This window comes from Mesocricetus auratus, unplaced genomic scaffold (genome assembly GCF_017639785.1).
Source record: "Mesocricetus auratus isolate SY011 unplaced genomic scaffold, BCM_Maur_2.0 Super-Scaffold_100037, whole genome shotgun sequence".
NCBI lineage: Eukaryota > Metazoa > Chordata > Mammalia > Rodentia > Cricetidae > Mesocricetus > Mesocricetus auratus.
This window is the reverse complement of record NW_024429215.1, coordinates 5718642-5840537: the sequence shown is the minus strand read 5'-3', so window position 1 is coordinate 5840537 and position 121896 is coordinate 5718642. Positions and strand designations below refer to the sequence as shown.

Below are 121896 nucleotides of genomic sequence, written 5' to 3'. Positions count from 1 at the left end.
GCTCTTGGATTATTTCAGAGAACCCTGGCGCACAATGTATTCCTGATCCTCTGGGACCTGCCCTGGGGTTGCGGCAACCCTGGGTATGAAAGCCTAGTGGAGCAGGTGTCAGCGGGCATAGGCTCTAGATTGTGTAAGCAGCAGAGGAACAATTGCCATTGACAAGCTGTTTACCACCCAGAGAAATTCCTTAAGCTCTGGGAGGGGCAGAGGCAAGAACCCCAAGTGTCAAAAATCAGAGGTAAAGATCGAGCCAGGGGTGGTGGTGCACACGTTTAATCCCAGCACTCGGGAGGCAGAGGCAGGCCGGTCTCTGTGAGTTCGAGGACAGTGCTGTCTACATAGTGAGTTCCAGGCCAGGCAGAACCACATAACAGAGAGAACCCTGTCTCAAACTGCCCCTCCCCCAGAAGGTGAGGAGCCAGTTTGAGAGACTCTGGCAGGAAGATCAGGAGTCCAAAGCCTGTGGTTTGGCTTGGGTCCTCAGGGTTGGCCTTACCCACCAAACGATCTTGCTCGCTCAATTCTGCATTTTCCCTACAGCTCAATTGTAAATACCTTGCCTAGAATTTTGAACACTTTAGGTTGAATTCTTTGAGTCAAAGAGGATGGGTGAGCGGGGAATCAGAAGTGGTACACAACTCTACTCCCAGGACTCAGGGGACCAAGAAAGGAAAATGGTGAACTTAAGGCTAGTAAGGGTTACATACTGAACACCCCATTTCCAAAGAAAACAATAGCAACCATTTAAAACAAGAATAGGATGGGCAGTGATGGCGTGCACACCTTTACGTCCTGCACTCAGGAGGCAGAGGCAGGCAAATCTATGAGTTCGAGGCCAGTCTGGTCTACAGAGCAAGTTCTAAGACAGCCAGGGCTACACAGAGAAACCTTGTCTCAAACAAACAAACAAACAACAGAACAGGTCCTGGAGTACTTTTCTCTCTGTGGCTTTCAGTCTGAGCCATGCAACCCTCCAAAATCTGCACTATTGCTTCATTCTAAATAAAGTTATCTTGTGACTTCTGCAAAATCAAAACAAAGTAACTAAAAAGAAAGGAAGGAAGGAGGGAAGGAAGGAAAGCCGGGTGTTGGTGTACATCTTCAATCCCAGCACTCGGGAGGCAGAGGCAGGAGGATCTCTGTGAGTTCGAGACCAGCCTGGTCTATAAAAGAGAGTTCCAGGACAGCCTCCAAAGCCACAGAGAAACCCTGCTTCTAGGAGGAAAAAAACAAAAACAACTTAATCTGTTACATCCCTTCTGGGAAACAATCCAGTTGCTTGGGACAATTTTTGTTTGAGGTCAGGTAACACAAGTGATAGCCTCTGAGAAGAGGTCCAGGTGATTTTGTTTTTGTTTTTGTTTTTTAATTTTATGTTTGGTCATGGGTATCCAGTCCCCTGGAACTGGAGTAAAACCGTTGTGAGCTAGTTAGACAGTTACGAGCACCATATGGTGCTCATAACCGCTGAGCCATTTCTCCAGCCTCCCTCCAGCCCCCAGATGATCTTATTAAACATCCAGTCAGCTCTAACAACCAAGAGTCGCCCAGGCTGGGTCGGCTATGCCAAGAACGAAACTGACAGCATTAATTTTCCGCAGCCGATTTATTGCATAGTTTCCTAACTCAGTAGACTTTCCTTCAGCTTCTCGGTTGAGCCGCGGTGATGCCATCAGCTGGATGCACTTGGGCCCTCCCTGTCTTGGAGCTGGCTCCGGTCCATGGAACTGCTGGCTGAAATGTTCCCCCTCCCAGATGTGGTCGAGCTTAGGCTTCCCAACACCGAATTAACCAAACGGTGAGGGTGTCTCTCCAAAATCGCATGCCGGGTGGTGGAGGCAGGAAGATGAGAAGTCACCCTTGGTTGTAATGGGTATAAGGCCAGCCCTGAAGACATGAGACCCCCATCTGTTATGGTAAAATCTCCGCCCCAGTTGCTGGCATCCATATGCCCAAAGAGTCTGGGATGTTATGGTGGATGGAGTCCCACCCAAGCTCCCCTCCCCCATCTCCCTCCAAACCCTGCTGCATCTCAGAAAGCTTGCCAGATGGTGACCCCCTCCCCCAGAGACACTCAAGACCACTCCCACAGGGTATTTAAACTCCCCCCTCCACCCACACACACCCAGAAACCAGACTCATGATTTTCACCGGTCTCCGTTTCCCGTCTCCTCTCTGGGGACTGGAAGGCCATATGAGAGCGTTGTATCCATTAATTCGATTTGATTTGGTCTGATTTGGTTTGCTGCAATGTCGGAGAGGCTTATGGGATGCAGAAACTTTTCGCCATCTAAAAAGGGGCTTGATAGATGGCTCAGCCATGAGGCGCTATTTGTCTGTGCTGCTCTTCTTAACAACTGAGTTTCATTTCCGGTACCCACATATGGTGGAGGCTCACAACTGCCAGCAATTACAGCTCCAGGAGATCCAATGTCTTCTTCTGGCCTCTGGAGTGAAAGCCATAAACTAAACTCAAGGGCTTCACTTCTAATAATTTAGAAATAAAGGGACCAGACCCTCACTCAGCCCTGCTGTAACAACCATGACAGGCTACAGAAAGAACAACTAGGCCTCTGACACAAGAAACTCCAGATCCTCTGGCCTCCCAGAGGAGTCTAGGGCCAAAACTGAACACAAAGAAACCCCAGACCCCCACCCGCCCAGCCTCCAAGATGCTTGGTTCCTGGGAACTGTTTAGCCACAAAAGAAACTCCAGGGGAGACCAAAACCTCCCCTGTAGTCTCCAGGATATAGTTCTGAAAACTATTGGTATCTACGTGCAACAGGCCACCTGCAAGTAACAAGACAATGCCATAGAAACCACAGAATGTTCCCTCTCAGTACTGACCAGAATAACTGGTACACAGGTATTTCATGCCAAAATACGACTTTGAAAAATGCTCCTAATTGTACCCAAATGTCAACCAAAGGGAAAACAGCCCATACCTACTGATGTCATCCTGTAACTTTTGTCTATAAAACCTAGCAGTAGACAGGGAACTTCACTCCCTCTGGAGGCTGCTGTGTCAGCTAGCCAGACGGGGTCCCTGTCATGGGTGGATAAACAATTAAAACCTTGCTTTTACAGTTTGGTGCGTCTGTCTTCCTGGTGGTCTCTGGGGACTTTGCAACATGGGCACAACATGGAGTAGCTCCTCCCATGCACATATGAACTTAAAATTATAAATAGACAGGGGCCGGAGTGTTGGCTCAGTGGTTATGGGAACTTGCTGCTCTAGTGAGGGACCCGGGTTTGATTCCCAGCACTAGCTTCCTCAGGCATTCACTATGGTGTGTAGACAAAGCACTCATATGAGTAAAATTTAATAGTTAAAGATTTACTTATTATGTATAAAGTGTTCAGTATGCATGTAGGCCAGAAGAGGTCACCGTATCTCATTACAGATGGTTGTGAGCCACCATGTGGGTGTTGGGGATTGAGCTCAGGACCTCTGGAAGATCAGCCAGTGCTCTTAACCTCTGAGCCATCTCTCCGGCCCTCTAAAAACAAAATTATAAGCAAGTAAAAAAACTGAGGGGGTCAGTTAGACAACCAGGTGGGTAAAAACACTTGCTGCCAAGCTTGACGACCTGAGTTCAGTTCCTGGGACCTGCCTGGTGGTGGGGAGCCCTGACTTCTACAGGTTGTCTTCCAGCCTCCTCGGTGTGTGACCTGGAATGTGTATAACCACCCTCTATACATAAATGAATACACTTCTTTTAAAGGAGGTATTGGGCTGGATGATGGTGGTGCATGCCTTATATCCCAGCACATGGGAGGCAAAGGCAGGCAGATCTGTGAATTCGAGGCCAGCCTGATCTACAGAGTTCCAGGACAGCTAGGGCTACACAGAGAAACCCTGTGTCAAAAAAACAAAAAACAAACAAAAAAGGTGTTGGGTTGTGGTGCACGCCTTTAATCCCAGCACTCAGGAGGCAGAGGCTGATGGATCTAGACAGCCTGGTCTAGGGTGAGTTCCAGAACAGCTGGATCTACACAGAGAAAACCCTGTGTCAACACCCTCCCTCCCAAGGACATCATTCATGCTCTCCCTCCCCCCACTCTCGTCCTCCCTTCCTTCTTTCTCTCCTTAGCTAAAAATATTGAATGCCTATAAGTGCTGGTGTTAGCATTAGGTACCTCTGACGTTTTGGTCCATGGCGCAATGACCTCACAAATATTTTCTAAGTAAACACTCTAGAATTTGTTGGGGTGTGGTTTTAAAAGTTAGGTTTTTTGTTTGTGTTTTGTTTTGTTTTTTTTTTGGACAGGATCTCCCAGTGTGGCCAAGGGTGACCTCCTGCCCCTGCCTCCCTAGTGCTGGTGTTCCTGGCTGGACTATCCCCCTGAGTGCTGTGGATCTTAGCTTGAGCCCTTTATGGACTTCCGTCTCTACATGCTAAAGCATGGGCTCTTAATCTCCAAAACCGCTGCTGACCTTGTGAAACCCGCTTTACTCTCGGCTGCTAATTACTGGCTTGTGGTAACTGAGACCCCTTCCCCCCACTCCGAAAGCAATGTCCTCCTTTAGTTTGCACTTTATCATGTTTTATTACCGTCGCTACACTCCTCTGGCTAATTCTGCAGCTAACGCCTTTGTTCCTTACGACGATTTCTATTTATTCTTACTTAAGTAACTGCACCCAGGAGTGAGTCACTTCGTGGTTTACGAGCAACGTTTTGAGAGAGGCTCGCTTCCTCTTTTAAGGCTTCTCTGCACTTTCTCTGTTCCAACGCCCCCTGCTGAGTTCCAAAGTCCTCTGCAAGTCAAGGGCCAGCCAGCAGGTCTCTCTCTCTCTCTCTCTCTCTCTCTCTCTCTCTCTCTCTCTCTCTCTCTCTCTCTCTCTCTCTCTCCCTCCGTTCCTCCCTCCCTCCCTCCTCTCCCCCTCTCTCTCTGTTTTTGTTTTTGTTTTTGAGACAGTTTCTCTGTGTAGCCCTAGATGCCCTGGAATTCACAGGCTGGCCTCAGAACTCACAGATATCACCTGCCTCTGCCTCCTGAGTACTGGGATTAAAGACATGCATCACCACTGCCCAGCCATAAGGGGGATACTTCTATATCCCTTAAGAAAATAGTTACCGGGTTGGAGAGGTGGCTCAGTGGTTGAGCAGGGACTGCTCTTCCAGAGGACCTGGGTTCAATTCCCAGCATCTACATGGGGGCTTACAACTGTCTGTATCTCCAGTTCAAGGGATCTGACACCCTCACACAGATACACTTGCAGACAAAACACCAATGCACTTAAAAATAACTAAATAAATAATTAGAAAAATAATTCACTTTTGATTATTACTGACCTTAGAAATGCCAGTTGAATATCTTTCTTCACCAGGCTCTTAATTAGAATATGAAATTATTTGAGACTTTGGGTATAGTTCTAATCTCAGGACCTGCAGTCAATCCCCAGAAACCCTTGTCAAAAGCCAGGTGTGGTGCTAGGGACTTGAAATCCCAGCCATAAGAAGCAGAGACAGGCATATCCCAGGGGTTCCCTGGCCAGCAAGCCTAGTCTCCTTGGGGAATTGTAGGCCAATGGGAGACCCTGTCTCCAAAAGCAGTTGGGGTTGGAGCTGGAGAAACGGCTCAGTGGTTAAGAGCACTGGCTACAGCCGGGCGTTGGTGGCGCACCCCTTTAATCCCAGCACTCGGGAGGCAGAGGCAGGCGGATCTCTGTGAGTTCGAGACCAGCCTGGTCTACAAGGACAGCCTCCAAAGCCACAGAGAAACCCTACCTCGAAAAACAAAACAACACACACACACACACACACACACACACACACACACAAAGAACAGAAAGCAATCACTTGGCTGGGTAGAGTTAGCTCTGAAACTTGGGCTTCTTATGAAAAAAGATAACACCATCTTCACTGTGTGATTACTATTATTCCTCTATAAATCTTCGTTTTGTTTTTGTTTTTCAAGACAAGGTTCTCTGTGGCTCTGGAGGCTGTCCTGAAACTCGCCCTGTAGACCAGGCTGGCCTTGAACTCACAGAGATCCACCTGCCTCTGCCTCCCGAGTGCTGGGATTAAAGGTGTGCGCCACCACCACCACCAAGCCTATTACTCTTTCTAACACTGGGAAATCAAACCTATGGTCTTATGCTTGAACGTCCAACACTTGACCAACTGAATTTTGTGTACAGTTTCTAATTAATAAACTAATTTTGAGGCAGGGTCTCTCTAAGTAGCCTCGGCTGTGCTGGGCCTCACGATCTAGACCAGGCTGGCCTCAAGCTCACAGACATCCATTGCTTCACAGCCACATTAGAGTCTCCGCGAACCAGTGAATTTTGGGGGTTACTAACAGGAGTGTGAGTGGGGGTTTACTCACAGGGGCAGGAAGGATTCAAAGGCAACTGCATCACCATAGAAACAAATGAAAAACAAAAAACCAAACACCGCCCCCACCCTGATCCAGCATGGGTGACAGGGTTTCTCTGTGTTAACAGCCTTTGTTGTCTGGAAATGAGGCTGGCCTCAAACTCAACGGAGATCTGCCTGCCCCTGCCTCCCAAGTGCTGGGAGTAAAGGTGTGCCCCGCTTTATTTTTTTTATTAATTTTTATTTAAATTTAAGACAGTCTTATTTTACATACCACTCTTAGTTCCCTCCTCCCATTCCTCCCATCCCCCAGGCCTCCCATGGGAGATCATCAAAGTCCCTCACATCATCTGGAGCAGGGCCTACACCCTCCCCCATGTACCTAGGCTGAGAGAGTATCCCTCCATGGGGAATGGGCTCCCAAAGTCCATCCATGCACTAGGGATAAGTACTGGTTCCACTGCTAGTGGCCCCATAGACTGCTCAGGCCTCTGGCTGGCACCTGGCTTCATTTTTTAAAAATTAAAAAATAGTGGCTACTTCTCTAGCAGAGGACCTATACCTACATAAGACAGCTACTCAGACTCCAACTCCAGGGATCTAGTGCCCTCTTCTGGCTGTTATTTGCCACTACACTCAAAGACACACCCAGATCTCATAGACACACATGCCTACACGTAATTTAGATAAAACAAGTCCTTAAAAAATATATATGGGCTAAGGAAACTGAGTGTGGTGGCAAATACCTTTGATCCTAGTGCTTGGGAGGCAGAGGCAGGAGGATCTCAGTGAGTTTGAGGCCAGCCTGGTCTACAGAGCTAGTTCCAGGAGAGCCAGGACTGTTAAGCAGAGACACCTTGTCTGGAAAAAAAATGAAAGAGTTTATCCAGCAACTGACAGAAGCAGAGACAGATGCCCACAAACACTGAACTGAATTCCTGGAATCCAGTGTCAGAAACAGAGACCTGATGGGCAAAGGAGTTAAGACTGGGCTGGTTTAACACACAGAAACAGTTGACCCAAACAAGGGGGAGCTCTTGGACTCCAGATTGATAGCTGTGTGGAAAGCATGGGACTGACCCAGACCCCCTGAATGTGGGTGTCAGTGAGGAGGCCTAGGTAATCTATGGGGCCTTGGGTAGTACTTATCCCTGGCGTACAAAGAGACTTTGAGTGCCCATACCACAATATGGGAGGTTCTCTCAGCTGGGACTCTTGGGGGGAGGGCCTAGGCCCTGCCTTGGATGAAATGACAGTCACTGGAGATCCACCATGGAGGGCCTCCCCTCCCTGGGGATCGGAGTGGACATTGGGTGGGAGACAGGGGAACCTGGTGAGGAGGGCGGGAGAGGAGGGGAGGGAGAGGGAGCTAGGATTGACATGGGAAACAAGATCGTTTCTAACCTCAATAAATAATTATTAAAAAAAAAAGAATTTTCCAAGCCAAAATCTCCACAAAATGAATGGAAAGTACAAAAAAAAAAGAAAAAAATGTTGTAAGGCCCATAGAGATGGCTTTACGTCATCTTTACTTAAGGTCAGAGAATTGTAAGCCACTACTGCTCTCTCAAGATTAAACTACAGGATATTTGGCCTAAGAAGTAAACAATGGATGTCTTTTTTTTTTTAAATAGTTTTTTTTTATTTTTTTTTATTTATTTATTGTGTATACAGCCTTCTGCCTGCATGCCAGCAGAGGGCACCAGATCTCATTCAAGGTGGTCATGAGCCATCATGTGGTTGCCGGGAATTGAACTCAGGACCTCTGGAAGAACAGTCAGTGCTCTCAACCGCTGAGCCATCTCTCCAGCCCAACAATGGATGTCTTATTTTAACAACAGGATATTTAACGAAAGGTGTGGCTATTGTGTATCTTGCCTTGACAGTGGGATACTTGGTAAGGTGTGGTTACTTGATGTTTTGGGTATTGAGAAGGTAAGTTATACCTGCTTGGTCTTTGTATATTGGCAAAGAAGTCTCTTTGCCTTCCCCCACTCATGTAATGAACTTGGGGCTTTTTCCCAGGATTCACTGGAGACCCCACCCAATTCTAAAAAAAAATAAAGAGGGAGGGAGGGAAGGAAGGAAACAAAGGGAGATAATTCGTAGTGGAAAGGTTCAAGGAGAGAAATGAGAAAGAGGGGGAGAGCAGAGAATCACCCAAAACTAAGGATGTCTGAGAAAGCCATAAGGGGGCTATAAGGAGGTCTCAGCAGTTAAGAGCACTGGCTGCTCTTCCAAGGTAGCCAGGTTGAATTCCCAGCATCCTCGTGGCAGCTCAGAACTGTCTGTGACTCCGATTCCAGGGAATCTGGTATTCTCACAATGGCATGCATGCAGGCAAAAATATCAACACACATAACATAAAAAAAACAGAAAAATATAACACAACAAATGAAAGACAGAAATTGGGGTTCAAACTTCAAGCTGAAGATCAGAAAAGCAAAGCAGATGGTCACTAGCTCTTACTCTACCTCAGACTGAAAGGCAATTCTGGCTCCACCAAACCTCAGACTGTAACCTCTCCTCAGCGTGGCTGGAGAATCCTGAGACTTCAATGTCTTCCTACCCTCGGTGTGGCTGGAGAATGAGTGCCTAATACAGACTACTGAAGACCCTGCTCCTAACTTTTGTAGCCCTCTAGTGCTGGGATTAAAAGCAAGTGGTTAATCCCAGCACTTGGGAGGCAGAGGCAGGCGGATCTCTGTGAGTTCGAGACCAGCCTGGACTACCAAGCCAGTTCCAGGACAGCCTCCAAAGCCACAGAGAAACCCTGTCTCAAAAAACCAAAAAATAAATAAATAAAATAAAAGCAAGTGGTCTCAGATACTGAGATCATCTTTGTGTGAGTTGTTTCTCTTTAGGACTGGACCCACAGAAATCCATCTACCACTTAATCCTGAGTCCTAGGACTAAAGGTGTGTACCACCAGCTCTTAGCTTCTGGCTGCTGGGATTAAAGGTGTGTATCACCACTGCCTGATCTCTATAGCTTGAGGCTGACTTTGCTTTTCTGAATCCTCAGGCAAGCATTAATAAATCATAAATAATATATCACCACAGGGGAAAAAAGCCCTAAGAGTGCCAGGAGAGGTGGTGCACACCTTTAATCTAAGAACCTGGGAGGCAGAGGAAGTTGGATCTCTGAGAGTTCCTGGCCAGCCTGGTCTACAAGAGTTTCAGGACAGCCAGGGCTACAGAGAGAATGCCTGTCTTTTTTTTTTTTTTTTTTTTTTTTAGTTAAAAACAAGCTTGCTTGACATGTCAATTGAACCCCTATCTTGAAAAACAAAAACAACAATGACAAAAAGGCTAACCACCATAGTCCTCCCTGCTGGATAACCATCAGAGTCCTCCCTAAAGGATAGTCACCAGAGTCCTTCCTGCTGCTGGCTAATCACTAGAGTCCTCCCTGATGGCTAATCACCAGAATCCTCCCTGCTGGATAACCACCGGAGTCCTCCCTGCTGTATAACCACTGGAGTTCTCTCTGCTGCTGACTAACCACTAGAAACCTCACTAGAGTCCTCCCTGCTGGATAACCACCGGAGTCCTCCCTGCTGTATAACCACTGGAGTTCTCTCTGCTGCTGACTAACCACTAGAAACCTCACTAGAGTCCTCCCTGCTGGATAACCACCAGAGTCCTCCCTGCTGACTAACCATGCAGGTTGCTGGAGGAGAAACATCGCCAATGGTCTTCCTTTCCTGTGAACTGTGCATGTAACACTATTGATTGGATGTGAGAGATGTGACCACTGATGAAATGGTGGATTTATTTTATTTTTTATTATTTAAGGTGTCTGAGTGCTCTAGCCACACGAGTAACTTTATGCCAGAAGGGGGCAGCAGCAGATCCCACTGTAGATGGTGGTGAGCCACCATGTGGTTTTGGGACTTGAACTCAGGTCCTCCGGAACAGCAGCCAGTGCTCTTAACCACTGCGCCATCTCTCCAGCCCTCAAAGAGGGGAATCTTTTGTTTTGTTTTGTTGTTTTTTGGAGACAGGGTTTCTCTGTATTGTTTTGGAGCGCCACCAACGCTCATCCAAAGAAGGAATCTTAATCAAGAAAATGCGGCCATAAAATAGATCTGTAGGCTTGGTCTATACGCAAATCCATAGGGCATTTTCTTCGGCTGAGCCTGTTGTAGATGGTACAACCCCAGGCAGGTTATCCTGGGTTATACAAGAAAGCAGGCTGAGCAAGCCATGAGGAGCAAGCCAGTGAGCTGTACTTCCCCATGGCTGTAGTCCTCACTTCCAAATTCCCACTTTGAGTTATTGCCCTCACGTCTCTCAGTGTGACCTGAGAGTTGTAAGTTGAAATAAATCTTTTCCTTTGTAAATTGCTTTAGGTCGTGGAGGGTTTCTTTTGGGGGGGGTGGCTTTTTTGTTTTTGTTTTGGGGGGGCGTTGGAGACAAGGTTTCTCTGTGTAGCTTTTCAGCCCGTCCCGGAACTAGTTCTTGTAGACCAGGCTGGTCTCGAACTCACAGAGATCCGTCTGCCTCTGCCTCCCGAGTGCTGGGATTAAAGGCATGCGCCACCAATGCCCGGCCATCATGGACCATTTTTTTTTCCCAATGGTCTTAGACACTGGAAAGATGCCTGTAAATAAAGCCTTTTGTAAGTAACCAAAATAAAACTCCTTGCAATGTTAATAAAAAAAATGTAAAAAAAAAAAAAGCAGATTTTAGGGGCACACGAAAAGATTAATGCAAATTTTACATACAGAGTTCCAGGTCAGAGAGATTTTGCCTCAAAGCAACAACAACAACAAAAACTAGCTGAAAGCTTATACCTACTCAAATATAGTTTGTTTTCTATTTTCAAACAGAATACCTCTGTTTAATAAATTCCTGAAGGCTGGGTATGGTGGTGCATACCTTTAATCCCAGCATGCAGGAGGCAGAGGCAGGTGGATCTCTGAGTTTGAGGGCAGCCTGGTCTACAGAGTGACTTCCAAGAAAGCCAGGGCTACACAGAGAAACCTTGTCTTGACACAAAACAAGCAAAAAAAAAAAAAGTACTTGAAGACGTTTAATTCCAACACTTGGGAGGCAGAGGAAGGCAGCTCTCGGTGAGTTAGAGGCCATCATGGCCTATGTAGTCAGCTCAAGGACAGCCAAGGCTACATAGAAAGATGCTGTCTTACTTTTAATCCCAGCACTTAGGAGGCAGAGGCAGGCGGATCTATGTGAGTTCAAGTCCATCCTGGTCTACAGAGCGATTGCTAGGACAGGCTGCAAAGAGAAACCCTGTCTGGAAAAATGAGAGAGAGAGAGAGAGAGAGAGAGAGAGAGAGAGAGAGAGAGAGAGAGAGAGAGAGAGAGAGAGAGAGAGAGAGATGCTGTCTCGAAAATAAATAAATGAATACTTAATATCTGACACAGTATTCATATACCTGTTTATTGGTTCATCATGGTCTTCCAGCCTGTGCTGAGTGTTTCCTGCTCTGTCCCCAAGCTGTAACCTTATCTTTTTGTTGTTGTTGTTAAATATTTATTTATTACATATACAGTGTTCTGCCTACATGCCAGAAGAGAGCACCAGATTAAATTGTAGATGGTTGTGAGCCACCATGTGGTTGCTGGGAATTGAACTCAGGACCTCTGGAAGAGCAGTCAGTGCTCTTAACCTCTGAGCCATCTCTCCAGCCCCTGTAACCTTATCTTTCTCATCCATTTGGTGGGTACTTGTCTTCCATGTACGCACACTTTCTGCATTCCTGCAACAGGCCCTTTCTTCAGTGAAGAATGTCCAATTTCCCTCCTCCCGCTCATCCCCTTCTCTCCGGAGCGGCTTCCCACCCCCACTCCCGCCACAAACCTTCTCACCTTCTTACAACACACAGGCTCAGCCTCATTTGCCCCTCCTACCCTTGCTTTCCTGTGCCTAACCCTCATTCTTATTGATTGATTAGGTTTTTGTTGGTTTGTTTGTTTTGTTTTTCAAGACACGGTTTCTCCATGTAGCTTTGGAGGCTGTCCTGGAAGTCATTATGTAGACCAGGTTGGCCTCGAACTCACAGAGATCCACCTGCCTCTGCCTGCCAAGTGCTGGGATTAAAGGCGTGCGCCACCACCGCCTGGCAAGGCTGATCTTTATCACATACCCCTATTCTCTGAACTCTGGCAGACACCAGAGTATCCAGCCCTTCATAGCCTCACCCCTGTTCTGTCTCTTTTCTGAATGGACCCAGTGGTTAAATATCTCCTGCAGAAACCAAACAAGTGGGGAAAAAAAAAATACCACAAGTCTCTCCAAAATGGGGACACTCAAACAAGATCCCATGGGCAATGCTTGAAGGAAGTTGAGTTAATCAGTCCCTTAAGGATGACTACGGTTTTACGAGTGTTCTTTGCCCCTAAGGCCTGAGGAATTGGGGAATTGAGAAGGAAAAGTCCCCCCCCTTCACTGGAGTATGTGACCTGCCCCTAAAATAATGATATCTCTAGAGTCCAGGGGCATTCCATGTCTCTAAAGGACCTCGAAGGCTTTGTTTTGTTTCGCTCGGATACCTTGTTGCAAACCCTTCCTTTGTCTGTGTCTCTGTTTCTTCTTTTGTTGCTTCTTGTTTTTTTCTGGGTCTCTAACGTCCCCCTCCCTGCAGCTGTCTGACCACGTTTCTCCCCGGCTGCCCGCTTCATGCTCGCCCTTTACAGAGCCTGCCTGTCAGTCCTTGTGTGTCTGCGTTTGTCTGCAGAGACTCTCCCTTAAACCTATTTCCTGCCCTGCGCCGTTGTGGAAAAACTCCAGAATGAGAACCTTGACCCTTCACGAGATAAAGGGGGCTAATAAACTCCAGGTAAAATAGAATCTTTTCTTCAGAAGGGAGTCTCTCTGTGTAGCGTAGGCTGGCCTCCAACTCATAATGCTCCTGTCTGAACGGCCCACGGCTGAGGTTATGGGTTTGCGCCACTGCGCCAGCCCTTTCCTGTTTTATGATTTCCAGTTACATCCAGTTGCTAGAAAGCTAGGTGCCAGAAAAAAGCAGAAAATAACCAAAGAAGCAGAAGAGAGACCTGAGTGTGGGCTCTTGGGGGGGGGGGCGGCGAGGGTGAGACCCTTTCTCTGTGAAACTCTAACTGTTCTGGAACTCTGTAGACCAGGCTGACCTCGAACTCACAGAGATCTGTTTGCCTCTGCGTTGCAGTCACTGGGACCCTTTTAGGCTTTCTAATGCAGCTGGAACAGGGCTATCAAAAGAAGGTGGATGCTCGGACCACCTTTGGATGGTTTTCCTGCCACGAGCCCTGAAGACGTGAGGAAGGGAGCCTGGATACCTTTAGGCACAGCCTCTTGGCAAGCTACCAGCTTCAGATCTGAGTGGTGAGTGGTGAATCTTTAGCAGCCAGGAGCCGGTGGAAGTCAAGCACACCAATTCAGAGGAAGCGCGAACTTGGAGGCATGAACTTGGAGTTAGCTTTTTTTTTTTGGTTTTTCGAGACAGGGTTTCTCTGTGGCTTTGGAGACTGTGTATTTGTATTTGTGGAGGCTTTGTGCATGAGAGTGCAGGTGCCCACAGAGCCCAGAACAGTGTGTTAGATCTCCTGGAGCTAGTTTCATGGGTGGGTTGTGGGTCATGCAATATAGATGCTGGGACTCAAAGTGGAGCTAATGCAACAGCCACTGCATCTCGTGACTGCTGAACTGGCTCTCCAGCTCATCTCTCCCTCGTTTTTAAAAACTGCATTTATCTATCTTTCTATCTATTTTTAGTATTATTTTTGTTTGTTTGTTTGTTTTCAAGACAGCCCTAGCTGTCTGGAACTCGCTCTGTAAACCAGGCTGACCTCGAACTCACAGAGATCTGCCTGCCTCTGCCTCCTGAGTGCTGGGATTAAAGGCTCCCTCTCTTTCTTCATCGCTGCTCCCCATCCCTTTGTCTATTTCAGGAAAGAGTCTCACTCTGTAACCCAGATGAGTTTGAACTGCATTTATGAAGACTTAGCAAGTGGTGTTTAAAGGATTTATGCCCTAAATCAAGGACAGATACGAGACCCTCCAACCCCAGCTGCTAGGGAGGAAGAGGCATGTGGAGATCTCTGTGAGTTCACGCCAGCCTAGTCTACACAGTGAGACGTATGCCCTTATAAAAGCTGACTTTATCACCCAACACATAAGCAAATCACATGGCAATGTACAAAAAACGAATTCCCTGTAGAAACTAACAAATCCCAAAATGCATTTGTTCAGTCCATACATAAGACAATCCCTGCAAAGAACAAGTCTCACCCCAAGTGAATTGCCAGATTTGCCAAAAGGAACGAGTTTCTTCTCAGCCCCTAACAAACGGCTTGGGGAAGGAAGAACCAACATTCCTGCTCCTCTTCTTCCTCCTCCTCTTTTCTCGACCTTCTCCTCCTTCTTATCTCCATTTCCTGTTTCCTCTCCTTCCTCCTCCTCTGCAACTTCTTCTTATTTTCTCTTCCAATATTTCCTCCTCCTCTTCTTAGACCTCTTTATTCTCCTCTTTCTTCCCTCTCCTTGGATTTTTGAAGTGGGATCCGATGTAGCCCTGTTAGTCCTACAGCTTCCTGTGTAGCTGGAGATGATCTTGAAATCCTGGTCCTCCTCCCTTAACCTCCCAAGTACTAGGTCTAGAGATTTGCGTCATTACAAAGTCTAACACTTTCTCATCATGGTCATTTCATGCAGGTAGGAGTTCGCATTCGGGCGGTGTTTGCATATGACAAACACTGTCCTAAAGACGGTGTATTTTTATCCCTAAGTATTCTTTGCGACAGTGACTGCCCCTGTGTTTCCAAGGTTCCAGAGACCCACGCAGACTCCCCGCGGCCCTTGCAGATGGAGGCCTCTGCGCCCATCCCCGCCGCCAACCGCTCCTCTGCGCTGGAGTTCGTGCTTCTGGGGGTCACCGACAAGCGCGACCTCCAGCTCCTCCTCTTCGGGGTCCTCCTGGTCACCTACACGCTGACCCTGCTGGGGAATCTGCTCATCGTCGCCCTCACCTTGGCGGATCGCCGCCTGCACACCCCGATGTACTTCTTCCTGCGTCACTTCTCGCTGCTGGAGGTGGGATTCACCTCCACTGTGTCCCCGCAGATGCTCGCACACCTGCTGGCGGCGCGCGGGGCCATCTCCCGCCACCGCTGCTTCGCGCAGATGATACTCTACTTCACCCTGGGCGCGGTGGAGACCCTGCTGCTGGCGGTGATGTCCACCGACCGCTTTCTGGCCATCTGCTGGCCCCTGCGCTACCCTGCGCTCATGACACCCCGTGTCTGCTCCTCCCTGGTGCTGGGCTGCTGGACAGCCAGCCTCCTGGCTCTGCCTGGGCTGTTTGCCTGGATGTTGTCTCTCCCTTTCTGTGGTCCTCGGGTCCTCAATCACTTCTTCTGCGACAGCTCCCCTTTGCTGGAGCTGATATGCGCAGACACCAGGCTGCTGCAGCTGGTGGCCTTCCTGGTGGCTGTGTGCACGCTGCTCATCGCTACACTGATCACCACCTTGTCCTATGGCTGCATCATCAGCACCATCTTGCGCCTGCCTGCCGCTGGGGGCCGAAGCAAGGCCTTCTCCACCTGTTCTTCCCACATCCTGGTGGTGTCTCTCACCTATGGGAGCTGCATCGTCATGTACCTTAACCCCACACAGACAGGGAGGCTGGGCCTCAACAAAGGGATAGCTTTCTTCAACACCACAGTGTCGCCCCTGCTGAATCCCTTCATCTACTGCCTCAGGAACCAACTGGTCCACACAGTGTGCAGGGATTTGCTGCTCAGGGGAAGGGCGCTTTCTTCCAAGATATTCAGAGCATAGGACTGCAAAGCTGTGTTCTTGGCCTAAAGACATTGTTACTGATTTGCTTATTAGTTACTGTGTATGTTTGTATTTTGGTTTTCTGGGGGCTTCAACACAGGGCAGTGCTCATGGTGAGGCCAAGTGCTCCACCATTGAGCTACATACTCAGCCCTCTCTTCCCTTGTTGTTTTCAAACACCGTCTCAGGAAGTTACTGAATTAAAGCTGTCCTTGAACTCACACTGTAGGTCTTGGCATTTCTATCCTCTGGCTTCCATTTCCTGAGTAGCTGGAATTAGCATGTGATACCAGCCCTGGCTGGTTTGATCAAAATGGAATCCTTTAATCCCTCCATCCATTCATCCATCCTTCCTTCCTTCCTTGCTTGTTTTCTCTCTTTCTTTCTTTCTTTTGTGTGTATGTGGGGGGGGGTGTATTTTGTCTGCATGTATGTCTGAGCATCACTCTTGTTTAGTGTGCACAGAGGCCAGAAGATGCTTCCCCTGGGACTAGAGTTACAGACCACAGTGGCTGCCATGAAACTGGTGGGAATTGAACTCAGGTCCTCTGGAGGATCAACCACTGTTCTTCACTGCTGAGTCATCTCTCCAGCCAAATGAAGGGATATTTATTTGACTAGAGAAGGCAAACAACAAAATAAGCAAACAAAATTAATTTTAAAGCTCTTGCTGAGCGGTGGTGGTGCATGACTTTAATCCCAGAACTCAGGAGGCAGAGGCAGGCAGATCTCTGTGAGTTTGAGGTCAGCCTGGTCTACAAGAGCTAGTTCCGGGACAACTTCCAAAGCCGCAGAGAAATCTTGTCATGAAAAACAAAAAGACAAACAAACAAAAAATGAAAACAAACAAACAAACAAAAACCACCGGAGTCTCCAGGAGATCACAGGTCATAGAAAAGAACATAGTACTGTTTTTTGTTTTGTTTTGTTTTTTTGAGACAGGGTTTCTCTGTATAATAGTCCTGGCAGTCCTGGAACTCTCATTGTAGACCAGACTGGCCTCGAACTCACTGCCTGCCTCTGCCCGCCAAGTTCTGGGATTAGAAGCATGCGCCACCACTGCCCCGACGATGAGCACTGCTCTTAACCGTCACCAGAGAAGCCTCATTCCTGTGTGGGCAGCAAGGTAGCAACACATAATGGCCAGAGTGCTAAGAACAAGTGACAGTTGGGGACTCATCCGGAAACGAGGCATTTATAGTAACTCCTTCCCCCGAAGGCTCAGGAACCTCTCAGAAGAGATAGACAGAATGCAAGCTCTGGAGAATGAGGAGGAGTGCTGTGGAATCTGTCTCCTGGACATGGCCAGGCTGTGGTTGCTGTGGTTGCCTGAAGAAGATTAAACTAATTACAGCCTAAGTCAGGACAACAGCAGGCAGCACAGACTCAGTGGTTTACCAAGACAAGTGAAATCATCATCAACCACAATGAAAAGCCCAACAAACAGGATGGTGGTGGCCCCTGCCTTTCATCCCATCACCCAGGAGGCACAGGTAGATGGATCTCTGAGTTTGGTGTTCAGTACCAGCCTGGTCTACAGAGCCACTTCTAGGATAGCCAGGGCTACATGGAGAAAGCTTATCTTGAAAAAGCAAAAGAAGCTGGGCGTTGGTGGCACAGACCTTTAATCCCAGAACTCAAGAGGCAGAGGCAGGCAGATCTCTGTGAGTTGGAGACCAGCCTGGTCTACAGAGTGAGTTCCAGGACAGCCTCCAAAGCAATACAGAGAAACCCTGTCTCGTAAAACCAAAAAGAAAAAAAAAGCAGAAAAAAGAAAGGAAGAGAGAAAGAGAACATGTAGTTGGGGAAGGGACCTGTGAACGGGTGTCTATGAGAGTGTATACACACACATTGTAAATTGTATGCATCAAACTACCAAAGAATAAATAAATGATATTCTCTTAAATGTTTTTAGATTTATTTGTTTTTCTTACACGTGAGTGCTTTGACTGGCTGTGTGTGTTTCCAGCATAGAAATGCCCAGTGCCCACAGGAGCCAGAATAGACTGACGTATCACCCGGTCTTGGTTACAGATGGAGATGGTTATGTGCAGCCATACGGGAGCTGAAACCAGATCTGCAACTACTTTTTTGTTTGCTTGTTTCTGTTTTTTTTTGAGACAGGGTCTCTCTGAGTAATAGCCCTGGCTTTCCTGGACCTTGATCTGTAGACCAGGCTGGCTTCGAACTCAGAGATCCACCTGCCTCTGCTTCCCAAGTGCTGGGACTAAAGGCATGTGCCACCAGGGGTTGGTTAATCTGCAGATACTCTTAACCAAGGAGCCGACTCTCCAGGCTCCAATAAATAATACTCTAAAAATAAATGAATAAAGTAAAAGATGAGGCTCCAAATGAGTTCCCATGGGCAACGTCTGAAGGAAGTGGAGCTAATCGCTCCCTTTAGAACCATGAACATTTTAGATGTTTCCTGGGTCCCTGAGGTCTGAGGCCTTGGGGAAGATAAGAGGGCAAACTCCTTCCCCTGCACACTGGCTCCTGTAATAACAGTGTCCCTGGAGACCAGGGCAGCTCCATGATCTCAAGGACCTCAAAGACTTTCTTTTGTCTCTTCGTCTTCCTGCGGGCTTCCTGATCCCTTCCTCTCTCTGTGTCTCTGTCCTGATTATCCTTGTCTCCTCTCTTCCCGTGGTCCATGTCTTCCCTCTCTCCCCGACTCTCTGACCACTCCTCGCCTTGTGAATTTCTTTCCGGCTGCCTCTCTTCCCCATCTCCATCTCTGTGGACCCCACCCCACCCACCCACCGCTCTGCTCCTGCCCTTACAGTGGTAGTCATTTCCAACTCTCCTGATGCTGTGACCCTTTAATACAGCTCCTCATGACGTGGTGGCCCCGGACCATAAAGTTATTTCTGTTGCTACTTCATAGCATGATTTTGCTGCCGTTAGGAACTGTAGTGTAAATGTCTTTGATGCAGGATATCTGACATTCCATCCCCGTGAAAGGGTCATTCGACCCTCACGAGGGTCAAGCCCCACAGGTTGAGAACCGCCTTGCAGGGTCTGACCACGTGTGCGTGTGTCTATTCTACCCTGAGGACGCCTCGTCTCTGTCATTTGGGCTGGTTTGACTAACGAGCCTCTCTCGTCAGTCCATGCCTCCTTCCTTGTGCTTCTGTGGGAAAACTCGGGAGTCAAAACCTTCATGGTAAAGGGGGCTGAAAATTTCCAGGTAATTTTTCTTTTTCTTTTTTAGTTTCAGAGCGGAGTCTCACTGTGTAGCTCAGGCTAAGCCTCAAACTTAATGATGCGCCTGGCTCAACCGCTCATGCGTTGACTGAACTTGATGGATTATACCCCGCATCCAGCCCGCTCCTGTTTTGTGGTCCCCAGGCTATTCATTTGCTCTGAATGGGGGGGGGCTGCAGAGAAACATGAAGTCGTCATCACTTATGAGAGTGCAGGTGAGTGCAGCCACCCCTGGGCCAGCTGTAAGGCAGCAAAGGACACAGGAATGGTGTATGCAAGCCGGGCGTTGGTGGCGCACGCCTTTAATCCCAGGACTCGGGAGGCAGAGACAGGCGGATCTCTGTGAGTTCGAGACCAGCCTGGACTACCAAGCGAGTTCCAGGACAGCCTCCAAAGCCACAGAGAAACCCTGTCTTGAAAAACCAAAAAAAAAAAAAAAAAAAAAAAAAAAAAAGAAATGGTGTATGCACTCATGGAACATGTGTTTTACTATTCAGACTTAAAAATCAGCAACATGACGGTTGTAGGAGGTGAAAGGAAAATTGTCTATGATCAGGCCAACTCCAAATTATAACTCGGTCCATATAAGAACATCCCCGACCAGCCTGGTCTACAAGAGCTAGTTCCAGGACAGCCTCCAAAGCCGCAGAGAAACCCTGTCTCGAAAAACCAAAAACAAAAAAAAAAAACCAACAAAAAAAAAAAACCCAAAAAAAAGAACATCCCGGAAAAGATAAAGGTCACTCCCCAAGTGGATCATCATATTCATCAAGAAGGTCTAGCAAATTTTTCATTTGTACATAACAAGCATCTTGGGTGAGTAGGAAGCAAAATTCATCCAAGTAAAGTAAGATTTTTTTTTTTTTTTTGGTTTTTCGAGACAAGGTTTCTCTGTGGCTTTGGAGGCTGTCCTGGAACTCGCTTGGTAGTCCAGGCTGGTCTCGAACTCACAGAGATCCACCTGCCTCTGCCTCCCGAGTGCTAGGATTAAAGGCGTGCGCCACCAATGCCCGGCCTTAAAGTAAGATTTTTTTTTTTTTTGTGAAAAGTTTTTGAAGTGGACTTCCAGGCTGCAGTGATGGCTCAGAAGTTAAGAGCACTGGCTGCTCTTCCAGGGGTCCTGAGTTCAAATCCCAGCAGCCACATGGAGGCTCAGAGCCATCTATAAGGGAATCTGATGCTCTCTTCTGTCTGATACCCTCTTCTGTCTTGCAGGCATACATGCAAACAGACCACTCATATACAAAACATGCAAATTAACACATCTCTTTTAAAATGTCTTGAAGTGGACTCTCATACAGTTCTGGGTAGGATGGAACTTCGTATGTGCTGCCTCAGATTCCCACGTGCTGGCACGAAAGGAGTGCATCACCCTGGGGGTCTAATTTCTTTTCCATCCTTGTGCGGTTGAAAGCTGGGGACAGCCCATTCCGGCGGCGTTCGCATGCTCATGGTGAGTCAAGCGCTGCGGTTTGATCCCCAGCACTCTTTGTGACAGTCACTGCCCCTGCATTTCCGAGGTCTTTAAGACCCCCATAGACTCCCCGCCGCCCTTGCAGATGGAGGCCTCTGCGCCCATCCCCGCCGCCAACCGCTCCTCTGCGCTGGAGTTCGTGCTTCTGGGGGTCACCGACAAGCGCGACCTCCAGCTCCTCCTCTTCGGGGTCCTCCTGGTCACCTACACGCTGACCCTGCTGGGGAATCTGCTCATCGTCGCCCTCACCTTGGCGGATCGCCGCCTGCACACCCCGATGTACTTCTTCCTGCGTCACTTCTCGCTGCTGGAGGTGGGATTCACCTCCACTGTGTCCCCGCAGATGCTCGCACACCTGCTGGCGGCGCGCGGGGCCATCTCCCGCCACCGCTGCTTCGCGCAGATGATACTCTACTTCACCCTGGGCGCGGTGGAGACCCTGCTGCTGGCGGTGATGTCCACCGACCGCTTTCTGGCCATCTGCTGGCCCCTGCGCTACCCTGCGCTCATGACACCCCGTGTCTGCTCCTCCCTGGTGCTGGGCTGCTGGACAGCCAGCCTCCTGGCTCTGCCTGGGCTGTTTGCCTGGATGTTGTCTCTCCCTTTCTGTGGTCCTCGGGTCCTCAATCACTTCTTCTGCGACAGCTCCCTTTGCTGGAGCTGATATGCGCAGACACCAGGCTGCTGCAGCTGGTGGCCTTCCTGGTGGCTGTGTGCACGCTGCTCATCGCTACACTGATCACCACCTTGTCCTATGGCTGCATCATCAGCACCATCTTGCGCCTGCCTGCCGCTGGGGGCCGAAGCAAGGCCTTCTCCACCTGTTCTTCCCACATCCTGGTGGTGTCTCTCACCTATGGGAGCTGCATCGTCATGTACCTCAACCCCACACAGACAGGGAGGCTGGGCCTCAACAAAGGGATAGCTTTCTTCAACACCACAGTGTCGCCCCTGCTGAATCCCTTCATCTACTGCCTCAGGAACCAACTGGTCCACACAGTGTGCAGGGATTTGCTGCTCAGGGGAAGGGAGCTTTCTTCCAAGATATTCAGAGCCTAAGACTGCAAAGGTTCAGGGTGGTGGTGGCGCATACCTTTAATCCCACCACTCCGGAGGCAGAGGCAGGCGGATCTCTGAGTTCTAGATCAATCTGTTTTACGAAGAGAGTTCCAGGACAGCCAAGGTCTTTACAGAGAAAAACCCTGTCTCAAAAGAACAAAATAAAACAAAAAGGCTGCCAATGTTTGCCAGTAGTTTATTGTTATTTCAACTGCTAGTGACTTCTTTGCAATGCTGGGAGCTTCACCTGGAACTTACTCGTCCTACCCCATGCTTGTTTGTGAGAAGCAGTTTGTGTAAAGGAGGCTGGCTTGAAAATCAGTAAGTAGCCAAGATTAAACTCAGTTTCCTTGTCGTCCTGATTCTGCTTCCTGAGGGCTGGGAGTTTAGGAATACACCATGAAACCTGGACGTCCCGTTTTGTTTGTTTAATTTATTCATTTTTATTTCATGAGCATTATTGTTTTGCCTGTATGTATAGCTGTGTGAGGGTGTCGAGTCCCTTTGAGCTGGAGGTACAGACAGTTACAAGCTGCCATGCTGGGAATTGAACCCAGGTCCTCTGGAAGAGCAGTGGGTGCTCTTAACCACTGAGTCATCCCAAGTCCCCCTGGACCTGTTTTTAAATTTAACTTAATTGATTTAGCCCTTTTTTGTTTTGTTTTGTTTTTTGTTTGTTTGGTTGGTTTTTTTTTTTTTTTTTTGGTTTGTGTGTGTGTGTGTGTGTGTGTGTGTGTTTGCTTGTTTGTCAAGACAGGGTCTTCTGTGATCCAGGCTAACCTCCAACTTGTTATGTACCAAGGATGATCTTGATTTTTGGGGGGGGGGGTTTGAGACAGAGTTTCTCTGTGGCTTTGGAGGCTGTCCAGGCTGGTCTCAAACTCACAGAGATTCATCTGCTTCTGCCTCCCAAGTGCTGGGACTAAAGGCGTGGCAACCACCACCTGGTGTCCTTGAATTCTTTACCATCAGCACTGTTATAATTTTTAAAAAAAAATCTTTCAAAGTAGTCCTGGCTATCCTGGTAGTCCTGCAGACCACCTTGGCAATGAACTCATGGAGATCAGCCTCCCTCTGTTTCTGGAGTCCTAGGATTAAGAGCATGTACCACCATGCCCAGCCCTGAACTCTTTATTTTTAAATCTTTTTAAAAGTGGAGCCAGAGAAAGATGACTCAGCTTTTAAGAATACTGTAGAGAACCTTCATTTAATTTCCAGCACCCCCATGGTGACCCAACTGTCTTTATCTCCAGTTTCTGGGTCCCTGGCACCCTCTTTTGGCCTCCTCAGGTGCCAGGCATGTATTCAGTGCCCATACGTACATGCAGATAAAACACATAAAATAAAAATAAAAAAATCCTTTTTTAAAAGATTTTAGTATGTATATATATAGTATTCTGCCTGTGTGCCAGCAGAGGGCGCCAGAGGTCATTGCAGATAGCTGTGAGCCACTATGTGGCTCTGGGAGTTGAACCCAGGACCTCTGGATAAACAGTCTGTGCTCTTAACTTCTTTTTTTGTTTTGTTTTGTTTTGTTTTTTCGAGGCAGGGTTTCTCTGTGGGTTTGGAGGCTGTCCTGGAACTCACCTTGTAGACCAGGCTGGCCTCGAACTCACAGAGATCCACCTGTCTCTGCCTCCCGAGTCCTGGGATTAAAGGCGTGCGCCACCAACGCCCGGCATGTGCTCTTAACTTCTAAGCCATCTCTCTAGCACTTTGCTTTGTTTTTTGAGATAGGGTTTCTCTGTGTAACAGCCCTGGCTGTCCTGTAGACCAGGCTGGCCTCGAACTCACAGAGATCCACCTGCCTCTGCCTCCCAGGTGCTGGGATTAAAGGCAGGTATGTACCACCAATGCCCAGAAAAAAAAAAGAATAAATCTTTAAAAAAATGTTTTTTAAGCTTCTGTGAATTTGTGTGTGTGTGTGTGTGTGTGTGTGTGTGTGTGTGTGTGTGATTTATGTGAATTACATACATGTAGATACACTCCAAGGTCAGAAGAGAGCCTTGAACTGGAATTACAGGCAGTTATGCGCTGTCTGGTATGGGAGCTGGGAAATTAACCCAAGTCCTCTGCAAGAACATTAAGTGCTCTTAACCACTGAGCCATCTCTCCAGGCAGTGTAGGCATGTTTTGTTGAGTAGAGAAGGAAAATAAACAAAGCCACTCATTTAAATGGCAGTGGTTTGTGGTGGAGCAAGCCTGTAATTCCAGTAACGGGAAAGATGGCAGACGGCGGAGGATCAAAGGTTCGAGGTCATCCTTGGCTACCTATCAAATTTGTTGCCAATCCTGGCTACATGAGTCACTGTCTCCAAAATATAAAAATTTAAAAAAAGGAAGGGAACACTTCCAGAGGTCCTGAGTTCAATTCCCAGCACCCGCATGGAAGGAAGCTCATGATATGATGCCCTCTACTGGCCTGTAGACATACTTGCAGACAAAGAACAGTACATATAAAATAAGTCTTTTAAAAAATAAAAATAAATAAGAAGCCAGAGTGTGCAATGTGTGATCTGAAGCATTCTTAATGAGCCAGGAGATTCTTGAAGTTCATTATTAACCAGTGACCTATAGGGTGGTGACCGGATCAGGAGGACTTTAGTGAACGCTAAGGAACTTGGATAAAGTCGTCCTACCTGCCCGTCCTGTCCCTAATTGTACCAGACATGCAAATATTTTATGTTACATTGTCACAAATTAGAATCACGTGAGTATCTGTCCTGATTGCCTTAAGTCATGCGTGTAAGGATTCAGGCATTATGCTGGCTTGTCCCTGTCACCTGGCAGAATGCACTCGGGCAGTGCCCTGGTCACCCCAGGGTTCCATGGTTGCATAGTCTGCACGCAGGTAGAAACCATCTCTTTAAAAGACAGACACCCCACCCCACCACCACACCCCGCCCACTTGCACTCTCTTTCCCCTGGACTTTTCTTGTCTCCGTCTTCTCTTCCGTCCTCTCTCTGTCTCTGTGTCTCTCCACCTCTTCTCTCTTTCCTTCCCTCCTTGCCCTTTCTAATAAAACTTCTCACTAAGCTCTGTCTGTCTGGTGTGTGTCCCCCGCCTCGGTCTCCCTCCCACGCCGTGGAATCCTCCAAGGTTCACCTCGTGCCTTGTGTAACAATTCGGAAAGAGTTAACCCCGATTGTGAGTGGCACTTTCTGGTGCAATTCGTATGAAAAGGGAATAGCAGCTCTACGATGCCTCCCTCGATTCCTTCCCTAATAGCACAGCCAGCGTTTCCAGGCTCCCATTCCACACTGAGGACCAGAGCACTTCGGGAACCTTCCAAGGCTTCCGCGCCAGACTGGCACTGCAGAGGCACCCAGCCCCTTGGATTAAGCAACTCCCGGGTCTCCAGCCTCCCCAGTGAGAAACAGCTACCATCTCCAACTCCTGAGGCTCTCAACCTCACCACATATACTGCTTGGCATTACGTACCTATGATTCCCGCTCTCAGGAGGTGGAGGCAGGAGAATCGGAAGGTCCAGGTCTTCTTCCTGCTAGAGGCTAGCTTGTGCTACAACAACAACAAAACACAAACATGGTGGGCAGTGGTGGCGCATGCCTCTAATCCCAGAACTCAAGAGGCAGAGGCAGGCAGATCTCTGTGAGTTCGAGGCCAGCCTGGTCTACAGAGTGAGTTCCAGGACAGCCTCCAAAACAATACAGAGAAATCCTGTCTCGAAAAACAAAAAACAAACAAACAAACAAAAAAAAATCTGGTGTGGTGGTGCTTGCCTGTAATTCCAGCACTGGAGGAGGTGGAGGCAGGAAGAACAAAAAGTCAAGGTCATCCTTGGTTACACAGTGAGGCTGAGGCCTCTTTGGGTCATGTGAGATCCTGTCTCCAAAAAAAAAAAAAAGATAAAGCCAGGTAGTGGTGGCATGCGCTTTTAATCCCAGCTCTCAGGAGGCAAAGACAGGTGGATCTTTGTGAGTTTGAGGCCAGCCTGGTCTACAGAGGGAGCTCTGTAACAGCCAGGTCTGTTCCACAGAGAAAACCTGTCTCAAAAAAACTGCCCCCTCACAAAATAAACCAAACAAAATATTTAGTTGTTCTGTGTGTTTGGTGTATGTGTATATTGGTATCTGAATACTACGGCGCACTTGTGAAGGTCAGAGGACAACTTGCAAGGGTCAGTCCTCACCTTCTACAGCGTGGGTCTCAGGGACAGAACTTCAGGAGCCAAATTTGGTGGTGGGTACCTTTATTTTCCTGTCTTGCTAGTATTGTGTGTGTGTGTGTGTATGTCTGTGTGTGTGTGTGTGTGTGTTTGCTTGGGTATGTGCTTCTGTAGGCATCTATATGTGTATGTATGATGATGGACTTGTATATGTGTGTTTGCATAGGTGTGTGCACCTGTGTGTGTGTGTGTGTATGGTAGTAGGCTTGTGTTGGGGAAGTCCTGTGTATATGTCAATAAATTACTGCTGGCCAATAGGAATCTAGATAGGTGGGGCTAGGAGTCCAGGAGGATTCTGGGAAGGAGAAAGACAAGAGAGTCAACATGAGACGTCATGGGGGTAGGACGCCGGGAACTATTCTCCGGTAAGAAACATACTTAGATTAACAATTATGGGGTAATTACTTAAGGCAGAGCTAGCCAGTAAGAGACAAGCAAGGCCAACAGCTTCATAATTAATATAGCCTCCTGTGTGTTTATTTGGGACTGATGCGGCTCTAGAACCAGGCTGGCGCGGCAGAGCCCAGGCGACTGGCGGGGGATAAACCAAAGTGGCTAGCAAAGAAAAAGATTCTCTTAACAGGCTTGTAATTGCATGTTTGCATGGGTTTGTGCACCTCTGTGTGTATGGTAGTAGCAGGCTTGTAATTGTGTGTTTGTGCATTTATATGTATGATGATGGGCTTGTAATTGTGTGTTCACATGGGTTTGTGCACCTGTGTGTGTGTGTGTGGTAGTAGCAGGCTTGTAATTGCGTGTTTGCATGGGTTTGTGCTTTTTTTTTTTTTGGTTTTTCGAGACAGGGTTTCTCTGTAGCTTTGGAGGCTGTCCTGGGACTCCCTGTGTAGACCAGGCTGGCCTCGAACTCACAGAGATCCGCCTGCCTCTGCCTCCCGAGTGCTGGGATTAAAGGCATGCGCCACCAACGCCCGGCGGGTTTGTGCATTTTTGTGTGGATGCATGTGAAGACCAAATTGCTTTGGTCAGTGTTTTATCACAGCAATCAAACAAAGGAGGACATCCCGGCCCCACCCCCAAGTGCTGGCATCACAGTCCTGAGCCACCAAACTTGATTTCCATCTGTCTTCTGTGCCAACATGTATCTTGTTTCGTTCCTTCCATTTATCATTTCTGTTTATCTCTCCCCTTTCGTTCCTGAAGAATCGTGCGGCAGTTGGAGGCGGCTGGCCTGAGGTGTTAGGAGCATGGCATACTTTCTCCCGCTGTGGCACATTGTGTCCTGGTGTCACCTTTTGGCATCAGCACAGTGGCCCGAGCCCTCCCAGTTTACCAGGACAAAGCGTTGGAGACTTAGGCTGTGAGTATATTCTGTTTGTCCCAAAACCCAATGGGGCAGCGGGGGAAGGGGTGGCCAGGATGCTAAGCTTCCGGACAGCCCCTGTGGTCTGGATGTGAGCAACACAGCTCACAGGAAGTTTCTCAAGCTCTGCCCTGAGCCTCCCGAGGAGGAGGAGGAGGAGACGGTGAGTGTGACCTCGGGGAGGAGCATGCCCCGGGCGGCAACCCACAGCTTCTGGAGGATGTGTGACCATCAGGTGAGGACCTCAACCTCGTTGGACCTGATTACCCATTTTTGAATTATAGGGTTAGACTGCTGAGTATATATGCCATCCCAGCTGACAAGTTTGTTGTTGTTCTTCTTCTTGTTTTTTGAGACAGGGTTTTTTTTTTTTTTTTCCTCTGTGTAACCCTGGCTGCCCTAGAACTCACTCCTTAGGCCAGGCTGGCCTGGAACTCGTAGATCTACCTGCTTCTGCCTTCCTAGTGCTGGGATTGAAGGTGTGGGCCACCACTGCCTAGATAGATCTAGGTTTCAACTCCACACCTTACGCATGCTACACAAGTTCTCGAACACTTAGCAGCATTCTTAGCTGTTGATCTCAAGCAGCCCAGGCCGGGGTTTACTGTGTAGCTGGGGATGGCCTTGAAATGCTGTAGCAGGAGGCTACCTCAGAGTCCTGGGATTACATGTGTGGGCTGCCACGCCTGGTTCATCTGAGGACTGAACCCAGAGCTCTGTGCATGCTAGGCAAGCATTCTCCCAGCTGAACCATAGCCACAGTCCTTTTGTTTTCTGGAAATTTCCATTTTTGCCATTTAGTGGTGTGCACATGCCTTTAATCCCGGTACTCTAGAGGCAGAGGCAGGTAGATCCCTTGAGTTTGAGGCCATCCTGGTCTACAAAACAAGCTGCAAGACAGCCTGGGCTCTTACACAGAGAAACCCTGTCTAACATAAATAAATAAGAATAAACAAGCAATTATTTTTAAATTGTGTGCATGTGTGTGTCTATGTGTGTGCGTGTACACCACAGTGTGGGTGCACTCAAAGGGTTAGGAATGGGTGTCAGATTCCCTGGAGCTGCAGCTACAGACAACTGGGAGCTGCCCAGCGTGGGTGCCAGGAACTAAACTCCAGTACTCCACATTTTTCAGTCCCTGAACTTTTAAAATTGTACTTGTATTTATTTATATGATTCATATGTATATGAGTTTACCTGCTCGTCTGTGTGCCCTACATGCATGCAGTTCCCATGGAGACCAGCAGAGGGCGTTGGATTTCTTGGAAAGTGAGAACTGCTGAATCAGTGTGGGTGCTGAGAACCAAACCCAGGCCTCTACAAGAGCAGTTAGTTATCTTAACTGCTGAGTCATCTCTCCAGCCCTTCTGCATCTTTTTTTTTTTTTTCAGAGACAGGGTTTCCTCTGTATTGTTTTGGAGGCTGTCCTGGAACTCGCTCTGGTAGACCAGGCTGGCCTCGACCTCACAGAGATCTGCCTGCCTCTGCCTCCCGAGTGCTGGGATTAAAGGTGTGCACCACCACTGCCTGGCAACTTAATTTTATTTTATGGCCATTTGTGTTTTATCTGTATTCATGTCTGTGTACAGGCTCTGGAACTGTAGTTCTAGAGAATTGTGAGCTGCTGTGTGAGTGCTGGGAATTGAACCTGGGTCCTCTGGAAGAGCAGTCAGCAAGTGCTCTTAACTGCTGAGCCATCTCTCTGGCCTTGCATTTTGCTTTTTTTGAGATAAGATTTTGGTGTGTAGTTCAGGCTGGGCTCAGATTTGAAGTTCTCCGGCTGTCGGTTCCCAGCTTGATAGAGTGTGAGGTTTTCCTGTCAAAGACTCTATAAAGTGAAGGGATTCCAGGTGTGTACCTGCACACCCAGCTAACTCCATCCTTTATTATTATTATTATTATTTTAATTTAGATTAGAAACAAGGTTGCTTCACATGTCAATCCCAGGTCCCTTTCCCTTCCCTCCTCCCGTGCCCTCCCACCAACCCCTCCAATATCCCCTCATTTCCCCAGGGAGGGTGAGGCCCTCCATGGGGGTGTCCATAACTTCATCCTTTATCTCCTACATAAATTCTTTTTTTTTTTTTTTTTTTTTTTTTGGTTTCTTGAGACAGGGTTTCTCTGTGGCTTTGGAGGCTGTCCTGGAAATCGCTTGGTAGTCCAGGCTGGTCTCGAACTGCCTACATAAATTCTTAATCTCTGGACCTTCCGCCAAGTCTCAGTTTTTCTATGTGTACATTAAGAATGAGACCCATTTTCCGGCCACTTGGCAGTAGTGATGATCCTGGTAATGGTAAGGTTTTTGTCTTGCAGTGTGTTTGTGTGATTTTTGTTTGGTTTTTAGAGACAGAGTTTCTCTATGTATCCCTGCCTACCCTGGAACTCTGTAGACCAGGCTGGCCTTGACCTCACAGAGATCCGCCTGCCTCTGCTAGGATTAAAGGTGTATGCCACCACCACGTGGCCATGTGTTTGAGTTTTGAGACAGGGACTCAGGTGCCCTGGGTGGGTCTTGAACTCATTATGTAGCTAAGGATGACCTTGGACTCCTAATCAGTTTGCATCCATCCCCACAGCACTGGGCCAGCAGGAATGTCACTCCACCCAGATTACCAATTTAGCACTTTGATAAAACCCACTGAATGGTATAGATTTTACTCGTGATAGGTTCGAGGCCAGAGAGGTGGCTCAGCAGGTCAGGGCACTTAAACAGCCAAGCCTTGCAACTTGAGTTTGATCCCTGGAAAGAAGAGACCTGAGTCCTGAAAGCTGTCCTCTGACCCCATTGTGTGAGCAACCAAACCCAAACACAATAAATAAACAAAACGGTAACTTATATGAACTCTTGCCAGGTGCGACTATGCATTCCTGAAGTCCTGGCATCAGGGAGGCATCTGGGCAAGTTCACAGCCAGGCCAGCATGGTCTGCCTCTGGAGTTCGAGACAGCAAGCAGGACCACATAAGGAGATCCTGCCTCAAAAACGCATTGAAAAAGGAAAAAAAAAAATCACAATCACATACACACATTATGTTGCTGTGTGCTCTAGTCTACCATGCATGGGGCCTTAGGTTTCCTGCTCTAAAAAAAAAGGGGGGGGGGGGGGTTTGCTGGAGACATGGCTCAGTAGTCAAGGACACTTCCAGAGGACTTGGCACTATTCCCAACACTCACATGCCAACTCACATCTGTCTGTAATCTGTGTTGTGCCCGAGTTGCAAAGTCCCCAGAGACCACCAGGAAGACAGACCCACAAATTCTGCAAAAGCAAGGTTTTAACTGTATTTATTATTCATCCAACCATGACAGGGACCCCGTCTAGCAAGCCAACACAGCAGCAGGAGTGAAGTTTCCTGTCTACTGCTAGGTGTCCTGTTGTACATAAATACCAATAGTTTTCAGAACTATATCCTGGAGACTACAGGTGAGGTTTTGGTCTCCCCTGGAGTTTCTTTTGTGGCCAAACAGTTCCCAGGAACCAACCTTCTAAGAGGCTGGGGGTGGGGCAGGGTCTAGAGCTTCTCTGTGTTCAGTTTTGGCCCTCGGCTCCTGGAGGCCAGAGGATCTGGAGTTTCCTTGTGTCAGGGGCCTACCTGCATTTCGGTAGCCTGTCATGGCTACTACAGCAGGGGCTGAGTGAGGGTCTAAATTATTAGAAGTGAAGCCTTTGAGTTTAGTTTACCCCTTTCAATCTGCAATTCCAATTCCAGAGGCTCCTATGCACCTATGGACTCTTCTGACCCCCATGGGCTCCAGGCACACACAGGATGCACAGATATTCACACAGGGAACACACACACACACACACACACACACACACACACAAAATGAGCAGGAACTTCTCTGGGAGTTCAAAGCCAACCTGATCTACTTATCTAGTTCCAGGCCCAGACAGAGCTACAAGGTGAGACCCTATCTCAAAAAAAGAAAAAGAAAGAAAAGAAAAAAGCCAAACAAACAAAAAACAAAGAGCACATAAACACACAGACACCAAAAACTCTTAAGTCCCATTGTCCTTGGACTGAAAATTACATTTCTTTCAAAATGTACTTCCCAGCTTTCTGGAGTTTTCTTTCTTGTAGGGATATAAAGTAGTAACTGGGGATTGAACTCTCCTGTTCATGCTAGGAAACTCTTTTATCATTGAGCTACACCCTAGCCCCGAGGAGTCGCTTTCTGATGACCTATCACCCCATCTCCTGATAGCTTCAGCTGACCCTGGAACCCACCAGACAGCCCAGCAGCATGTGACCTCCCCACACTGCCTAGCCATGATCTGAGCTGCACCACTGTTTAGACACCGAGACACACACAGGTTTATTTTACATGTCCTCTGGAAGTTCTGAGAGAGTTCTATGGTGTGTAGCTGACATAGGGTCTCATCTAGCCCAAAGGGGGTCCCAAACTCTATACACAGCCCAGGATGCAGGATGGCTTTGATATCTCTCTCTCTCTCTCTCTCTCTCTCTCTCTCTCTCTCTCTCTCTCTCTCTCTCTCTCTCTCTCTCTCTCTCTCTCTCTCTCTCCTCTCTCTCTCTCTCTCCTCTCTCTCCTCTCTCTCTCTCTCTCTTTCTCTCCCCCATTTTTGGGGGGGGACGACAAGGTTACTGTGTAGCCTGAGGCTGTCCTGGAATTCTGTAGGCCAACCAGGCTGGCCTCAAACTCACAGAGATCCGTCTGTCTCTGCCTCCTGGTGCTGGGATTAAAGGCGTGCGCCATCACCGCCCGGCTCTTAGAGCTCTTAATTCTCCAGTCTCTCCCTCCCAAGTGCCAGGCTCCCAAATGTGCCACCACTCCAGTTTCAGAGCCTTTCTGACCTCCAAAGACTCCTGGGAAACAACTCTGACACCCTTGTCTCATTGAGAAATCCTTGGGTTCGAGTAGTGTGACCACGGGATCAGAGTCTGGGCTGGGTGTTTCGAGGTTTCTAGGCAGTGGAGTCACCAGAATCTCAGCACCAGAATCACCATATATAGGCAAACTCAGGTCTTCTGCAAAAGCAGTGTGCACTATTAATGAGCCACCTCTCCAGTGACAGTAAGTTTTCGCTACATGGGTCCCTTCCCATAATGCAACTGCTTTTAATCATATACATGCCCAACCACGCATAGGCATAAGATGGTAAACAGAGCCCCCCCCCCACAGAGTGCACTTGAGGACACAGTTTGCTTCGGTACACGTGCACCCCAAACCGGTTCAGGCCGGATCAGTTTTCCCATTCTTCCTTCTACAACTGAATTGAAACTGTCTACATGCAATTGTTTAGAGGGAAGAAAAACCTGTACTATTGTTTAGAAAGGGGGCGTCTGCACCGGCCAGTACAGGTTGGGAGACAGGGGGCCTGATGTGGGAAGGTGTGTTATTGGAGAAAGATAAGTGTGCAGAGTACCCACCGGTGAAGGAAGTCGGCTGCCAAGTGCATTATTACAGGGGACGGGGAGCATAACCAAAACCAAACAGGGTCTCAGGCTGCTAGATCATTCTCTGTACTAGCACCAGCTGCCTCAGCCATCAGGAGGGTCAAACCAGAAGCACGAGAAGGGAAGTGGACCAAGCATCACAGCGTTGAGCAAGCGCCAGACCCGAAATAAACACAGGAAAACTGCCGTATATGGATTTTTAAAATGGAGAGGCCTGGGGCTGGAGAGATGACTCAGTGGTTAAGAGCACTGACTGCTCTTCCAGAGATCCTGAGTTCAATTCCCGGCAACCACATGGTGGCTCACAGCCATCCGTAATGAGATCTGGCGCCCTCTGCTGGCGTGCAGATATGAGGCAAGATGTTGTATTCATAATAAATGATTTTTTTTTTTTTAATGGAGAAGCCTGGAGCCTGGTATCGGAAGTTGGATTCTGTTTGTGTTTGGAAGGGCTGGATAGCAATGACTGGGCGGGGCCTACAGATGTTGGTTAGGTGGAGAGTGATTGCCAGTTCTCAGTGCTGGATCACCCTGGCATGCATGATGTTGTACGCTTATAAATCCAGTAGGGGAATTAGAAGTTCAAGGTCATCCTGAACTACATAGCTCAAGGTCAAGCTCCATTATGTAAGACCTTGTCTCAAAACACAGGCTAACAAATAGGTGGAGAGAGCGTGTAGGAGACCCCTGTGAAACTTGTCACCCCCTATTATATCTGTGGGTTGTTTTTTGTTTAAAATTTTAAATTATAGCCAGATGATGGTGGCTCAGGTCTTTAATCCCAGCACTTGGGAGGATCAGAGACAGGAGGATCTCTGTGAGTTCAAGACCAGCCTGGTCTACGAATGGAGCTCCAGGAAAACCAGAGTTGACACACAGAGAAACCCTGTCTGGGGGGTAGGGAGTGTTAATTACAGGGCTGGAGACATGGCTCCTTGGTTAAGGGCACTCACTGTTCTTTGACAGGGCCTGACTTTGGTTCCCAAGACACCCATAGCAGCTCACTCAAGGCCCTAGGGATACCTTCTTCTGGGTTCTGGGAACTGCATGATTGTAATGCATAGACATATGTGCAGATATAAATATACCCATACACATAAACTTTAATTTTTTGTTGTTGTTGTTGTTTTTCGAAACCGGGTTTCTCTGTATTGTTTTGGAGGCTGTCCTGGAACTCTCTCTGTAGACTAGGCTGGCCTCACACTCACAGAGATCCTCCTGCCTCTGCCTCCTGAGTGCTGGGATTAAAGGCACTTGCCGGGACGCCTGGCTCCAAGGATCCTGATACACATCCCTGGAAGCAGCCAAGGCAGTCTTCACATGCCTTTCCTGAGTGAGGAATGCAAGAGGAAAGACAGAAGAGAGTGGTTGTTTTTCGGAGAAGCCGGGAAAACAGAGCAGAAGCTTGCTCAACACATATTGTGCTTTACAGTCAAGGGCTCATGGGATTACCTCATACCAACTTCCCCTTCTTCAAAGCAAACATTGTGGGGGGGCAGGCATCCGAGAAGCAAGTGTGATCCGTCTCATTCCCACACCACGTCGCTCCCTTCTGCCTGTCAGCGAGGTGGTGGCAGCATGCTACAGTGCCCATTGCCCCCTCAGAGAAACGTTAGGCTGCCGGCCCCAATACCGCATCCCCATGTTGCCAGCTCCAGCCGGGGATGTCCTCTGTCGACTGTCCACCTACCTGGAAGAACTCGAGGCTGGGGAACTTAAGAAATTCAAATTGTACCTGGGGACTGCAGAGGAACTGGGCCAGGTCAAGATCCCCTGGGGACGAATGGAGATGGCGGGTCCTCTGGACATGGCCCAGCTGATGGTGGCCCATATGGGGACAGAGGAGGCTTGGCTGCTGGCTCTCAGCACCTTTGAGAGGATCCACAGGAAGGACCTGTGCGAGCGAGGACGGAGAGAAGACCTAGTGAGGGGTAAGGAGACAGAGGGACTGTCCACCTGGAAAGCATCCATTCTCTTAGCCTACAATGTCTCTAAGCTGGATTCAGGTTTCAGCCCTGTGGGCAGGCTCTGTGTGCATGCGTGTGTTCGTGCGTGCATGCATGTGACTATTTGCAAAAATTCATTGTCTCCTACCGTGTGGGTCCCAGGGATCAAACTCAGGTCCTCAGGCTTGGCCGTGTCTCTGACAGTAATCATAATTTTCTTCCTTCCTTCCTTCCTTCCTTCCTTCCTTCCTTCCTTCCTTCCTTCCTTTCTTTCTTTCTTTCTTTCTCTGCTCTCTCTTCTCTCTCTCTCTCTCTCTCTCTCTCTCTCTCTCTCTCTCTCTCTCTCTCTCTCTCTCTCTCTCTGCGAGTTTCTGTGGTGCAGCTCTGGCTATCCTGGAACTCCATTTGCCTCCCTCTGCCTCTGGAATACTGGGACTAAAGGCTTGCGTCACCCCACGGTGACATTTTCATAAGTGTACTTTGATGTACGTTGATGATACTCACCCCTTATTACTCTGTCTTGTCTATCTCACTCTTGATGATCCCTTCCTCTCCCAAACTGTCCTCTTCTTACTTCGATGTCTTTTGTTTTGTTTTGTTTGTTTGTTTGAGACAGGGTTTCTCTGTGGCTTTGGAGGCTGTCCTGGAACTAGCTCTTATAGACCAGGCTGGTCTTGAACTCACAGAGATCTGACTGCCTCTGCCTCCCGGGTGCTGGGATTAAAGGAATGCGCCACTAATGCCCAGCTTCTCTCTGGACTTTTGAGGTACAGTCTTACTATGTAGCCCAAAATGGCCTCAAACCTGTGTTGATCTTCTTGCCTCAGCTTCCTGAGTGGCAGGGATTACAGATGTGAGTCACCGCAATTGACTGTTTACTTATTTATTTAGCAGCACTGGGTATTGACCGCTTCTTTTTTAATAGTTTATTTATTTTTATTTCGTGTGTATTAGTGCTTTGCCTGCATATTGTGTCTGTGTGAGGCTGTCTGATTCCCTGGAGCTGGAGTTAACAGACAGTTGTGAGCTGCCATGTGGGTGCTGGGAATTGAACCCGGGTCCTCGGAAGACCGGCCAGCACTCTTAACCACTGAGCCGTCTCTCCAGCCCAACCCCATTTTTTTTAAAGATTTCTTTTTATTTATTTTCCCTTGTTATGTGTATCTGTATTCAAGGGGGTTGGGAGTTGGTATGTCCATGGGGAGACCAGAAGAGGGTGGATTCCCTAGAGCTGGAGTTATAGGCAGCTGTAAGCCATTTAGTGTGGGTTGGGAAACCGAACCTCTGGAAGGGTGGCAAGCACTCTTAACTGAGGAGCCATCTCTTCAGCCCCTTTTATTTTGAGGCAGGGTCCCACGCTGTAGTCCAGGTTAGCCTGGAACTCATGGGGAACCTCCTACCATGGTCCTCTAGTGCTAGGGTTACAGGGATGGACCAGTGTGTGAGCTCTATACAGTCACATCTGTAAAGCCTGGTGGAACAGCTGGGCTGGGCTGGCAAGTGTTCGACATCCCCTGCAGAGGGAAAAATATTTTTATTATACAATCACTTCATTGTAATGAACTCACAAATGAAAAATCATAGTTGGTCCGAGGAAGCTGCTCAAACACTTGCCCAGGCCCAAACTCTGTGCTTCTCAATGCCATGCCATATACTTGGAATGCCCTGGAGCTTCGCTTTGGGGTTATTTTTTATTTTTTTAAAGATTTATGTATACAGTGTTCTGTCTGCACATATGCCTGCAGGCCAGAAGAGGGCACCAGACCTCACACTTTGGATGGTTGGGAGCCATCATGTGGTTGCTGGGAATTGAACTCAGGATCCTGGAAGACCAGCTAGTGTTCTTAACCCCTGAGCTATCTCTCCACCTCGCTTTGGGTTTATACTCAAACTATCAACTACGTTTTAATGTGCTTATCCACTACAGAAAAAGAAAACACCTGAGACAGAGTTGAAACCAGAAAAACAATGAGCTTTGTCTCCTCTTCCAGAGTCCTGAGTTCTTTTGCCTGCATCCTGTCCTTCTCCATCATCTAATATTAACCTCTCTCGGTCTCTGACACTTCCTATGTGTTATACTATGCCCACGCTTACAGCTGTGCGTGATTGCACACGCATCGCACACACACACACACACACACACACGCGCGCGCATACATTATGGACTGGGACCCACATATGAGGGAGAACATGCAATTGTTTTCTTTCTGATATCTAAATAAAATAAATCTACTCATATTATACAACACAGTATTCTAATATATACACATTATAATATAGACATTATAATATATGTACATATTACAATTAGATATAATATTGTAATCCACCAGTTTTCCAAGGCTGTCCTCTGACCTTCACACACTCCCTGGGGTATGCATACCTCACCCCCACAAAAATTAAAAAAAAGATATACCATAAATGTAACATATATACTAATATATCAAGCTGGGTGTGTTGGTGTCTACCTTTAATCCCAGAACTTGAGAGAGAGGCAGATGGACCTCCGTGAGTTCAAGGTTAGCCTAGTTTATATAGCAAGTTTTAGCCTAGCAAGGCTACACAATGGGAAAAAATAAAAAATAAAAGGAAAAATATTTAAATTATAATTCTTTATATGAAGAAAAGTATCTCTATGTGTATAAAAGATTTTCTTATTTATATTTATTTATTTGTACATGTGGAAGTTTGAGACAGGGTTTTCCAATGTGCTCCTGGCTGGCATTGAAATCCCTATGTAACCAAGTGTGGCTTGAAATCCTGGACTTTCTGTCTCTACTCCTAAGTGCTGGAATTCTCTCTCTCTCTCTCTCTCTCTCTCTCTCTCTCTCTCTCTCTCTATATATATATATTTAATATATGTATATATTAAAGAAAATTATTTCCTAGCTACTCCCCAAAATATCTTACCCCAGACATAATTCCATTTCTTCACCTTGCCTGACTTTGGACCTGTCTCTTGTCGTTCAGTGTGTCAAACTACACGTTTATTTCTCATATCTTGCTCTCCCCGCATCAGGCTGCCTGTTTCCAGCCCAGCACGGTGAGGTGAGCGCTGGACATTCCGGCTTGGGAGGGCAGGAGCTACAAGCATTTGATGCAGCAGCTGGTATCAGGCCTGGGTGTAGCTCAGGGGAAAAGTCTTGCCCAGCATGCTCAAGGCCCTGGCTTTAAAAGAATGAAATAGAATGGTGAGTGCTGACCGACCTCCCAAAATCTGTCTTCCAGTCACTCCGGATAATGGCCCATGCTCCCGTGAGAACCAATCAGCTTGCCTTCTGGATGTCTCTCCTAGTGCGCTAAGGAAAGGTGAGCTACAAGCCCCGTACGTATGAGGGTGTGCTGGCTGCACAGAAGCAATTACTCAGCTGAAGACGGGTGAAACAGATATATATATCATACACTATTATATATATAATAAAATATGCATATAATTAAAGTGTTTGTGTGTGTGTGTGTGTGTGTGTGTGTGTGTGTGTGTGTGTGTGTTGACAGGGTCTCTCTACATAGCCCTGGCTGTTCTGGAACTCAACTGGCCTCTGCCTCCTGAGTGCTGGGATTACAGGTGAGTACCACCAGACCCAGATAGAAACAGTATTTAATGTTGGCTATGTCAAGGAGTCTTGGGTGAATAGCTACAGAGTTTATGTGGTGGATACATACCATCAAAGACTCCATTTCTTCTAAAATTGTTTACCCTTTTAAAATATCTATTTGAAGCCGGGCTTTGGTGGCACATGCCTTTAATCCTAGCACTTGGGAGGCAGAGGCAGGCGGATCTCTGTGAGTTCGAGGACAGCCTGATCTATAAGAGATAGTTCCAGGACAGCCACCAAAGCCACAGAGAAACCCTGTCTCGAAAAACCAAAAAAATTAAAATATCTATTTGTTTTTATTTAATATGTGTGAGTGTTTATGTGTATACCACATTGTGCCTGATGAGCCAGAAGGCGGCCTTGGATCTCCTGGAGTTATAGGTGCTTGTGAGCTGCGGTATAGGTGCTGGGAACCAAACCTGGGTCCTCTGCAAGAGCATGAAATGTTCCTAACCACTGAGCCGCCTCTCCAGTCCCTTTAAGAAAACAATTGCACTTATTTTGTGTGCATGGGCGTGGGGAGTATGCCATGGTGCCTGTGTGAAGGTTGGAGCACAGTTTGAAGGAATCGGTTCTCACTCCACGTGTGTCCTGGGGATTGAACTCAGGTTGGCAACCTTATGGCAAGCACCTTTACTGGCTGAGGCATCTCGGCCCAACTTTGTTGAGTTAACCAACCTCTATATATGAGCTATTTGTTATACAAACCTTTGGTTTATTGTCTGGCCTGGAGTTTACCATGTAGCTGAGGCTAGACTTGAACTCCTGACCCTGCCTGCCTCTAACCTAACAGGCTAGAGTGGTTTTGTGGATGTGAGGTAGCTACCAAACTACCTCTTGTCACAATCTAAGAGAAGAGAGGCAGCGACCTGGGTGTGTAGGCTCAAGGCTGTACTCTCATTTTTTTTTTTTCAGGAGGCTAAAACAGGTAGATTAAGCTGGGTGGTGGTAGTGGTGCACACCTTCAGTCCCAGCACTCAGGAGGCAGAGGCTGCTGGATCTCTGGAGGCCATCCTAGTCTACAGAGCGAGTTCTAGGACAGCCAAGGCTCCACAGAGAAACCTTATTTTTTTGGGGGGGGGAGGGGCCAGGAGACTGAGTCATAGCAAGTCTACTCTTGCTTTGAGCTTCATATGGAGGTTTTCTGGAAGAGCCTGCAAATTGCTAGATTATCTCTCCAGCCCCACCCCTACTCCAGGACTCTTCAATGCGTCCCTGAAGTCCTCCTGCTCAACTGCTAGGGAGTTCCACTGAACAGTCTCTTCTCCAGCGAATATTCACTACTTGTATAACTGTGGGGAGAGACCTCATGAACCTTGGGTCTCTCTCGGCTTCACAAGCCTTATAAATTTCATGCACTTCTGGATCCTAGCGGCACTAGCTCCAGGAAGAAGTGTTTCATGGAAGAGAAATCCATCACGTGAGTCTTGTGAGCCTCTCTCGGGGAAGAGGCGATTTAAGTCGGAAGAATCAATCTTTACACAACAGATGCAAGGAGTATGTGCCCATGCAGCTAACCTTGAATGCCTCGGCTTCCCAGGAGAAAGGTTGTTAGACTGCTCCTAGACAACTGTTCTGGGACCATGCTCGCCAAAAGGCGAGAATGGCTGCACAGAAGCAATTACTCAGATGAAGACGGGTGAACTCTCCCCTCGTATGTGCGGGGCTCATAGCTCACCTTTCCTTAGCTCACTAGGAGAGACATCCAGAAGGCAAGCTGATTGGTTCTCACGGGAGCATGGTCTGTTATCCGGAATGACTGGAAGACAGATTTTGGGAGGTCAGTCAGCATTCAGCATTCTATTTCATGCTCGCCAATCCCCGAATTCATTGTAAATTGCTGATGACATCTGGGAGTGGGGGTGGGGGGACCTTGAAGCAGAGGAATCAACAAATGTTAGAAACCAGTCTAAGCTGTGGGGCTCTGGAGAGAGGGGGGGGGGAGAGGGAGGGAGGGAGGGAGGGAGGGAGGGAGGGAGGGAGGGAGGGAGGGAGAGAGGAAGGAAGAGAAAAAGCAGAGTAGGCCTGGAGGTGGTGGCACACGCCTTTCATCCCAGCACTTGGGAGGCATGTGGATCTCCATGAGTTCAAGGCCAGCCTTGTCTACTAAGTGAGTTCCAAGACAGCGAGGTCTACACAGTGAAACCCTATTTCAAAAAACCAAAGGAGAAAAAAGAGAGGGGGGAGAGGGGGAAAAAACAGAATGGTTCCAGCCTGCAGTTCCCATCTCTTGGGAAACAGAAGCAGCAGGATGAGAAGTTCAAGGTTGCCCCTGAACAATATGAAACCCTGTCTCACAAACAAAGTAAAGAAGGACCTGGCATGTGCTCGGTTCTTTGAATGCTTTCCCTAACATTCTTCAAGTCCTGCGTTCAATCCCTATCACTGGATAAATTGGATGTGGGGTTGCATGCCTGTAATCCCAGCAAGCGTGAGGTAGAGACAGGAGGCTCAAAAATCATCTTTGAGTATATGAGACCCTGCCTGCCTCAAGAGAAAAGGATGCCGGGGTCAGAGAGATGGCTCAGTGGTTAAGAACATTAGCTGCTTATCAGGGGACCAGCGGTTGCACCCCAGCACCCATATCAAGCATCTCCCAACAGCCTTTAACTCAAGAGCCCGGGGAATCAACACTCTTCTCTGACCTCTGTGGCAGTGGAATTTAATGCATATACCCACACATATACACATAATTCAAATCTAAAACTAAGGGGGTGGAGAGATAGATTCAGCAGTTAAGAGCACTGGCTGCATTCCATGGGACCTCGATTTTCGGCATCCACATGGCAAGTCCGTAACCTCAGGACCAGGGAATCCAATGCCTTCTTCTGACGTCTGCAGGCACAAGTGTGTGTGAGGTGCGCAGACATACGAGCAGACAAGCAAAAACCCCACCCATATACATTTCAAAAACTAAGCCCAGTGGCGGTGGCGCACACCTTTAATCCCAGCACTCGGGAGGCAGAGGCAGGCGGATCTCTGTGAGTTCCAGGCCAACCTGGTCTACAGAGTGAGTTCCAGGACAAGTCAGAGCTGTTTAAGAGAAACCCTGTCTCGAAGAAAAAAAATAATTACACTAAATTAAAAATAAATAAAAACTTTCCCCAAAATGTGCTAGTGGGTATGTTACAGACCTTCCCCTCCTCTCTACTAGATCCTCAGGCAACCTACAAAGACTATGTCCGCAGGAAATTCCGACTAATGGAAGACCGCAACGCGCGTCTAGGAGAATGTGTCAACTTGAGCCACCGTTACACTCGGCCTCTCTTAGTAAAGGAACACGCAAATCCTATCCTGGCCCAACAGAAACTCTTGGATACAGGATGGGGATACGCCAGGTCCAGGGGCCACCAGGCTAGCCCTATCCAAATGGAGACCCTCTTCGAGCCCGACGAAGAGCGCCCTGAGCCGCCAGGCACAGTGGTGTTACAAGGGGCAGCAGGAATGGGGAAGTCCATGCTGGCCCACAAAGTGATGCTGGACTGGGCCGACGGGAGGCTCTTCCAAGGCCGGTTCGACTACGTCTTCTATGTCAGCTGCAGGGAGCTGAACAGAAGCCATGTCCAGTGCAGCGCACGCGACCTCATGTCCAGCTGCTGGCCAGAGCCTGGCGCACCCCTCCAGGACATCATCCGGACTCCTCATCGCCTCCTGTTCATCATCGATGGCTTCGATGAGCTTCACCCTTCTTTCCACGACGCTCAGGGTCCCTGGTGCCTCTGCTGGGAGGAGAAACGACCCACAGAGCTCCTCCTCGGCAGCCTGATTCGGAAGTCGCTTCTGCCCCAACTGTCTCTGCTCATCACCACACGACCCAGCGCCCTGGAGAAGCTACACGGCTTGCTGGAACACCCCCGGCACGTGGAGATCCTGGGCTTCTCCGAGGCAGAGAGGAAGGAATACTTCTACAGGTTTTTCCATGACACTGGGCAAGCGAGCCAAGCGTTCAGCTTCGTGATGGACAATGAGCCCCTCTCCACCATGTGTTTTGTCCCCATGGTGTCCTGGGTGGTCTGTACCTGTCTCAAGCAGCAGCTGGAAAGTGGGGAGCTTCTAAGACAAACATCGAGGACCACCACGGCGGTTTACATGTTCTATCTTCTGAGTCTGATGCAGCCCAAGCCAGGGACCCCAACGTTCAAAGTCCCAGCCAGCCAGAGGGGTCTGGTGTCGCTGGCTGCAGATGGCCTCTGGAGCCAGAAGATCCTATTTGAGGAGCAGGACCTTGGTAAACACGGCCTAGATGGAGCAGATGTCTCCACCTTCCTCAATGAGAACATCTTCCAGAAGGACATCCGGTGTGAGAAATTCTACAGCTTCATCCACCTGAGCTTCCAGGAATTCTTCGCAGCCATGTACTGTGCCCTGCACGGCAGAGAGACGGTGAGGAGAGCGCTGGCTGAGTACGCCTTCTCAGAAAGGAGCTTCTTGGCGCTCACCGTGCGCTTCCTGTTCGGCCTCCTCAATGAGGACATGAGACGTTACCTGGAGAAGAATCTAGGCTGGACCATCTCCCCTCAGGTCAAGGAGGAAGTGCTAGCGTGGATCGCAGACAAGGCTCGCAGTGAGGGATCCACCCTGCAGCGCGGCTCCCTGGAACTCCTCAGCTGCTTGTATGAGACCCAGGAGGAAGACTTCACCCAGCGGGCGCTGAGCCACTTCCAAGTGGTGGTAGTCAATAACATCGCAACCAAGATGGAGCACATGGTTTGCTCCTTCTGCGTGAGGTACTGCAGGAGCGCGGTGGTGCTCCATTTGTATGGCAGTGCCTACAGTGCAGGCTCAGACCGTGACCCTCCAGAACCTTCCGGAACCCCGGGTCTATCCGAAGACTTGTAAGTGCCTTTGCAGAACAGGGTTCTGATTGCATGCCCTTGACCGGTGATCTGGGGTAGGGACAGGAGCCTTGGTTTTGCTTGTTTTCTTAGATTTTATTAGACGTGGTAGTAAGCACCTTTAATCCCAGCACTTGGGAGGCAGACCTCTGTGAGTTCAAGGCCAGCCTGGTCTACACAACAAGTTCCAGAGTTCCAAGACAGCCAGTGCTGCTACACAGAGAAACCTTGTCTCCAAACAAACAAACAAACAAACAAAATCAATCATTCAGGGGCCTGGAGACATGACTCAGTAGTTAAGACCTGGCTTCAATTCCTAGCACCCACATAGCAGCTCACAACTGTCTGTAACTCCAGGATCTAATACCCTCACACAGACATACATGCAGGCAAAACACCAATACACAAAAAATAAAAATATCAGGCAGATCTCTCTGAGTTCGAGGCCAGCCTGGTCTACAGAGCGAGTCGAGAACAGGCTCCAAAACAATACAGAGAAACCCTGTCTCGACAAAACCAAAAACATTTTTTAAATGCAAATGAAAGGACAAATGGTGGATTTGCCAAGCAGCAATGGTCGTCATGTGGCCCATGCCATGTGTGTGCCTCTCTGTCTCTGTCTCTACTTTTCCCAAACAGGGTTTCTCTGTGCAACCCTGGCAGTGCTGGAATTCGCTCTTTAAACCAGGCTGGCCTCCAAGTCACAAGATGCCCCTGCCTCTGCCTCTGCAGAGAGCTGGGATTAAAGATGTGGGCTGCTATCACTCAGATCTCTGTCTCTTTCTACATCATTGTGTGTGTGTGTGTGTGTGTGTGTGTACTAAACCACACACGCATCTTCACAGACAGGAGGGGAACGCACTTCCTGATGTCTATGGTGCACATCTCTCAGCTGCCGTCCGCACCAATCCAAACCTGATCGAGCTGGCCTTGTACCGCACCCCCTTGGGTAGCCGGGGCGTGTGGCTGCTGTGCCAAGGCCTCAGACATGCCAACTGCAAGCTTCAGAACCTGAGGTGAGTCCCAGCTGCCACACAAGCTTCTCAGGTTCCCCCCACCCTAGCCCAGGACACGGAGGGTGGTGGATCTGTTTGCCATGCTCCTGTGGCAGAAGGTAACAGTGGGGGAGCCTCTTCCTCCTGAAGAGGGCTCTGGTGGTCAGATTCTGCATTGTCGGGGTGGCATAGCTTTCCCTGCCGAGGCATCACCGGTACAGCACTTCATTTTTCCTTATTCAACACGGAGCTTCCCAGTGTAGCCCTGGCTGCCCTAGAACTCATTTTGTAGGCCAGGCTGGCTTTGAACTCAGAGATCCTCCTGCCTCCTGCTTCCCGAGAGCTGGTGTTAAAGATATGTGCCACGACTGCCTGGTTTATAGCCTTTTAAAAATAGTATTGTTAGGCCGGGCGTTGGTGGCACACGCCTTTAATCCTAGCACTCGGGAGGCAGAGGCAGGCAGATCTCTGTGTGTTCGAGGCCAGCCTGGTCTACAAAGTGAGTTCCAGGACAGCCTCCAAAGCTACAGAGAAACCCTGTCTCGAAAAACCAAAAAAAAAAAAAAAATAGTATTGTTATTGTTTTATGTGTATGTCTGCCTATGATAAGGACAGAGGGGTATGAGATCACTCGGAACTTAACTTACAGGCTGTCGTGAGCTGCCTGACATGGGTGCTGGAAATCCAACTTGGGTCCTCTGCAAGACCAATCTGTGCGTGCAATCACTGAGTCTTCTCTCCAGTCCCCCAACCTTATATTTTGAACAAGCTTCTAAACTGAACTGAGCGTTTCCCTTGAATCCACTTGCCTGTGCCTCCTATGTACAAGGCAAGGGCTCTACCACTGAGTCACACCCCCAGCCCCTCACTGAGGGATTCTAGGCAGGTGCTCTACCACTGAGCCACACCCCCAGCCCCTCACTGGGGGATTCTATGCAGGGACTCTACCACTGAGCCACATCCAGATTTTTTTTGGGTCCTAGGGATAGAAACAGGTCTCCACTTTACACACTGCCCCATCTATCCAGTTCCCATAACATTTTTATGAGACAGAATCTCACTGTAGCCTGGCCTGTCCTGGAACAACAACAACAACAAAATAACCAAACAAGCAAAAAAAAAAAACAAAAAACAAAAAAACTAAAAAACCCCCAAAACAAAAAACCACCATAGTACACCACTACCACCCAAGACTTAACAGCCATCATATTCTTTCTTTCTTTCTTTCTCCCTAGGTTTATTTATTTCTTCTGTATATAGTATTCTGTCTGCATGTGTCCCTGCATGCCAGAAGAGGGCATCAGATCTCATTACAGAGATTATGAGCCATCATGTGGTTCCTGGAAATTGAACTGAGGATCTCTGTGCTCTAGACCTCTGAGCACCTCTCCAGCCCGATTTATTTATTTTTTTCTTTGTCCTGGAGATAGAAACTCAAGACCAGAAACGTGCAACTCAAGGACTCAGCCGCTGAGCTAGGAAGTTCTCCTTTATTTCATGTTAGATAAGTGTGGTGGTGCATGCCTTTAATCCCAGCACTCCGGAGGCCAAGGCAGGGAGATCTCTGAGGTCGAGGTCAGCCTGGTCTACAGAGCAATTCCAGGACAGCTAGTGCTACATAGAGAAATCTCAAAAAAAAAAAAAAAAAAAAAAAGAGAGAGAGACAGAGGCAGGGCCCAAGACAGAGACCTAAATGTAAGGCAGAGGATTCCACAACAGCTACCAAGTAAACGACTTGCTTCCTCCTCTTCTCAGGCTGAAGCGGTGTCAGGTCCCAGGATCAGCCTGCCAGGATCTTGCGGCGGCTCTCATGGCCAACAGGAATTTAATCAGGCTGGACCTCAGTGGCAACAGCCTTGGGCTGCTAGGCCTGGAGCTGCTTTGCAAAGGGCTGCGGCACCCCAGGTGTAGACTGCAGATGATCCGGTGAGCAGTTCAGCACCAGGCAGGAGTGTTCCTCCCCTGCTCCTTTAGCTCCTCCTCCGTTGGCTCCTCCCCCTCCTCTTTAAATCCTATTAGCATATTGATCCTGAGTATTACTGAAATTCAGTGTCCCATCCCCCCACCTCACCCCTGCTCTCTCTCTCTCTCTCTCTCTCTCTGGTTCTCTCTCTCTCTCTCTCTCTCTGGTTCTCTCTCTCTCTCTCTCTGGTTCTCTCTCTCTCTGGTCTCTCTCTCTCTCTCTCTCTCTCTCTGGTTCTCTCTCTCTCTCTCTCTCTCTCTCTCTCTGGTTCTCTCTCTCTCTCTCTGGTTCTCTCTCTCTCTCTGGTTCTCTCTCTCTCTCTCTGGTTCTCTCTCTCTCTCTGGTTCTCTCTCTCTCTGGCTCTCTCTCTCTCTCTCTCTCTCTCTCTCTCTCTCTCTCTCTCTCTCTCTCTCTCTCTCTCTCTCTCTCTCTCTGTTTATTAAGACTGGGTCTCACACAGACTGGGCTGACCTCAAACTTGCTATGTAGACTAGGCTGGTCTTGAACTCATCATTTCATCTGTATATGTGTTGGTGGTGCGTCACCACACCTACCCTTCCACATGATATTTCCGTGTGTATAACATTTGCACAGATCAAACCCAGCCCTCCTATCCCCCCCACTCCCCACACCCATGTTTCCTAGTATCCCCAAAAGCGTCACTGAGGCGCATGCATTTAATCCCAGCACTCCGGAGACAGAGGCAAGCAGATCTCTGTGAGTTTGAGGCCAGCCTGGTCTACAGAGTGAGTTCTAGGACAGCCTCCAAAACAATACAGAGAAACCCTGTCTCAAAAAACAAAAACAAAACAAAACAAAACAAAACCAAACAACAAAAGCGTCACTGAAAAAAAATGTAGACTTTTTGTTTAACTTTGGTTTTGGTCTTTTTTAATTTTTTATTAATTGATTTATTTATTGGCTTTTTTCAAGACAAGGTTTCTCTGTGTAGCACCCCTAGCTGTCCTGGAACTCACTCTGTAGACCAGGCTAGCCTCTTCATTGTCCCCCAGGCTGAGGAAGTGTCACTTGGAGCCTGCAGCTGGCAGAGAGATAGCCTCTGTTCTCTGCAACAACTCACACCTCATGGAGCTGGACCTGACCGGAAACCCCCTGGAGGACCTGGGACTGAAGCTGTTGTGTCCAGGACTGAGGCACCCGGCCTGCAGGCTGCACACCTTGTGGTGAGTTCTTCAGGGGCTGACTCAGACAGTCAGCTGGTCAGGTCCTATATGCCTCCTAATGTGGGAGGCTGAGATAAGAATGTTACCAGGAGGGTGTTTTCAGGATTTTAGCACCATCTTTGCTTTTTGTTTTTTGAGACAGGGTTTTTTCTTCTGTTTAACCACACTGGCTGTCCTGGAACTCGCTCTATACACCAGGCTGGCCTCGAACTCAGAGATCCTGCTGCCTCTACCTCCTGTGTGCTGGGATTAAAGGCGTGCACTGTGCTGCCACCACCACCTGGCTAAAATGTTACGTATTTTTTATTTCGTGAAGACTGGTGCTTTGCCTGAATGTATGTGAGGGTGCTGGGTCCCCTGAAACTGGAGTTGCAGACAGTTGGGTAGAGTTAGTTTTTTTAACTCTTTGGGGGCTTACTACTCATCTCATAAATAAATGCACAGATACTCTTACTTATGAATGCCTAGCCTTAGCTTGCCTTATTTCTAGGCAGCTCTTCTTAAATTATCCTGTCTGGATGGCTTGGAGGAATGGCTCGGAGGTTAAGAGTTCTGAGGTCCAGAGTTCAATTCCCAGCAACCACACGGTGGCTCACAGCCATCTGCAAAGTGTTCCGGTGCGCTCTCCTAGAATGCAATGCAGGCACACGTGCAGGGAGAACACTATCCACAGAGTAAATAAATAAATCCTCCAAAGCAATATCCCCTCTACCTAGTGCCTCTGGGCTCGGACCTTTCTCTGTTCTGTATGTCTTTCTTTCCTTCTTGCTGTTTCTGGCTGCGTGGCTGACCCCTGGTGTTGTCCCTTCTCCTTTTCTCCTTCTTCCCTCTTCCTCTCTCTCTCGTTCTGTTTATTCTCTCTGCCCACCAGCCCTGCCTGTCCCTCTCTCCTGCCTAGCTTTCAACTGTTCAGCTCTTTATAAGACCAATCAGGCGTTTTAGGCAGGCAAAGTAACACAGCTTCACAGAGTTAAACAAATGCAACATAAAAGAATGCAGCACATCTTTGCATCATTAAGCAAATGTTCTACAGCATAAAAGAACGTAACCCGTCTTCAACTAATATCCCTCAACAGCTGTGAGCTGCCACGTGAGCGTTGGGAATTGAACCCCGGGTCCTCTGCAAGAGCTGCTGGTGCTCTTTACCGCCGAACCATCTCTCCAACCGCATACAATAATAATTTTAAAAATTAGGGGAAAAAAAGAGAGATTTGATAGCAGGGGCCAGAAAGATGGCACTGGCCATCAAGGCTGCTGACCAAGTTCAACCCCCTGAGGAAGTTCAACCATTACTATTACTGAGGAAGGCAAAAAATGATCTCTACACATATTACCACCAAGTGTTAGGACCAAAGGATTGAGGCATTTGCCAGTCTCATTTTTGTTTCCTTTAGTCAATAAAACGTCTTACCAGGGCTGGAGAGATGGCCCAGCAGTTAAGATCACTTATTTGTTATTCCAGAGGTCCTGAGTTCAATTCCCAGCAGCCATATGATGGCTCACAACCATGTTTAATGAGATCTGGTGCCCTCTGCTGGCACACAGGCAGAAGACGGTATAAACAAAATCTTTTTTTAAAAAAGTCTTACTAAAATATATCTGTAGGCGCCAACCTGACAACCTGAGCTTAGTGCCTGGGGCCCACACGGCGAAAGCAGAGACTCTTGCAAGCTGTCCTGGAATGATGCCCACGATGGGCTCCTGCATCAATTAGCCATCAAGAAAATGCCCACAGGGGCTGGAGGGATGGCTCATTGTTGAAGAACACTTGCTGCTGTGCATGTGTGCATGTACACAGAAAATACTTTTTGAGACAGGGTCTCATTGTGTATCTCTGCGTAACCTGGAATGTTTGATATGTAGACCAGGCTGGCCTCAAACTCAGAGATTCGCTTGCCTCTGCCTCCTGAGTGCTGGATTAAAGGCATGTGCCACCATGCCCAAGTCAAGTGTAATTTGAAAATCATGTATATATTTATATAATCAAATATGCATAATATATCGGCATCGTGGACAGGTTTTTTTGTTTGTTCATTTATTTGTTTTGTAGATATGGTTTCTCAGTGTAGTCCTGGATATTCTGGAACTCATTCTGTAGACCAGGATGGCCTTGAACTCAGAGATCTGCCTGCCTCTGCCTCTGAGTACTGGGGTTAAAGGCATGCGCCACCATCGCCAGGCCTTGAACAGTTTTCTGTGGCTTTTGTGTTCTCCTGGCTTTCTTTTGGGGGTGGGTGGGTGCTGGGAATCCAACCCAGGACCTTGCATGCACCAGGCAAGTTCTCTGCTACTGAGCTACACCCACAGCCCCTGGCTTTGAGCCAGAGCCTCACTATCTACCCCCGCTACTTAACGGAGCATCCTCCTGTCTCTACCATGCACTGGTGGGTGTCACAGGTGTGGGCCACCAGCTTCCTGAGAACACTGAACTCCGAAGTCAGGGGGCAGAGGACAGATTCCGTGTCCCCAGGAAATCCCCACATCATGCTCACTGTCTGACTTTTATACAGGCTGAAGATCTGCCGCCTTGGCCAGGCTGCCTGTGAAGAGCTGGCCTCCAGCCTCAGCCTGAGTCAGACCCTGATGGAGCTGGACCTGGGCCTGAATGACCTTGGGGATCCCGGGGTGCTTCTGCTGTGTGAGGGCCTCAGGCACCCAGACTGCAAACTCCAGACCCTCCGGTGAGTGGAGCTCCCGATTCAGCATGCTTGCCCTGTCTTCTCTGTCACGAAGGCCAAGGTACCTCCCTTTTCCTCACTAGCTCCAGCTACGGAATCTGTTTTTGTTGTTGTTGCTGTTACTGTTTTTGGTTTTCCCAGACAGGTTTTCTCTGTAGTTTTGGAGTTTGTCCTGGAACTCACTCTGTAGACCAGGCTGGCCTCGAACTCACAGAGATCCGCCTGCCTCTGCCTCCCGAGTGCTGCGATTAAAGGTGTGCGCCACCACTGCCCAGCTAAATATAGAATTTTGCTGTCACGTTTTCCTGCCACGGGGCCTTTGCACACGTTGCTGACACCCCTGCAACTGCCCTTCTGTTCTGCTGTACATTTTATCTCCATTGGAGGTGCTGGAGAGATGGCTCAGGGGTTAAAAGCACTGGGGGATTTACCAGAGGTCCTGAGTTCAATTCCCAGCAACCACATGATGGTTCACAGCCATCTATAATGAGATCTGGTGCCCTCTTCTGGCCTGCAGGCATACATACCAACAGAACACTGTATTCATACATACATATATACATACATACAAGCATGCATACATCATACATACATTTCCAGGGGAGATTGGTTCATCTTTCAGGTCTCAGAACAAATGCCACTGACTAAAGTGTATCCTCTGTCCTACCTGGCTTTCTGTTACTGGGATAAACACCATGACCAAAGGTGACTTTGGAAAGCAAGAGTTTACTTTACCCTACAGGTTATAGTTCTTCACCGAGGGAAACCAAAGCAGAAGCCTGAAGCAGAAAAAGAAAAAAATTGCTGCTTACTGCCTGGTTCCCTTTGACTTGCTCTGTTAGCTGCTTTTATACAGCCCAAGCCCACCGGCCCAGGGATATACTACCCACAATGGGCTCCTGCAACAATTAACCATCAAGGTTTTTCTGTATAACAGCTCTGGATATCCTGGAACTTGCTCTGTAGACCAAGCTGGCTTTAAACTCACAATGATCTCTGGCCCTGGTCCCCGCCCTCCAGTGCTGTGGTTACAGGTGTGCACCACCACGGCCCCGCCCCTTTCTTCTTTTTTTGTTTTTCGAAACAGGGTTTCTCTGTATTGTTTTGGACGCTGTCCTGGAACTCGCTCTATAGACCAGGCTGGCCTCAAACTCACAGAGATCCACCTGCCTCTGCCCCCCGAGTGCTGGGATTAAAGGTGTGTGCCACCAACGCCCGGCTCTCCTTCTATTTTAAATTACAAATTTCCACATATGCGGCTCTCCGCCTGCATGAATGCTCTTGACCAAGTGCACGACTGGTACCCAGAGTCCAGAAGATGAATGCAGATTGCCTGGGACTGGAGTTACAGCCAATTGTGAGCTGCCTGGCCCTTGCCTTCTGCCCTGTCTTCCTCTCTGCCTTCTCCCCTTTTCTGAAAGGTGGGCAGAGCCGGACCCCTGCACCCAGCATACGAATTTGGCATTTCAGCCCAGCCCTGGTGACCTAGCCCAAAGGCATAGGATAAACTCAGATTGGCCATCCCTTCCTCCAGGTTGGGCATTTGCCGGCTGGGCTCAGATGCATGCGCAGGGATCGCCCGTGTGCTCCAAGTCAACTCTTGCCTCGGAGAACTGGACCTGAGCTTCAACGACTTGGGAGACAGGGGCCTGTGGCTGCTGGGGGAAGGCCTTCGGCACCCAGCCTGCAGACTCCGGAAGCTGTGGTGAGTGTTTTCCTTAGGAGGACAGGAGTAGGCTGGGGATGTTAATGAGTGATTCGGCACTGCACACCGGCTGCCTAAGTAGACATTTTAAGGCCGACCTCAGCTTCATGGCTGCTCTCAGGCCAGCGTGGGATATAAGAGATGCTACTTCAAAAGACAAACCAGGAAGCAGTGATGGCTGTTTTCGTTGTAAAAGCAGGAAACACGGGAAACATAGCTGAGCCAGGGAGTGATGGTTGGAGCCTTTAATCCCAGCACTCCGGAGAGCCAGAGGCAGGAGGATCTCTGTGAGTTCCATGCCACCCTGGTCTGCACAGGGAGTTTCAGGACAGGCTCCAAAAGTCACACAGAGAAACCCGGTCTCAAAAAACGAAAAAAAGAAAATGTGGTATCTCAGGTTCCTGCTCCTGCCACCATGGTGACCACTTGCTGCTATAACTCCCCACATAAATGGAGACAGAAAAGGATCCACCATCCTCCAAAAAGCAACTCCCCATCTCTCTCTCTCCCTCTCTCTCTCTCTCTCTCTCTCTCTCTCTCTCTCTCTCTCTCTCTCACACACACACACACACACACACACACACACACAAGCAGGTGACAAACTTTGGGAGTGTATAGAAGCTTCTTGGGGGAAAAGGCATTTATTAATTTGTGTAACTAAAAGGATCAGACTCAGGCTGGAGGGATGGCTCAGAGGTTAAGAGCACTGGTTGCTCCTCCACAGCTCCCAAGTTCAATTCCCAGCACCCACATGGTGAGATCTGGTGCCCTCTTCTGGCCTGTAGGCATACACGCAGGCAGAATATGTATACATAATAAAAAATCTTAAAAAAAAAAAAAAAAGCTCAGACTCCAGGCTTCATTTGGGCATTTTCTTTTCGTCTATGTATAAGTGCATCTGCCTGCAGTGTCCCCAGAGGCCAGAAGATGGCATCAGATTCTCGGGAGTATTCGTTACAGGATGTTTGAGCCAACTAAACCAAACTTGGAAACCAAACTTGGCTCCCCTAGAAGAGCAGTCTTAACCACTGAGACATCTCTCCAGCTCCTACCTTTGGGATCTGGGGCTTCTAGAATCTGCTACTATACTGGCTATACTCTCAGACTCAACCTGCTTCACAGCAGTGCTGCTCTGTCTCTTTCTACAAATGCCCCGCCCCCTTAGCCCAGGCTGTCCTGGAACTCACACTGTAGCCCAGGCTGCCCTTGAACTCAGAAATCAGCCTCCCTCTGCTGGGATTGCAGGAGTGAGCCACCATGTCTAGACTTCCAAACAGCCTTACCAAGCTGGCAGCATCTTGCTCTCTATTTTGAGATGTGTTCTCTGGGGACAGAGAAGTCCTGAGGGCTGGAGCCATCCCTAACTCTACTCTTCTAGGCCAATTTGACTCCAGGCTAAAACTTAGCCTGGGCTGTCTTGGAACTCAGCTTTGTAGACTAGGGTGGCCTTGAACTCAGAGATCCAGCTGCCTCTGCCCACCGAGTGAAGCTAACTTGTTAGGGTTACCTGTGTGAACACGGCAGGGAGATTATTTGCTGAGGGCTACACCACTCACTAAGGAAGGTATCCGGCAACCACTGGATGGGCTCATGTCTGTTTCCTTTAGACCCTGCCACCTGAAAAATCCTCACCACAACTCCCTAAAAAGACCACCTCACCCAACTCTGTTGTCCTCTGCAGGCTGGACAGCTGTGGCCTCACATCCAAAGCAGCTGAGGACCTTTCTTCCATCCTGGGAACCAACCAGACCCTAACTGAGCTTTATGTGACCAACAATGCTCTGGGGGACACAGGTGTCCGGACGCTGTGCAGGAGGCTGAGACATCCAAGCTGCAAACTGCGAGTCCTGTGGTGAGAGATGGACCTTGATTTCTTGGGGAGAATAGGGGATGTTGGAATGCTGGGCTCACATTTGGGGGGGGTAGGAATTCTAAAAGGTTGAGATGCATTAAACACTGGATAAATAATACTGGAGATAGATCAACAGTTAAAAGTACTTGGTGAGCCAGACGTTGGTGGTGCATGCCTTTAATCCCAGCACTCGGGAGGCAGAGGCAGGCGGATCTCTGTGAGTTCGAGACCAGCTTGGTCTACAGAGTGAGTTCCAGGACAGCCTCCAAAACAATACAGAGAAACCCTGTCTCGAAAAACCAAAAAAAAAAAAAAAAAAAAAGTACTTGGTGATCTTTACAGGGGACCTGAGTTCAATTCCCAGCACCCTTGTCAGGTGACGACATTCACCTACAATTCTAGCTTCCGGGGATCCAACTCCCTTTCCTGGCCTTCATGGGCATGGCTCCCGTTCACACCCATAGATATGCACATATGTAAATAGTAAAAATAATATAAAGTCTATAAGTAAAAGGTGAACTATTTCACTCACAATTTCTTGTAATATTTGAGATCAATACTTATCAGGATGCTAACTGGGGTTTAGACTCCTCAGGTTGTTCAAAGTCTCCATCCTCCTGCCTCAGCCTCTTGAATGCTGGCTTTGCAAGCATGCATGGTTTGACTTCCTGTTCTTTTGTTGATTTCTCTGTATTGTTTTTTGGAGCCTATCCTGGCACTAGCTCTTGTAAACCAGGCTGGCCTGGAACTCAGAGATCCACCTGCCTCTGCCTCCCGAGTGCTGGGATTAAAGGCATGCGACACCATCGCCCAGCCCTCTTGTTCTTTTAAATGAAACCAGTCTCCGCTGGCATCCGGGAGTTCTGAGTCTGTTATTTACCCACTGAACATGCTTTCCACACCAGGCTATCTGCACCTGTAAATGAGAATACAGCTTGGGTTTTCCTGTGCTTCTTACTTATCAGTGACTGAAGACTGGGCATTGGTGGCGCAGCCCTGTAATCCCAGCACTTGGGAGGCAGAGGCAAGCAAGTCTCTGGGAGTTTAATGCTACCCTGGTCTACATAGTGATTACCAGGACAGCCAAGGGTACACACAGATAAACCCCGCTGAAAAAGAAAACACCAAACAACCAAACAAGAGAAATGTTGACGGGCAGGGTACCAGGATGCTATCTTTGTAGTCACTGCAGTGACTGTCCCATGGCTTTTTCCTCAGGCTGTTTGGAATGGACCTGAACAGAATGACCCACAGGAGGCTGGCAGCCCTTCGACTCTTAAAACCTTACTTGGACATTGGGTGCTGAGCAGGGCTGTGGCATCGGAATGGAGGCCACCAGGATCTTTATTCCCTCAGACAGCTGTGATCCAGCACTTGAGAGATGGAACTTCGTGTGTGATTTCTGCTTTCCTCTGTGTTTAACAGCCAAGGCTGCCCAGGAACCCCACGAAAATCTGGACTACTGGACATTTCAGTCAGTCACTGTAACAAGACTCCCACCTACTGGTCAAGTCCGAAACTACAACAGATTAGAATAAGGGCACAGGACACTTCTTGGGAGGAGGTGGGTGGTATCAGAGACAAGGTGTTTCTGTAGCTATGTCTAACCTGGAACTTGCTGGCCTCCACCTCAAGAGTTCTGCTTGCCTCTGCTTCTCCAAACCCACAAATCTTTGTGCAGTTTCCAGAGGCAATTCAAGCAGTAACCCAAAATCCTTGCAGATATAGAGGGGTGGCCAAATTTCCCTGACCAGCTTACTTCACAGCTCAACATTGTAAACCCCCTGGGAAACCTGTACATTAGAACAGAGGCAGCAAGATCCAGGACTGTCTGTGTCTGCTACCTGCCCAGATGAGGCCTCAGCACGTGGAGAGGTCAGGACATGCGGACCAGCTGGGAGACTGGCTGTCTAGCCAGCAGGCATGAAACCCAGGACTCTATTCTGTCCTAAGGAGCTGTATAGATTGCATGCCGATGGTTAACATCTGGGCTGAAAAACATGTACAATGGCTGTGTGAGGTGTCTAATGCCTTTATGGGTCAAAGTCAGGTCGTTGAAGAGCAGACAGAGCTACAGGGAGGCCCAGGAAAATTAAGACTTGAGAAGCTGGGTTTGAACTTCAGTACCTACAGGAGCATATATCCATGCCAGCTCCAGGCAATAGCATGCTTACTAAAAAATGGCAAAGGAGCCGGGCGGTGGATCTCTGCGAGTTCAAGGCCAGCCTGGTCTACAAGAGTGAGTTCGAGGCTGGGCTGGACTGACAGCCTCGAAAACAATACAGAGAAGCCCTGTCTCGTTAAAAAAAAAAAAAAGGCAAAGGGCAGAAACTTGTAATGGGGCCCCTGTCACCAACCTTGAGGACCAGACATGAGTCACAGGAACCAACATGGTGGCAAAGTAGTAAGCATAGCCCCAAAGGTGGGCATGCACAAATATTAAAATGTGGCCAGGTATTATAGCTGTTAAGAGTTAGCAATCAGGGTCAGGACAAAGGAAAAAAAAAAAAGAAGCAGGAAGATCTGTGCATCTGGTCAGCAGGAATTCCAGCATAGACTGCCGATCTCAAAGGAGGCCTCTTGAGGTAGTCAGTGGTGGTGCAAGCCGTTAAAATCCCAGCACTTGGAGGCACAGGCTCCAAAGCTACAGAAAAAAACCCTGTCTGGAAAAACAAAACAAAAAACCAATACCTGTAGGTCAAGCTGCCTGTTCACACAGCATGTAAAATGTGGTTTGGATGTCCTTCAGTGACAGATGTGTATAAGGGCCTTGATTCATTTTCCTTCTGTAGAGGCCTCCTAAAACCTTATCAGTACCTGAAACCATCAGTCACTTAGTCTCATGATTTACAGACTTAAATCTCTCTGAATCTAAGCCTACAGGATTGCAAGGCAAACTAAACTGGCCCTTCAGGTAAAACAAAAGGTCTTTAATCCCAGCACTCGGGAAGCAGAGGCAGGCAGATCTCTGAGTTCGAGGCCAGCCTGGTCTACAAGAGCTAGTTCCAGGACAGCCTCCAAAACAATATGGAGAAACCCTGTCTCGAAAAAACAAAACAAAAACCCATCTGTGGTAGAAAGTTACCCTTATCCTGTGAGGAATAAGGAAGCCCCTACTATAGTAGCCTCAAGGGGGAGACTGGAGGGTGAAGCCAGGAGCTTCCCCAGCTGAAATTGGCAGAGAGTGGGAGGCCAGCGACCCAGGCCACACAGAACTGCTTAGCTTCCTGCAAATGAAAGCTGTAAATCTGCAATTAGAGCAACTCAAGGCACTTAAGCTCCCAAGACCTGCCTCAAACTGGGCCCTTGACACCACCCAGCAGGCTAAAATGCTTGCAAACATGCATTGTGGCTGGAGTGCCCTTCCTAGAATCACCTGGAAGCAATGTAAGTAAGTCATCCCCCCACCCTGCCACACGCGGTTCATAGAAAACGGAGGCCGTAGGCCGGGCGTTGGTGGCGCATGCCTTTAATCCCAGCACTTGGGAGGCAGAGGCAGGCGGATCTCTGTAAGTTCGAGACTAGCCTGGACTACCAAGCGAGTTCCAGGACAGCCTCCAAAGCCACAGAGAAACCCTGTCTCGAAAAACCAAAAAAAAGAAAAAAAAAAACAGAGGCCGTGCCAAGAGAACAAGACTTTATTGATCTATAATGTGCAAAACCACAATTGCCAACTGAACATTAGGATGCAAAAAATGACTTTAAACATCAGGATTAGCTGGGAGTTGGCGGCCACACCTGGTCTACAGAGTGAGTTCCAGGACAGCCTCCAAAGCCACAGAGAAACCCTGTCTCTAAAAACAAAATAAAAAAACTTACGATTAAAGTTGCTCATGCTGCAGACACCATACACTAACAACTCAAATTTTTAGCTCTGGCTGAGACTGCCCAGGACCAGGCCTCAGACGTTGCCTCTCACACCCCAAGAAGCCCGGGGTTCTCACTGTAGCTGGAAATGGCATCAATTCTCTTCTGGACAGTGAGTGAACACTCAGGTCTGGAACAGGAACTGAAGACCTTTCAGGGACAGGTGCTCCCTGGGGACACTCAAATGGTGTAGCACTTTCCACTCCATCCAGAAGAGTGCGCCACATTTGAGTGTCCCCAAGTGAGCAAGTCCGGGCTCTCAGAAGCTCCACGGTGCCTTCTCCACACAGCCGCACACAAAATGGAAGCACTTTCCCCTTCCCAAGGCCCGGAGAGGGCCTCCATTTTGAGTACGGCTATCTGGGACATCTCCAGGTGGGTCCAGTTGTGCCTGCAACATTAAGAGTCCCAGAAATGTGAAGTGGGCCTGGGGACGATGGCCCAGTGGCTAAGGGAACTTGAGGTGACAAACTCAACTCCCTCCCCCCACTTCACCATCATTCATTTCTCTGCAAGTTTTCACCGCCCACGATAAATCTCTTATTAAAGATGACCCCCATCCACCGCACAGGCAGGAGTGGTATCCACAGACAACACCCAAATGTTGCAACACTTTCCGCTTTAGACATGAGGAGAGCGCTCCAGACATTTGAGTGTCATCCCGTGGACAGCAATGGCCACCTCCCCCAGCTGCAGCACATTCTCAGTCGGCAGCACTCAAACATGGAACCTCTTCCAAGGACCAAAAAATATGTCACCAATGTTTGATTAGCTCAGGTTGAGATCTGAAGGGATCTGTGCAAACCAACCGTAGAAACGCTGTTGGGGCTGGGCGTTGGTGGCGGACGCCTTTAATCGCAGCACTCGGGAGGCAGAGGCAGGCAACCACATGGTGGCTCACAACCACCTTGAATGAGATCTGGTGCCGCCTGCTGGCATGCAGGCAGAAGATTGTATACATAATAAAAAGTAACCACTGTAGCTTACCTCTCACCACTACAAGGCTCGGTTAAGGTCCAAGGCACATCCGATATTATTCCCATCACTCCAGACTTGCCCTGCCTTTTCAGTGGAGAGCAGCACTCCTCACACTCCCGAGCCTGAGCTGAGCGCCTGCGTGCAAATGCTTCCAATGGGCTCAACTCCGATGTTAGCCCCCCACAGCGAGACACAAAGTGAAAGCACTTTCTAGTTCTGCCTCAGAGAGGGCGTCCACTTTGATGACCACTATGTGGGTAGTCCCCTCGAGCATGGGGTCACGACTACTCCCCAGGTACTCTCCCAATCCTGCTTCAGTTCCTGGTTACTGCCCAAGGGATGTCCCGAGTCCTTCCTGCTCAACATCCTCTCCCCTCCACGTGCAGAGTCCCAGCTCCCAGGACACCACAGTAAATCCAGACACGTGCTACCCCATTGTAGCTTAAGTCCAAAGAGCGCCCCCGCCATTAGATTAATGATAGATGAGCGCCACTAAGAACTGGGGAAGTGGCCTTTTTCGCAACCGGTAACGCTCAAAACCTGGCGGCACTTTATTCCAGAACAAAAAGTGCCCCCACAGTTTGAGTACCACAGGCTGACATGGTCCAGAGAGCCGCACAAGCCTTAAAAAAAAAAAGGGTTGCCCGGCAGAAAATTTAGATCATTAGAACAGTTCGAACCCTGAATTCTGTGAAATCGGAGAGGTTAACATTCAGTCCCAAAACTGACCCAAATCCATTCAGCTTCTCCAACAAATTAAATGCAATGGCCGGGGACCCTCCGGAACTCCCGGAGGCATCATTCATAACCCCACACACACTCCTAAATCCCTACCTTTCTAAAGCTACACACGTGTGCCTTGAAGGCCTCTGCCTACAGAGAGGTGGGACTAGACTCAGCTGAATTGAGGCCCGAAAATCAAATCCACGGCTGCTCGGATTCTTGTTTTAACAAGTTCAAAAGCAGCCAGGCTTTGGTGGCACACACCTTTAATCCCAGCACTCGGGAGGCAGAGGCAGGCGGATCTCTGTGATTTCGAGGCCATCCTGGTCTACAGATCGAGTTCCAGGAGAGCCTCCAAAACAATACAGAGAAACCTTGTCGCGAAAAACTAAAAAAAAAAAAAAAAAAAAAGAAAGTCAAAAGCAAACTGGTCAGCCACCTGACTCAACTCCTTAATCCTAGTTAAACTAGTTCTACACCAGCACAGTCTACAGAGCGCGTCCCAGGACAGGCTCCAAACTACACAGAACACCGAAAGTTCTATAAGCAGGCCCTGGTGGTCTTGAGGAAGGCAGATCTGTGTTTGTTACTCAGCCTGACTCATGTCCTCAGCTGGCTAAACTAAATCTGTCTCACCCAGTATCAAGATCGGACCTACAAGTGCCTCTCAAAGTTGAGGGCCCGGGTTCCAAACCTCCAGAACACAACAAGTTACCTCTCTTACCGAGAAAGCCGAACTCAAAATGTGGAGCAGAGCTGTCCCAAACACCAAGACAAAAGAGTACAGTAGAAAATTCTGGCAGGCGGGAGGGGGGGGGAGGCTCTAGTTCTTAAATAGTCTGAGTGCTCATTGGCCGCCTGGAGGGGAGGCTCCGGAATCCCTCCCTCACCTGGGGCCATCCTTACCCAATCCACCCCGTGTCACCTGTGCTGAGCTTCCCTGGGGCAGAATGACCTCCACCATCCCTGTCATCCAGCCCCTCCATCTATACAGGAGGAAGTGGATTTGTTTGTTGTTTATGTGATGGTAAATGACCAGGGCCTGGGTAGGGTGGTAACCTTATTTGCAGCACTTGCTGAGGCTGAGGCTGGGGGTGGGGGAAGGGTCACTGCTTTAGTTCAAGCCCCTCTGGTATACGATAGTGAATTCCAGACTACCCAGGGTACATTGTGAGATTCAGTCTTTTGTTTGTTATTTTGGTTTTTCAAGTCCGAGTTTCTGGGTAGTTTTGGAGCCTGTCCTAGCCTCCAACTCACGGAGATCTGCCCTCGTTTGGCTCCTGGGTGCTGGGATTAAAAGGCATTTGCTACCTCTGCCGGCCTTCAGATTCATTCTTAAAAATATTAATAAAGAGCCGGGCGTTGGTGGCGCACGCCTTTAATCCCAGCACTCGGGAGGCAGAGGCAGGCGGATCTCTGTGAGTTCGAGGCCAGCCTGGTCTACAGAGTGAGTTCCAGGACAGCCTCCAAAGCCACAGAGAAACCCTGTCTCGAAAAACCAAATAATAATAATAATAATAAACAGCAGGGTGTTGGTGGTGCACGCCTTTAATCCCAGCACTAGCGAGGCAGAGGCAGGCAGATCTCTGTGAGTTCGAGGCCAGCCTGATCTACAGAGTGAGTTTCAGGACAGCCTCCAAAACAACACAGAGAAATCCTGTCTCGAAAAACCAAACCAAAAAAAAAAAAAGGAAAAAACCAAAAACCAACCAACCATCAACAACAAAAAGCAACAAAACACATAATTGGAGACAGAATAGAATCCTTCGTTACACCAAAAACAACCTCCCCACACACAAAAACAGGTGATGGTCTTTGAGGGTATTTAGGAGCTTCTAGAAAAAAAGGCATTTATTAATTTGTGTAACTACAAGGTTGCAATTCCAGGCATGGGTTGATTTGGGCACTCTCTTTTAGTCTTTGTGTATGTATATTTGGGCCTGCAGTGCCCACAGAGGACAGATGATGGCATCAGATGCCCAGGAGTATCAGTTACAGGATGTTGTGAACCGCAGAGTGCCAGAAACCAAACTTGGCTCCTGTGAAGAGAGTTCCAGGACAGCCTCCAAAGCTACAGAGAAACCCTGTTTCAAAAAACCAAAAAAAAAAAAGAAAGAAAGAAATTCAATGCCAGTTGGGCATTGGTGGTGCATACCTTTAATCCCAGCACTCAGGAGGCAGAGAGGCAGGCAGGTCTCTGCGAGTTCCAGACCAGCCTGGTCTACAAGAACTAGTTCTACGACAGCCTCCAAAGTCACAGAGAAACGGTCTGGAAAGACCAAAAAAAAAAAAAAAAAAAAGGATGATTCATCCTCAGAATCAGAAACCAGAGGGGCCAGGTTAGACCCTGTCTTGGGGCAGGAGGCCCAGAAAGTGCAGATTGAGGAGACTGTTTGTTCTGTTCCAGCCATCATTGGATTTGGTGTGGATGCCATGCAGATCATTTAGTGTGGGCATTGGCTGGTTAGCAGGGTTTTTTTTTTTTTTGGTTTTTCGAGACAGGGTTTCTCTGTGGCTTTGGAGGCTGTCCTGGAACTCAGTCTGTAGACCAGGCTGGCCTCGAACTCACAGAGATCCGCCTGCCTCCGTCTCCCGAGTGCTGGGATTAAAGGCAGGCGCCACCAACGCCCGGCTGGTTAGCAGATTTTAACAGCAGTGGAGACAACACCAGAGAGACACAAAAATCTGGACTACTGGACATTTCAGTCGGTTGCTGGGCCAAGACTCCCACCTGCTGGCCAAATCTGAAACTACAAAGTATTAAAATAAGCGCAGTCATTTGAAGGAGATGGGGGTGGTCTTTTGAACTCAGTACACCAGGCTGGTCTCGAACTCACAGAGATCCACTTGCCTCTGCCTCTGTGTGCTCCACCAATTCCCAGCTGGAGGTGGGGAGTGTTAAAGACAAGGTTTATGTGAGCCTCCGCTGACCTGGAAGACCAGGCTGGCCTTAACCTGATAGTTCTGCTTGCCTGCGCTTCTGCAGACCCAGGAATATTTGTGTAATTTGCAGAGGTAATTCAAAAATAGCAAGCAATAACCCAGAATCCTTGCAGAAATGTGGAGAGGTAGTCAATACTTCCCTGCCTGGGCATCCCCAGACAATCCCATAGAAATTTCCATAAACTTTTTTTTTTTTTTTTTGGTTTTTCGAGACAAGGTTTCTCTGTGGCTTTGGAGGCTGTCCTGGAACTCACTCTGTAGACCAGGCTGGCCTCGAACTCACAGAGATCCGCCTGCCTCTGCCTCCAGAGTGCTGGGATTAAAGGCGTGTGCCACCAACGCCCGGCTTCCATAAACTTTTCTACTTCTTGATTAAACACTGTACTCACACCTGGGAAATATACACTGGAACAAACAGGAGCACAAAATCCAAAGTGGGCTGGGGCTGTAGGTCCAAGGTTCCCGAGGCCTTAGATCAAATACGATCCAGGACTCTGTGTCTGCTAGCCTCACAAATGCGGTACCCACAGGATAGATTGTAATCATGCCAGCTCCAGGCAAGAGTATGTAGCTAGCTTCTGGCAGGTCACTATGGTAAAGGGCTGAACCTTACAAAGGAGCCTGCCACCAAGCGTGAGGACCAGACATGCATCACAGGAACCAACATGGCGGAGAGGTGACTTATGACACAGGTAGTAAGGATAGGCCCAAAGCTAGGCAGGCACAAATATAAAATTATGGCCAGTTATTGTGGCACCCTTACAGTTAGCAGTTAGGAGAGTCAGGCCAATTTACCGGGATTTTAAAACACAACCGCCCTCCCCCCAAAAAAAGCCTACTAAAAACTGACCTACTAGCATATGCCTTTGATCCAGAAAAAAAGATCCCTGTCTGCTCTGCACAAATTCTATGCCTCGGGGCTGGAGAGATGGCTCAGAGGTTAAGAGCATCGCTTGCTCTTCCAGAGGTCCTGAGTTCAATTCCCAGCAACCACATGGTGGCTCACAACCATCTGTGATGAGATCTGGTGCCCTCTTCTGGCGTGTAGGCATACATGGAGGCAGGGTATTGCATTCATAATAAATCTTTAAAAAAAAGCCTATGCCTCATCACCTGGAGTTCAAACTCAGCCTGTTCCAACAGCATGTCAAAGGTGGCTTGGAGTGTACCTCAGGAGTCTCCCCTAAGGGCCCTGAGACATTAACTACCACCTCCCATTCTTCCTCTGCAGAAGCATCCTTTGGACACTACTTGGACTCCAGAGAATTCACTGTTTGGTGTCATGATTCACAGTCCTGAAGGTCTGAACCTAGCGAGGTCTGCCTAGGTCTTTACACCGCTGCAAAGCACACTGACCCGTCGTCCTGTGAGAAACCACGAAATGCAGGGCATCTCCTCCCGCGAGGACGCTAGAACGGTAGCCTCAAGGGAGGAAAACGGTCGAGGCTGGAGCCAAGAGCTGAAATCGCATGACTGGAAGACCAGCTCCAGAAAGGGGTAGTGACCCAGACCACATGGAACTGCATAGAATCGAAGCCCAGTACCCGCTAATGGAAAATGCATGTTTGCAATTAGACCAACTCAAGTCACCCAGGGATAGTTAGCAAGACCTGCCTCAAACTGGGCTGGCAGCCCTTTGACTCACAAAAACACACTTGGATATTGGGTGAAAAGAACATGGGGAGACACAAATGGAGTACTGACCATTTCAGTCACTGGGCCAAGGCCCCCACCTACTGGCCAAACTCTGCAACTACCAGCAGATTAAAAATATTCGAAGAGAACACTTTTTTGGAGATGGTAAGGGGAGTATTAAGACAAGGTTTTTCAGTATTTAACTGTGCGTGTTTGCCTCTGCTTCCATTAGTCACTGGATGAAGGCTCCAGGATGGTTATAGACATCAAGCTCACTATCAGGAATAGGCATTCGAGGTGGTCTCTAGACTATTGCTTAGCTTGCCAATTGAACAGAACCCAAGGAATCCAGCGACAGAGAGGAGCGAAGAGCAAATTGGCAAAGAATGGGCTGGCAAAACCAGCAGAGACAGCTGATCCCAACAGGGACAGACAGCTGGGAGGCCAGCATGGGTCCGATCCAGACCCCCTGAATGTGAGAGTCAATGAGGAGGCCTGGGCTACCTCTGGGGTCCTGAGCAGTGGATCAGTTGTTTATCCCTTGAATACTAACAGACATCGTGTGTCCACAACACAAAGAGGGTTGCTCTCTCTGCCTGGACTCTTAGGGAAGTGCCTGGACCTACCCTAAATGAAATGATAGGCTCTAGATATCCCCTATGCGGGAGGAATTGGCAATAGGGTGGGAGGATGGGGGGGATGATGGGGGGCGGGAGGAGGGGAGGGAACTGGGATTGACATGTAAAACAAGCTATTTAAAACTAAAAATAAAAGACAAGGTTTTGGCCGGGCATTGGTGGCGCACGCCTTTAATCCCAGCACTCGGGAGGCAGAGGCAGGCGGATCTCTGTGAGTTGGAGACCAGCATGGACTACCAAGGGAATTTCCAGGACAGCCTCCAAAGCCACAGAGAAACCCTGTCTCGAAAGAAAAAAAAAAAAAAGACAAGGTTTTTATGTAGCCTTGGCCGACCTGTAACTTCCTCTGTAGAACAGGCTGGCTTTGACCTCAGAGCTAATTGTCTCTCCTCCTCCAGACCGCCCCCCCAATGTTAGTGCACAGTAGAAACTTACCAGAGGTAAGTTACCTTAGGAACTATAGAGATTGCATGCAGATGGTTAACACCTGGGCTGTGCATGAAGGCTTATGCCTTCAGTAGGCAAAGGCAGGTCACTCAAGACCAGACAGGGAGGCCCAGGTTAAATTAAACAAGGAGTGTGCACACAGCTTGAGACAAGACACGTCTGGATTCCAGTACCTACATGGGAGCTTATATCCATGCCAGCACCAGGCAATGGTATGCTTACTAATGGTAATGGGCAGAAACTTTCTAAAAGGAGCCTGCCACCAAGTATGGTGGTGGCACACGCCTTTGATCCCAGCACTTGAGAGGCAGATCTGAGTTCGAGACCAGCCTGGTCTACCCAGCGGAGTTCCAGGACATGGTCCAAAAAACAGAGAACCCCCCCCCCAAAGAAAAAGCACCCGGGGGCTGGAGAGATGGCTCAGAGGTTAAGAGCACTGACTGCTCTTCCGCAGGTCATGAGTTCAATTCCCTGCAACCACATGGTGGCTCACAACCATCTACAATTTAATCTGGTGCTCTCTTCTGGCATGTAGGCAGCACACTGTACATGTAATAAATCTTTGAAAAAAAAAGGCCGAGTTGGTGGCACACACCAGCACTCGGGAGGCAGGCGGATCTCTGAGTTAGAGGCTAGCCTGGTCTACAGAGCGAGTTCCAGGACAGCCTCTAAAGCCATAGAGAAACCCTGTCTCAAAAAACAAAACACCCAGTTAATCCCAGAACTGAGTTCCAGGCCAGCTTGGTCTACCGAGTTCGAGGACAGCCTCCAAAACGATAAACCCTGTATCGAAAAAAAAAGCCCAAAACCACCCTGACAACCTAGACTGAGATTTGAATTTACCACCCTCTCCCCCCCCCCCCGGGGTTGGCAAAGAAAAAAAGGCACTTGGCAGTGGCATATGCCTTAATCCTAGCAACATCTGTGCATCTGGTTGGCTGTTATTCCAGAACAGACAGCCAACCCCACAAAGGGCCTCACAGATTGCTCAATGGTGGTGCAAGTCGAGTCCCAGCACTTGCTGAGGGGAAGGCGGGTGGGCCTTCAAAACCAGAGTGAAACTAAACCAAACCCTGAACATTGTGTAAATGAGCACCTCTGTGAACCTAAGCTTGCGGGCTTGCAAGGCCAACACTTGGGGTAGAGGTTCCCTTACCCTCAGCCTGTGAGGAACCAGCAAGCCACTAGCAGGGAGCCTCCAGGAAGCTGGTGGGTGGGGCTAGTCGAAATTGGCCGGAACTGCATAGCAGCCCAGGGCTAGTCAGCAAGGCCTGCCTCAAAACCAGCATTACGATGGAGTTCCCCATCCCTAAGAAATTACATGCAAGCAACCTAAGTCAACCCTGCCACAGGCAGTTAATAGAAAACTGCCTCAATCCCCAAAAAAACTCGACATGGTGCCAAGAGAACAAGACTTTATTGACGTTCAATACAAAAACCAACTGAGCATTAGGATAAAGAAATGACTTTATACATCAGAATTAAAAGCTAACCCTGGTTCAACTCCTCCCCCCCTCCATGTAAGAGAGTTTTTAGATAATTAACACTAATTCTGGCTGAGACAGCCCAGGTGTTGCCACTCACACCAAGGCAGAGTTCTCACTGTAGCTGGAACTGGCATTAACGAAAGTCTGGAGGGTTAGTGAGCACTCTAGGAAAGGACAGGGGTGTGTCTGGGAGTGGTGCTCCCAGGAACACTCAAATGGTGTAGCACTTTCCACTCCATCCAGAAGAGTGCTCCACATTTGAGTGTCCCCAAGTGAGCAAGTCCGGGCTCGCAGAAGTTCCACGGTGCCTTCTCCACACAGCCGCACACAAAATGGAAGCACTTTCCCTTCCCAAAGCCCGGAGAGGGCCTCCATTTTGAGTACGGCTATCTGGGACATCTCCAGGTGGGTCCAGTTGTGCCTGCAACATTAAGAGTCCCAGGAATGTGAAGTAGGCCTGGGGACGATGGCCCAGTGGGTGAAGGGAACTTAGCAATGCCATACTCAACCCTTCCACCTCCCAACCCCATGAAGACAACTGTGAACCTCAAGAAAATAAAGACTGCAGCTGTGACTGCTCACCTTTATCTTCGAATCCGAGAGGCTGACCACCTGAAAACAGGCCTCTGAAAGCAGTGTTTATTAAATGGCTAAGACAGACTAACTCACCACCCCATCTTTATAGTCACCCACTAATCAGAGAAGGTAGGTCTGTCTGCACCTCAGATTTTAGTTATCGCCTGATGGGGTCTCCCTCTCCCCACCCACTACCCTGCATGCAAGTTTCACCGTGCACAGCAAATCTTATTAAAAAGATGACCCCCATCCACCACACAGGCGGGAGTGGTACCCACAGACAACACCCAAATGTTGCAACACTTTCCGCTTTAGACATGAGGAGAGCGCTCCAGACATTTGAGTGCCACCCCGTGGACAGCAACGGCCACCTCCCCCAGCTGCAGCACATTCTCAGTCGGCAGCACTCAAAACCTTGGCGGCACTTCTTCCAAGAAACAAAAAGTGTCCCCAGAGTTTGAGGCGAGCAGATTGAGATCTGAAGGGAGCCGTGTAAGGAACCTGTAGGAAAAGCTGTTATTTTTCATTAGCCAGGCACGATGACAGAAGCAAGCAAGTCTGGCCTCAGTGCAAGTCCCAGGCCAGGCAGGAATGTTAAACTCACTGGGATCCTTGTATAAGGCATGGAAAACCAAAGGAGAAACAAGCTTGCGCCAAGCAAGGTGCACACCCTTAATCCCAGCCTTCTGGAGTTAAAAGACGGGTACACTGATCTAATGTTCAAAGGCAAAAAATCCGGTTTAGGCAACCGCAGCCTACCTTCCCTGGCCCTCCACCAGGCTGGCCCTGTAACTCAAACTGCAACCTCAAAACATGGCATTTTGTTTTTTCGAGACAGGGTTTCCCTATTGTTTGAGGCTGTCCTGGAACTCGGAGATCCACCTGCCTCTGCCTCCCAAGTGCTGGGAATTAAAGGCATGCGCCACCAACGCCCGGCAAAACATGGCATTTTCAAATGTGCCTTTTGCCGCTAGCGGTGGCAGAGGCACATTCACAATCCTCGGAGAGGGCCTCGACCTTGATGGCAGCCACTGTGTGAGCCTCCAGATGGCAGTGCCCGTTACCTTGGGACGGCTTCGTTCCCCTCACGTACTCAGTTGTCAAGTCTCCATGGAATCGTCGAGTTTTCTCAATCGGTAACACTCAAAACCTGGCGGCACTTTTCTTCCAAGAAAAAACAAAAAGAGCCCCCAGTTTGAGTATCACAAGTTGAGGGTCCTAGGTTAGCACCTCCTACAGGACCTGCACATCCATTAAAGGATTTCGCCCACCCGGGTTCAAAACCTCAGGAGAAAAATCATACTCAAAACGTAACCATTGTTATCTTAGCCCTCACCACTACCAGTTTAAGGTCCAAGGCACATAAACGTTAGTGTTCCCGTCACACACGAACTTGCCCCGTCTTTACAAGGTAGAGCAGGACTCCTTAACACTCAAGCTTGAGCTGGGCGCCTATGCGCAAATGTTTGAAGCCTGCCCCACACAGCGAGACACAAAGTGAAAGCACTTTCTGGTTCTGCCTCAGAGAGGGCATCCACTTTGATGACCACTAGGTGGGTAGTCACCCGAGCCTGGGAGCTTGGACCCCCCAGGACCCTTCCAATACTGCTCCCATTCCTAGCTACTGTCGAAAGTTGAGTCCCTTCACTAACCATCCCCCCCTCAATATCCCCTCCCCTACATGCCTGGAGTCCTAGCCGCCAGGACACTGACTGCAGTTAACCCAGACACGTGCGACCAAGGGCTGTTGCCCCCATGCTTAAGAACTGGGAAGCCGCCTTTCTCAACCGGTAATGCCCAGAACCTGGCGGCACTTTATTCCAGAACAAAAAGTGCCCCCACAGTTTGAGTACTACAGGCTGACATGGTCGAGAGCCGCACAAGCTGGAAATAAATTTACCGTCTACGAAAAGACATTGGAACATTTTCAACCCTCCACGCCAAAACTCTGTGAAATCAGGGGTTAGTATTAAGATCCAAAACTGACCCCAGTGCACTGATAATTCACCTCTCCAACAAGTAAAAGGCAATGGCCGAGGACCCTCTGGAACTCCCGGAAACATTTGTAAACCCATCACACACTCCTAAATCCATACCTTGCTGAAAACCACACAGGCCTCCCGTGATGTGGGACTAAACTCAGCTGACTTGGGGCCAGGAGTCAGAATCCATGGCTATGCCGCACATTTAAAATTTAAAAGATTGGTTAGTGCTGGCCCAAACTCTTACTAGTCCGGCAGGCATACCGTCCCTTCTACCCAGAGCGCGTCCCAGGCAGGACAGGCTCCAAATTACACAGAACGGCGTAAGTTCTATAAGCAGGCCTTGGTGGTCTTGAGGAAGGCAGATCTGTGTGTTACTCAGCCTAACCCATGCCCTCAGCTGGCCAAATTAAATCTGTCTCACCCAATACCAATATCAGGCCCACAACTGCCTCCCAAAGCTGAGAGCCCGGGTTCCAAACCTCAGAACACAGCAAATTACCTCTCTTACAGAAAAAGCCGAACCCCATAGGTGAGGCAGAGTATCGCGGCAAACACCAACAGGACCCGAGACACTAACGTGGAAGTCTCCGGGAGGTCTAGTTCTTAAATAGTCTGAGGGCTCATTGGCCCCCTGGAGGGGAGGCTCCGGAATCCCTCCCTCACCTGGGGCCATCCTTACCCAATCCACCCCGTGCCACCTGTGCAGAGCTTCCCTGGGGCAGAATGACCTTCACCATCCCTGTCATCCTCCCTCCCGCCCCCCCCCCCACTCATACAGGAGGAAATGGATTTGTTTGTTTGTTTGTTTATTGTGATGGTAAATGACCAGGGCCTGGGTAGGGTGGTAACCTGATTTGCAGCACTTGCTGAGGCTGAGGCTGGGGCTGGGGGTGGGGGTGGGGGTGGGGGTGGTGGATGGATCTCTGGTAGTTCAAGGCCCTTGGAGTCTACAACTGTGAATTCCAGTCTACTCAGGGTACTTAGTGAGATTCAGTCTTTTGTTTTTGTTGGTTTTTCAAGTCTGAGTTTCTGGGTAGTTTTGGAGCCTGCCCTTGTCTGACTCCTGGGTGCTGGGATTAAAAGGCATTTGCCACCCCTGCCTGGTTCCAGATTCATTCTTAAAAATACTAATAAAAGCAGTAAGGGAAGTAATGTCTACCTGGGAGGCTCTGGGGTTTGTTTTGTTTTCTTCTTTTCTGACTGAGTTGAAGACCTTTCTCTCTGTCTGCTTTTCTTCCTCATGGCGTATGTGTAGACCTGCTTTGCCAAACTGGATGTGGGTGTAAGAAAATAACTAGCTTTAGGTGGTTGTCTCCTACCTTTACATGCATTTATGGATTGAAATCAGCTCTCCAGGCATACAGGGCCAAAGCTACTGAGCTAGGTTGCAGGTTTGGGCTTTAGGGTTTTTTTTTCTTCAAGACAGGGTTTCTCTGTATTGTTTTAGAGCCTGTCCTGGAACTTACTCTGTAGACCAGGTTGGCCTTGAACTCATTGAGATCCACCTGCCTGCCTCTGCCTCCCCAGTGCTGGGATTAAAGGCGTGTGCCACCAATGCCCGGCTGGTTTTAGAGTTTTTTTTGAGACAGGGTCTCAGGTACTCCAAGCTGACCCTAAACTCACTAAATTGCCAAAGATGTCTTTGCATTCCTTATTTTCTGTTGCCTTCTTCCAAGTGCTGGGATAAGAGGTACATAACAGTATGCCCAGTTCAGTCATCAATTCCAGACATTTCCCAATGCAGTTTAGATGTATTGCTTATGGAAGATTGTTGTACCCTTCCCCCAAAACCATTCGCTACAGAAGATGCAATCCTTCTCAGCAAGTAGCTAGGTCTTTCATTTGGGGCAACAGATAAAGATATGGATTTTAGCCACATAATGGTAGTGTCATACACCTTTAATCCCAGCCCTTGGTAGGCAGAGGCAGGTATATGTCTTGCTTGTTTTGCGGGCACATACACAGAGAGCCCCTATCTCAAAAAATAACAACAGCAACACGGATATTGGTTTATAGTCTAGAACACTGGATTTTTTTCCCCTCACTTTATTTATTTGGAGATTGGGTCTTTCTAGGCTAAGATAGCCATTCTCAGAATTTAGTTTATTTTGTGAGCGAGAATTTTTAGTGTGTGTGTGTGTAAGACAGGATCTTGGTATGTAACCCTGCCTAGCCTGGAGCTCACTATGTAGACAAGACTAGTGTCCTCCAAGTCACCTACCTCTGTCTAGAATAAAGACTTGTCCCACAAGGCTGGCCTGTGCAATTTTTTAAATTACATTCATGAGTCTGGTGGTATGTAACTTTAATCCCAGCATTCTGGGTCTAGAGGCTGGCAATCCTCTGGAGTTCTAGGCCAGCCTGGTCTACAGTGTGAGTTCCAGGACAGCCAGGGCTATACAGAGCCAATCCTCTTTCTACAAGCAAACAGAATTACATTTTACTTATTTGTGTGTCTGGTGTGTCAAAGGTGTCATGGGAGCACATTGGTGTCAAAAGGATACCTTGTAGCAGTGGATTCTCCCAACATGTGCGGCCCAGAAACTGAACCGGGGTCTTCAGGTTTGGCAGCAAGCACCTTTACTCAATTAAGGATAAAGACAGCTGACAAGGGCTGGAGACATGGCTCAGAGGTTAAGAGCCCTCGCTGCTCTTCCAGAGGTCCTGGGTTCAATTCCCAGCAACCACATCTGTAATGAGATCTGGTGCCCTTTTCTGGCCTGCAGGCATGCGTGCAGAATACTATATAATCAATTATTCTTAAGGAAAAAAAAGATAGTTGACAGGCTCCGAAAGGAACATAAAGGAACATTGTTGAATGCCACTAGGGTAAAAGTGTAGAAACATTTCACAGGCCTTAATAAGGCCTCCTTTGAGTTTACCTTTGCCTCTGAGGCCTCACGGGGAACTCAGAAGAGGAGGAAGGGCAGAAGGAGACTGATGTTCTGTCTTACAGCTTTCATTTTTGTTACCTGCCTTCCAAAGTAAATAAAACTACAATCTTTCTAGGACCCTGAAACCGACGTTCTCACAAAGCATCTTTTGAGGAATTGGTAGCAAGGCCCAGCATTTGGCTGAGAAGGCTGCCTCCAATCAGCGTCCCCGTGAGGCTAAAGCTGTGCCTGAGAAGGAAAGGTATTTCTCTGGCATGCACTAGACCGTCCCCAGCCCCATGCGCACAGGGTGTGGTGGCCTTTGTCATGTCAGCACCGCACTTAGGAGGTGGACCAGACAATCGTGGTCAAGGTTGCACAGGCATTGAATTTTAGGACACCCGGGGATATATGCAAATTCGCAGGAATATTGGCTCAGTGTGCGTGCCTTTGGCATTTCTGCTCTATAGCTTTCACCTGGTGCTGAATGGCAGAGACGGAAAATAGGGCTCAGAATGCAGCTGGGAAGTGAGGCCTTGCTTGGGGTACTAGTTTCCTAGGCCTCCCCTTGCTCCAGTCCCAAGATGCATTTTGTTCTCCGCAGCCAAAAGGAATGCCAATGTGCAGACTAGTTAGACTGTTTTTTTTTTCCCCCTTATCTGGAGTCTGAGTGGCACTGAGGCTTGCAGAGTGATCGGAGTCACAGAGCTGGGCTGATGGCTTCAGTCTCAAGCAATGGCCACTCCATTGCCACTGGGCTGAGCTGGTTGCCCACCAACTAACAGAGAAAATCACCTCTCTCTCTCTTTTTTTTTCTTTTTTTTGGTGTTTTTCGAGACAGGGTTTCTCTGTATTGTTTTGGAGGCTCTCCTAGAACTAGCTCTGTAGAGCAGGCTGGCTTCGAACTCACAGAGATCCACCTGCCTCTGCCTCCTGAGTGCTGGGATTAAAGGCATGCGCCACCAATGCCCGGTGAAAATCACCTCTCTTAATGACCTTAAGGCTACCAGCTGCCTTGTACGTTCCTAACACACTGCTGTTCTTTCTTCTTTATCGTACACTACATTATATGAAGTGATTCACTATTTTTTTGCTCCTTGGTGGCTTGGGGGTGAGGAGGGTTATTTATTATCTACCTTGAGACAGTCTCTCTGTGTAAGTCAGGTTGGACTCAAACTCGGAGATCTATATGCCTCTGCCTCCCCAGTGCTGAGTTAAAGGTTTTTTTCACCATGCCTGCCTGGCTTATTTATGGATTTTTCAGAGAGAGTCGCTCTGTGTTTGCTCCTGGCTGGCCTGGGACTCATTATGAATCTGAGGCCAGCCTCCAGCTCCCAGATGCCTATACCTCCTGAGTGCTGGCCTTTTCATCTTAGTTTATTTGTGCCAGGGTGCTTCTGTGGAGGTCAAAAGCCAGCTTGCCTGATGGCATCTCCCCGTGGTCTCTGTTGTGGTCCTGAGGCTGGAACCCAGAGTGCCAGGCATGTACCCGCAGGTGACCTTACTCAATGAACCATCCCACTTGTTTCCCCGCCGCCACCGGGTGGTTCTGCATCCCTTAAAGGGGTTAAGAGAGAAGCTGCTGGAAATTCCCCAGAACTGAGAAGAGAGGAGGCTTGAAGGCTTGTGAAACGGGGACTCCAGAAAGGACAGCCATTTCACCCCTACACAAATCCTCCTGGCTGGACGGAAGGATTGTGATTTGCATGTCATCAGACCCGGCTGTCATGGTAATGACGGAGTCCCCTCTCCCTTCCTCGCCCAGCCCACATCTTTGTCTGTCTGGACGGGTCCTAACAATAAGAACAGGCTTCCGTAAAGTTCCCTACAGTGTTTGAAATCCTTTCATGCACAAAATCAATTACTGTAAGCTCTTGGACCCGAGGTGGCTTGTAGATAACCTTTAAGCCATTTATTTGTATTTTCTTCTGTGGAAGGTGCTATAAGGAAAAGAGAAAAGGCTGGAGAGATGTCTCAGAGGTTAAGAGCACTGGCTGCTCTTCCAGAGATCCTGAGGTCAATTCCCAGCAACCACATGGCAGTTCACAACTGTTCCAGGGAATCTGATATCCTCATACATACATTCATCCAGGCAAAACTCCAAGGTACACTAAATGAACAAATCTTTTTGTTGTGGTTGTTTTGTTTTATTTTTTGAGATGGGTTTCTCTGTATTGTTTTGGACATTAAAGGCATGGGCCACCAACGCCCAGCGAGACCCTGCCTCAAGAATAAACAATACATTAATAAAGAATAATAAATTCGCCTTTATTAAAGACTCACGCCTTTAATTCCACCACTGGGAAGGCAGACGCAGGTGGGTCTCTGTGAGTTCAAGGCCAGCCTGGTCTACAGAGCAAGTTCCAGGACAGTCCCCAAAACAATACAGAGAAACCCTGTCTCAAAAACCAAAATAATAATAATAATAATAAAAATAATAAAATCTAAGTTACTAACAAGCCTAAAGTCCTGGGTTTAATCCCCAGTCTTAAAAACTTGTAAAACCAAGGATAACTTTTTTTTACTTCCCTTTTTTTTTTTTTTTTTCTGAGACAGGGTTTCTCTGTGGCTTTGGAGGCTGTCCTGGAACGCGCTTGGTAGTCCAGGCTGGTCTCGAACTCACAGAGATCCGCCTGCCTCTGCCTCCCGAGTGCTGGGATTAAAGGCGTGCGCCACCAACGCCCGGCCAGAGATTCCAATTTCTTAATAGTTGCTGAGGGCGGGTGGTCCACCCTCCACACACCACACCCGTTCCTCCTACTATTGTCTAAAGCTGGTTTTCCATTTGGATGCCTGACTGAGGCTTTGTGGTGGATACCTTGTGACCTAGGAAACTATTCACCAGCCAGTCCATTATTGAAAACTCGTCCTGAGAAAGCCAGCTCCAGGGAGGAGAGGCTGGGAAAGAAAGGCTGTGTGTGTGTGTGTGTGTGTGTGTGTGTGTGTGTGTGGTGTGTGTGTGTGTGTGTGTGTTTGGGACTGAACCCAAGGAACAATCACATGTCATACAAGTACGTCCCAGCCCACACTGCAGTCTTCCTATAGAGCTTATGTTTTCAAGCCTTGTGCTAAATATAATATTCTGTTATGACAATGTGCCTTGTTACTGAGAAATGATGCTGACACTCCCTGCAAAACCTCACAAGGAAAGCCTGGAGGTGTAGAACCGTTGACAGAGCATGTGGCCGGGCCAGCATTCCTTCTCGGCTGGGGGAAGGAAAGGAGGGGAGGCCAGAAGAATATGGGAAGTATTTGGAAGGTGGAGGCTGCTGAATCTGAAATCCAAGGACATCCTTCCCTATGTTGTTGTCAGCCTGGCCACATTAAGATGGGGCCCTGATTGAAAAACAAAAGAGATGATTGAATTGGCGTTCGTTCGTGGAGGCAGAGGTTGGAGGATTGCCATACATTACAGGTCAGCCAGGTCTGCTTAATGATTCCAAGGCTAGCCTGGGGGTACACAGTGAGATTCTACCTTAAGAAAAGCAGCAAACAGGCCTGGTGGTGCATGCCTTGAGTCCCAGCCCTCTGAGAGGCAGAGGCAGGTGGATTTCTGATAGGCTAGCCTGGTCTACTGTGTGAGTTCCAGGACAGCCAGGGCTACACAGAGAAACCCCCTCTCAGGGGACAAGAAAAGATTATCTCAGTGGGGGAAATGGACTGGGTTTACCGGAGCAGAGCAGCTAAGTAGGGACTTTAGCCGGAAGAACCAAGCCGACTTGGGGGTGGTCCGGGTGGAGTGTGTGGAAAATTACTGGGAAGAGCCACCAAGATGGCCTGATTCTTGCTTAACCTGACCCAGCAGGATTCTGGAAATGGGCAGGCAGGCTTTTCTCTAACACTTCAAAGGAGGGAGACAGAGTGACTCCTGGAGATATCAGTGATCAGATATCTAGAAACGAGAGGTAACTCAGCACATTCTTTGCTGAGACTAAATTGGTCTGGTCAAAGATAGGATGGCTTCCAAGGCCCGGTGGCCGGGACCTATGGGCTCAAAATACATCCTTTAGAAAGTTCCTCAAAAAAAGCTGGGTATGGTGATACCCCAGCATTTAGGAGGTGGAGGAACATTAAGAGTTCAAAGTCATCCTTAGAATGTTGGAGGCTAGCCTGGGATACTCAAGATCCTATCTGAAACTTACAAACCACAAGCTGATAATGTTGGATCTGCCTTCAACCCCAGTTTTTTTTTAGAAGGCAGAGGTCTACTTAGTGAGTTCAGGGCCAGCCATGGCTATAGAGTAACTTGTTTTACAAAATAAAAAAAACAAAAAAACGGTATCCAAGGTGACAACTCCAGCATTTGGGAGGCAAAGGCAAGGGAGTTTCTGTGAGTTCGAGACCAGGCTGGTCTACAGAGCAGGTTTCAGGACAGCCTCCAAAGCCACAGAGAATCCCCGACTCAAAAAAACCTACCATTCAATCAATTAAAAAAAAAAAAGCCCAGCACTTGGGAGGCAGAGGCAGGTAGATCTCTGTGAGTTCGAGGCCAGGCTGGTCTACTGAGTGAGTTCCAGGACAGCCTCCAAAGCCACAGAGAAACCCTGTCTCGAAAACAAAATAAATAAATAAATAAATAGCTGTGGCCACCTTGGGAAGAGAAGAGAGACAAGTAACAAGGTCCATTGGCCCCCTCCAACTCCAGCTTTCCCTGTCCTGACACAAGGCTTATGTTTAAAGGAGTTGAGGCCAACCTGATCTACAAAGCAAGTTCCAGGACAGCCAGGAAACCTGTCTCAAAAAATAAAAGAAAACGAAAACCCCAAACAAGATAGTTGCAGAGAATCTGTGTTCAGTTCCAGGAAGCCTCTTTTTTTTTTTTTTTTTTGGTTTTTCGAGACAGGGTTTCTCTGTGGCTTTGGAGGCTGTCCTGGAACTAGCTCTTGTAGACCAGGCTGGCCTCGAACTCACAGAGATCCACCTGTCTCTGCCTCCCGAGTGCTGGGATTAAAGGCATGTGCCACCAACGCCCGGCTCCAGGAAGCCTCTTTACATGGCTCACAACCTCAGCTCCAGGAGATCTGACTATCTCTGTGGGTACACACACATTTACATAGACACCTAAAAAAAGTGGGGCGTTGGTGGCGCACCCCTTTAATCCCAGCACTCGGGAGGCAGAGGCAGATGGATCTCTGTGAGTTTGAGGTCAGCCTGGTCTACCGAGTTCCAGGACAGCTTCCAAAGCCACAGAGAAACCCTGTCTCGAAGAAAACACAACAAAGAAAAAAGAACAAGAAAATCCCTTAAATATGGCCAGCAGAAGCTTTTTTGCTTTCCAAGAATTCTTACTTTTGTATTTGTCTCTGAGACGGTCTCATTCTATTTCGCGATAACTTGTAACCTCCCTTTCTTAGGCCGGTCTCACGTTCAGAACAATTGCCCTCCTAAGCCTCCCAAGTACGAGACTACGTGATTATAGGTGTAAACACTGATTCTTTCCTTCCCTTTTCCTTCTCTGCCTCCCTTGTTTGCAATTTGGGGGACCCAGTCCAGGACCCGGACATGCTAGTGCTTCCCCGTTAGGTTTCCAGCCCCTCTGGATTGATTTTTCCTTGTTTTCTTTTTGAGACAGGGTCTCACTATGTAGACATGATTGGCTGGGAACTCACCATGGAGATTAGGCTAGGCTCTCAGGGGATCAGACTGCCTGTTGTCTCCAGAGTTCTAGGATCAAGGTCATGCTCTGCCACTCCTAACTTTTTTTTTTTTTTGAGAAAGGATTTCCTAGAGCCCAAATTGGCTACCAAAGCGGAGGGTGACCTTGACTGAGGACCTCCACCCGGAGAGATCTTCATGTCCCTTCAGGGAGGATTTATGGGTGCTGGGACCTTGACCTAAGGTTAATTGCTTGATAAGGGAGCATTCTACAAACTGAATTACACCTTCAGGGACCTTGTTGGTTTTCAAAGACCCTCTCCTAAGGATTCCCTTGGCTTTTTTTTGTTAAAGGCGGGGCATGGCCCGGTCTCCAGTCCTGGCTACATTGGATTTCTTTCCAATCTAGTGGTGGCTGAATGGCCCAAGTTGGAAACTAGAAGGCAGCTTCTCCATCCACATTATCCTCAGTCAGGCAAGGTGGCTCACCCTTGTCATCATCTCATCTAGGAGAGGAGGCAGGAGGATTGTCAGGAGTTCAAAACCTGCTCTCCCATTCCGAGGAGGATCAACATCTGGAGGTTGACCTGTGACCTCCACATCTCCTGGGCACATATGGGCAACACACACACACACACACACCACACACACACACACCACACACACACACCACACACACACACCACACACGCACACACACCACACACACACACCACACACACAATCACACACACAATCACACACACACACACACACACACACACACACACCACACACACACATGCACACACACGCGCACACACCACACACACACACACACACACACACACACACACACACACACACACACACCACACACACACACATACACACACACACACAGAGACCACCTTTTTATTAGGGCCCATATGGGCAACACACACACACACACAGAGCACCTTTTTATTAAGGAAAGGAAAAAAAAGCTCAAAACAAAAACATAATCCTTAGATACACAGGATACGGGTCCTGTCCCCCACCTCCACCCCAGAGATTTTAGCACTTTAAAAGAATGAGCTATTCTTAACTCTTCTTTGTCATTAAAAAATCTTCCAGGGGAGACAGATGGCTGAGAGAATTCTTTACCCTCCTAAATAGTTGCCTGGCCTGAAAACTTCATTTACAGCGGACAGATCTGGGAGAGAAAAAGATAAGATAAATTATTTATGGTTACCAGAAGCAGCTCCCGGTTTACAGACTCAAGGAATAGCCTGAAGCCAAACCGTGTTACATCAATTTGAAGAAAATTTAAGGAAGCCGTGGCTTGCAGCATGCTGGGCAAGGACTCTCTTGCCACATTCCCGGGTCTTCTTTGGTGACTAGATTTTTTTGGCGGGGGTGGGGGATTTCGAGACAGAGTTTCTCTGTGACTTTTTTTTTTTTTCAGAGACATGTTATTGGCATGTCATCCTCTCTGATCTGAAAGTTGCTATGTGGCCCAGGCTGGCCTCGAACTGCAGAGCAGACTACCTCAGTTTCCAGAGTGCTGATTTTGCAGGCGGGCGCGGGTGCTTTGGAAAAGTGAATTCCTTGCTGAGCTTGCCAGCTCTGCTGTTCTGAGCAGCAGGGTTGTGGCTGCCTTCCCTAGGAGGTGGCCCTATCAAGGGCAAAGCATTGTGACAGTCCTGATCCCAAGGAAGATATTCTAAAGAGACACCTGTGCCCCTCCCTTTGGCTATCAGATCAGGGAGACAATGGTCCCCAAGGAAATGGAATTTCCCCCCAGGAATCTCACGCTGGGCCCAGGGGAAAGGCTGGGGCCTGGTGTCAGCCAGAGGAGGGAACCTGTCTCCTGGGCAGAGATTCCACAGAGTTCTGCTAACTCATCAGGCCACCTTGCAGGAGCCAAGTCAATGATGGGTTAGAGACCGTGGAGATCACACCTCTTTTAAATTGGCTACTCTGCCTGTCCAGTTGCCCTATTTCAGACAAGTAGCCAGTCTTGCTTGTTTGTGGGTTCAGGGCCCATGGTCTGGCCTTCATGGCTCCAGTAGCCATCCTGAGTCATGCACAGGGGTGCTGTTTAAGTGAACAGCTGAGAGTTAAGGAGAGTTCAGAAGCAAGCAGCTGTGGGACAACCAGGAAGTCGAATTAGACTTCCCATGATCCACTATGGGACACCTGTTCTGCTAAGCATCATGCATGTATCACTGAACACCATTTATTTTTTAATGTATTAGTATTATTATTATCCATTGTCTTACTATTTTACGAGAGAAGGGCTCACTAATGTGACTCTGGCTGTCCTGGAACTCACTATGTAGACCAGGCTGGCCTCAAACTCAGAGACACACCATCCCCCCCATCAAGTCCTGTGTGTGTGTGTGTGTGTGTGTGTGCATGTATGTATACATGTGACTGGTCATCCACAGTCCAGAAGAGGACATTAGATCCCTTGAAAATGGAGTTACAGGTGTTTTGGGGCTGCCATATGGGTTCTGGGAACTGAACCCTGGTTCTCACAAAAACAGCAACTGCTTTTAAATGCTGAGCTACCCATCTTTTTGCTGTTGTCTGTTTTGTTTTTTGTTTGTTGGTTTTGAGACAGGGCTCTGTGTAGCCCTGGCTATCCTGGAACTGACTTTGTAGACCAAGTTGGCCTAGAACTCAGAGGCCAGAGGAGGGAGCAGGATCCCCTCGAACTGGCATTGCAGACTCTTGTGAGAGGCTGTGTGGGTTACTTATATCCTCTGCAAGACCAGCAATCACTGCTCTGAGCCATTTTCTAGTCCTCTATGCTGTTAATGTTTGTGAGAACCATGTAAGTAGATAGACACATAGAGGAGCCCTGTCGGGGCAACCCGGATTCGAACCCATGAATCTTGCCCTTGGTCCCACCTAAACCCTCAAGTTCTACCAAGCACTGCGCCCTACAGATTGCCAGATAGAGGGAAAAGTTGTGAGGGCTGGCTTTTCGGGGGTGGCCTCGTGCTGTCCGCCCCCTAGTGTTTGCATGAAAAACTGTGTCTCCTTGCGGTTGCTGTCCTGATGGAAATTAGACGTTTAGATCTGGATCAAATTCTAGGTATGCACCGGCTTTTTCAATGAGAAATACACTTGCGAAGAAGCCCTTACATCTAAGATTGCCGTTAGGGAGGTGACCATGAAGCTGCAGATTAATGTGCCACCTTCCACGCCCATACACACCTTGAGAATTGACTCTGAACCCTCAGGGAAACGGAAATAAAACTCACAACGGAAGGCATCTAATTCTGGTTAAACATGCAAAGATGTTCAAAACCCATCTTGAAGAGACATTCCCCGCAGTTTGCATAGATTTTAAGCTACTGTTGTAGACAGACATATGTTGTCATCTGTAAATCACTTTTAGGTTCTGGTGTCCAAGTAATACTTTGAACAATGAGTGGAACATACTTTACAGACAGAAACTGCAAGCTTGGCCATTCTGGACAAGTGGGAAGTTTGTTTGTCTGATTTTTCTGAGTATCACCTCTGTTGGCCTGGAACTTGACCAGATTGGCCTCTGCATCTGCTGGGATTAATGGTGTGAGCTACTACCAACCAGCCTAATGGGAAATTTACATAGCAAAGATATTGTAACAATTTGGTTTTTGGTTTTTCTTTTTTCTTTTTTAGTTTTTCCAGACAGGGTTTCTCTGTGGCTTTGGAGGCTGTCCTGGAACTCGCTCTGTAGACCAGGCTGGTCTCGAACTCACAGAGATCCACCTGCCTCTGCCTCCCGAGTGCTAGGATTAAAGGCATGTGCCACCACCAACCCACTTTTTTATTTATTTTTTTTATTGAGGCAGGGTTTTACTGTTTGGCCTGGAACTTGCTCATGTAAACCAGGCTGGCTTAGAGCTCACAGACGTCCGCTTGTCTCTGGCTTCCGGACTAAAAGACAATGTACAACTACTCCTGGAAGTTGTTTTTGGTTTCCATTCGTGAAATAAGACCTCAAATAAGTCTGCTTGACCTCAGATTTGCTGTCTAACCAAGTATGACCCCAAATTCCTGAGCTTGTTGTCCACGCTGCCTGAATGCTGGGATTACAGGCATATGCCACCATTCCTGTTGTTAACGGTTTCAGAGGAGGCCTTATTCTGTAGCATAGGCTGCCCTTGGGACTCACAGCAATCCTCCTGCCTCTGCCTGTTGCGTGCTAGGATAACTGACATGAGTCACTGACCAGTTATTGTGGTATGTTTTCGGTTTGAGACACAGCGTCTCTGTGTAGTCCTGGCTGTCCTGGAATTGCTATACAGAGCAGGAGGACTTGAACTCACAGACATCCTCCTGCCTCCGCCTCCCAAATACTGGCCACCATTGTTTATTTTAGATACGGAGCCTGTCTCGTTATGTGGTTGAGGCTGGCCTCAAACTTATTTGCAGAATCATGGGGTTACACAGCAGGTGATAATTAGCGTTCAGCATTTTATTATATAGCAAACTTATTTTCGCCTAAGTTTTTTCCCTCTGGGTTCTCAGGACTCCGCCGCCCAAGGGCTGGGGTTACACTTTGCACAAACTTATTTTCGCCTAATTTTTTTCCCTCTGGGTTCTCTGGACTCCGCCGCCCATGGGCTGGGGTTACACTTTGCACAGACTCAAACTGCAGCAGGAGAGCTTTTCCGTCATTCTCTCAGACTGGCTGGCAGCCCCCCCCCCGCCCCCCCCCAGGACTCCCTCCCCACCATGAGCCTTGCAGTCGGGATTCTTGCAAACTCCAGAGTTTGGGGAAGAATCTAGGGGCTTGGTCTCTCCACAAAAGGTTTAAACTGAAGGAAGTGCCACTGAGGAGGCTCAGGCTTCCTGGCAGATCTCCATGCTGCAGATTTCAGAGCTGATCCCGTGAAGGAGAGCTCGGCCGATGCCGTCAGATAGTCCAGGTTTGTGGAAATAAACAGGGGACGTGTGAGGCGCTTGGTTCCAAAGCCCTACTTCAGCCCAGCCTAAACCGACTCTGAGCGGCCCTCCTGCTTCTCCCCAGGATTCCCGCCCTGTCAGAATTTCACACCCGTCACTGCCCCGGGAGGTCCCCTCACAGTTTCCAGTTAGGAATGCTTTGTGTGTGTTTGTGACCGGATCTCACTATGTGGGTCTGGTTGGCCTGGAACTGGCAGAAGATTCCCCAGCTCCCCCCACCCCAACTACCCAGTCTTAGGAATAAAGTCAAAAACACCACCACATTTTTTTCAAAAGCAGGTTGGGCTTCATGTCAAGGCTGAAATCCCCTCTCTTGTTTATTTGGGTCATTTCTCAATGGTTTTAACTTTGCCTTAAAAACTGGAATTATAGCAAAGCTGCCAAGGCTACCTGATGTTTAAGCTCTTTTTGGGGTTCCCAAATGTGAGTTTTTTGCTTACAAAGTAAGTGCCTTAATGACAAAGCCATCTCCCCAAGACACAGTATCGCTATGTAGCTCTGACTGGCCACTACCCAAGACATAGGCCTGCCACTGATGGGCTGAGATTAAAAGCATATACAAATTATATATATTATATATTAAATATAGTTTAATATATTAAATTATAGATTTATTTACATACTAAGTCATATGGTTTAAAAATTATACAGCCACCAAGTGCTGAGATTAAAAACATATGCCACAGTCGGGCGTTGGTGACTCATGCCTTTAATCCCAGCACTTGGGAGGCAGAGACAGGCGGATCTCGGTGAGTTCGAGACCAGCCTGGTCTACAGAGCGAGTTCCAGGACAGCCTCCACAGCCTCCAAAACAATACAGAGAAACCCTGTCTCAAAAAAACAAAACAAAACATATGCCACTAGGCACAGGTAAACCCTAATACTTTTTTTTTTTCTTGAGTTTTTGAAGATGGGGTTTCTTTGTGTTGTCCTGGCTGTCCTGGAACTCACTTTGTAGACCAGGTTGGCCTCGAACTCACAGAGATCCACTGCCCCTGTCTCCCAAGTGCTGGAATTAAAGTCATGAGACAACCCCTCAGCCTGTCCTCCACTTATGACCAGCAACACAAGACCCTCTCTGGTGGCTACAGAATATTGAAAAATGTCGATTAAAAAAAAAAAAGACTTCACTCCACTTTCCTTGGACATTGGCAGGTTAAACTGATGAATCCCTTTGGGCATGTGGTGCCGATTTGGTAGTGCCCTCACACCAAAATAATCAGATGGTATGGTTGCAGGCAGGAGCATCAAGAGTTGGAGACTAGACTCGGCCTCCTGCCAACCCTGAGGGTAGTATGAGGCCTTGATGCAAAGCTCCCGCGACAGAAAACGGACTCTTCAAAGAATAGCTGTTGGGAGAAGTCAGTCACTCATGCCTCCTGTCAACACTTCCATGAGCTGAGGCAGGAGGATCACCAGAACACCAAGTCCAGTATGACCAATGGAATACAAGGAAAAACAACAATAACCTAACAAGCAGAAAGAAAACCCAAGAGACAGAAAACCCTGGGGACTGGGAGATGAAGATGCCTCAGTGGCTTCGAGCATCTACTTTTCTTGCAGAAAACCTAGCAATCCTAGAAGCCCCGTGCTCCTTGACCACAACCCAAAACTCCATTTCCAGGGGTTTCAATGCCCTGACATGGCATCACTTCCAGGGGGTATTTTCTGCACATGTATACAAACAGGCATGAATCTCCTACATATTAAATATGAATAAAGCCGGGCGGTGGTGGCACATGCCTTTAATTCTAGGACAGCCTCCAAAACAATACAGAGAAACCCTGTCTTGAAAAACCAAAAACTAAAAAAAGACAAGGTCTCAGGATGAAACTTTGAGTGGATATCCTAAACCTGGTTTTGGACACTAGACAGGCCTTGACTTCCTGTCTGCCTTCCTGTGTCTCTCCTTCTGAGGGCTGTTGTGGAATGACTGTGCCAATAGGCTCAGCCCATATATATATTTATATTTATATTATACACATTCTTTTCCATATATATTTTTTGTTTTTGTTGTTTTTCCAGACAGGGGTTCTTTGTGGCTTTGCAGGCTGTCCTGGAACTAGCTCTGTAGACCAGGCTGGTCTGGAACTCAGAGATCCACCTGCCTCTGCCTGCCTAGTGCTGGGATTAAAGGCCTGTGCCACCACCACCCCACCATTCTTTTTATTTTTTCCACACACACGAGTTTCTTATGTTCATGCAGGTCTCAAAGTAGGTCCAAAGCCCCAGTTGGGCTAGAAATTCCTGGCTTTCTCTCTTGGAGGTAAGACCAATTCTGTACAGCCCCAAAGGGGATCTCTACCTATGCTGAGGTCTAGATACCCAGGTCTCAATGAGGCCAACATCCTTCTTTCCCAGGGAGATGCTGATGCTTTTCCAACTCTGCCTGGCAGCCCCTGTGCCACAGGCACCACTGTCTGAAACCTGTATACAGTCATGGTTTCTACAGTATGACAAAGAAGACAATGGCCACTAGAATCTTCAGTGGATATCTTTTTCATATCTATTCTCCCTATGTGGCTCTGCTGGCTTGTAGTAACTCATAGTCATCCTCCTGCCTCTGCTTCTCAAGTAACTGTCATGCATATAACTACACACACACACACACACACACACACACACACACACACACACATTCTCACACATAAAATAAACTAAGTTGAAGGGATGTTTTGCTTGGTTAGATTCAGCACAGAAGGGACAGGGTTTAGTGGTCAAGGTCAGATTGGGAAGGTAGAGACAGGAAAAGGATTCAAGGTTATCCTCAGCTACATAGAGAATCCAAGCTAGCCTAGCCAAGAAAGACCCAGTCTCCAAATAAAGGAAAAAAGGAATCAAGTATTCTATGCTCTAAAACCTATATCCTTGTTGCTGTTATTCTTTGAGATAGGGTTCTCAAAGATAGGGATTAAAGGTGTTGCCACTACAAGGGCCAAATCCTTATCTTTATTTGAAGCAGGGCACTGGTGGCGCACGCCTTTAATCCCAGCACTAAGGAGGCAGAGGCAGGCGGATCTCGTGAGTTCGAGGCCAGCCTGGTCTACAGATCGAGTTCTAGGACAGCCTCCAAAACAATACAGAGAAACCCTGTGTCGAAAAACAAAACAAAACATATCTTTATTTGTTTCTCCAAATGGAAGATCTAGCTACTTGCTGACAAGGTTTACTTCTTCCATAAACAATAGATGTAAACTACATTGGAAATTTGCTTGGGAGGGGTTGGAGAGATGGCTTAGAGGTTAAGAGCACTGGCTGTTCTTGCAGAAGTCCTGAGTTCAATTCCCAGCAACCACATGGTGGTTCACAACCATCTGTAATGAGATCTGGTGCCTTCTTTTGGTGTGTGGACAGGAACAATGTATACACAATAAATAATTAAAAATATGCCTGGAAGATGGGCAGTGGAGGTGCACACCTTTAATCCCAGCACTCTGGAGGAGGCAGAGACAAGCAGATCTCTGTGAGTTTGAGCCAGGACAGGCTCCAAAAGGACCCAGAAACCCCATATTGAAAACCTGAAAAATAAAAAGGACTAAATCTCATTGGCTAGTCTGGAATTCACTATTGAAGACCCGAGGGCCTTGAACAGAGATCTTTCCCTCAGCCTCAGCCTTAGCAAGTGCCACGAGAAAGGGTACCACCCTACCCAGCCCCTAGCCATTTAAAAATGTACAAACAATAAACAAATCCACTTCCTCATCTAGGAGTGTGTGTGTGTGTGTGTGTGGGTGGGTGGGGGGGTGAGCCTGTGAAGGTCATTCTGCCCCAGGGAAGCTCAGCACAGGGTGGATTGGTTAAGGATGGCCCCAGGTGAAGGAGGGATTCCGGAGCCTCCCCTCCAGGGGGCCATTGAGCCCTCAGACTATTTAAGAACTAGAGCCAGTCAGCTGCCTCCCGGAGACCTCTACGGCACCCGTTTAGATTCTTCTGTTGCTGCTTGCAATTCAAGTTCGGCTTTTCTCTGTAAGGAAGGTAATTTCTCTTTCTGTTCTGAGGGTTGCAGCCTGGGACCTTGACTTTGAGAGGCAATTGTAGGCCTGAGAGTGATGTCTTCCTTCAGTTTGGAGAAACACTTAGTTTAGAATTAGCTTCCTCCCAGACCACCAGGGCCTGCGGTTTTTCCTAGTTTGGACCTTGTACTGGAAACTGCTGTAGACCATGCAGACCTCGAACTCCCTCGCTGCCCAACCTTCCTAGTGCTGGGACTAAAGCTGTGAGTCAGCACTAACTTTGTTGGTTTTTTTAACTTAAAAACTAGGCTTTTAAATCAGCATAGCTGATTCTGCCTCCTGGCCCCACAGGCAGCTGGGTTTAGTCCTCCACCACAGGAGGCAGAGGCCTGCAGGCAGATCTGTAGAAGTTTCAACAAGGTAGGAACTTGTGTGTATGGGGGAGGTTATGAAGTGTAGATGGGAGTTAACTGGAAGGAGTCCCAGAGGGTCCGAGGCAATTGACATTATTTGGAGAAGCTGAATTATAGTTTAGAAACTATACTAACCTCGATTTTCCCCGATTTTCACACAGGTTCGTTTTTGGTGCGGAGGAGCATGGCAGCCTGTGGTACTCAAACTGTGGGGGCACTTTTTGTTCTGGAGTAAAGTGCCGCCAGGTTTTGAGCGTTACCGGTTGAGAAGAGGGCGACTTCCAGTTCTTAGTGGCTCTCACCTAGCATTAATCTAATGGCGGGGGCGCTCTTTGGACTTCAATGTGTCCTTTGGTAGCACGTGTCTGGATTAACCGCGGTGTCCTGGGAGCTGGGACTCCCGCGGAGGGGAGAGGATGTTGAATGGGAGGGAAGGACTCGGGACATGCCTTGCGCAGTAACCAGGAACTGAAGCAGCATCGGAGGGGACCTGGGGAGTAGTGTGACCCCAGGCTCGAGGGGACTACCCACATAGTGGTCATCAGAATGGACGCCCTCTCTGAGATAACTAGAAAGTGCTTTGTGTCTGATCGTGTGGGGCAGGCATCTGAGCTGGGCAGATTAGAGACAGACATTTCTGCATAGGCGCTCAGTTCTGTCTTGGAGCCTAAGGAGTGCTGCTCTACAGACGGGAGCAGTTTGGGTGTTGTGGGAATGCTAATGTATGTGCCTTGCACCGTGATGGAGCCTGGTAGTGGTGAGGTAAGCTCCTACGGTTACCTTTTGAAATAGGACTTTTCTCTGGCTGCTTTTTGAGACTATTGGTAATAGGTTCGAGGTTACCCTTGGCTGTTAAACCAGTTTGGGGCACATGCCTAAGTTTTGGGATGAAAGGAGTTTTTCAAGTTATGATTGAGCTGTTTCAATGTCTTCAGCTTTTGATATTTCCAGGTTTGTGGGGAAATGGACCATGTCAGCCTGTGGTACTCAAACTGTGGGGGCACTTTTTGTTCTGGAATAAAGTGCCGCCAGGTTTTGAGCGTTACCGGTTGAGAAAAAGGCGCTTCCCTCACTTCCTACTGGCTTTTCGGCATTCCTCTGGTGTGGGCCACTCTTTGGACTTGTGAGCTACAATGTGTCCCTTGGTAGCATGTGTCTGGGTTAACTTCCGTGTCTTGGGAGCATGGAAGGGAGAGACTGAGTGGGAAGGTTAGGGAAGAATGAATTCATTCCCTCGCAACAGTAGCCAGAAACTGAAGCTAGTTCCCTTGCCCAGTAAGTGGAAGTGGCTGTAGAGAAGGGGGGGGCATGCGCCCAGGCTCGGACTACCCACCTAGTGGTCATCAAAGTGGATGCCCTCTCTGAGGCAGAACCAGAAAGTGCTTTCACTTTGTGTCTCGCTGTGTGGGGCTAACATCGGAGTTGAGCCCATTGGAAGCATTTGTGCATAGGTGCTCAATTTGCCCCAGAGTTCAAGGAGTGCTGCACTCCACTAAGCTTTGTTTTGGAGTCAAAGAGATAATTGAAGTGTTAGTATAGCGTCTAATTATGCAAATGTCCCACCTTAACACATGGAGGGGATGTGCAGGTCCTGTAGGTACTAACCTTGAACCCTCAACCTGTGATACTCAAACTGGGGGCTCTTTTGTTTTCTCAGAAGGAAAGTGCCGCCAGGTTTTGAGTGTTACCGATTGAGAAGGATTTCACGGAGACTGGCAGCTGAAAAACTAGGTTCAACTGAGTACGTGAGGTGAACGAAGGCGCCCTAGGTAGCAGGCACTGCCATCTCTAGGCTGCCTTGAAAGTGACACAGGCTTGTCCAAAAGTGATCTATTTTGTCTGCTTGGACAAGGGGTCTGTAAACCCCATCCAATTGGAGCGTGGAGTTTCCTCTAGGGGTTGGGTACTTCACTGCTCTGAGGTTGTGATACTTAAGGTCTCTGAAGATTCTGACCCAGGCAGGGGAACACAGGTGGGGTAAAATCAGAGTGGTGGTTGGAAAAACCTGCCATAGATGTTATTTTACTTTTCCTATCTTCTGGTTTTTCAAGACAGGGTTTCTATGTAGCTTTGACCCATTTGCTTGGGCCACCACCGGAACCAACCCTTTTATTACACTTTAAATTTGCTAGTGCTAATAGGTTCATTAGCAAAGGATGGATGAGTTTTGGGGGTGCAGAGTCCATTGGATTTTTGAGTACAAGGCTAGCCTGCCTGGACTGCCAGGGAAGGGATACTGATGCCTATACAATTTGAATTCCGGTGGTGGTGTGTAGACCAGTGGAGGCTTTTCTCCGTCTTTAATCCCGCAGTGCTGGGATTAAAATGTGCACACCATGCTTGACATTAACCTTCACTTTTTTTCAGGCCTTATGCACTTTTGAGACAGTGTTTCTCTATTTTGGAGCCTGTCCTGGAACTCTGTTAATCAGGCTGGCATGATCCCCCAGCCTCCCGAGTGCTGGGATTAAAGGCATGGGCCACCGTCACCACCACCCTGCTTTTATACAAATTTTCTTTTTTAAAGATTAAAAAAAATATTTCGTATACAGCCTTATGCCTGTATGCCAGCAGAGGGCACCAGATCTCATTCAAGGTGGTTGTGAGCCACCATGTGGTTGCCGGGAATTGAACTCGGGACCTCGGGACATCCCTATACAATTTTTCTTCCTATTCTACAGGTTCTTCAGATCTCCATCTGCTCCCTTCAGATCTCAATCTGCTCTCCTCAAACTCTGGGGACACTTTTTGTTTCTTGGAAGAAGTGCCGCCAAGGTTTTGAGTGCTGCCGACTGAGAATGTGCTGCAGCTGGGGGAGGTGGCCGTTGCTGTCCACGGGATGACACTCAAATGTCTGGAGCGCTCTCCTCATGTCTAAAGCGGAAAGTGTTGCAACATTTGGGTGTTGTCTGTGGGTACCACTCCTGCCTGTGCGGTGGATGGGGGTCATCTTTAATAAGATTTGCTGTGCACGGTGAAATCAGTGTGGGTGTGGGGAGGATTTCACCCGCTGTCCTAGAACTAGCTCTGTAGACCAGGCTGGCCTCTGCCTCCCAAGTGCTGGGATTAAAGGCGCCAGCAATGCCCGGCTGGACTCTTAATGTTGCAGGCACAACTGGACCCACCTGGAGATGTCCCAGATAGCCGTACTCAAAATGGAGGCCCTCTCCGGGCCTTGGGAAGGGGAAAGTGCTTCCATTTTGTGTGCGGCTGTGTGGAGAAGGCACCGTGGAGCTTCTGAGAGCCCGGACTTGCTCATTTGGGGACACTCAAATGTGGCGCACTCTTCTGGATGGAGTAGAAAGTGCTACACCCTGGGAGCACCGCTCGCAGACCCCTGTCCCTGAAATGTCTTCAGTTCCTGTTCCAGACCTGAGTGTTCACTCACTGTCCAGAAGAGAATTGATGGCCATTTCCAGCTACAGTGAGAACCCCGGGCTTGGGATCTCAGAGACCTGGTCAGTGTCATTTATGGTATCTGCAGTGGGGGTGGTAATTGAGCCATGGTTCCCAACCCTATAGTGTCAGCGCTTTTTTTTTTGGTAAGAATTTATAGTGTTCTGTCTGCATGTGTCCCTGAAGGCCAGAAGAGGGTGCCAGTTCTCATTACGGGTAGTTGTGAGCCATCATGAGGTTGCTGGCCAAGTCAGTGCTCTTAACCATCTCTCTCCAGCCCCCCAGACTCAGCTTTAATGCCAATGTTTAAAGCCCTTTTGTTCCTAATGTCAGTTGGCAGCTTGGTACCTTAAGGATCAATAAAAGTTTTCTCTTGGCACCTTGTTTTCAGTGTCTGTCAATTTCATGAGGCGGGGTGGGAATGGCTTAGGCTTTTGATTTTTTTTCCAGACAAGGTTTCTCTGGCTTTGGAGGCTGTCCTGGAACTCACTCTGTAGACCAGGCTGGCCTCCAACTCAGAGATCCGCCTGCCTCTGCCTCCCGAGTGCTGGGATTAAAGGCGTGCGCCACCAACACCCTGCAGCTTCCTTGTGATTTCTAGGGATGGGACTCTAGCCTGCTGGGGTCATGTCAAGGGTTCATTTTGAGGCAGGGATTGCTAACTAGCCCTAAGTGACTCGAGTTGGTCTAGTTGCAGACATACAGCCTCCATTAGCAGGTACCGGGCTTCTACGAAGTTCCATGTGGTCTGGGTCACTACGGTTTTTTTTTTGAGGGGCTCATCTTCTATTCATATCAACTTCAGCGAGAGAAGCTCTTGGCTCTAACCTCCACTGTTTTGAGGCTACCGTTCTAGTGTCTTACTCATTCCTCACAGGAGCTAACTGTCCCCCTGCCTTTTCTTTCTCAGCCCTGTAAGCATGTAGACAGCTCACCAGGACAGGTTCGGAGATGTTGACACTAAACAGTGAATTCTGGAGTAGTGATAAAAGGTTCAGGATGCTTCTGTAGAGAAATGGGAGGTGGTAGTTAGTGACTCAGGGGCCCTTCTGGAAACACTCTCAAGCTGCCTTTGACATGCTTGCTATTTCAACAGGCTGAGTGTGAACTCCAGGTAATGAGGCACTTTTTGAGGCAGGGTCTCCTGGAATTTGCGGAGCAGACACTTTTTGGTGGGGATTAAGGCGTGCTACTAGGCCAAGTGTAGGTTTTTGAGTGGATAAGATAAGGTTCAGCCCTTTACCTGCCAGAAGCTAGCTACATATTCTTTTTTAAAGATTTATTACATATACACCAGATTGAATTGTAGATGGTTGTCAGCCACCATGTGGTTGCTGGGAATTGAACTCCTGACCTCTGGAAGAGCAGTCAGTGCTCTTAACCTGAGCCATCTCTCCAGCCCCCGGTAGCTACATATTCTTGCCTGGAGCTGGCATGATTATGAGCTGTCCTGTGGGTACTAGAGTTCAAACCCCAGATCACTCAAAGCTGTCTGCATAGCCAATTGCTTTTGGCCTGGGCGTCCCTGTGGCTCTTGAATGACTCAAAGGCATCAGCCACCTTGCATGGCCATTCTAATGATTTTCAGATGATAACCATTGGCGTGCAATCTATGAAGAGTCCTGGGTTTCCTGCATGCCAGCTAGGCAGCCAGGCTTCCAGTTGAGGCCGCATTTGTGAGGCTAACAGACATAAATAGTCCTGGATCTTATTTGATCTAAGTCCTCTGGAACCTTGGACCTACAGCTCAGCCCACTTTGGATTTTGTGCTTCTGTTCTAGTGTATATTTCCCGGATGTGAGTACAGTGTTCAGTTAAGAAGTAGAAAAATTTAAGCTTGGTGTTGATGGTGCACACCTTTAATCCCAGCAGTCAGGAGTTCAAAGCCGGCCTGGTCTAGGGAGAGTTCCAGGACAGGCTCCAAAGCCATGGAGAAATCTTGTCTCAAAAGACAGAAAAAGATTATTTTCTCTGCGCTTATTTTGATCCGTTGTACTTTCAGATTTGTCCAGTAGGTGGGAGTATTGGCCCAGTGGCTGACAGAAATGTCCAGTACTCCAGATTTTTGTGTCTCCCTGGTGTTTTCACTGCTGTTCAAATCCGTTAACCAGACAATCCCCACACTAAATCATCTGCGTGGAGTCCACACCAAATCCAAAAGAGCTTCATCAAAGCTTGTGTGTTTATGGTTCCAGCAGAGCAAACATTTCTTCAACCTGCACTTTCTGGGCCTCCTGCCCCCCCCTTTTTTTTTTTAAGTTTTGAGACAGGGTTTCTCTGTCTTAGACACTGTCCTGGACCTTGCTCTGTAGACCAGGCTGGCCTCCAAATGCTTGACTCTGCCTCCCTAGTGCTGGGATTGCGGTGTGTGCCACCAATGCCCAGCACCCCCTCTGGGTTCTGATTTTGAGGATGATCTTGAATTCCTAATTATCTTGATGTCACCTCACCATGTAGCAGAGGCTGCCCCTTAACCCAAGCACTTGGGAGGCAGGGGCAAGCGGATCTCAGTAAGTTCCAGACCAGCCTGGTCTACAAAGTGATTTCCAGCACAGCCAGGACTGTTAGAAAAACAAGAAGAAAAACAAAAACCCCACCAAGTTCCATCTCTCAAGTGCTGGATCACAGCTGTCTGAGGGAATAAGGTCCTGGTGGCCTCTACTCCGATGCCACAGCCCTGCTCAGCGCCCAATGTCCAAGTGTGGTTTTGTGAGTTGAAGGGCTGCCAGCCTCCTGTGGGTCATTCTGTTCAGGTCCATTCCAAACAGCCCTGGGACAGACATGGGACAGTCTGCGGTGACTGCAAAGACATCATCCTGGTGCCCTTCCTTTCAGTGTGGTGGAAAGAGTAATTTCCCCACTGGCTTTTCAGATATTTTATTCATTGTGCCTGTATGGATTGCTTCCTGCTCTTGCATGTGGCCAGAGTTCAGTTCCACAACCAGTTTTTAAGCCCAGCTCCAAGGGATCTGGTATCCTTTTCTGGCCAATATCACTGGGATGCATGTGGACATATACACACACATGCACATAATTAAGCACCAACATTTCTGTTGTTTGCTTTTTGACAGGTTTCTCTGTGTAGCCTTGGTTGTCCTGAAACACGCTCTGTAGATCAGGCTGGCTTTAAACTGCCTCCCAAGTGCTGGGATTACAGGGTTGCACCACCACTGCCCAGTCTGCTGCCGGTGTTCTTTTTATTTTTTTATTTAGGTTAGAAACAATCTTGTTTCACATGTCAATCCCAGCTCCCTCTTCCTCCCCCGCCCTCCCCACCAGGTGCCCCAGTCCCCCACCCAATCTCCACTCTGATCACCAAAGAGGGTGAGGCACTCCATGGTGGATCTCCAATAACTGTCATTTCAACCAGGGCAGGGCCTAGGCCCTCCCCCAAGAGTCCCGGCTGAGAGAGCCTCCCATATTGTGGCATGGGCAATCAAAGTCTTTTTGTACGCCAGGGATAAATACTATCCAAGGCCCCATAGATTGCCTAGGCCTCCTCACTGACACCACATTCAAGGGGTCTGGGTCAGTCCCATGCTTTCCACACAGCCATCAATCTGGAGTCCAAGAGCTCCCCCTTGTTCAGGTCAACTGTTTCTGCAGGTTAAACCAGGCCAGTCTTAACTCCTTTGCCCATCAGTTCTCTCTCTGGGACACTGGAATCTAGTTCAGTGTTTGTCTGTGGGTGTCTGCCTCTGCTTTCATCAGTCGCTGGATGAAGGTTCTGTTTCCTAGACTCTTTGCTGCCAGTGTTCTTAACCACTGAGCCAGGACTCCAGCCCCAAGAATCCAAATCTTAAGGGCATGGGCAATGGAGATAACCAAGGAGAAAGGCTTTTTTTTTTTTCTTTTTGGTTTTTCAAGACAGGGTTTCTCTGGCCTTGGAGGCTGTCTTTTCCTGGAACTAGCTCTTGTAGACCAGGCTGGTCTTGAACTCACAGAGATTCACCTGCCTTTGCCTCCCAAGTGCTGGGATTAAAGTTGTGTGCCACCACTGCCCGGCCTCCTTGGAACTATCCATGATTCCTTGACTGGAGCTGAATCCGCCTTGTGCCAAGCAGGGAATTTCTCAGGGTGGCTTCTGAGGATGGAGTTCATTCCATCCTCCCCAGCTTACCTTACTCTAAGAATTCTTGAAGATCTACCTGCCTCTGCCTTCCATGTGCTGGGATCAAACATGTTCCCAGCCTCTCTGGGTTCTATACTCCAAATCTTAAGTGTTTTTGGTCTTTAATAATTAAGAAGCACAGGAAAATCCAAGCTGTATTCTCATTTACAGGTGCAGATAGCCTGGTGTGGAAAGCATGTTCAGTGGGTAAATAGCAGACTCAGAACTCCCGGATGCCAGCGGAGACTGGTTTCATTTAAAAGAACCAGGGGCATTGGTGGCGCATGCCTTTAATCCCAGCACTTGGGAGGCAGAGGCAAGCGGATCTCTGTGAGTTCGAGGCCAGCCTGGTCTTACAAGAGCTAGTTCCAGGACAGCCTCCAAAGCCACAGAGAAACCCTGTCTCGAAAAACCAAAAAAATAAATAAAAGAACCAGAAGTAAAGGCATTCTGTCCACTCTTGCAATGCCAGGAGTCTGAGGCAGGAGGATGGAGAGTTTGAACTACTTAATGAGTCTAGTGTTCAGCTAGCATGCTGCATGAGTACTGGCCTTATGTATTACAACAATTCTGTGAGTGAAATACTGGCACCACACCATTCATCCGGTGCATTAAATTTTTATTATTTTCATTTCTGTGTGTCCATGTGGGTGTGAGGTGGGGGCATGACAATGAAAACTAGAAAAGGGAGTTAGAGCTAGAATTGTGGGTGAACGTTGTCACCTGACATGGGTGCTGGGAATTGAACGCAGGTCCCCTGTGAGATCACCAAGTGCTTTTAACTGTTGATCTATCTCTCCAGCATTACTTATCCAGTGTTTAATGCATCTCAATCATTTAGAATTCCTACCCCCACATCTGAGTCCAGCTTTCGGGAATCCCCCATTGTCCCCAAGAAATCAGGGTCCATCTCTCACCACAGGACTCGCAGTTTGCAGCTTGGATGTCTCAGCCTCCACAAAGCATCCGGACACCTGTGTCCCCCAGAGCATTGTTGGTCACATAAAGCTCAGTTAGGGTCTGGTTGGTTCCCAGGATGGAAGAAAGGTCCTCAGCTGCTTTGGATGTGAGGCCACAGCTGTCCAGCCTGCAGAGGCCAACAGTTGGGTGAGGTGGTCTTTTCAGGGACTTGTGAGGATTTTACAGGTGGCAGGGTTTAAAGGAAACAGACATGAGCCCATCCAGTGGTTGCCAGATACCTTCCTGAGTGACTGGCGTAGCCTTCACCAAATAGTCTTCCTGCCGTGTTCACACAGGTGACCCTAACTAGTTAGCTTCACTCGGTGGGCAGAGGCAGCTGGATCTCTGAGTTCAAGGCCACCCTAGTCTACAAAGCTGAGTTCCAAGACAGCCCAGGCTAAGTTTTAGCCTGGAGTCAAATTTGGCCTAGAAGAGTAGAGTTAGGGATGGCTCCAGCCCTCAGGACTTCTCTGTCCCCAGAGAACACATCTCAAAATAGAGAGCAAGATGCTGCCAGCTTGGTAAGGCTGTTTGGAAGTCTAGACATGGTGGCTCACTCCTGCAATCCCAGCAGAGGGAGGCTGATTTCTGAGTTCAAGGGCAGCCTGGGCTACAGTGTGAGTTCCAGGACAGCCTGGGCTAAGGGGGCGGGGCATTTGTAGAAAGAGACAGAGCAGCACTGCTGTGAAGCAGGTTGAGTCTGAGAGTATAGCCAGTATAGTAGCAGATTCTAGAAGCCCCAGATCCCAAAGGCAGGAACTGGAGAGATGTCTCAGTGGTTAAGACTGCTCTTCTAGGGGAGCCAAGTTTGGTTTAGTTGGCTCACAACATCCTGTAAGTGATCTGATGCCATCTTCTGGCCTCTGGGGACACTGCAGGCAGATGCACTTACACATAGACGAAAAGAAAATGCCCAAATGAAGCCATGCCTGGAGTTTAAGCCTTTAAGTTTCACAAATTAATAAATGCCTTCCCCCAACAGCTTCTATACATCCACCCCCAAAGTTTGTTTGTGTGTGTGTGTGTGTGAGAGATGGGGGTTGCTCTTTGGAGGATGGGGGATTCTCTTCTTTCTCGGAGTGATGGCAGCAAGTGGTTACCATGGTGGCAGGAGCAGGAACCTGAGATACCGCATTTTTCCTTTTATTCGAGACAGTTTCTGTGTGTGACTTTTTTAAAAAAAAAGATATATTTATTTATTATGTATACACTGTTCTGTTTGCATGTATGCCTGCAGGTCAGAAGAGGGCGCCAGATCTCATTATGGATGGCTGTGAGCCGCCATATAGATGCTGGGGATTGAACTCAGGATCTCTGGAAGAGCAGCCAGTGTTCTTAACCTGAGCAATCTCTTCGGCCCCTCTGTGTGACTTTTGGAGTCTGTCCTGAAACTCGCTGTGCACACCAGGCTGGCATTAAACTCACAGAGATCCTCCTGCCTCTGGCTCTCTGGAGGGCTGGGATTAAAGGCTCCAACCATCACTCCCTGGCTCAGTTATGTTTCCTGTTTTTACAACGAAAATAGCCATCACTGCTTTCTGGTTTGTCTTTTGAAGTAGCATCTCTTATATCCCACGCTGGCCTGAGAGCAGCCATGAAGCTGAGGTCGGCCTTAAAATGTCTACTGCAGCCAGTGTGCAGTGCCGAATCACTCATTAACATCCCCAGCCTACTCCTGTCCTCCTAAGGAAAACACTCACCACAGCTTCCGGAGTCTGCAGGCTGGGTGCCGCAGGCCTTCCCCCAGCAGCCACAGCCCCCTGTCTCCCAAGTCGTTGAAGCTCAGGTCCAGTTCTCGGAGGCAAGAGTTGACTTGGAGCACACGGGCGATCCCTGTGCATGCGTCTGAGCCCAGCTCAGGTTGTCACGTTGGCGCCTACAGATATTTTTTTAGTAAGACTTTTTTATTTTATTTTATTTATTTATTTTTTTGGTAAGACTTTTTAAAAAAAGGATTTTATTTATACCGTCTTCTACCTGTGTGCCAGCAGAGGGCACCAGATCTCATTAAACATGGTTGTGAGCCATCATGTGGCTGCTGGGAATTGAACTCAGGACCTCTGGAATAACAAATAAGTGCTCTTAACTGCTGGGCCATCTCTCCAGCCCTAGTAAGACTTTTTATTGACTAAAGGAAACAAAAATGCGCCTGGCAAATGTCTTAATCCTTTGGTCCTAACACTTGGTGGTAATATGTGTAGAGATCATTTTTTGCCTTCCTCAGTAACAGTAATGGTTGAACTTCCTCAGGGGGTTGAACTTGGTCAGCAGCCTTGATGGCCAGTGCCATCTTTCTGGCCCCTGCTATCAAATCTCTCTTTTTTCCCCTAATTTTTAAAATTATTATTGTATGAGGTTGGAGAGATGGTTCGGCGGTAAAGAGCACCAGCAGCTCTTGCAGAGGACCCGGGGTTCAATTCCCAACGCTCACGTGGCAGCTCACAGCTGTTGAGGGATATTAGTTGAAGACGGGTTACGTTCTTTTATGCTGTAGAACATTTGCTTAATGATGCAAAGATGTGCTGCATTCTTTTATGTTGCATTTGTTTAACTCTGTGAAGCTGTGTTACTTTGCCTGCCTAAAACACCTGATTGGTCTTATAAAGAGCTGAACAGTTGAAAGCTAGGCAGGAGAGAGGGACAGGCAGGGCTGGTGGTGGTCGATATCTAGGCAGGAGAGAGGGACAGGCAGGGCTGGTGGGCAGAGAGAATAAACAGAACGAGAGAGAGAGGAAGAGGGAAGAAGGAGAAAAGGATAAGAGACAGCACCAGGTGTCAGCCACGCAGCCAGAAACAGCAAGAAGGAAAGAAAGACATACAGAACAGAGAAAGGTCCGAGCCCAGAGGCACTAGGTAGAGGGGATATTGCTTTGGAGGATTTATTTATTTACTCTGTGTATAGTGTTCTCCCTGCACGTGTGCCTGCACTGCATTCTAGGAGAGCGCACCGGAACACTTTGCAGATGGCTGTGAGCCACCGTGTGGTTGCTGGGAATTGAACTCTGGACCTCAGAAGTACAGCCAGTGCTCTTAACCTCTGAGCCATTCCTCCAAGCCATCCAGACAGGATAATTTAAGAAGAGCTGCCTAGAAATAAGGCAAGCTAAGGCTAGGCATTCATAAGTAAGAGTAAGTATCTGTGCATTTATTTGAGATGGGTAGCAAGCCCCCAAAGAGTTAAAAAAAACTAACTACCCAACTGTCTGCAACTCCAGTTTCAGGGGACCCAGCACCCTCACATACACTCAGGCAAAGCATCAGTCTTCATGAAATAAAAAATACGTAACATTTTAGCCAGGTGGTGGCGGCAGCACAGTGCACGCCTTTAATCCCAGCACACAGGAGGTAGAGGCAGCAGGATCTCTGAGTTGGAGGCCAGCCTGGTGTATAGAGCGAGTTCCAGGACAGCCAGTGTGGTTAAACAGAAGAAAAAACCCTGTCTCAAAAAACAAAAAGCAAAGATGGTGCTAAAATCCTGAAAACACCCTCCTGGTAACATTCTTATCTCAGCCTCCCACATTAGGAGGCATTTAGGACCTGACCAGCTGACTGTCTGAGTCAGCCCCTGAAGAACTCACCACAAGGTGTGCAGCCTGCAGGCCGGGTGCCTCAGTCCTGGACACAACAGCTTCAGTCCCAGGTCCTCCAGGGGGTTTCCGGTCAGGTCCAGCTCCATGAGGTGTGAGTTGTTGCAGAGAACAGAGGCTATCTCTCTGCCAGCTGCAGGCTCCAAGTGACACTTCCTCAGCCTGGGGGACAATGAAGAGGCTAGCCTGGTCTACAGAGTGAGTTTCAGGACAGCTAGGGGTGCTACACAGAGAAACCTTGTCTTGAAAAAAGCCAATAAATAAATAAATTAATAAAAAAAAACCAAAACCAAAGCTAAACAAAACCAAAGTCTACATTTTTTTTTCAGTGACGCTTTTGTTTTTTGGTTTTGTTTTGTTTTTTGTTTTTCGAGACAGGGTTTCTCTGTATTGTTTTGGGTGCTGTCCTGGAACTCGCTCGGTAGACCAGGCTGGCCTCGAACGCACAGAGATCCGCCTGCCTCTGCCTCCCGAGTACTGGGATAAAAGGCGTGCGCCACAAACGCCCGGCCCTTTGTTTTGCTTTTTGCTTGTTTGGTTATTTTGTTGTTGTTGTTGTTCCAGGACAGGCCAGGCTACAGTGAGATTCTGTCTCATAAAAATGTTATGGGAACTGGATAGATGGGGCAGTGTGTAAAGTGGAGACCCGTTTCTATACCCAGCACCCAAAAAAATGTGGACGTGACTCAGTGGTAGAGCACCTGCCTAGAATCCCCCAGTGAGGGGCTGGGGATGTGGCTCAGTGGTAGAGCACCTGCCTAGAATCCCTCAGTGAGGGGCTGGGGGTGTGGCTCAGTGGTAGAGTCCCTGCCTAGAATACCCCAGTGAGGGGCTGGGGGTGTGGCTCAGTGGTAGAGCCCCTGCCTAGAATCCCTCAGTGAGGGGCTGGGGGTGTGGTTCAGTGGTAGAGCCCCTGCCTTACACATAGGAGGCACAGGCAAGTGGATTCTTGTTCAAAATATAAGGTTGTAGTTGGATGTTGGTGGAGCATGCCTTTAATTCCAGCATTCAGGGAGCAGAGGCAGGAGGATCTCTGTGAGTTCGAGGCCAGCCTGGTCTATAGGACAGCCTCCAAAACAATACAGAGAAACCCTGTCTCCAAAAGCCAAACAAACAAACAAACAAACAAACAAACTGTTGAGAGAAGGCTCAGTGATTACAAGCACAGATCAGTAGGATTTCCAGCACCCATGTCAGGCAGCTCAGGACCGCCTGTAACTTAAGTTCTGAGTGATATCATACCCCTCTGTCCTCGTCATAGCAGACATACACATAAAACAATAACAATAATAATATTTTAAAAGGCTATAAGCCAGCCTGGTGTTGGTGGCGCAGGCCTTTAATTCCAGCACTCAGGAGGCAGAGGCAGGCGGATCTCTGTGAGTTCGAGGCCAGCTTGGTCTACAGAGCGAGTTCCAGACAGCCTCCAAAGCCACAGAGAAACCCTGTCTCGGAAAAAAAAAAAGAAGACTATAAGCAAGGCAGTGGTGGCACATGTCTTTAACACCATCGACCAGCTCTCGGGAAGCAGAGGCAGGTGGATCTCTGAGTTCAAAACCAGCCTGGCCTACAAAATGAGTTCTAGGGCAGCCAGGGCTACACAGGGTAGCCCCGGGTTGAAGAAGGAAAATGGTTTTTCGAGACAGGGCTTCTCTGTGGCTTTGGAGCCTGTCCTGGAACTCGCTCTTGTAGACCGGGCTGGTCTTGAACTCACAGAGATCCGCCTGCCTCTGCCTCCCGAGTGCTGGGAGTAAAGGTGTGCGCCACCAACGCTCGGCTTTTTGTTTTGTTTTTTGTTTTTTAGAGACAGGGTTTCTCTGTATTGTTTTGGAGCCTGTCCTGGAACTTGCTCTGTAGACCAAGCTGGCCTCAAACTCACTGAGATCCGCCTGCCTCTGCCTCCTGAGTGCTGGGATTAGAGGCCTGCAGGGGATCCTCCTTGTATGGACCCGTTGAGTATTTAGGGACCATCTTGTGTTTGGCAGGAACCACCCTGCCTACATGGGCCGAGTCGAAGCAGCTCCCACTTCATGCCACTAGATGTCAGTAGAAACACCCGGCTTCCCGGTGTAACAAGAAAACCATTTCCACAAATTTCCTGGATGTCATCTGAGGGCCTGGGTGGGAGGCAACAAAACCTTTGTCTGGTGGTCATGGTGACTCACACTTGTAATCCAGCACCAGGGACGCTGAGGCAGGAGGACAGCAGAGTGAGACCCTGTCAAAACTAGCTGACATTGCGGTGCATGCCCATAAATCCAGCACTCGGGAGGAGGAGACTGGAGAATGGGATATCATTCTCTACAAAATATTGAGTTGGAGACAAACTTAGGCTACATGATTCTGTCTCAAAAACAAAAGTAGGGCCAGTGGCTGGCATGGACAAAAGTTTGCTACATAGGCCTGACACTTGCTGGGTAGTGATGAGGTACACGTTTAATCCCAGCACTCAGAGGCAGAGACAGGCAGAGCTCTGTGAGTTCGAGGCCAGCATCATCATCACCTACAGAGTGAGTTTCAGGACAGACTCAAAAGCAATACAGAGAAACCCAGTCTGAAAACCAAAACCAAACCAAAACAAAACAAAAAAATCCAGGCACTTGAATTTATGAATCCCCAGAAACCCACCTGGAGGCAGTGGACCTGATTCTGAAAGTTGTTTAATCCCAGCTCTCAGCAGAGGCAGAGGCAGGGGCATCTCGTGACTTGGAGGCCAGCCTGGTTTAAAGAGCGAATTCCAGCACTGCCAGGGTTGCACAGAGAAACCCTGTTTGGGAAAAGTAGAGACAGAGACAGAGAGGCACACACATGGCATGGGCCCCATGGCGACCATTGCTGCTTGACAAATCCACCATCTTTTTGCTATTTACCGGTTCTCGCTATGTGTTATGGGAGTCCCTTATGCCTTTTCCTTTGGGAATTTTGTGCGAGCTTTGGTGTAGGGTGAGAGTATATACAGTGGCAGTCTCTTTAAACAAAATAACTCTGGAAAAAATGCCCGCCACTGTGGAACTATATAGCATGATAACTGCTTATTCTCTACACACGACTCCCATTGTGCCCCCCCCATCACACCAGGAATAGAGAAGTCAGAGATGTACTAACTGGGCATTCCTAGTCCCAGGGATGAAAAACATGGAATCCAGAGAAACAATGGGCCCAGATCTAGAGCCTGGGGTCGCATAGGCAGGCGTTCAGTTAATGAGTACAGAATAGTACCCACAATTCATGGCTTCCTGGATGAATGGCAAGATCTGCTCTGCCCCATGGGGAAGAGAGTCCATTAAGAGGACAGACTGGCTGCACCCTCCTCCCCTGCCTTCCTTTGGGAGCTTAAGAGGGTAACAAGCCCACATTAGAAGACTAAGGCACAAAGGAATGTGATCAGGGACCAGCTCAGGGCTCTCGGTGCTACACGGTACAAAGACTACATCACACCTCTTGAAGAATGGAAATTGCTCTTATGGGTTTGTTTCAATGTCTGACACCTCCTGACCATGAAGGAAGAAGTGTGAGAGGGTGTCTGGTGTGGTTACTGATCCTTAGAGAACAGTAGGCATTTAGATTCTTGCTCAACTTACTGCTTTTCGCTTCAGGAAAAATGTTGTAATGACGTTGATGTCTGCTTTCATGCCAGAATGCATTAAGTCTGCTTTCAATATCGCTTGTAGGTAAAGTATAATGCAATTATACAGAACATAATAAGGTGTAGCCTGTTTTGAACTTCCTGATTCATCCTCAGATCGTGCCAGTCTCCTTCCAGAGACACACTCCTGAGTGCCACCACCACCCGGTTCAATCTGCCTGTTTTTTTTTTTTCAAAGATTTATTTATCTGTTGTGAGTACAGTGTTCTGCCTGCATGTGTGCCTGCAGTTTCGAATGGACACCAGATCTCATTACAGATGGTTGTGAGCGACCATGTGGGAATTGAACTCTGGACCTTGATCTCATGAAGAGCAGTCAGTGCTCTTAACCGTTGGGCCGTCTCTCCAGCTCCCAATCTACCTGTTTAAGTCTCCTGAAAACAATGAGATTACAGGCTTGAGTCAGCACACCCAGCCGGCTTTGAGAGGCAGTTTGGTAGCTACCTCACATCCGCAAAACCACTCTAGCCTGTTAGGTTAGAGGCAGGCAGGGTCAGGAGTTCAAGTCTAGCCTCAGCTACATGGTAAACTCCAGGCCAGACAACAAACCAAAGGTTTGTATAACAAATAGCTCATATATAGAGGTTGGTTAACTCAACAAAGTTGGGCCGAGATGCCTCAGCCAGTAAAGATGCTTGCCATAAGGTTGCCAACCTGAGTTCAATCCCCAGGACTCACGTGGAGTGAGAACCGATTCCTTCAAACTGTGCTCCAACCTTCACACAGGCACCATGGCATACTCCCCACGCCCATGCACACAAAATAAGTGCAATTGTTTTCTTAAAGGGACTGGAGAGGCGGCTCAGTGGTTAGGAACATTTCATGCTCTTGCAGAGGACCCAGGTTTGGTTCCCAACACCTATACCGCAGCTCACAAGCACCTATAACTCCAGGAGATCCAAGGCCGCCTTCTGGCTCATCAGGCACAATGTGGTATACACATAAACACTCACACATATTAAATAAAAACAAATAGATATTTTAATTTTTTTTTTTTTTTTGGTTTTTCGAGACAGGGTTTCTCTGTGGCTTTGGAGGCTGTCCTGGAACTCGCTCTGTAGACCAAGCTGGTCTCGAACTCACAGAGATCCGCCTGCCTCTGCCTCCCAAGTGCTGGGATTAAAGGCATGCGCCACCAACGCCCGGCTTCAAATAGATATTTTAAAAGGGTAAACAATTTTAGAAGAAATGGAGTCTTTGATGGTATGTATCCACCACATAAACTCTGTAGCTATTCACCCAAGACTCCTTGACATAGCCAACATTAAATACTGTTTCTATCTGGGTCTGGTGGTACGCACCTGTAATCCCAGCACTCAGGAGGCAGAGGCCAGTTGAGTTCCAGAACAGCCAGGGCTATGTAGAGAGACCCTGTCAACACACACACACACACACACACACACACACACACACACACACACACACACACACGCACACTTCTTTTTTTTTTTTTTTTTTTTTGGTTTTTCGAGACAGTGTTTCTCTGTGGCTTTGGAGGCTGTCCTGGAACTCGCTTGGTAGTCCAGGCTGGTCTCGAACTCACAGAGATCCGCCTGCCTCTGCCTCCCGAGTGCTGGGATTAAAGGCGTGCACCACCAACGCCCGGCCGCATGCACACTTTAATTAATGCATATTTATTATTATTTTTTTTTTTTGGTTTTTCGAGACAGGGTTTCTCTGTAGCTTTGGAGGCTGTCCTGGAACTCGCTCTGTAGACCAGGCTGGCCTCGAACTCACAGAGATCCACCTGCCTCTGCCTCCCGAGTGCTGGGATTAAAGGCGTGCGCCACCAACGCCCGGCTAATTAATGCATATTTTATTATGTATATATAATAGTGTATGATATATATATCTGTTTCACCCGTCTTCAGCTGAGTAATTGCTTCTGTGCAGCCAGCACACCCTCATACGTACGGGGCTCGTAGCTTACCTTTCCTTAGCGCACTAGGAGAGACATCCAGAAGGCAAGCTGATTGGTTCTCACGGGAGCGCGGGCCGTTATCCGGAGTGACTGGAAGACAGGTTTTGGGAGGTCGGTCAGCACTCAGCATTCTATTTCATTCTTTCAAAGCCAGGGCCTTGAGCATGCTGGGCAAGACTTTTCCCCTGAGCTACACCCAGGCCTGATACCAGCTGCTGCATCAAATGCTTGTAGCTCCGGCCCTCCCAAGCCGGAATGTCCAGCGCTCACCTCACCGTGCTGGGCTGGAAACAGGCAGCCTGATACAGGGAGAGCAAGGTATGAGAAATAAACGTGTAGTTTGACACACTGAACGACGAGAGACAGGTCCAAAGTCAGGCAAGGTGAAGAAAAACATATATATATATTAGAAAGGGAGAGAGTTCCAGTACACAGGAGGTAGAGACAGAAAATCCAGGATCTCAAGCCACCCTTGGTTACATAGGGATTTCAAAGCCAGCCTGGAGCACATAGGAGAACCCTGTCTCAAACTTCCACATGCACAAATAAATAAATATAAATAAGAAAATAATATGAAAGGTACTTTTCTTCATATACATATGTATAATTTAAATTTTTTCCTTTTATTTTATTTTTTTTGTGAGACAGGGTCCCATTATGTAGTCTTGCTGGGCTGGAACTTGCTAATATAGACTAGGCTAGCCTCTGATGTCCATCTGCCTCTCAAGTGCTGGGATTAAAGGCAGACACCAGTACACAATACACAAGATTTTATATTTATGTAACTTTTTTTGAATTTTTTGTGGGGGTGAGGTATGCATACCTCAGGGAGTATGTGAAGGTCAGAGGACAGCCTTGGGAGTCAGCTGTCCCCTTCACCACATGGCTTTTGGGGATGAAACTCAGGTCATGAGATTTAGTGACAGGAGCCTCTAACCACTGAGCCGCCTCACCAGCCCATGTGTCTGGTTTTTAAGACAGGTTTTTCTGTGTTGTCCAGGCTGACCTTCAACTTTCTGTACTCCCCAACTCTCAGTTTCTCCAAGTGCTGGGATTATAGGTGGGTGCTAATACACCCAGCTTTAGAAACTTGTTTCATTTTATTTTGGTTTTTCAAGACCAGGTTTCTCTGTGTTGTTTTGGAGGCTGTCCTGGAACTTGCTCTTGTAGACCAGGCTGGCCTCGAACTCACAGAGATCCACCTGCCTCTGCCTCCCAAGTGCTGGGACTAAAGGCGTGCGCCACAGACTTGCTAGAAACTTGTTTTATTCTTGCTGTTGTTATTGTGTGTATATATGGTGTGTGTGTGTGTGTGTGTGTGTAGAGAGAGAGAGAGAGAGAGAGAGAGAGAGAGAGAGAGAGAGAGAGAGAGAGAGAGAGAGAGAGAGAGAGAGAACTCATGTGGATGTCAGAGAATAACTTTGTGGAGATGCCCATCTTTATTTAGGTTCCAGTGAATGAACTGAGGTTGTATGGATTGAGCCCCTGATAATAAATGAATGAATGAATGAATGAATGAATAAATAAATAAATAAATAAATAAATATAGGAAGCTGGAGAGATAGCTCATTGGTTAAGATCACTGCCTTCCAAAGGTCCTGAGTTCAAGCCCCAGCAACCACATGGTGACTGACAACCGGATGTAATGAGATCTGTTGCCCTCTTCTGGCCTGTAGGCATACATGCAGGCAGAACACTGTGTACATAATTAAAAAAAATCTAATGCAGCAGTTCTCAACCTATGGGCCTTGGCTCCTTTGGGAGTCAAATTACCCTTTGACAGAGGTTACTCAAGACCATGAGAAAACTCAGATATTTATGTTATGATTCATACAGGCAGCAAAATTACAGTTATGAAGTAGTAACGAAAATGATTTTATGGATGGGGAGTCATCACAGCATTAGGAAGGTTGAGAACCACTGGTCTAATGAATTGAACAGTTTACAAAAAGAACAAACACAAATGGCCAATAACTATTTCAAAAAGTGTTCAATATCCCCAGTCATCAGGGAGAAGCATATTAAATGGGAATTTGGGGGGGTGGGTTTCATACCAGGGTTTCTCTGTGTAGCTCTGGCTGTCCTGGAACTCACTCTGTAGACCAGGTTGGCCTCGAACTTAGAGATTCACCTGCCTCTGCCTCCCAAATGCTGGGATTAAAGGTATTCACTACCACAACCTCACTGCCTGTCTCTCTCAATAAAACTTAAAAAAAAAGATTTCATTTCATGTGTATTGATGTTTTGCTTGTGTGTATGTTCATGCAAGGGCATCTGGTCCCCTGAAACTGGAATTACAGAGAGCTGTGAACTGTCATGTAGGCACCAGGTCTTCTTGAAGAGTAGCTGGTGCTCTTAATTGCCTAGCCATCTCTCCAATCCTAAAGCTGTATTTTTTCCCCCCAAGACAGGGTTTCTCTGTGTAGCTTTGGAGCCTGTTCCGGAACTTACTCTGTGAGTTCAGGCTGGCCTTGAACTCACAGAGACCCACCTGCCTTTGCCTCCTTGAGTGCTGGTCTACAGAGCGAGTTCTAGGATAGCCTCCAAAACAATACAGAGAAACCCTGTTTTGAAAAACCAAAAAAAAAAAAAAAAAGTGAAATCATGAAATTTTCAGGAAAACTGATGGGTTACAATATCATAATATCAAAATTATAATACATTCATAATATATGTATATGTTGTAATTATAATGTATATTATATTGTATAATATTCATAGATTTTATTTAGGTATTAGAAAGAGAAAAAATTGCATGTTCTCCGTCTTATGTGGGTCCTAGTTCATAATGTGTGTGTGTGTGCACAGCTGTAAGCGTGGGCATAGTATAACACGTAGGAAGCGTCAGAGACTGAGAGAGGTTAATATTAGATGATGGAGAAGGACAGGATGCAGGCAAAAGAACTCAGGACTCTGGAAGAGGAGACAAAGCTCATTGTTTTTCTGGTTTCAACTCTGTCTCAGGTGTTTTCTTTTTCTGTAGTGGATAAGCACATTAAAATGTAGTTGATAGTTTGAGTATAAACCCAAAGGGAGGTGGAGAGATAGCTCAGGGGTTAAGAACACTAGCTGGTCTTCCAGGATCCTGAGTTCAATTCCCAGCAACCACATGGTGGCTCACAACTACCTGTAATGAGATCTAGTGCCCTCTTCTGGCCTGCAGGCATACATGCAGACAAAATACTGTATACATACACGTACACACACACACACACACACACACACACACACACACACACATATATATATATATATATATATATATATATACATGTACACACCTCAAACAAAGTTGCCTCTTTCTCCCTTTCCACTGTCCGTCCCCACTCCCACATGACAACCCAAATTAGGACAATGGTGAAGAGACTTGGTTTTTATTAAAGATACACGCCTGGGAGTCACATAACATGGTTAGCATCATAGGCAGGAAAATTGAGAGTTGAAGGTCAGGGTTGGCCTCCTACCTAACCTCAGGGTATGCTGGGGCCTGGATTCAGAGCTCCCACCATAGAAAGCAGCCTCTTCAGAGAATATCTCATGCCTAGTCTCAACACATCCATGAGCTGAGGCAGGAGGATCACCAGAATACCATGGCCAGCGTGGCCAATGGAGAGCAAGAAAAACAACCTAACAAGCAGAAAGAAAACCCAAGAGACAGAAAATCCTGGGGACTGGGAGATGAAGATGGCTCAGTGACAATTACTGTTTTTATAGAGGACCTGGGAGCTTAGAACCCACACGGTTATGTCACCATAAGCCCAAACTCCATTCCCAGAGGTACTAATGCCCCGATTGGACTTTCCTGACAACAAGCCATGCATTTGCTATACACATCCATGGAGGCATAGGATCTCATACACACTCAAATGAATGAAATTAAAATGGGGCAGACGAACCCTGAATTTTGGGAATGGGTGGCAGAGCCCTGTAATCCTAGCTCCTCATCTGGAGGAGTGTATCTTAGGCCAGGTTGGAGAATTTAGGGACAATGTCTTAGTTTCACAACACAGGCAACGGGACGAGGAGGGTCTTGACACACACCTGGTCCTCTGAGTTTAATGCCTAGAAGTGATTATAAATGACTATAATTGGCCGGGTGTTGGTGGCACACACCTTACATCCCAGCACTGGGGATGTGAGTTTGAGACCAGCCTGGTCTACAAGAGTTAGTTCCAGGACAGGCTCCAAAGCCACAGAGAAACCCTTCCTTGAAAAACAAAACAGCAACAAAAAATGACTATAATGTTTTCCGCTCCTCACATCCCAGTGTTACTCTGTGAGTCAGTGTGAGTCTGTAAATTCTCAATCAGGAAAAACAAAAACAAACCCAAGCAGGCCACTCCTGTGCCTGTACCCTCAGTAGCCATGGTCCTTCAAAGCAGAGCACCAGGCAGCCAAGAGCCTTTCCTTGAGGTGCAGAACTGAGCCCCCCACAAACACTCTGCCAAATGTGCCCTGCCCACAAATCAGGACCATCGTCCCAACAGCTGGCTCCTGCCTCAGTGGCTGGGTTCCCACGGATGTCCTGAAGTGACAACAGGGAGCAGGCTCTCTCAGTTCCTGAAGGGTTCCCTCAAGTCAGGGATGCTCCGAGGGACAACACTGCTGGTTCTTGACAACAGAAAGTACCTCCAAGGCTGAGTGCCCCTGGCTGAGCTCTTCTTGTCCCTCCTGACTCCTGCACCTGGGACTGAAAAGCACCTTGGACCTTTGCAACCACATCTGGGACAGAATCTTGAAGCCAGAGCTCTCCGTTTTTTTTTTTTTTTTTTTTTTTTTTTAGGTTTTTGAGACAGGGTTTCTCTGTATTGTTTTGGAGGCTGTCCTGGAACTCGCTCTATAGACCAGGCTGGCCTCGAACTCACAGAGATCCACCTGCCTCTGCCTCCCGAGTGCTGGGATTAAAGGCGTGCGCCACCAATGCCTGGCAACAGAGCTCTCTGAATGCTAGAAGATTTAGGTACAAGCTTCTAGGCACAATTTTGTTTTGGCTTGGTTCTACCTTGACTCTTAATCTAGGTGAATTCCACCTCAAGACTCCAGCATCACCTTGAGACACCCACAATCAGCTTATATTACTTACTGGTCTGGATGATGTACGTTGGCACAATTTTCCTTGTCAAAATAGCTCTTAAGACCTGGTCTCAGCCGGGCATTGGTGGCGCACGCCTTTAATCCCAGCACTTGGGAGGCAGAGGCAGGCGGATCTCTGTGTGTTCGAAGCCAGCCTGGTCTACAGAGCTAGTTCCAGGACAGTTTCCAAAGCTACACAGAGGAACCCTGTCTTGAAAAAAACCAACAAACAAACAAACAAAAGACCTGGTCTCCTGAGCTAGTTCCATGATAGCCAAGGGTAAACAAAACACCTCGTCTTGAAAAAACACAAACAACAACAAAGCCCAAAAAACACAAAATAAAAAGGACATCGAAACCTTGTCATTTGAAGGCACAGCTCCTCTAATAGGATCCCCAGTGACCAAACGCCCCCCATTCGGAGGCTACATTCTGTGGCTCCCTCTAGATCTATAACCTTTGTGAATGTTGGTGTTGGGTGCGAACGGGGACTTCCTAGTGATGCCATTTTGTAAATATAGGCTATATTGCTGAGGTTTACCCCAAATGTCCCCCACCCTACATCTCACAATTTCTCCCACTGAGCCATAGCTCTTTCCCAGTTACACTAATTTTGGGCTTGTGAGACAGGCTCTCACTGTGCAACTTTGGATGGGTAGCCTAAAAACCCGAATTTGGGAACCAGATGTGTCTTGACCTCAGAGTCCTGCCTCCTTCTGCCTCCTGTCTTGAACGCTGTAGTTGTAGAGCTGTGACAATTAGGCACATCCCATGTGCTATTCTATTGAAAATCAGGGTGGTCTTAAGCTCAGGCTGGCCTCATTAATTCGTGGCCCTCCCTCGTGGAGGTAGGGGCAATTTTGCATGGCCCAACTGGGGATCTGTACCAGTGCTGAGGTCTGGATACCCAGGTCTCAATCAGGCCAACATCCTTCCTTCCCAGGGAGATGCTTTTCCAACTCTGCCTGGCAACCACTTTGCCCCAGGCACCGTTGACACAATCATGGTTTCTTATTTTTGTTTTTTGAGACAGGGTTTCTCTGTATTGTTTTGGAGGCTGTCCTGGAATTGGCTCTACAGACCAGGCTGGCCTCGAACTCACAGATCCACCGGTCTCTACCTCCCGAGTGCTGGGATTAAAGGTGTGCACCACCGACGCCCGGTTCACAATCATGGTTTCTATACTATGGCAGACATGGCAATGACCACCAGAATCTTCAATGGATTTTACTTTAAATCTGACCTCAGTATGTAGTTCTGGCAGGCCATTCTCCTGCCTCTGCTTCTCAAATAACTGGCATCCATATACCTGCATGTGTTGTCCACATGAACACACACACTAGGAAAGAACCAGGGTTGGAGCCCGCAGCCTGTTTCCTGCCACGCAAGCACCCCCTCAGCTGAGCTGGGTTCCCCAGTCCTACGTGAATTCCATGTTGGTACCGTTCTACAATGCGCCCAAACACATACTACCAGAACGCCATGAATATTTTTCTCCAAAGAGTCCAATCACTGGGGAGCAGTGTGTTGGACCCTTCCCCCATGGGATCTGCTGACCAGCTTGTGACTAGGAGCTTACTTCTTGTTCCCTTCCTTCCAATGAAGCCTGAATGCAAGCTCCTGTTATCCGCCCATCCTTATTGCAGGAGGGCCCTGGGAACTGGTATATAATGCTCCCATCTTGTTGCAATAAAAGGCATTCTCCTTGTTAAAAAAAAAAAAAAGTTCTGAGCCTGGCATTGGTGGCGCATGCCTTTAATCCCAGCACTCGGGAGGCAGAGGCTGGCGGATCTCTGTGAGTTCGAGGCCGGGTTGGTCTACAAAGTGAGTTCCAGGACAGCCTCCAAAACAATACAGAGAAACCCTGTCTCGTAAAAACCAAAAAAAAAAAAAAAAAAAAAAAAAAAGTTCTGTTCCCAGCACACCAATCAGGTGCTCACTGTAACTCAAGGACCACAGGATACAAGGCATCGGGCCAGCACGAGACACCCAGAGACACAGTCAAAGCACCTTCACAATCTTTGCAAGCTCCTCGACCCCCCAATAGCCTCATGGTCTTGTGTTTACTTGCACTGGGTCCTCGATTCTCTACCTCTGACCCCAGATGAGGAGAATGGAGAAGTGGCATGGATTTTATTAAAGCTACATGGCCGGGGTTCACAGAAGATGGCTTAGAGGTACCCTGTGTCAGAAAACCGAAACAAAAGAAGATGGTTAGAGGTGCAGGCAGGAAAATCACCTCATATCAACCCTGAGGTAGTCTGAAGCCTTGATGCAAAGCTCTCATGACAGAAAACGGGCTCTTCGAAGAATAACCTTTGGGAGGAGTGACTCATGCCTGGTCTCAACATTTCCATGAGCTGAGGCAGGAGGATCACCAGGACACCAAGGCCAGTGTGGCCAACAGAGAACAAGGAAAAGAACAGAATACAACTGGGCAGTGATGGAGCATGCCTCTAATCCCAGCACAGGCAGGCAGATCTCTATGAGTTCTTTTTTTGTTTTGTTTTGGCTTTTCGAGACAGGAGGCTGTCCTGGAACTCACTGTGTATACCAGACTGGCCTCGAACTCACAGAGATCCTTCTGCCTCTGCCTCCTGAGTATTGGGATTTAAGGCATGTGCCACCAACACCCAGCCCTCTGTGAGTTCTATGCCAACCTGGTCTACAGATCTCAGTTCAAGGACTGGCTCCATAGCTCCTGAGAATCCCTGTCTAGAGAAAAACCAACGGGGAGGAAAAAAACCAAGCAAAACTTAAATCCAACTGACAGAAAACACTGGGGAGATGACTCAGTGGCTTAGAGCTGTTACTCTTTGTGCAGAGATCCTTGTAGTCCTTTGGTAGTTTCAACTCCACCCAAAAACTGATTTCCATGAGACCTGTTACCCTGATATGACCCTTTTGGGAAGCAGGTACACATATGTTCTTCATGTGTTTGTGCAGGGAAAACAAAAACAAAAAACAAAAAACAAACAAACAAAAACAACTCTTGTACACATTAAAACAAAATAGGGCTGGAGAGATGGCTCAGTGGTTAAGAGCACTGGCTGCTCTCCCAGAAGTCCTGAGTTCAATTCCCAGCAACCACATGGTGGTTCACAACCATCTGTAACGAGATCTGGTGCCCTCTTCTGGTGTGTAGGTAGAACACCGTATACTTAATAATAAAAAACAAAACAAAACAAACAACAACAAAACCAGAGAAGAAACAAACAAAACACCAGAGAGGCCGGGCGTTGGTGGTGCACGAATTAAATCCCAGCACTCGGGAGGCAGAGGCAGGCTGATCTCTGTGAGTTCGAGGCCAGCCTGGTCTACAAGAGCGAGTTCCAGGACAGCCTCTAAAACAATACAGAGAAACCCTGTCTCGAAAAACTAAAAAAAAAAAAAAAAAAAAAAAAAAAAAAACCCAACAAACTAACAAAACACCAGAGAGGAGAAATACTGAACTGTAAGGATTGGTGATTGGTAGTACGGCCTGGAATCCTAGGCTCTCAGCAGGCTTTGAGGCTACACAGGGGAATTAAGGAGACCTTGCCTTCTCATTTTCAATACCAGGAATACAACTGGGAAGAACCTGATACCCCACCTTGCGACTTGATTAAATCCCTAGACGTCACTATAAATGACTCCGAAGTTGTCACCTCACATTGGGAAATGGCACCCATTTCCCAATATCAGTCTCTGTAAATCTTTGTAAATCAAGAACCAAAAAGAGCCGGGCGTCGGTCACACACACCTTAAATCCCAGCGCTCTGAGTCAGGCGGATCTCTGTGAGTTCAAGGCCAGCCTGGTCTACAGAGCCAATTCCAGGACAGCCTCCAAAACAATATAGAGAAACCATGTCTCGAAAAACCAAAAACCAAAACAAACAAATGAACAAACAAACCAAAAAGATAAAAAAAAAAAAAAAAAGGAAACACAGGAAAATCATTCGCACATGCCAGTCGTGGCCCGGCTCCTCCCAGCTTTGATAGTTTGTAATTATGTGAAGACAAGCCTTGAGCTGGAACTTAAGTCAGTGTAGGATCCCAGACCCTTCGGAAGCATGGAAGGCTCCTCTCGTCTCTTTAAAAGAAGAATCTTTTATAGGAATGAAAAAAGTGTTCCAAGACTTGAGTGGCGTTTTGCCTCAGATTGTGAAGTTCAAGCTTTTCTATACCAACAAAGACACCCCGACTCCCCCAAGTTGAAATCACAGCCTGAGCCAGCCTGCATGCCCAGCACAGCCCCAAGCAGCCTGTTTTCAGCAGCGGCTCAAACCAGAGCCCTGTGAACGCGCTCCACTCGTATCGGATGCTGACCCACACGGGTGGCATAAGAGCCCACACATCAGTTTCACAGATGCAAAACTGAAGGGGAAGGACCTACTGTGCACAAGAACAACACAGTCACCCCCTTTCCGTGTGACAGAAAGACAAATGTCTTAAAGTGTTTGCCAAGAGACAAACCCTCTCTTGCAGGTCTAAACACTTATGCTTTGGGGGGGGGTATCCCTGCAGCTTGCAACCTTTGGTAAGAAAGCGCTGCAGCCCCCGGCTTAGGAATCCTGGCTGTACCCCACAGGGATGCTCTACATAACTGCCCTTGCTGTCCTCTAACTCATTCTGTAGACCAGGCTGGCCTCAGAAATCTGCGCGCCTGCCTCCCGAGTGCTGGGATGGAAGGCGTGCCTCACCACTGCCCGGCTCCCTATGGCTTTCTGAAAATGGCCCTTAGGAGTAACAGTCCTTGTGCAAGTCTGCTGACCATGCTCTGTCCCAAAGGGTCCATGGCGTCCTTAGATCTAGACCTCACCCCAGAGAGGTGGGCAGTATCAATGCTGCCTTCACCTGTGATGTCCTGGAGTGACAGCAGGTGGCACAGCAGGTCACCATGATACTAAAAGGCCAGACTCAGCCAGGGGCACTCAGCCTGCACAGCAGAAAGAGTCTCCAGGGCTGACTGTCCCTCACTGCGCTCTTGATCCAGCACCTCGAATTTGAAAGCATATTTTTGTTAAGATCATGTCTAAATAGAACAGATCTTTTTTTTTTTTTTATCAACTTCTGGCACAGAATACTGAACCCCCAGCTCCCTGAAAGCTATGCAACAGTAGCTTCAGTGTTCAAACTTATTTTGACACGGGGGTCTCACTGGGTAAGTTAACCCACGTGACTTTGATCTCATGACCCACTGGCTTCACCACGGGGACAACTCACAGCCAACTAATATTCCTTACTCGCCTGGATGGTGCAGACACCTGGGACCTTGTCATTGGAAGACAGAGGCTCAGTGACCTACGCAGCCTGCATCCCCTCCCTTTTTCCACCGTGAGATCTAAAAACCTTTCCTAACTTTGCTCTCGGTGTGATCTCAGAACCCCAGAGATGGCGCGAGCTAAAACACAGGCTACAGTGCCGAGTCACACCCCAGCTGCCTTACATATGCCCTCATTTCCTGGTGTGGGAAGGGTAAAACTGGCCTGGACAGGAGACAGGTCTTGACCTCAGAGATCTGCCTCCCCTGAGGGATCTGGTGAAAGGCCTGTGCCACTTATGACAATCCCAGACATTCTTTCTTTTTTTTTTTTTTTGGCTTATTTTTTGGACATCTTTTATGTATGATTACTGTCTCCATGTATGCCTGCAGGCCAGAAGAGAGAATCAGATCTCATTACAAGATGGTTGTGAGCCACCATTGGCCTCTGGAAATTGAACTCAGGACCCGTGGAAGAGCAGCCAGTGCTCTTAGCCTCTCGGTCACATCTCCAGCCCCATTTTTTCTTTTGTTTTACAAGACAGGGCTTCTCTGTATTGTTTTGGAGGCTGTCCTAGAACTCGCTCTTGTAGACCAGACTGGTCTTGAACTCACAGAGATTCACCTGCCTCTGCCTCCCGAGTGCTGGGATTAAAGGCGTGCGCCACCACTGCCTGGTTGCCCCATTTTTTAAGATCAAATATACATAAACTCATTGGCTACCTCTTCCTTTCTCCTGGATCACCAGATCTTAGGGCCACTGCAGGAATTTTTTGTTTTTGGAAGACAAGTTTGTATTTATGGATAGAAAACTTAGCAGTGAGTGTACATTTAACCCGGTTTAATATTCTTTGGCCTTTGCCTTTTCCAGCCTGGCAATTCAAGCCATAGATTTAGGACCCAGGACATTGCCTCCCCAGTGGTGGCGGATCTCATCATGTCTGTAATTGGTCCTATGAGCTTCCCCCAGCTTAGCCAGAGCACCTTTGTCTTCTGAGTTAACCTGTGTGAAGGCAATGTGTGTGTATGTGTGTGTGTGTGTGTGTGTGTGTGTGTGTGTGTGTGTGTGTGTACATGTCTTCCTGTGGACCAGGCATCCCAGCCTGGCTTCTTCCTTGATGATGTAGTAGGGGACCCCCAACTTCCGACACAGGGCAGGCAGGAAGACCACCAGCTCAATGGGGTCTACATCGTGGGCGATCACCACCTGCTGAGCCTTGTTCTCCAAGGTGGTGACAGTGTTGACTCCTGCTCACAGGACAGGTGGCCTCTTAGTTGGGACATCCCGTTTGCCAGCAGCCTTCTCCTCAGCACGGGGCAACAATCATTGGCTTCTTCTCCTGCTTTGTCTCTGGCCTGCACTTGTGGGCAAGCTTAAGCAGCTGGGTAGCTGTTTGCCGGTCCAGGGCCTGGGGGAGCTGGTTAATGGCAGGAGGTACTTTGAGCGGCTTGTAGAGGATGGCCCTTAGTCACTGCAGCTGAATGTAAGGGGGAATTTGATGAAGCGTGTGGAGACCTCTCTTGGGCTGGGTGTCCTGCCCAATGTCACAGTTCTTAGGCCTTTTCTCACACAAAGGATCCACCACCTTTTTGGCCTCCTGTTTCTTCACGAGGGCAACAGAGGAGGGGGGCACCTTCTTCCCCTTGGGCATCTTGCTTGGCTGAAGAAGGGGGAGTAGAATTGTTCTATTTATGGGCCTGGAGAAATGGCTCAGAGTTTACGATCATTTGCTGCTCTCACGGATGACCAAATTTGGCTGCACATCAGATCTGTCTGCCTTTGTTCCTCCAGAGCTTTATCAAAGGTGAGCTTCGGGGGCTGGAGAGATGGCTCAGAGGTTAAGAGCACTGACTGCTCTTCCAGAGGTCCTGAGTTCAATTCCCAGCAATCACATGGTAGCTCACAGCCATCTGTAATGAGATCTGGTATCCTCTTCTGGCTTGCAGACAGATACTGAGGCAGGATGTTGTATTCACAATAAACAAATAAATCTTAAAAAAAAGGTGAGCTTTGTCTACACACACACACACACACACACACACACACACACACACTATTATTTGTAAAGAAAACACAACCCTTGTTTGGAGATCTGACTGAGAAGGGCCACAGAGCAAAGTTGAAGTCAGAAGAGAGTTTAGCCTGATAATGACCGGAGTTCAATCCCTGGTAGTCACATGTACAGAAACAATTTCATATTGTTTTCTAACCTCGACCCACATATACACAAATATACATAGCATGCATTTACATTCTTAGCTGCACATGGCACCACATACATGCAATTCAATTGAGTATGAGGCCAGCCAGGTTTCCACACCTAGTCTATATATTTATATTGCTCTAGGCCCCCTGTGACACAGACCTGTAACCCCATCCCTAGAGAGGTGGGAAACGGTGAAATCGGGCACTCAAGAGTAGCCTTAGTTACACAGTAAAAATGAGGTCAAGCCAACACGGGGGTAGATAAAACAGAATAAAATATTGCTGGGCACGTGTAAGGTCCTTGGGTCCTTCCCCGGCACTGGGAAAAAAAATAAAGTCAGACACCTGATGGAGATTGGACACATGACTGAGGAGGGGTCACAGAGCAAGGGTGAAGTCGGAAGAGAGCTTCCTGAGGAAGCTATGAGTAGGGAAGGAGGGATACTCACCCCCAGAGCTCTAGAGGCAAGTCACAACTTCAGGCAAACAGAAAGGGCCTGGCACTGGGAGCTGTCTCCTTTATCCCTCCAGTCCATCTGAACCTTGAATGGCTTAAAGGCTGGACATACCCATTCTACCTTCTGGCCTTGGAGTCAGCCCCTTCCTCTGGATCTCAAGTTCTTGTGATTCCATGACCCTGCTTAGCCTATGTATGGATGTAAAAACAATAGTTACTGGAATGCCAAGGGCAAGTTGGAAAGTTTAGATAAAGACAGGGATTTAAGGGGCTGGAGAGATGGCTCAGAGATTCAGAGCACTGATTGCTCTTCTAGAGGACCTGAGTTCAATTCCCAGCAACCACATGGCGGCTCACAACCGTCTATAATGAGATCTGATCCCCCTCATCTGGCATGCAGGCAGAACACTGTATACGTAATTAAAAAAAAAAAAGACAGGGATTTAAAATGGGAAACTCACCAAAAAGAGGTAAAGCACGGACCTTTTAACCCCAGCACTTGGAAGGAGCTCTGTGTTTTTGAGGCCGTGTTAGTCTACAAGGCAAGTTTCAGGACAGCCTGGGCTGTTATACCAAGAAAGCCTGTCTAAAAATCAAACAAATGAACATAAGACACAAATGAATGAATGAATAAACAACAAGGTAACCTCTCCTCCCAGAATAATTGATTTGTTCTAATGGAGAATATAAAGCTATCAAGCACAAAACCAGTGCACGGTGGTTGATGTTTTAGTCCCAGGACCTGGTAGACAGGTATTCTCTGAGTTGGAGACTAACCTGGTCTACAGAGTGAGTACCAGGACAGCTAGGGCTACTCAGAAAAACCCTGTCTCAAAAACAAAACAAAACAAAACAAGACCAAAACAGCAAAATAAATAGTAATAATAACATAAAGATATCAACACAGACTTGGGAATGTGGAGTGACACACAGCCACAAGGTCTACATCCTGTGGCTTCACCAGGCAAAAAAGGCTGGGGAGAAACACTACAAATAGACAAATAAGTAGGTATCTAGGGGTGGGAAGCAGGGAAGACTGCTGTGCACAGGTTGCAAAGTCCCCAGAGACCACCAGGAAGACAGACCCACCAAATTGCAAAAGCAAGGTTTAATGATCGTTTATCCAACCATGACAGGGACCCCATCTAGCAAGCTGACGCAGCAGCCTCCAGAAGGAGTGAAGTTCCCTGTCTACTGCTAGGTTTTAAAGACAAAAGTTACAGGATGACATCAGTAGGTATGGGCTAGTTTCTGATTGGTTGACATTTGGGAACAATCAGGAGAATTTCTCAAAGTCATATTTTGGCATGAAATACCTGGGTACCAACTATTCTCATTGGTCAGTGCTGAGAGGGAACATTCTGTGGTTTCTATGGCATTGTCTTGTTACTTGCAGGTAGCCTGTTGTACGTAGATACAAATAGTTTTCAGAACTATATCCTGGAGACTACAGGGAGGTTTTGGTCTCCCCTGGAGTTTCATTTTGGCCAAACAGTTCCCAAGTATCTAGGAGGCTGTGGGGGTGGTGTCTGGAGTTTATTTGTGTGCAGTTTTGGCCATAGACTCTGGTAGCCAGAGGATCTGGGGTTTCCTTGTGTCAGAGGCCTACGTGTCTTTTCTGTAGCCTGTCATGGCTGCTACAGCAGGGGGCTGAGTGAGGGTCTGGTCCCTTTATTTCTAAATTATTACAAGTGAAGCCTTTGAGTTTAGTTTACCCCTTTCACAAGACATGACTCAGGGATGTAGTGCTTGCCCAACACGCCTCTGATCCCAGCACTGGCGAGGCAGAGGCAGGCGGATCTATGTGAGTTGGAGGCCATAGGGCTGTTAAATGGAGATACCCTGTCTCGAAACCTCCCCACCCCCACCCCCAAATCCAACACCTAGGAGCAGTTGCTAAACCTGCAATCTCAACACTTTGCACATGCACACTGGGGGGATCAGAGGCCTAAGGTCATACATAGTGAGTTCAAGACCAGTCCCTACCCCAAAGAAAAGAAAACTGAAGGGAATAAAGAAAAAACAAGGATATAATTTGGGTGTGAGATAACCTTGAACTCCTGAAACTTCTGCTTCTACCTCGTACATTCAAGGATATAGGCAGTGCCTTCAGGCAGTCATCTCTATTTCCAGATAGTACACCATGCAGTCCTGGCTCAGGGGGATTTAGAGATCCACCTGCCTCTGCCTCTGCAGAATAAATGCTTCCACCAGGGAGTATGGCCTTATTTCTTGGTTTGGAAAGGGGCTGGCAATGTATCGCTTTGGTTGCTCAGTTCTGAGAATGCAAAGTCAGGATATAAATCAAATATGTCACCTTGAGCTAAATGCAGGCATTTGGGAAGAAACTGTAAGTTAACTTTATCATTTCTAGGAAACTATGATAAGTGCAGAAAACTCTTTCATCTTCGGAACTGGTTCTTGGTCACAGCCTTCTCTCAACAGTCGCCTGTTCTTCCTGCTTCCTGGTTTCTCTGGAAGTAGAATTCATTCATAACTTCCCGTGGGCGCTCATGGGAAACGGCAAGAGGCATGCAGAGAACTTCCCGGGCGAGCATGCCATACGCTGTGCCCACCAAATGAAACCCCTTGTTGTGGCATGGGATGCAAATGTCACATAGCCTCGGGGAGAAGCTCTGTTTCACAGAACAATGGCGGGCAGGGTGACATAAGTTGCCTCTCTGAGGAGCTGATGGTCAGCCCTGGGATCTGTCACCTCCAGAAACGTGGCTCCCTGAGAGCTGTTGGTACCTAGTTAGTGAAGGTTCCAGGTGTGAAGCAGCCAGCACTTGGAGCAGCTCCAGAGGCAGCAGCGAACTTTAGGACACCTTGTGGGTTCCTATAGGTACTGGTCCCCAAGCAATGTGTGCTCAGGGGATGGTTCATTGTTTAAGATAAATGGCTGCATGCTAGAATGATTCAGAGAAGATTAGCACGGCCCTTGGAGCAAAGATGACACGCAAATTCGTGAAGCATTCCATATGAAAAACAAACAAACAATGGTTGTTCTTGCAGACGAGGCAACTTTGGATCCCAGCGCCAACGTGATGGCTAGCAACTACTTATAGCAAGCACCAGACTTGAGAAAAATACGTGCAGTCAAAGCATTCATGCACATAAAATGAGAAAATGAAATCTAAAAAAGTTATTATACTTCTTTTAAATGTTCTGTAGGCTTTTTGGCCTACAGTTATAATGCTAATACTTCAGAGAAGAAGCAAGAGAATGAGGAGTCCAAGGCTAGGGTGAGCTATACAAGATCTTGCTACAATCACACAGAAAAAAACTGTTAAGTTTTATTGGAATTTTGATCAAACAAAAACTCAGTGATTAATGGCTGCTCTTCCAAGTACAAGGGCTCAGTTTCGAACAGCCTCATCAAAAGGCTTAACTGTAGCTCCGGGAGGGTTTCTAAGGGCACCTGCTCACATGGGATACAAATAAACTTACATAGACAACACATACGCTTAAACCAGTGGTGATGCTCGCCTTTTATCCCAGCACTTGGGAGGCAGAGACAACTGAACTTCTGTGAGTCCTAGGACAGCATGGTCTACAGCTAGTTCTAGGTCAGCCAAGACTGTTACACAGACAAACCCGGTCTCTTGTCTGGAAAAAGCAAAAAATAAACAAAACAAACAGCCAATCTCACTCCCCCTACCCATTATCCATGTGCCATGCGCCAAGGGAACTTGCGCCTGCGCAGTGGGCTAAGGTCGGGTGGTGCCCAGCGAATGGCAGTCTGGTGACTTGCAAGTTTGAAACCTTTCAAGCTGTGTTCCCTACAGTGGTGGAAGAATTCTTTGTGAGAAAGTTTGACAAGGAAGGAAACGTTATTCCTTTTGAAAGCAAGCCATGGGATTTATACGAAGAGTTAATGGTTCAGGCAAAGACTTTGCAGTTTCGGTGAATTTCACCATTAAACACAATGGAGTCATCAGGAGGATGGAGGCTGTGAGTCCTCCAGAGCTGTCTATGGAAGGAAGTATCCTAGCTTAACGGTGGATGGGGTATACTTAGCTCTCTGAGACCACGGATCCTTGAGACAACTGAATGCCAACCATTGGTTGGTGCCCTGTGTTCCGTCTACAGAAGGAAACTAGAAATCCTGCGTCCATATGGTAATGTCTCTGGAAGTGAGTAGCGATGCCGAAGACCTTTTTTCCCAGTACCCAAGAGGAAGAGCCTGGTGGACCTGTGTTTTGGCGGCCAACCTTGTCTAGAGAGCAAGTTTCGGGAAATCAAAGGTACAGAGATAAACCCTGCCTCAGATAAAAAGAAAAAGACAAGAAAAGAAGAGCTCTTATACTCAGTTCTGGATAGAAGCCCGTTTTATACCGGTATTTTTTCCTTTATATATAAATTAATAGAATGAAGACTTTTTTTTTTCGAGACAGGGTTTTTCTGTGGCTTTGGAGGCTGTCCTGGAACTCTGTCTCTTGTAGACCAGGCAGGCTTGGAGCTCACAGAGATCCCCCTGTCTGTGCCTCCCTAGTGCTGGGATAAAGGCCTGTGCCACCACCACCAGGCCAATGTAGAGTTTTTAAAGAGCTTAACCTACTTTTTCTCTCCATCTGTATTGAACTAATTCTCTGTAGTCATGATTCTGGGCAGTCTCTCAGCCTCTGAGAGTGGACAACAAGGTCTCTTTTAGCAGACTGCATTCTTTCCTTGTCTCACAGAGACTTACCTTCCCCTTCTCTCCTGACCACGTGACACTTAACA

At 48.1% G+C, this 121896-nt stretch overlaps 2 protein-coding genes, 1 long non-coding RNA gene, 1 other non-coding gene and 2 pseudogenes across 4 annotated transcripts; 4 read left to right on the top strand and 2 right to left on the bottom strand.

Moving 5' to 3' along the window:
* Positions 1-15136: 15136 nt before the first annotated feature.
* LOC121135416 (olfactory receptor 49-like) lies at positions 15137-16111 on the top strand. The gene has a single exon (XM_040734172.1). It carries the CDS (start codon positions 15137-15139, stop codon positions 16109-16111), a length of 975 nt encoding a protein of 324 aa, XP_040590106.1.
* A 4650-nt stretch (positions 16112-20761) lies between these two features.
* LOC121135413 lies at positions 20762-21892 on the top strand (annotated as a pseudogene).
* A 12109-nt stretch (positions 21893-34001) lies between these two features.
* Positions 34002-55541, top strand: Nlrp12 (NLR family pyrin domain containing 12). Its single transcript, XM_040734141.1, has 10 exons — positions 34002-34710; positions 37954-38034; positions 41476-43156; positions 44002-44172; positions 45907-46077; positions 47128-47298; positions 49809-49979; positions 51511-51681; positions 53363-53533; positions 54752-55541. The coding sequence occupies exons 1-10, from the start codon at positions 34422-34424 to the stop codon at positions 54837-54839; spliced, it is 3165 nt and encodes a 1054-aa protein (XP_040590075.1). The 5' UTR covers positions 34002-34421; the 3' UTR covers positions 54840-55541.
* Positions 55542-94683: 39142 nt separating this feature from the next.
* LOC121135418 lies at positions 94684-98840 on the bottom strand. Its single transcript, XR_005872549.1, has 3 exons — positions 98618-98840; positions 96740-96915; positions 94684-95166 (listed from the first exon to the last, which is right to left on the bottom strand). It is a non-coding gene; the product is annotated as an uncharacterized LOC121135418 (long non-coding RNA).
* A 16509-nt stretch (positions 98841-115349) lies between these two features.
* LOC101828674 lies at positions 115350-116372 on the bottom strand (annotated as a pseudogene).
* Positions 116373-120053: 3681 nt separating this feature from the next.
* LOC121135430 lies at positions 120054-120158 on the top strand. The gene has a single exon (XR_005872555.1). It is a non-coding gene; the product is annotated as a U6 spliceosomal RNA (small nuclear RNA).
* The last annotated feature ends 1738 nt before the right edge of the window (positions 120159-121896 follow it).

Excerpts from the sequence above, each read along its gene's own strand:
- LOC121135416 (XM_040734172.1), top strand. The coding sequence starts at position 15,137 with ATGGAGGCCTCTGCGCCCATCCCCGCCGCCAACCGCTCCTCTGCGCTG.
- Nlrp12 (XM_040734141.1), top strand. The coding sequence starts at position 34,422 with ATGTTGCCAGCTCCAGCCGGGGATGTCCTCTGTCGACTGTCCACCTAC. Across the intron at positions 34,711-37,953 it reads GAGAGAAGACCTAGTGAGGG|TCACTCCGGATAATGGCCCA; the intron begins GTAAGGAGACAG and ends TCTGTCTTCCAG. Across the intron at positions 43,157-44,001 it reads CCGGGTCTATCCGAAGACTT|ACAGGAGGGGAACGCACTTC; the intron begins GTAAGTGCCTTT and ends GCATCTTCACAG.